General features: G+C 38.0%; 2 protein-coding genes across 4 annotated transcripts; both read right to left on the bottom strand.

Moving 5' to 3' along the window:
* Window positions 1-51,315: 51,315 nt before the first annotated feature.
* On the bottom strand, window positions 51,316-59,429 carry TBR1 (T-box brain transcription factor 1). 2 transcript variants are annotated; one of them, XM_084893308.1, is made up of 6 exons: window positions 58,541-59,429; window positions 57,808-57,962; window positions 57,337-57,458; window positions 56,580-56,738; window positions 55,538-55,599; window positions 51,316-52,584 (listed from the first exon to the last, which is right to left on the bottom strand). In XM_084893308.1, the coding sequence occupies exons 1-6, from the start codon at window positions 59,230-59,232 to the stop codon at window positions 51,690-51,692; spliced, it is 2,085 nt and encodes a 694-aa protein (XP_084749434.1). In that variant the 5' UTR covers window positions 59,233-59,429; the 3' UTR covers window positions 51,316-51,689. The 2 variants fall into 2 exon arrangements, with proteins under 2 accessions (XP_084749434.1, XP_084749435.1); XM_084893309.1 differs by lacking the exon at window positions 56,580-56,738.
* A 3,595-nt stretch (window positions 59,430-63,024) lies between these two features.
* Window positions 63,025-141,960, bottom strand: PSMD14 (proteasome 26S subunit, non-ATPase 14). 2 transcript variants are annotated; one of them, XM_084891560.1, is made up of 12 exons: window positions 141,727-141,958; window positions 135,013-135,143; window positions 131,862-131,913; window positions 101,671-101,742; window positions 101,335-101,454; window positions 98,453-98,523; window positions 97,287-97,437; window positions 84,670-84,777; window positions 79,425-79,499; window positions 75,791-75,916; window positions 67,312-67,374; window positions 63,025-64,663 (listed from the first exon to the last, which is right to left on the bottom strand). In XM_084891560.1, the coding sequence occupies exons 3-12, from the start codon at window positions 131,907-131,909 to the stop codon at window positions 64,565-64,567; spliced, it is 933 nt and encodes a 310-aa protein (XP_084747686.1). In that variant the 5' UTR covers window positions 131,910-131,913; window positions 135,013-135,143; window positions 141,727-141,958; the 3' UTR covers window positions 63,025-64,564. The 2 variants fall into 2 exon arrangements, with proteins under 2 accessions (XP_084747686.1, XP_084747687.1); XM_084891561.1 differs by lacking the exon at window positions 135,013-135,143 and having other exon boundaries at window positions 141,727-141,960.
* Window positions 141,961-144,179: the final 2,219 nt, after the last annotated feature.

Raw genomic sequence — 144,179 nt, 5'->3', positions numbered from 1 at the left:
TATTAACATGCAAAAATCGATTGTATTTCTATACAATAGCAATGAATACATAATCAGTGAAATTTAACATATAATACCATTTATAAATGCTGAAAATAAAATACCTAAATATAATTCTAACAAAACATGTCCATGATTTTCAAACTGAAAACTACACAAAACTGATTAAATAAATCAAAGGAATTATAAATAAATGAAGAGATATACCATGTTCATGAATTGGTAGATACCACACATCATAATTAAAATGCCAAAGGCAAAAGACAAAGAGAGAATCTTAAAAGCAGCAAGAGAAAAACAGTTAGTTACCTACAAGGGAGTGCCCATATGACTGTCACCTGATTTTTCGATAGAAACTATGCAGGCCAGAAGGGAGTGGCAAGAAATATTCAAAGTGATGAATAACAAGAACCTACAATTAAGATTACTCTACCCAGCAAAGCTATCATTTAGAATTGAAGGTCAGATAAAGAGCTTCACAGACAAGAAAAAGCTAAGGAGTTCATCACCACTAAACCAGTATTATATAAAATGCTGAAAGGGTATTCTTTAAGAAGCAAGAGAAGAAAAAGGGAAAGATAAAAATTATGAACAACAAAGTGACAACAAATACATATCTATCAACAAGTGAATCTAAAAATAGAGTGAATAAAAAATCTGATGAACAGAATAAACTGGTGAATATAATAGAATCAGGGACATAGAAAGTGAGTGAACTGACAATTCTCAGGGGATAGGGAATGTGGGGGTGTGGGAAGAGATTGAACAAAAATCTTACATCTATGGATGAGGACAGTGCAGGGTGGGTAAGGGCATGGGGTGTGGTGGGAAGCAGGTGGAGGGGAGCTATGGAATAAAAAAGAGGAACAACTGTAATAATCTGAATAATAAAGATTTATTTTAAAAGGATAAATTGATAAACTAAATTTCATCAAAATTTTAAAATTTTGCTCTGTGAAAGACCTTGTTAAAATGGATGAAAACACAAGCTATAGCCTGGGAGAAAATATTTGCAAACCACATATTCAACAAACGTCTAGTGTCTAGAATATATAAAGAACTCTCAAAAATCAACACGTTTTTTTTTTAATCTATTATAAAATAGGTAAAAGATAATGAAGAAACATTTCACCATAGAGGTTCCACAGACGGCAAATCAGTACATGAAATTATGTTCAACATCATGAGTCATTAGTAAAATATAAATTAAAAGCACACCTATCAGAATGGCTAAAATAAAAAATGGCAATACCATATGGTGAAGATACAGCAAAACTGGATCACTTCTGTACTACTTGTAGGAATGCAAAAGTATACAGGCATTCTGGAAAATAATCTGTCAGCTTCTTAAAATATATATATATATATATATATATATATATATGCAACTACCATATGACTCATCAATTGCACTCCTGAGCATTTATCTCTAATATAGGGTAACATGAAAACCTGAACACAAATGTTTATAGCAGCTTTATTTATAATAGCCCAAAATCTAGGAACAATCCAGATGTCCTTCCATGGGTGAATGGTTAAACAAACTGGTACATCAATACTATGAAATACTATTCAGCAATAAAAAAGAATGAGGTTATTGCATGTATTAATACATGCAATAACCTGAAAAAATCTCCAAAGAGTTATGTGAAAAAGTCAATTCCAAAATGTTACATACTGTATGATTCTGTTTATTATAAAATTCTTGAAATTATAAAATTATAGAAATAGAAAACATATTGAGGTTATCACGGCTTAGGAGTAGAAACAGAAGAGAACTACATGTGGGTATAAAAGGGCAATATGAAGAAGGCTTGTGATAATAGAAATGTCCTGTATCAGGGCTATAGCAATGTAAGTGTCCAGACTGAGGTAACCTTACATAACAAAAGCCTAAGCAACCATTGCAGTGGAACAACCAGAACAACCAGTCACTGTGGTGCACATTGACTATGAGGGGGCAGACACTCAATGTAGGATCTGCCCCTGGTAGTCAGTGCACTGCCACACGGGGAGCACCACTCAGCCAGAAGCTGGGCTCACAGCTGGGGAGCACAGCAGCGGTGGTGGGAGCCTCTCCCACCTCCGTGGAAGTGCTAAGGAGCAGTGAGCTGAGCTGTAAGAACCCGGTGGTTCCAGATCATGAGAGAACACAGGCCAGGCTGAGGGACGTCCCCCCCGCGAGGGCACAAATTTTGTGCACTGAGCCTCTAGTCCACATGTGTCAAACACAAGGCCGGCGGGCCAAATCCAGCCCGCCAGGCCTTGTAATGTGGCCCGCACCGCGCTGTCATCACTGCACTCTGCTGTCAGTTTATGACATTGTCAGTTTATGACTGTTCAGTAAACCATTCAGCCCGCGATTTAGGCTGGATTTTAGATTTTGGCCCCTTCTCTGATTGAGTTCGACACCCCTAGTCTATACATATAAAAGCCTAAGTGACTGGTAGAACAGTCGTTATGATGCACACTGACCACCAGGGGAAAGACACTCAATGCATGAGCTGCCCCCTGGTTGTCAGTGTGCTCCCACAGCAGAAGGGCCGCTCAACTGAGTGGGATGAGATGGGCCAGGATGGGGGGAGGAAGCTCCTCCCTGGGCCACCTGCCACTTTACTTACTTACTGCATCCCTCAGGGGATGTTGGTTGCCGATTTTCAGCTGGATCCCTGCAGGCCACACCAAGGGACCCACCACTGCACAAATCCATGCACTGGGCTTTTAGTATAATATAGCTTTTGCAAAATGTTTTCATTGAGTAAAGGGTCCATGGGATCTCTCTGATTCTTTACAACTGTATATAAACCTATGATTATATCAAAATTAAAAGTTTAAAAAAAAAACATTTTTACTTTAAAAACTAAAAGGTGGGGGAGGGTGGGTGGGTGGGAAGAGATCAACCAAAGAACTTACATGCATGCATATAAGCACACCAATGGACACAAGACACTGGGTGGCGGGGGAAGGATGAGGGCAGGGGGTAGGGAAGGTTGGGGGAAAGTCAGTGAGCGGGGGGAAGAGATATATGTACTAATATATGTAATACTTTAAACAATAAAAAAAATATTTTTAAAAAAGTTTAAAAAAAAACATTTTTACTTTAAAAACTAAAAGGTGGGAGAGGGTGGGTGGGTGGGAAGATATCAACCAAAGAACTTGTATGCATATATGCATACCCATGGACACAGCCAATAGGGTGGTGAAGGCCTGGGGCAGGAAATGGGGGAGGGCTAGAAGAGGTTGGAAGGGGGGCATATGTAATACTTTCAACAATAACAATTTTTTAAAGATTATTATCAAAAATAAATAAAATTAATAAATAAAGAAGGAAATATAATTGATTGGTCAATAAAATACACATGTTGCAGATCTGTATTAAATCAAGGAATGAATGAGTGAGTAGGCAACTCCTATTGGCCTCCGCTTCATCTGTGGACAGCCTTGTCTTGACTTTCTAGGTAATTAAAATCAAACTTAGAATCTTAGTTTTGTAACCTGATGAGCTATTCAAGCTTAGGAAAAGAAACCTTAGTCAGAAGGAACCTCAGAGGTCATCCAATCCAACTCTTCCATTTTGTAAAAGAAATTGAAAATTAAAGAGATTAAGTATAGGGTCAAGGTTAAATGCAGAGTTAATAGTGGAACTAAGCTTCCACTCAGCAAATACAACATCCTTCTCCTCATAGCACTTTAATTTATATAGTACTTTAACATCTCCATGAGTGAAAACAGCCTCCTTGAGAGGTCTGTATAGAGAATTATTTAAAGAGTCTGCTGTACACCATCTGAAACTTAACTCTGGAATAAAATGACTTTTTTATGTAGGATGGCTGATCCCCAATCCCATACTTTGAAACTGCCAATAGCAAAAATAACTGTCCATAGCCTAGAAACTCATCATCCCACCTGGACAATCCCTAAAGAGAGCACCACAAATAAGGGGTCACCTTGCCTCTTGCAGACCAGGTAAGAATTTCACTTTGCCTTTTCCCTTTAGCCATATTCCAACATTCTGGCACCTACAAATGTTAAATATTTAATGAGTACTTATTAAATGTCTGGCACTGTCGTAGGTGCTAGAGATGGTGAATAAGACACAATATCAAACCTCAAGAACTTAGCTTTCTGTGTGAAACAGACAACCTACAGGCAATTCCCATGCCGTATATTAAGAGTTAAGAGTACATCCATAATGCCCTGAGTGCCCAAGAGGGGCGCCATCTCCTGCTGGGCAGGGAGAGAAAGTACAAATGGGGGTGGGAGGAGTAAGAGTTTAAAATAAGTGGAGAGTGGAGAATTCGGTTATTTAACTCAATTTACTCAACTGAGGAAGTGTCTAAATTAAAACTTGTTGTAGATGGTACATGGCTTATTTTGAGATTTTGGTAAATGCTTCCATAAACCTTATAATCACATTCAAAATTATCTGTTTTGTAAAGTGAGCTTTTCATGTAATTGATTTATTTCAAAAAGACTTTTCACTACATGGGTAAAGACTAATGCATCACCTCACCACTCCCACTCCCTAAATCAGTTCTGAATTTGTGTTTGTATTTGTTTTGGTACTTAAAAAAACAATATGTAAGTAAAACAACATGGTGTACATTCTTCCCATGAATGTTGTGCCATATTTTGTCACACCCACTAATCAGATCTTTTCCACTCATCTCTCTGTTGTATATGAAGCTGGCAGAAGATGATATTCTAAATTATTTTCCAACCACAGCATCTCAAGAGACTTAAAAAACATTAACCTCAGGCAAGATAGCATGCTTTCATTTTGCAGGAAAATAAAACTCTAATTATTGTCCCCAAACCTTCCTTAAAGGTAAAAAAAATATTCATATATACAATAAAATCAAGAGAAAACTTAATCTAGACCTTAAGGAAATAAACACTTGATCTTGTAGTAAATGTTTTTAAAACCTCACTATAGTTTAACTTCTTTTGTGCCCCAGTACCAAAACAAAGGAGTTAATTAAGGACACAGTAATCTTTTGTCTATTTTTGGTTTTGTGTGTGTGTGTGAGTTGGGTTTTTTGTTTGTTTGTTTGTTTGTTTGTTTGTTTGTTTTGTGTGTGTGTGTGTGTGTGTGTGTGTGTGTTTTCATTCTCATGGGTGTAAATGTAAATTACTTGTCTAGGTTAAAATACTTGTTCATATTTCAAGTCAATAGATATCTGCCTAGAAGAAAGCAAGCATTTTGAACAATGTTCGTAATAATATATTCATCACATTGTTATATATTCTTCCAGTAAATTCAAACCAACAGCAAAAATGCCCCGTTTATTTCAGTAGGGCTAAAGAAAACTTAAAAATTTATGTAGTACAAACAATATGTGTGAGCCACCTGTTTGCTTTTCAACTAAATGGATTGGTATGGAATGACAGCTGCTGCAAAATCAACAACACTTCAAATACTATATATCACTTTGCCAAGAAGACAAAATTTTGGTATCATTTCCTTTATTACCATGGGACGTGTTAATGGAGATTCCTACAGAAGAGCACGGTAAGGGATATTTCTAGCCACTAAGTGTCACTGTTCAGTGAAAAACTTTAAACTGCACTGCAGGGGCATGGTGACCAGAATCTTTTGAATGGGGTCAACCAGGTGGGGGGGAAGTTAAGTGATGTAACACACTCAAAGCAAAGCAAAGGCACTACACCAGGATAATAGCTGCATGAGAGGAATTCCTAGAGACAGAGGCGTTGCTCTCAGTGAAATGCCAGCTGATCAAATGAGACACATTTTGCAAGCTTAAATAAGGTTTGAGCTGCACTAAGCCTTGTAATCTGTTTTTACCAATATAAATGCCAAAACTGAATTGCCACTATAAAGTCTGCCAAGTTTCTTTGTATTGTATGTCAGTATGCTGTTTTCCTTGATAGTGCCATCAATAAACATGTCTGGGGATCAACTGCTTGTGATCAGATATGCTACTTGCATTGTTTCAAGCCGAGCTGATACTTCAGGAAAAACCGATCCCAGAGACTTCCTTTCAGGCTTAGGCATCTGAGGAAGGCAGACTTCACTTTACCCTGCATGTAAGAATTTAGGTTAATGATGGGATTCCCTCAATGCTCACAAGTTATATATCTCATTTCTTAGACATGTATACATTTTAGGCAACAGCATAATGCTATACCACTTACAGATTTTGTTTTATTTTTAGTTCATTATTCATTTTTAGAGAAAGAGGAAAGGAGAGGGGGAGACATTGATTTGTTGTTTCTCACTTATTTATGCATCTATTGGTTGATTTTTGTATATGCCCTGATTAGCGATCAAACCCGCAATCTTGGTATATCAGTGAGCTCCCTAGTCAGGGTCATTACAGGTAGTTTTTAAATAATTCAAGGGAGATATAATCAGAGTATAAAAGAACAAGATTTTTAACCACACCACACATCTAATGTAAAAGTCTCACTATATCAAAATAGCAATTTTATTTTTCTGGTTATGCCACCATACCATTAAATAATTAAAAATAGATGTTGTTGCTGGAGTTTCATTGCAATTTAAAGATCCTTTCACCTAAGAACCAAGATGGCTGCATAGGTAATCACCTATACTTGCTGCCTCTCACAACCACATCAAAACTACAACTAAACAGCAGAACAACTACCACCCAGAACCACATGAAAGCTGGCTGAGTGGAAGCTCCACAACTAGAGAGGAGAAGAAAGAGCACTGAGACTGGTAAGAGGAGCAGAGGCACGGAAAGTGCTGGCACCTTGCTGAAACTGGTTTGGCTCAGTGGATAGAGCATCAGCCTGTGGACTCAAGGGTCCCAGGTTCGATTCTGGTCAAGGGCATGTGCACATCCCCAGTGCAGCTGATCGATGTTTCTAACTCTCTATCTCTCTCTCTCTTACTCTCTGTAAAAAATCAATAAAAAAAAATTTTTTAAGTGCTGGCACTTGGATGTGCTGCTCTTTTTTTTTTTTAATTTAAATATATTTTATTGATTTTTTACAGAGAGGAAGAGAGAGAGATAGAGAGCCAGAAACGTCGATGAGAGAGAAACATCAACTAGCTGCCTCTTGCACATCCCCTATCGGGCCTACTGGGGATGTGCCCACAACCAGGGCACATGCCCCTGACCAGAATAGAACCCAGGACCCTTCAGTCCACAGACTGACGCTCCACCACTGAGCCAAACCGGTTTCGGCTGGATGTGCTGCTCTTTTTACCTAGAGGGAGATACAAGCTCCCGCTTGCTCTGAACTCCAGTTCCAGAAGAGACTTTTGGGGACCCAGGCACATACAAGGAGAAACTGGACTGTCTGGCATCAGGACAGGAACACAAGGGCAGTTTTCTCTTAGAGGTGATCACAGCAATCATTGTTCCTACATGAGGGCGTGGAACGTGGAGAACCTGGGACTTTTCTGGTTAAGGGCTGACTGGCAGCCATTGCTGTTTGCTCCACTCTGGTGATTCCCAGAGACCCTGGCCCACCCAATTTACAACTTCACCCAAGTTGTGCACATTGGCTTTTGCTTATGAATGGCCTGTCCTTTTGTCTAAAACCTGTCAAACTGCAGCTGGGTCAGAGAGCCCCAAAGATTCCAAAAGAAGGCCCAAGGCCTGGAAGCAGCAGCAGCCTTGCTTCACAGCTGGGCCTTGTCTGGGCATTTCCAAACCCCATACAATGAGGAGTAATCTGCAGATGTCTTTGTAGCTCCTACTGGGCGGTCCCAAACAGTGGATGACTTTGAACTTCCTTGGAGATCCAAAAGCCAGGGTACCCAGTGGTCAGAGTGAGACCATACCAGATTACAACTCTTCACATCCATAAAAGACACTCTCTCTGCGATATGGGAGGGGAGTGGACTGACTGTTCTCGGGGAAAGGGAGGGAGGAAGAGACTGAACATAATCTGTGCACCTATGGATGAGGACAATGGGGGGGTGGGAAGTGGAGGATGGGGTGGGAACCTGGTGGAAGGGGGAAGAAATGAGGAACCTTTGTAATAATATGAACAATAAAGATTGAGTTAAAAAATAAAATTAAAAAAAAGACACTCTCAAGGGTCAGACTCAGTGAGCACCAAAGCCCCACTGAAGCAAGTCCTGCCTCATAAGAGTGTCTCCTGCACAACAGATCTTCCAGTGTAGACACAGATGATCATCACAGCCATTTTGCCTGGAGGTCAATTCCTCCCAGTGATACCAACATCAACCAAGGATTAACTACAAGACTGTGCAAACAGCCCACAAAGAGGTGCTACAAAAGCGTCCACCTCAGATGACTGGGGAGGCTGAGCCACTGGGTCCTATGGGACACCTACCACACAAGGCCACTCTATCAACTCAAGGAGACATAGAAATTACCCAGTACATAGAAACAAACACAGGGAAGCAGCCAAAATGTGGAGACAAAGAAACAAGTCACAAATGAAAGAAATGGATAAAAGCAAAATACTGGATAAAGAGTTCAAAACTACAGTTATAAGGTTACTCAAGAATCTTCCAGAAACCTCTGAGAAATTTAGTGAGACCCTCAAGGATATGAAAAAGGACCAATCAGAAATTAAGCATACACTGACTGAAATAAAAAATAATATACTTAAAATTCAACAGCAGAGTAGAGGATCCCAAGAATCAAGTCAAAGATTTGAAATACAAAAGAGCAAAAAACACCCAACTGGAAAAGCAAAAAGAAAAAATAATACAAAAATATGAAGATAGAGTAAGGAGCCTCTGGGACAACTTCAAGTGTACCAAAATCCAAATTATGGGGGTGCCAGAAGAGAGAGAGAGCAAGATATTGAAAACCTATTTGAAGAAATAATGACAGAAAACTTCCCCCACCTGATGAAAGAAACAGACTTATAAGTCCAGGAAGCACAGAGAACCCTAAACAAAAGAAATCCAAAGAGGACCACAGCAAGACACATCATAATTAAAATGTCAAGGGCAAAAGACAAAGAGAGAATCTTAAAAGCAGCAAGTTAGTTACCTACAAGGAAGTACCCATATGGCTGTCACCTGATTTCTTAACAGAAACTATGCAGGCCAGAAGGGAGTGGCAAGAATATACAAAATGATGAATAGCAAAAGCCTACAACCAAGATTACTCTAACCAGCAAAACTATCATTTAGAATTGAAGGTCAGATAAAGAGGTTCACAGACAATAAAAAGCTAAAGGAGTTCATCACCACTAAACCAGTATTATATGAAATGCTGAAAAGTATTATTTAAGAAGAGGAAGAAGAAGAAAAAGGTAAAGATAAAAGTAACCTTGTAAGGGTAAGATTAAGCATGTAAATTTTGTAAAAAAAAAAAAACATATTTCTTTAAAGTACACATCTATAAATAGAAACACCAAGTGGGAGGTTGGCCAGCAGGCCCTGCCCTTTGATTGGGCTGGTTGGCCAGCAACAGTGCATGTCATAGCAACTAGTTGTTCTGGTCGTTCCAGTTGCTTGGCTTTTGTATATATTAGGTGCCAGGTGCACAAAATTCATGCATGAAGGGTGGATCCCTCAGCCTGGCCTGCACCCTCTTGCTATCTGGGACCCCTTAGGGAATGTAAAACTGCTGATTAAGGCCCGATCCCAATCTCTGCAGGATCAAGCCTAAACCTGCACTTGGACATCCCCCTCACTGGCTCCTAACCGCCTCTGCCTGTCTGCCTCATCTCCCTAACTACTTTGCCTGACTGTCTGATCGCTCCTAACCACCTCTACCTCGGCCCCCATCATGGCGGCATTGTCTGAAAGGACGTCCAGGATGACATCCAGAAGGTCGTTTGGCTGTCTGGTCTAATTAGCATATTACTCTTTTACTATAATAGATAGATGATGTGCCCCAGAAGCCATGTAGGGACCACAGACTAAAGTAAATTCTAAACCTCCACCCCCAATTCCAACTAAAGGAAAAATGTGAAAGCTATACTTATTTAGAACTCCTCAACTAGAAATTGCTACAGAAAACCAAGTATTGCTGTAAAGCTAAATTTTATGGCTTTACAATGAAATTGCGGCAATGGGATCCCTTTGGTTTTCCAGGGTGGAGTAGAATAGAATTTGAGAAATGTGGAGGTTTATAGGAAGAAAAATCTTAGAAACCTTGTCTCAAATAAAATGGGGAAAAGAAACAAAACCCCTTTTAGTAAGCACTGCAGTGCTGTTGGATAATATTATGAACCCAATTCAGCTTCTATAAGGTAAAGACTAGTAGCACACATCGTTAGATACTAACTTTAACAGCACAGCCCCATCAAACATATGTGCTGTCTGCATGGGAGGTCTGCGGGCCAAAGCTCGAGTGTGCAGCAAAAAAAAAAAAAAAAAAAAATGTGCGAAAAGTAGGGCACTTCTGAAAGATTTGATTGAATATTAACATCCATTAAAAACTTTCTTTGTGTTGCATGGAACTCATAACCTTTATCTTTCCCCTCCCTCACTATGGAGTATCTGCATTTTAAACAATTGAGATAATTAAATAATCCTCACTTAAAAATAAGCCTAAATATAGTTCTTTAGTAAGATGAATTCTAAGTAGTTATGAAATGGTTTATGCTTTCCAAAAGAACCTTGAAGTTAGAAAAATAAGATGGTCTTCTCGAGTAAAGATGCAATCACCTTCGAAGACAAACAGAAGTCAGGCCTGAAAGACTTGGCTGCTATTTGATTAATTATATAATGATGCTTTATTAAATATGTCAATCAAAGAGGAACTGGCCAATCAAATACGTATAAATAAAGAAGCTTCAGAAAGCTTAACTTTGGCACCGCATTCAAGCATTTATACACGGAGAATCTGTTTGAGCCAAAACAAAACCCACTGAAAAGACCATTAAATTAATCTAACCCTGTCCTAATTAATGCTCAAGAAAGAATATAATTTTACTTCCCATGCCTACAAGGAAAGATAAGCAAGTCACATAGATTTGAGTATTCTGGTTCAAATGGCAGCTATATTTCTTATTAAAAATCACTAATTTGATATTTGGATTAAGATTCGGCTTCACCAGTAACTTGGCTACAAGTACCATGAGCTAATCAGGTGACTAGAGTTTTTCAGTACCTGTTCCAGTTAAAGTTCTCAGCACAAATTAACAAATATACTTGATGAGCTTGGTTACTGTGAGTCACCCATGACACATGGATTTAATTTAACGACAAAGTGAAGGTTCTAAGTGTGCTGAGCTGAGGGCTTGATCCCAAGTTAATGAATGCCAATTTGCCAGAACTTTGAGTAATGGCTTGCCATCATCCCCACATGACAGAGATCAGCTACACTATCATCCATATAAATGACTTACTGGAACATCCACAGAGTGTTTCATAATTATTTAGTGATTTTCATTTTAACCATAAAAAGGGATTGCCTTTAGAAATTCAGACTTGGACACATTGAAATACACATAAAATATCTTTACAGACAATAGAATTATTTTAAACATAAATAAAAGGGCGACTTTCCTAAACACATTTCATAAATACCCATCCCATATGTTTAAGGTTTTGAATAGGTGAGGTATTTCAAATAGGCACTATGCCACTATTTCTCCATCCCCGCCCTTGGTAGACATGACAGCACTCTTCCCCTGAATCTGATGCATAGATGAGACCTATTTGCTATCTCTGGTATAGACTTTAGGTTGCTTGGGATTGATATTTCATATTATTTTCACATATAAGAAGTGTCATTTTGAGTCAAGTTGCTAGGGGCATAGGGTATTATAAAATGGCAGGGCAAAACAAATTGTTTCAGAATCATTGATAAAGAATAAAACTATGATAAGCTTTAGGTAAAACTTAAAAGAGAAAATTCAAATTTGATCTTAAATTATTTGTTTCCCAATAGTAAGACTCATCTTCTTGGTTTTGTTCAACCTTCCAAAGATTTGTTAAAAATAAAAAAATAAAAAATAAAAAAGATTTGTTCCATAGGTTTGCCTCCTATTCAATCTTCTATATGGTAAAGAAGTTAATAATGATGAGACAGTGTGGCTACTTTGGAGATAAAAGACACATAGACAATTGGCATAAAGCCTAGAACAAAATGGAAGAGAGTGAGAAAGGCTTAGTCAAAAGCCCTGAAAGGTATTAATCATACTTTATTAATTGCATCTTAGTTGTCCGTAGAAAACATATATGATCTTACTATATGGTAGAGACAGGGGGATATGTTTACAGCAGTCTTGCAACATGGGATAATTTTTCCTACTTAAAGGACTATTTCTTTGTCCACTTCTACTAACAAAACTAATGATAGGAATTAAGTTCAGATTTAAGCAGCCTGAAGAAGAACTCAAATGGAATACAAAGGAATTTTCCTCATTTATAAAATTGCAAATCAAAAGGGAGAACAGAGCCTCAATAAGTGTGCCAAAGGAAAGCATATTTTGACTGAATTGAAATGAAAGAAGATGGGTGAGAAAAACTTGGTAGAAGCATAGAGAATGTCTGGCCTGGTGAAAGCTGATAAAAGGATGAATATATTCCAACTAAAGTCAGGAACAAAGCTCTGCTACTATATAAATTGCATTGGAAATTTTAACTCAATCAAATTAAAAATAAAAATTAGAAAGGAATGCTGCAACCGGTTTGGCTCAGTGGATAGTGTCGGCCTGCGGACTGAAAGGTCCCGGGTTCGATTCCGGTCAAGGGCATGTACCTTGGTTGCGGGCACATCCCCGGTGGGGGGTGTGCAGGAGGCAGCTGGTCGATGTTTCTCTGTCGTCGACATTTCTAGCTCTCTGTCTCTCTCCTTTCCTCTCTGTAAAAAATCAATAAAATATATTTTTTTTAAAAAAAGAAAAATAAATAAATAAAAATAAAAATTAGAAAGGAAGAGAAAAATTATTATCAGATGATATGGTCATATAACTGGAAACCCCAGGAAAATCAATAGAAAAAAAAAACTAAAATAAGGTAATTTAGTAAGGTAAAAGGATAGAAAATTAACCCATAAATCAAACGTTTTCATATACAAATCAGTAGATAAGAGAAAATGTCTACACTGAAAAAAGAAATGTGCAAATCTGCATGTGCTATAAAACTCTTATTAAATACATAAAAGCAGATGTAAACAACAGAACAATATATCATTCTCTTGAGATTAACAATTCTCCTTTAGCTTAATTTAACACAATCTCAAAAAAAAAAAAAAAAAAAAAAAAAACACAAGTAGTTCTTGGATCTAGATATGTTCATTCTAAAGTTTATATGTAAAGAAGAGTAATGGAGGTAGGGATGGCTAGTCTTATCAGATTTTAAAAACACTACAAATCATCTATAATCTACCAAGACATAAATAGGCCAATAGAACAGATTATAATTATCTAGAAATAGACCCATGCACATGTCAAATTTTAGTTTATCATTAAAGTAACACCTCAAGACGAAGCCGGTTTGGCTCAGTGGTAGAGCGTCAGTCTGTGGACTGAAAGGTCCCAGGTTCGATTCTGGTCAAGGGCATGTACATTGGTTGTGGGCACATCCCCGGGAGGGGGTGTGCAAGAGGCAGCTGGTCGATGTTTCTCTCTCATCGACGTTTCTAGCTCTCTATCCCTCTCCTCCTCTCTGTAAAAAATCAACAAAATATATTTTTTTAAAAAAAGTAACACCTCAAATCATGGGGAAAATAACTTTTTAATAAATGATATTGGGACAATTGGATAACCAATTGGAAGAAAATAAAATTGGAGCAGTACAGAATAAAGTTCAAATGGCTCAGAAGTCTAAATATAAAAATTGAAACCATATAAGTGGAAATTAAATAGAAGAAATTATGGTTAGATAACTTTATAACCTCAGAATGGGGAAGCCTTTCTAATTATGACTTAAAATCCAGAAGCCATAAAATAAAATATTGACAAGTTTAACTTTATAATTAAAAAATAAGTTTGCATGACAAAAAATATACTTACTTATGTGTATATATATATATAGAATATATACAAAGAGGACCAAGAACAAATAAAGAAAAAGATTTTAAAAATCTAATAGAAAAATGATAGTTCACACACACAAAATTGCTAATAAACCTTAAACAAATTAAAATATTCTCAACCTATCTCATATGAAAAATGCAAATCAGACTACACTGAGATCCATTTTTACCTATAAAATTGACAAAAATCCAAAAGTCTGACAACATACTTCATTGTCAAGGCTGTACAGAAGCAGGCACTCTCAAACTTTTGTGAATTCTATTGAGAACAAGTCAGTAATTATCACAAAAATTACAGATGTGTCTGCTATTTAACCCAGCAATCCTACTGCTGGCAATCTTCCCTGAAACCACACTTTAAGAAATACAAACAACATATGCATAAGGTCATCCAAAGCAGCATTAGTTGTTATACCAAACAATTGAAAACAACTCAAATATCTTTTAAAAGCAATAGGTTAACAAACATGGTATATCTATAAAATGGATAGATACTACCCAGCCATATAAAAAAATAAAGTACTACCATGAAATGATCTCCAGGACACCTCAAATCTTCTGTAATTTGCCAACAAATAAATAGAACAGTACAACAAATTATAATGTCTGGAAATAGACCCATGTAGTTAGAAAAACTCTGTACTGCCATGGAGTGGTCTCTAGGACATATTATGTGAAAAAAGCGAGATGCCAAGCATGCTTCCCTTTTTTATAAGAAAGACAGAGATATGGAGGAACCAAGATGGCCGCATAGGTAAACACTTGAACTTGCTGTCTCACACAACCACATCAAAACTACAACTAAAAGAAAAAACAAATATCATCCTAAGGTATTATTTGACCCAATAATCCCACTTCTAGGAATATATCCCAAGAAATCAGAAACACCAATCAGAAAGGATATATGCACCCTTGTGTTCATAGCAACACAATTTACAATCCTATATAATAAAAGGCTAATGTGCAAATTGTCCCCTCTACTGGGAGTTTGACCACGAGTTCAACCAAGAATTCCACCAGGGGGCTGGGCTGGCCAGTCAATCTCCAACATCCCCTCCCCAGCCTGGCCCGATTGGCCACAATAAGGGGGGCCAACTGAACCCCACCCGTGTATAAATTTATCCACTGAGCCTCTAGTAGCTAAGATTTGAAAACAGCCCAAGTGGCCATCAGCTGTTGAGTGGATTAAAAAACAGTGGTACAGCAGAAACTGGTTTAGCTCAGTGGGTAGAGCCTCGGCCTGCAGACTGAAAGGTCCCAGGTTCAATTCTGGTCAACGGCATATACCTTGGTTGCAGGCACATCCCCGGTGGGGGGTGTCCAGGAGGCAGCTGATCGATGTTTCTCTTCTCTCTCATCGATGTTTCTCTCTATCTCTCTCCCTTCCTCTCTGTAAAAAAATCAATAAAATATATATATATATTTTTAAATGGTACCTCTACACAATGGAATACTACGCTGTTATAAAAATGAAGGACTTTTTACCATTTTCAACAGCATGGATGGACCTGGAGAGCATTATGCTAAGCAAAATAAGCCAGTCAGAGGAAGATAAATAACACGTGAACTCACTCATTTGTGGAATATAATGAACAACATAAATTGATGAACAAAAATAGATCCAGAGACAAAAACCAAACAAACACCAAACAGACAGTCCAACCTCAGAGGGAATGCAGACGAGGGGGTGGAAAATAGATCAACCAAAGGACTTGTATACATGCATATTAACATAACCAAGGGACACAGACATTGGGACAGTGGAGGCTTGTCCTTGAGGCTGGGAATGGCTGGAGAGGAGTTTATGGTGGGGAGGAGGGAGGAGACATATGTGAACAATAAAAAGGAAAGATTGAAGGACAAAAAAGGTCAGATGTACTTAAATACACTAGCAGTAAACAATTCAAAGAAATAATTAAGAAACAATTTAATTTATAATGGCAGCAAAAAAGAATAAAATACATAGGAATAAATTTAACCAGGGGGGTGCAAGACTTGTATACTTAAATCTATTGAGCATTGGGAAAAGAAATTAGAAAGCATCTAAATAAATATGAAAAGACACTCTGTGTTGATGGATTGGAAGACTTATTATTTTTAAGATAACAGTAGTCCTCCAAAATGAACTACAGATTTAAATTCATATGGCATTACAAGAGTCTTTAAATAGTTGAAACAATCTTGAAAAAGAAAAACAGAATTGGAGAACTCATGTTTCTTGATTCCAAAGCTTACTACAAAGTTACAGTAATCAAAACAATGTGGTACAGGCATAAAGATAGACATACATTTGTCCCTCAATATCTGAGGAGGATTGGTTCCAGAGTCCCTGCAGACACTAAAATGCAAGGATGCTCAAGTCCCCTGGTGTAGTATTTGCATATAACCTACCATATACACCTGTATACTTTAAATCATCTCTATATTACTTATAATATCTAATACAATGTAAATATAATGTAAACAGTTGTTATATTATACTGTATTGTTTAGGGAATAATCATAAGAAAAAAAAGTCTACAGAGGCAACCATTATAGCCTTAACTACACAGGTCAGCAATAAGGTAACTATTTTTTTTAATATTTTCAATTCTTTTAAATATTTTCTGCAATTGATGGAACAGAGTTCAAACCCACAGATATGGAAAGCTGACTGTATATAACAATGGAATGGAATTGATGTGTCTATATATCTAGAGTCAACTAATTTTCTACAAGATTGCCAAAACTATTCAATGAGAAAGATCAGTCTCTCCAACAAATGATGCAGGGAAAATTGGATATCCACAAAGAAGTACAAACTGATGATACATAACTTCAAAAATATTTAAAGTGATATATAATAGAGTAATAATATCATAAGGAAATTTGCAATGTTCTAAACCACATGTGTCAAACACAAGGCCCGCGGGCCAAATCCAGCCCGCCAGGCCTTGCAATGTGGCCCGCACTGCGCTGTCATCACTGCACTCCGCTGTCAGTTTATGACATTGTCAGTTTATGACTGTTCAGTAAACCATTCGGCCTGCGATTTAGGCTGGATTTTAGATTTTGGCCCCTTCTCTGATTGAGTTCGACACCCCTATTCTAAACCTAACCTTCTGAAACTGATATGAGGAAAAGAAAACCTTCCTAAAACATATCCCTTAGTTATATTAGTAGAAACTACATATTGAGCAAGAAATATTGGGCCAACTCCACAAAACAATTTTTATATCTGTAACTCACTATACTTTTCCAAGTTCAATTTGTCTTCACAACCTACTTTAACCCAAGCCTGTCTACAAAACATTTCATTGACAGATGTGGCTGGTGGTGGGTTTCCATTTTTAACAAAAGTTAGTTTCTTGTCTTGAGGATTGAGTTTGTTTGAAAATCTTTGTGTGTTTTTCTAATTCTGTTGGTGCATCCACTAAAATTCTGTTTTCATAACAACTACTATTCACAGATATCTATTTTTGTTTTACATAAAAGAAGAACTGCAATTTAGGAACACAATGGCACATTTTTTAAATATTCATTTATAAATGTGCTAGCTTTGGACCAATGAGCTAGCTTGGGGGGAAAATATTTACATTTTGTCTCTCTTTAAAATTATACTAAAATTATCAAAATCATTTATTTACTGTTAGGATCAGAGAGCTTGCATCTGGTGGTGATACAGGTATCATGCCAATGATTAAGCTCTTGGATTAGCAATGCTAATAATAATTTGTACACAGATGTTACAAAAAATAACCTCTCTCTCTCTTCTTATTCTAGTTATGCTTATTTTTATGTAACATTCAAATTTGGGGAGGTTTTTTCCAAGTAAACAAATGACATCTACATTTTAAACCAAAATAAGTTTCTGGCACACCTACTACAAGTTGCAATCTACCCTCTGTAGTTTTATCTTTTTGTTGTTGCTGTTGTTTAATCAGTGACTACGTTGAGTGTAAAGAAGTTTTATGCCAAATCACTAAATCTCTCAGAATACCCTGGGGAAATAAAAGTGATAGGCAGAATATATAAATTAAACAGTAGAGATGAAGTGTTAGCATACATCAATTCATTCATTCCTTAAGATAAGATCTGTTGTACATCTCCCAGCCGTCTATTGGGAACTAAGCAAGGCACTTATAATACCACAAAAAACAAATAGAGTTCCTGTTCTCAAGGAGGATATCCTGTTCTCATGTAATGAAAATACTAGTATTCAAATAACTAAATGTCTCTTTTCAAATAATCTTTTTAAATTTCAAATATTTTTTAATTTACTTTGTAAAACCATTATTAAAACATGAGTCCTGGCCGGTTTTACTCAGTGGATAGAGCATCGGCCTGCAGACAGAAGGGTCCCAGGTTCAATTCCGGCCAAGGGCATATACCTTGGTTGTGGGCACATCCCCAGTGGAGAGCATGCAGAAGGCAGCTGGTCGATGTTTCTCTTTCATCAATATTTCTAGCTCTCTATCCCTTCTCCTTCCTCTCTGTAAAAAAATCAATAAAATATATACTTTTAAAAACATGAAACATTAGGATTACATTAAACTGAGCTACCAGAGGTTTCTTTTTTTAAGATTCAAGCATAATGTCTGATACTGCTGCCAAGACTTTGAATTAAGCATTATAAACATTAACAATATTTATGTAACCCTGAGGAGCCCTCAGCAAAACTCTATGAGTTAGTGTTGCATGGACTGCAGATGCGCTGAGGTGATGGGGATTCACTGTGAGAACACACAGGGAAGAAAGAAAACAGACTCAACTGCCACCACCCAGACAACATGGAAACATGCAAAACAGCTTCTTGTTGTTCAGGTTGCAACAACGGTTTTGAAGCCCAAATTGCAACTCTAGTAGCCAACTAGTGGCCAACTAGTGGCCCGGATAACATGCTTATCTAATGATCTCCTCTATCTTGAGTATATATTGCCTTGCCACATACCGTATAACTCTGCCATTTTTGAAGTCATCCTTCAGTCTTCTTTCTCACATGCCAAGCAAAAATCACTAGTACATCCTGACTACCCTAGACTCAAAATATAGCCTGAATCCAACCACTTTTTATGACCTCCACACCTAGTGCCCTATTTTAAGCCATCATCATCTCTCTCCCGGACTACTGCAGTCCCTCTATGACCCATCATTCCACTTCCGCTCTTTCTCCCTCAGGCAGTTCTCCGGGTAGTCCCCTAAGTTCTTATTAAAATGCATATCATTTCATGTCACGTCCCTGACCAAAATCCTCCAATGGCTTCCCATCACATTTAAAATAAAACAGTGCCTCGCCGTGGTTTACTAAGTATAAGGCTTTATATAATTTGATCCCTGGGTACATCTCAATCTCATCAGCTACCAATCTCATTACCTGTCTCCCGTTGCTCCAATGACACTGGCCTTCTTTTTGCTATTCCTCAAACATAAGGAACATAGTCCTTTTCTCTGCCTATAAACTCCATTTCCCCAGGTGTTGTGGCTTTCTCCTACTACAAGAATAGGAGCAATATCTGCTGAAAAATAGAGGAATTCTATGGGTAAGTGTAGATATTTATACAGATTTACTCAGGATAGGTACCAACACTTCACTTATGCTTCCTTAAACCTCCCTTACATTCATTTACTCTGTTAATGTGATAAAAATGTTTTATTTCATAAACGAGTCAAGCATTCCTAATTTTGATAAAAAGGTAAAATCTGTTTTTCATAAAGATTAATTGAAAAATGGTTACGTTCACCAACTTTAAAATCATCTCTTTGAGCTGGTTTTAATGTGCCCTACAATATAGCCACGATACATTACATCTGTACTAAATGTTATCCTCCCACTCTGCCTTGTTATTCTTACACCTAATCCTCTTTGCAACCCTTCTACCTCCCACACTATGTATTCTAACTCCAGAATTGTCAAAAAGGAAATGATCATTTCATCTCACATGCCATTATTTTCAGCAAATGTTCTCATCCTGGCAATGCGGCCTTAATTCCAGCCAGCTGACTGTGTAAGGCCTAACTTCTCCTGCCATCAGAGGGGTGACATTGATGAACTCTGTATCTCTGCTCCTCCAAATAGATTATTGCTGTGTTTTGCTTTGACTCTTAGACATGTTAAAACACACACATAGCATTCTAATAACATTGTGTTCACAACTTTTTCATGACGTTTTTATCTTCTGCAATGGCATTCTAAGATCAAATATCTAAGCTACTTAACTTAATTGAGAAACATTAGGATAAGGAACCCAAGAGCATGAGTTCAAGTGAAGTAATAAATTACCTGAAAAAAGACAAAATCCTACTGTAGGGTCATAAACTACAGTAGCTTTCCATGGTTCCACTTACCCATGGCCATATATGTTCTGAAAATATTAAATGGAAGATTTCAAAAGTAAATAATTCATAAGTTTTAAATCGCACGCTGTTCTAAGTGGTGTGATTAAAATCTCCAGCCAAACTCATCTGTCCCTCCTGGGGTGTGAATCATTCCTTTACCCACAGTATTCAAGCTGTATATGCTACCCTCCTGTAGTGACTTAGTAGCTGTCTTGGTTATCAGATCAACTGTTGCAGTATCAAAATGCTGTATTAATGTAAGCCTCATTTTACTAAATAATGATCCCAAATTTCAAGGATAGCAATGCTGCCAATTCAAATATGCCAAAGAGAAGCAGTACTGTGCTTCCTGTAAGTGAAAAGGTGAAAGTTCTTGACTTACCAGTAATAAGAAAAGAAATTGCATGCTCAGGTTGCTAACATCTACTGTGAAAACTAATGTTCTATCAGTGAAATTGCCTAATTTTCAAATTAAACTTTATCATAGTATCCTATATAATAAAAGCCTAATATGCAAATAGACCAAACAGTGGAACAACCAAACAACCAAACAGCCAGTCCTTATGACATGCACTGACCACCATGGAGCATGCGAAGAACATGGCAGGCATCAGCCGTGGCAGGATGGTGGAGCAGGTGAGCAAAGGTGTCAGACCAAGACAGGGTACCAGTCACTGTCATCAGGGCGAGCCTCTCATGGTTACTGAGGATTATTTGTTCCCACATGCTGCAGTCCCACCCAGCACTCATACCTGCTGCCAGTTTTGGCCCCACTCGCACCTGCAGCCAGCACCAGAGTGGCCACTTGCAGCCACTGCCAACACCCAGCATCAGTCCCAATTGCTTGGCACCGCCAGTGGTTGCAAGCAGCGGCTTCCAGCCCCAATCACCCTGAGGGCTTCTCCACCTCCCCCTGCTCCTGAGGGTCATTTGGAGCAGCAATCACTGTTTGTACCAGATAATGGCGCCAGCCCCGCTCACACCTGCTGCTGGCACTAGCCCCAATCATTGCATGCCTGTCAGCAGGTATCAGCAGTGCCTGTGCCATCAGCACGTGGGAGCGACAGTAGCAAGAGCAGGTCTGCCAGGAGACAGTGGACTGGGCACCGCAGTGGGAGGGGTCAGGCAGGGGCGTGGAGGATGGGCCGAGACCTGCCCCTGTGCCCACAAAAGCCTCATGGCCCACAGTTCCTTTTAAGGTGCACAAATTTGTGCCCTGGGCCCCTGGTATATGTATAAGAAGAAACATAGTATATGTATATGGGGTTTGGTGCTATGCATGGTTTCAGATATCCACTGACGGGTCTTGACTATATCCCCTGTGTGTCTCAAAGGTGGTTAAAAAGCCAATCATGTAATCAATATCAGAGGAGGATACTATAGATTACCAAATAGTTTGATACCATATTTGAAAAGCAATTCATGTCCTATTGACCTAGGTCAGCATTATCCACTTCATATGATCAGAACAATATCTTACATGCATTTTATTGTTATGCTAGTGACCCAGTGCAAGGATTCATGTACACTGAAAGGAAATTAATTAGAAGAAATATTTTAATATCGATATTTGTTTTATGGGTAAGGTGGCATTGTTTACACCTTTTGTAAATTTTTCCCAGCTAATATTATTACGGTTTTGCTACCTGGGCCATAAATGTCCCCTTTGTCTGTGTATTCGATTAAATTATAATCACTTTTTAAAATGGACTTTTGGCCATGACTATGAGTACACCCACAGTTTGCCTTGCACCGGGGGTGGCCTTCTAGTCAGCCATGTGTCTATATTAGGCAACTCAATTTTCACAAGAGGATATCAATCCTACTACCAATTCAACTGTCTGTTAAAGCATATGGGTCTTTATTTAATTGGCAACATAGACAAGCAGCACTCCAGGTAGTTGTCAGCAAATACAGTCTTGAACTCAGGCTGTCCAATACAGATCAAAGTCTTAGCCAAGAAAAACAATATTTAAGGTGGACTGCTTCAAGGATCGAGTGGACATTCACAGTTTTTGGCAGTTCAACATCCACATACCTTTCTCATATTGGGAGAATCCCAAATGAGGGGCGATTCAGGGTCCTACTTCCCCTTACAAATACCAAAGAGCACTCTCTAGGAAATAGCAGCATTCATGTAATCTAGGCTTGATTAATTAAATGGTTTATTATCCTGCAACTTTGTGTCATGAGAAACTGAAGCAAGATGCAAAGACAATCAGATTATTTGCCACGGTGGTGGTGGGAGAAGGAGAATCAGCAGATTGAGAAAGTATCAGAGTCTATCTAAGGGCAGCGATTCCATATGTGTCCTTTGCAGATTAATCCTATGTGCTATCCTTCCAACAAATTCTTATTTTTCCTTCTACATTAGACAAAGTAAATTTTCTCTTGTTTGCAACGAAGAATGCTATATGATTTAAAAAATTGTTCCATAGGTTAAATTAGTTAAATTGACAACCCTAGATCATATTATGTGGGTTCCCTAAAGTAATCTTTATGGAGGTAAAATTTCATGTTGTGTCATTGATTTCGTGTTATGATACAGCTTTAATATACTCGTTATTTTGCTTACAATATGTCTAGCACATTATAGTTTTCTAGAGGCCCAATGCACGAAATTTGTGCAAGAGTAGGCCCTCCGCCGGGACCGGTTTGGCTCAGTGGATAGAGCGTCGGCTTGGGGACTGAAGGGTCCCGGGTTCGATTCCGGTCAAGGGCATGTACCTTGGTTGCGGGCATATCACCAGTAGGGGGTGTGCAAGAGGCAGCTGATCGATTACTCTCTCTCATCGATGTTTCTAGCTCACTATCTCTCTCCCTTTCTCTCTGTATAAAAATCAATAAAAATATATTTAAAAATAAAAATTAAAAAAAATAAGAGTAGGCCTTCCTTCCTCCAGCTGCGGGTACCAGCTTCCCTCTGGCACCCGGGACACAGGCTTCCCTCACAGCCGCGGCTTCATTCAGAAGAAGGTCATTCAGAAAGACATCTGGTCTAATTAGCATATTACACTTTTATTATTATATATTCTCTTTGTAAACTTTATATTTTATTTTATTGATTTTTTTAACTTTTATTGGTTTTTTTTTTTTCCAAAGAGAAAGGGAGAGGAATAGAAAGCCAGAAACATCAATGAGAGAGAAACATTGATCAGCTGCCTCCTGCACACCCCCCACTGAGGATGTGCCCGCAACCAAGGTACATGTCCTTGGCTGGAATCAAACCTGGGACCCTTGAGTCCGCAGGCCGACGCTCTATCCACTGAGCCAAACTGGTTTTGGCACTTTGTGTAAACTTTAGAAACAATTTTTGTTGTGGGATAGTTTTATGAAAACTTGGATTTCCATTTAAAAAATTGGTTTATGTTATGAATAAAAATAAGTGTGGATTGTTATGTATGATAACAACATTCACATTTCTATTATTTTTAACACTAATATAAATGGTTGTGATTATTTTTTCCGGAATTTCATATGTTGGAATAGGGAAGACAGGTTTTAGATTGTTCAGGATCTGAGATTGTAAAGACTGAATACAGTAAAATGAAAAATGGTAGAAAAGTTGAGAATATTGACAGTAGTTGAATTTATATACGCTGGTGTCTAGGCTAGGCAATATTATAACCAGAAGGGTACTAATACTCTGAAAGAAGATGAATCTTCAAGGACTCAAGTGTCAATAAGAGCCAAAAAGAAGCAAAACATGTAGAAATCTGTAAGAAGTCGTAAGACTTAAAAAAAGAAATGTAGCCCAGCCAGCATGGCTCAGTGGTTGAGCATTGACCTATGAACCAGGAGGTCATGGATCGATTCCCGGTCAGGGCACATGCCCAGGTTGTGGGCTACATCCCTAGCATGGGATGTACAGGAGGCAGCTGATCAATGACTCTCTCTCATCATTGATGTTTCTATCTCTCTCAACCTCTCCCTTCCTCCCTGAAATAAAAAATATATTTTAAAAATAAAACCAAAAATAGTAATGCACAGAGCACCAAATACCTATGAAACAACATCAAACAATCTAAAATGCATATAATTGGAGTCCCAGAAAGAGGAGATGGTAACACAGAGAGAGAAAAAAAGTTTTAAATATACTTTAAATTTTTCCAAAATTCATGAAAAATATAAACTGATAGATTCTAGAAGCATAATAAAAGAAGCCAGACACTGTGATTATATTCACATGAAATTCTAGTACAGGCAAAACTAATCTAAGGTGAAAGAAATCAGGTGGGGTCTGATGGGGTGGCTTGGAAATGTCTGGGAAGGAAAAGTCTTCCTGGGGTGATAAAAAATGCTCTGTATCTTGATAAGATGTGGGTTACATGAGCATATACATTTGTCAAAACTTATACATCTGGCCGAAACCGGTTTGGCTCAGTGGATAGAGCGTTGGCCTGTGGACTCAAGCGTCCCGGGTTCAATTCCGGTCAAGGGCATGTACCTTGGTTGCGGGCACATCCCCAGTAGCGGGTGTGCAAGAGGCAGCTGATGGATGATTCTCTCTCATCAATGTTTCTAACTCTATCTCTCTCTCTTTCTCTCTGTAAAAAATCAATAAAATATATTTTTTTAAAAAACTTATACATCTGTACATTTAAAATATGTACATTTCACCGTATGTAAATCTCAATTTAATTTTTAAAATTTTAAGAGCTATTGTTTGGTTCAGGGGGGAAAACAAAAACATAATAAAAATCATGAGGTAAAAGTTTAGAAACTTGGAGAACAGATCCAATAGGTCTAAAATATTAATAATAGAAACTCCAGAAGGAAAAACTGAAGCATGAAAGAGGGATAATAATTGCAGAAATAAAATAAAGACGTTTCCCTGGAATAAGAAAAGATTCAAGCTTACAATTAAGAGCTCACTGATTAAGGAAATAATGGGAAAAAGGGAGGAAGAGAAGGAGGGAGAAAAGGAGGAAGGGAATATACCTTGGCTATGCCTTGGCATATCTTAATAAAAGTCACAAATTTCAAGGATGAAAAAGAAATGTATAATAAGTGTCAGAGTTAAAGACATAAAGGGGGTGGGGAATCATATTGGCATCAGCAACATCGGGAAATAGAAAGAATACAACATTGACAGAATACTGAGAGGAAATATAATTCAAAAATCTTATACCTAGCCAAGATATCATTCAAAAACAAGTTATTTACAATGGAAAAATTATACCATTCACTTGCCAAGCATAATAAAGATGCTTGCAGATATATAAGAACACAGACAGACATAAGCCATCCAAGGAAAAAATATTCAAGATAGTACTCTAACAAAACAACACATGTATCAAAATAACGGCATTTAAATATAAGGAAATGACAGAGGAGGATAGAAATAAGCAATGAACTTTATAATGCATATAGTTCAGGGTTTCTCAACTTTGGCATGTGGACTAGATCATTATTGGGTGGGAGGGGATGTTTGACATGGCTCTGGCTTCTACTCGCTGGTTGTCAGCAGCCTCTCCCCTCCCTAATTGTGAAAACCAAGAATGTCTTCAGACATTGCCAAATGCTCCCTAGGCGGCACAATAGTCCCCAGATTAAAAAGCACCAAAATAGCTGAAACCGGTTTGGCTCAGTGGATAGAACTGCAGACTGAAAGGTCCCAGGTTCGATTCCAGTCAAGGGCATGTATCTTGGTTGTGTGCAAAAGGCAGCTGATTGATGATTCTCTCTCATGGATGTTTTTCTCTATCCCTCTGTCTTCCTCTCTGTGAAAAATCAATAAAATGTTTTTAAAAAGCACCAAAATAGTTTATATTTATTAACTCAGATAAAAAGTGACAAAAATTTCTAATATAAGTGTTAAGTAAGTGTTTTTAAAATAGAAGAGTCGTAGTACTGTGGAAAGTATAATAATAACCTACAACTAAACTAGAATATATTTCAGCAAAGCCTGGGCATTGAATGCAGATTATGAGTGCAATAAGGAAAAAAAAAATTAAATAATTTGTAAGGACAAAATAAAACAATGCTTTTGCTGATATAATTATACATCGAGAAATAATAAATAAATTTTAATGAAAATAAAATAGGCCCTGACTGGCTTGGCTCAGTGGATGCAGTGTTGGCCTGCAGACTTGAAAGGTCCTAGGTTTGATTCCGGTCAAGGGCACATTCCGGTTGTGGGCACATTCCCAGTGCAGGAGGCAGCTGATTGATATTTCTCTCTCATCGATGTTTCTAACTCTCTATTCCTCTCCCTTCCTCTCTGTAAAAAAAAAAAAAAATCAATAAAATACATATTTTTTTTAAAAGAAAATAGTAGAATTAATAATGACATGTTCTATGAGTTTTTAATATTACATTTGAGAAGGAACTATACAAAAATCAGTAAATCTTCTCCATACTAACACAACCATCTAGTAACAAAAATGGAAAACAGCTATTTATAATTTATGACAATGAAACAGAATATTTAAAAAGCACATTTAATGAAGACCACATAGGACCTGCATGAAGAAAACTCTAAGATCTTGCAGATTTATTGTAGAACTAAGAAAAGTTTCCTTCATTTCAGGGCTCTGCACTGGTGGTGTGGTAGGCTGCATGTGGCCTCCCAAGAAGTCCACGCCTAACCCCCAGAACTGTGGCTATATTAATATGCTACTTTGAAAATGTAATTAAATTAAGGATCTTGCAATGGGAAGTTGAGAGCTTGAGGATAAAAAAAGAAGGACTCATCACTAGCTCAAAAGATGGAACCAGGAATCAAGAATGAAGACAACCTCTAGAATCTGAAAGGACAAAGGAACAGACTCTCCCATAAAGCCTTCAAAAGAAATGCAAACCAACTGACACCTGATTCCAGACCAGTGAAACCACTTAAAACCTCTGGCCTCCAGAACTGTAAGAGGGTAATTTGAGTTGTTTTTAGCAATCAAGTTTGTGGTAGTTTGCTACTGCATCAACAAGGAACTAATATAAACCCCTTCCAAATTTCTGGAAGAGGTTTTAGCAAACAGGTTCACATGGCAATGATTTTGTAAAATTTGCAAAAGTAATACATTTTAACCACAATTAGCTAAGACCACTGTTTCACTTTACTCCACTTTTCTTGCACCACTCTTCTCATGCTGGAAAAGAGTGGGTGCAGGCATGTTGAGAGTCCTGCTGAGGGGAAGAGCATTAAGGACATATACTTTTGCGTTAGTTGCACATATACATGTGGTCAGTTTCACGAGTTATTGCTAGACACCCCGCTATAGGAATGGCTTTCAGAATACTTCTGTACCATTCTGTTCTGACTCACCCAATGAAAGTACAGAGGCAGAGGTCACATTGCATAATAAATGTGGCCCATGGCATGCACACTGGAAATATCCAGAAATATTGGAGGAAAATGTCTGAAGCCATGTATGGGCCCTGTAGCTAGTCGGGTGGAAAATCCATAAAATTTCAAGGGAAGAATACAGTACCCATTAAACTACCAATAATTTCTTACAATGGCTGAAACCAGTTTGGCTCAGTGGATAGAGCGTCGGCCTGCGGACTGAAAGGTCCCGGGTTCGATTCTGGTCAAGGGCATGTACAGTAGGGGGTACATGTACAGTAGGGGGTTCGATTCCGGTCAAGGGCATGTACAGTAAGGGCACACCCAGTAGGGGATGTGCAAGAAGCAGCTGATTGATGATTCTCTCTCATCGATGTTTCTAACTCTCTATCCCTCTCTCTTCCTCTCTGTGAAATATCAATAAAATATTTTTTTTAATTTCTTACAATGTTCAATTAACCATGTGAAGAGTCAGATGTCCTCATCTGATGAGCAATGCTCCCTTGGACCAAACCCTGGAATTATAAGCATGCTAAGTAAAAATTTTGCAAAGTATTGTTACATGTTATTGCAACAGGCACAAAGCTCATTTTTAAGCCATGAATTACCAGACCACTATATTCTAATTATGGAAAAATAATACCATATATTGCCACTGACAGCTTCTGTCTTCAAAGCCAGCAAAAGTGTGTTGATTTCTTTTCACATGGTATCACTCCGACCTCTTATTCTACTTCTTGCACTTTTAAGAATCCTTGTGATTATACTAACCCCACCTGGATAATCCAGGAAAGTCTCCCCATCTCAAGTCCTAAACTTAATCACATCTGTGAAGTCTCTTTTGCCATGTAAGGTAATAGATTCAGAGGTTTCAGAGCTTAGGACATGGACATTGTAAGGAGGCCATTATTCTGCCTACCATGCCAGTTGATAATACAACCACCAAGAAAGAACCATTCATTCCACACAGCTTTAAAACACAGTGATTCAATTGAATGGGATATATCTATCCTAAAGATGAAAAAATTGTAAGGAAATATTAAACTGTTTTTCAGTGATCATATTGCTGGTAGCACTACTAGTATTTTCATTGTGAGACTCTTGTGAGTATATTATAGGGGGGAAAGGGAAGCAAGTAATTAGACTACTAAGGTAGAAAACGGATTTTCAGGATAAGAGGAAGTGGAGACTTCTGGCATAAGAGAAAGCCAATAGAAGTTTAAGACTGAAGTAAGTTAAATAAAACTAGTCTTGCATTGAAATTGGAAATATCAGTACAAACCTATGATGTAATTTATTTTATAATTTTACTAGAGGCCTGGTACATGAAATTCGTGCACAGGGAGGGAGGTGTCCCTCACCCCAGCCTGCACCCTCTTCAATCTAGGAACCCCTCAAGGGATGCCCAACTGCCCGGTTAGGCCCAATCCTAATCCTAACCATTTCTATCTGCCATCCTGATCACCCCCTAACTACTCCCCTGCCAGCCTGATTGATGCCTAGCTGCTCCCCTGCCAGCCTGTTTGTCCCTAACTGTCCTCCTCTGCAGGCCTGGTCCTTCCCCCCAACTGCTCTCCCCTGCAGGCCTGGGTCCCCCCCAACTGCCCTTCCCTGCAGGCCTGGTCACCCCTAACTGACCTCCTCTGCAAGCCTGGTCCTTCCCCCCAACTGCTCTCCCCTGCAGGCCTGGGTCCCCCCCAACTGCCCTTCCCTGCAGGCCTGGTCACCCCTAACTGACCTCCTCTGCAAGCCTGGTCCTTCCCCCCAACTACTCTCCCCTGCAGGCCTGGGTCCCACCACAACTGCCCTTCCCTGCAGGCCAGTTGCCCCCAACTTCCCTCCTCTGCTAGCCTGGTCACCTCTAACTGCCCTCTCCTGCAGGCTTGATTGCCCACAACTACCCTTCCTTGCAGGCCTGGTCCTTTCCAACTGCCCTCCCCTGCTGGCCTGATTGCCCACAACTGCCCTCCCTTGCAGACCTGGTCCCTCCCCTGCTGGCCATCTTGTGTCCACATGGGGGCAGCCATCTTGTGTGTTGGAGTGAGGGTCAATTTTTATATTGTTCTTTTATTATATAGGAGTGTGTGTGTGTGTGTGTGTGTGTGTGTGTGTGTGTGTGTGTGTTGTGTGTGTGTGTGTGAAATTCCTAGTAACAGTGAGCACCTTTAGCATCCAAACTGTGATTTCAATTTCCATTTCACACCAAAATGAACTATTTGATTTCATGTAAGGAATGGGAAATGGAAATTAGATGAACCATTTAGAATTCAAGATGAGGCTGAAATATATTGTAATACAAGAAAGGAAATGATGACATCAAAGGCTACAAAAGCACTCCAGATTTACACTGAATAGGCCATCCTGAGTGAAAGTGGGACAAATCCTATATAATAAAGAGGTAATATGCAAATTGACTATCATGCCCTAACAATATGGCTGCCTACCATCAGGCTGGCAGGGGGGTTAGTGAGGGGAGACCAAACGACTGAACAAGCAGGCTGCATGGGGTAACCAGGCTGGCGGGAGGGGGGGAGGGGCAGTTGAGGGTGGCCAGGCCAGCAGAAGGGGGCAGTAAGAGATAGCCAAGCCAGCAGAAGGGGGACAGTTAGGGGCAACCAGGCTGGCAGGGGAGGCAGATGGGGATGATTAGACAGGCAGGCAGGTGAGTGATTAGGAGCCAGCAGTCCAGGATTGTGAGAGAAATGTCTGACTGCCGGTTTTGGCCTGATTCCAGAGATCAAGCCTAAACTGGCAGTAGGACATCCTCCGAGGGGTCCCAGGTTAGAGAGGGTGCAGGCTGGGTTGAGGGGACCCCCCTATGCACAATTTTTGTGCACCAGGTCTCTAGTTGATAATAACTACAAATGGATTATAACAGATCAAATAAGTTTAAATCCATACATTCACAATATTAAAATAAACTCATTGGTCATCTTTGAGTGGAAAGTTTTATTTGTCTCTCCCCTGCAGGCCTGGGTCCCCCCCAACTGCCCTTCCTGGGGGAGACAACTTATTATTTTGAAAAGTGGCACATAAAGGGAAAGGATTCATTTACCTTGTAACCTAACAGTGAGAGTAATACTTTACATAAGTACTCTAGGTAATAAGTGAAAGAATTATCGAATTTTTAAATCCCATTTGCAAACTCTAATAGATTAATAGTTCTAGGTATAATCTCTTGTCTGATACAGAGACACAAAAGTGATATCTCTTTTGGCAGACATAAAAAGAGACAGATATCATAGAAGTATACAATATTACATTTCAAGTAATCTTACCACAAAACACCATCTAAGTATAATAAATCTCTAGATATATCAATAGATGGGTAAATGGGAATTCATTATACTTTTATGAAATACTGGAATTTTCTATAATAAAAACATTTTTTTAATTTTTAGAATGGTTTTTCTAAAAGGAGGGGGAAGAAGACAAAAATGTAAAATATTTAATAACCAACTCGTGTATTATCCTTTACTTTTAAACTTTTTAGGGCTGTTTAAAGTACATTTTTTTCCATATGAGAAAGGTTCCTCTAAAATCTCTAAAATGAGCATTGCCACACAGAACCAGACAGACCAGCCATATAACACAAAGTACTGGAGCAGCCTCCCTGTCTGCCAGAAAAACCACGTGAGTTCAAAGCAGGACCTTTATTTTCAGTTTACCGTTATGATTCTCCTGCTGTGAGGATTGGAAAGGAAAAACGTATATTTCAGTAGGTAGAGGAGGAAGTGGAGTGGACTACAGTTAAAGAGGTAACAGAGTAAACATGGAAGGATATTTAAAACTTTCCAGTGTCTAACACTTTAATTTACTCAAATACACAACAACTCGAGTATCTACAATGTCTGGACAAAAGTCCTCTGGCATCTTTAGGTTGCTGCAGTGCTGCTTTAAAAAATAATAATAATAAAAAAATTAAATTAAATTAAATTAAATTAAAGGAGAAGATGCTATAACAGAAAAGGAATGAAATAATGATAAACTATCTAGAGTTTCTTGCATACATCAGAAGTAAGCAGCTAAGACGCAATGAAAGGATACGAGTGGGAAGTTTGTGACCCATGTGGTTGATACTGCTGGAAGCCTGAATGAAAAGTTGAAAGGCTTTATGATTAGGCCAGACTAGATAGATAGTGAGGCAATTAGAATCATTCATTGCTGCCAAGGCATCAGGCCAACGTGAATTACAATCCAAACTGAATGAAACAGAATAGAAAATAGAAAAGCCTTTAATGAAAATGTTGGAGAACTCACAAGGGATGGGGAAAGTGCCAAATAACTGGAAGATGGCTACGTAAACTAAAAGGTCTATTCTCCCATCAATGCATAAGGGATTTACAAGTTTAACTCTCATTGCTGTTAATAGGAATTCTATGTGTGATCCAAGGGTGTACTCATGGAGAAAATGCATCTATTAGTGTCTCGGTTGGCCTCTCTTGAGCCAACACTGGCAAACGTTCCAAATTGTGTGGTAGTTTGGTGACAGGGACTAACAGAGGCTAGAATGAAAACCAGCAGCTTAGTGTCACCTTGTAATCCCCTGATAGCACAAGATCCCTTATGAGCAATGAGTAAAATATAGTTTATGCAATTCTTCATAATGTTTAATTTGTAAACATTTGGGAATTAACTTCCAGAAATTAAAGTAAAAGAAAAAGTGAATGGCAAAAATTCCTATTTGATTGAAAAGTCTGCCTTTGAAAAGAAAAAGCATATCTTTAAGTCATTTTTGACCTGAAAAGAAACCTTTTGCTAATAATCAAATAATAACATCTACCGTATTCCTTAATATGCCCGGACATTGTATCAGATGTTTAACTAAGGATTTTATTTAACCATTACAACTGGTCTATGAAATAAATAGCATTATCCCTATTTCAAAGACAAGAAAACTGAAACTGAGGCATTAAGAAATTTCCCAGGGTCATCCATCTTAAATCCATGCCTGTCAGATAACATCTAATCTGCATACCAGAGCTTTGATGAGATTTAATCAAGTTCTGACATTATTTATTGGCCTATCTAGCAAAGGGTGTTTTGCATCTTTTTTTTTTTTTTTTACGAAGGTACTTTCAATAAAATCCTTAGTAAAACATCTGACCCAAAGAGGACCACATCAAGACACATCAGAATTAAAATGCCAAGGACAGACGACAAAGAGAGAATCTTAAAAGCAACAAGATAAAAGCAATTAGTTACCTACAAGGGAGTGCCCAGGTGACTTCCACCTGATTTCTCAACAGAAACTATGAAGGCCAGAAGAGAGTGGTAAGAAATATCCAAAGTGATGAATAGCAGGAACCTACAACCAAGATTACACTACACAGCAAAACTATCATTTAGATTTGAAGGTCAGATAAAGAGCTTCACAGACAAGAAAAACCTAAAGGATTTCATCACCACCAAACCAGTATTGTATGAAATGCTAAAGGGTATTCTTTAAGAAGAGAAAGAAGAAGAAAAAGGTAATGATGAAAATATGAAGAACAAAGTGGCAACAAATACATATCTATCAACAACTGAATCTAAAAAATCAAATGAATAAAAAACCTGGTAAGCAGAACAAACTGGTGAATGGAATAGAATCAGGGGCACAGAAATGGAACAGACTGATGATTCTCAGAGGGAAGGGGATGTGGGGTGTGCAATGAGAGATTAGACAAAGATCTTATTAAAGATCTTATATGCATGTATGCATTACCTATGGACACAGACAAGAGTGTGGTGAGGGCCTGGGATGGGGTGGGTACCGGGTGGAGGGGAGGTATGACTGGGCGGGGGGGGGGGGGGGGGGGGGGCGACCTTTGTAATTATCTCAACAATAAAGTTTTATTTTTTCAAAAAAAGACTCTTTATTAATGATGGGCAGGTAGAATTAGTATGTATAGGTAGTCCATAAAATTTTACAAAGGAAAAAACCAGCTAAGAAAAAGTACATTAAAACAAAACTAAAATATGTAATACCTTAATCAATAAAGAAATTTAAAAAAAAAATCTAGAGCCCTGGCTGGTTTGGATACAGAGTCAGCCTGCAGGCTGAAGGGTCCCAGGTTTGATTCTGGTCAAGGGTATATGCCCTGGTTGTAGGCTCAATCCCCAGTAGGGGGCATGCAGGATGCAGCCAATCCATGATTCTCTCTCTCATCATTGATGTTTCTATCTTTCTCTCCCTCTCTTCCTTTCTGAAATCAATAAAAATATTTTTTAAACTAGAGAACTGTCTATTTGCTTGTTTTGTGTTAAGTCCCTGCAATTTAGCCCAATGAGACCAATAAACAGAGAGAATGAAATAAAAAAGGCAGAAAGTCAAAGTGTCATAAATGCTATTAAAGTATTCGATAAAGACTCTCCACCTGAGGCTCTTTGCAACGCATTGGGAAAAAAGATCTTCCCATATTTAGACACAAGCAATAGCAAGCCAAACACTCTATAAAAGATGTGATACTGTTATATAACAACACACAGACCCATGTTTATTTTATTATTGCTACCTATGTGGCCTATAGTGTTAATAGGAACCCTGATTTGATGTACATGATACAATATTTGGAAGCTGCTCTGATTATTCTATCCTAATTAGCAGGATGTCTGGTAAAAGTCAGCAAACAACATAATCCCTCAGTTTGGTACTAAAAACTAAGTCTGAAATCTCCATAATATTTTTAAAACAAACAAACTAGGACATGAGTTTTGTTTTGTTTTCCTGGATTCATCTTTTTCAAAAATTTCCAAGATCTTTCCAGTCGATACATAAGATAGGGCACATATTGTCAAAGATAACTTGTTAAAGTGAATATGAAATGTGCTTCTCAAAATATCATTTACACATTTACCAGATGGTAAAATAAACATGTAAATTGCTATCAAGTATACACTAAGTTTGTATTAAAATTTTAAGCACTGTAGGAAGGGTGTAAAAATTTCCACATATTGTATTATTTGTTCACTTAATAGTTTATTCTCATTTTATAAATATTTTCTTTAAGGAAAATTTTATTTAAATGGTCATAGGATTCCTATGGTGCTGATTAGAACTAAAGAAGCTAGAAACTTAATTAGAAAAATGCAGAAAACCATTTTTCTCTTATCCATTCATTTAGTCAAAGGTAAAGAATATTTTTTACTTCCAATTAAATCCATAGGTTAATATAATTAATTTAATGCCTCTATGAGATATGGCATTAAGGAGAAAAATGATTTGATGAACATGAACCCTTTTATATCAAAGATTATCCAGAACATCCCAAGTTATATAGAGTTTTCTGCTCATCACTGTCAGTTACCATAATCATTTAATGTATTTATTAAAGAATGTTTACAAAAAATAAAATTAGATCTCTATGAAGTTTCTATCTTTTCCATTCAATTCGGGTTCATACTTCATGGACAGTTTTTTATTTGTTTTGTTTGTGTGGGGTTTTTTGTTGTTGTTGTTGTTAATCCTCACCCCAGAATATTATTTCCATTTATTTTTATTAAGAGTGGAAGGGAGGTGGAGGGGGAGAGGGGGGCAGAGAGAGAGAAACTTGGATGTAAGAAAGATACATCCATTGGCTGCCTCCCAACATGACCGAACTGCGGCTGGGGATGGAGCTTGTAACTCAGGCCTGTGCCCCTGACAGGGAATCAAGCCCCCAAACCTTCAGCGTCCAGGCTACACTCTAACCACTGAGCACACCAGTCAGGGCATGGATAGTTCTTGACGTTCAATAATAGGATTTTATGGCACCTCCCAACTCCTTTTGGATTTAATCACAAGTTTTAATGCACAATACTAGCATTAGTGGCTTTAGTCATCTGCCATGTGCTATCGCTCTCCTGCTATGTGGTCAGATCTATCTACAGCATGTTGATAAAAAGGTGGTATTATTATAATGCAATATTTAAGGCAGAATTTCTGGAGTAAATCTACCTTTATAGTGAATCAATGCACCAGTCATCAAAGCATACTTAACATACCTTAGAAACATATGATTATTATAACGGAGAATATTAGCATAAAAGTGAATGAGTCCCTTTTTATCTTTTCTACCAGAAAACTATTTCATAGAACTAGAATTCAGGAGCAGACCCCAAAGCATCTAACCCAGGTATAAAATATCCCTGAAGACTCATGTTTTAAAAGAAATCCATAGAGAAAGGATTAATGAATCACAACAGGAAAGTTCTTTGAGGGTCACAGAGATAGTATAATTTTCTCTTATACTTATCCAGCTCAGGGAAATTAGTAAACAATATGAAAAAAGAAGCCAAAGATCTACCTCAGCCAAGAAACTTAGAACCTAACCCCTATGGAATAAACCCCCTGAGCAATCTGGCAGTGTTCACCTGGTGTCTCCTAAAGAGCAGGGACACCAAAATGCCTAGGAGAGTACTGTTCCTGCACTATGTTCCCAGCAACCCGGATATTGTTGGGGCCCCTCAGCTGTCATTGGAGGAACTGAGGGAGAGAGGCTTGGTGACCGACCATCAGCACCTTGCTTCAGCACAGCACCTCCACATTTACATGTTTTATTGTTGGCATATCATTGCATTTTGAAAAGGAGTTGTGTTGGGAACCTTAGAGAGACTGGAGAGTCGTGATCTTTTGCTAATGCTTCTTTGTATTGAATGTATTACCTTAAAGATGAATTAGCCTCTGTTCCCTTCAGTTCATCCACCGGGGAACAGAGTCGCGTCTATTTTGTGGAGACTATAAATCTACAGTCAAGATTGCAGAATAGATTATGTGGTAACTATAAAAAAAATTATTTGCCACAGCAAGTTCTAAAAAGCAATCTTTTGGTGAAGGGATGTACAAATTGCCAGTTATAAAAACAGTCACATGGATGCAAAGCTTAGCATAGGGAATACAGCCAGTAACACTGTAATAACTACGTTTGGCTTCAGAAATAGTGGGTACTAGATCTATTGGGGTAATGACTTTGTAGTTATGTAAATGTCTAATCACCATGTTGTACATCTGAAATTAATATAATATTGTATGTCAACTGTAATTGAAAAATAAAATAATTTAGGTGGCCTTTTTTAAAAATTTAAAAGCAATAAGTATAAAAAAACAAATAATTTATTTAAGGCAATGTAATAGTTTTCTTACCATCTGAATCTGAAAAAGAAAGAGAAGTGGGTAGTAACTAAATTCTACTCTGTGATGCTTTTTGATATGTGTGTGTGGTAATTCTATCAGAACATTTGAATAAATGAACATTTTCTTATTCCTTTTTCTTATATATCAATGGTGTGGCTAAGCAAAGAAGAGAGATTTTATGTCTTATAATAGGTGTAGTTAACACTGCAATAAAATTTGTATAGCACTTCCCAATATTCAGAGTTGTCATCACATTTAAAATGAAATAGAATAAATATTTGTTTTTATTAATTAAAAAGAAATTATATATATTCTACATTCTACCTTCAAAATTTTCAACTTGTTCTAAAATGAAAATAACCTGCCAGCACCGGTTTGGCTCAGTGGATAGAGTGTCAGCCTGCGGACTGAAAGGTCCTGGGTTCAATTCCGGTCAAGGGCATGTACCTTGGTTGCGGGCAAATCCCCAGTGGGGAGTGTGCAAGAGGCAGCTGGTCGATGATTCTCTCTCATCAATGTTTCTAACTCTCTATCCCTCTCTCTTCCTCTCTGTGAAAAATCAATAAAATATATTTTTAAAAAATAAAATAAAATAAAAATAAATAAAATGAAAATAACCTGAAGTCCTCCCAAATCTTTAAATAAAACTAACAATCTAGAAAGGCATGTAATAGTATTCCCATATGTTTTCTATATACTGTCACACTATTTCTTACCCCAGGATTATACATCCTCCATATTATATGTTTCTAGTTAATAAATACCTTCCTATTTTATTTGATTTTTAATACATTTTTATTTATTTCAGAGAGGAAGGGAGAAGGAGACAGCTATAGAAACATCAATGATTAGAGAGAATCACTGATTGACTGCTTCTTGCACACCCCACACAGGAGATCAAGCCCACAACCCAGGCACGTGCCCTTGACCAGAATCGAACCTGGGACGCTTCAGTCCACAGACTAATGCCCTATCCATGGAGCCAAACTGTGTAGGGCAATACATTCCTATTTTAGATGCCAATTTTTAATTTAATCAATATGATCAAATTTTTAATTATGTCAAGACTGATATAGTTGGAACTGGCAAGAGGATGAGGGAGTAACTGTAAATTGATACAGCCTTTAGCCCAGAAACTCCACTTTTTGGAACTTATCCAATAGCTATCTAACACAAGTACAAGGTAACATTTTTACAATGCATAAGCCTAAAAACAACTGCATGTACATCAGTAAGGATAAATTAAATTAGGTATAGTTGATCCATATGTTAATAGTAAAGATGTTTAAAAAGAATGAGATCAACATGTACAATTAGAAATACAGCCTAAAATTATTATTAAATGAAAATATATGTTGCACAACAGTACACATGGTTTTTTCTAATAGAATTCATAGTAAAAGTCAATTAAATTTAATCAAGTTATTTCCATTTTATTTTTAATATATTTTATTTTTTATTTTTTAAATATATTTTATTGATTTTTTACAGAAAGGAAGAGAGAGGGATAGAAAGTCAGAAACATCAATGAGAGAGAAACATCGATCAGCTGCCTCCTGCACACCCCCCACAGGGGATGTGCCCACAGTCAAGGTACATGCCCTTAACCAAAATCGAACCTGGGACCCTTCAGTCCACAGGCCGATGCTCTATCCACTAAGCCAAACCATTTTCGGCAAGTTATTTCCATTTTAATCAGATGCCCAGTTTATCTTACCACTCAATGTTCCATTATATTTCACCCATCCTTTCTAAACTTATCTTCCCATCTCCTCTACCCATTGGATTTCCTAAGCATCAAAACTATTACCTATTTCCCTCTGGTTTCTACCTCTTAGACTTTGCTTATGACTTTTATCCCTTGTTCAAGCACCTTCCCAGCTCCTGGACTTCTGCAAGTCCAGGCTCAACAAGTACCACATCCATAAAGTATTCCAGGATCCCCTCAGTTAGGTGTGATCACCCTCCCTTGACCCTTCAGTGCAGGGGACAGTGTTCTAACCCACTGAGCCACACCGGCCAGGACAAAAGGAGCTACTTTTCATTTCTCAAAACTGTGAATGCCAGCAGTAGTAAAAGGAGAGAAAGGAGGTTCATCTAAATTACAGTAACCCTAAAGAGAGACCTGAAATGGGGGCATTCCACTGTCCACTATTACTCTGCTCTCAACCAGCAATCCACCGGGAAAAGGAGAAGCAGTCAAACAGCCAGTTTGGAGATCTGTGAGGGAAGCTTTTGAAATAATAGCAGAGAAATCCTGACCTTTGCCTCAGATATTCCTATCCCATAAAGTTCACCTGGTAGATACGTATTCACTAGGATTTCTATGAAATGACTATTAAAATGTTTCTTCAGTTTGTAATAAAAATAAACTAAAACCTTTCATTTAATTGTAGTTTAAGGATGAAAAAAGAGCAAGGATAACTAAAATCCATTAGTCTGAAGATTTCACTTTAGAAATATTTGTATCCTCCTTCTTGCCAAATTGTATTCACTGATAAACAGATTTCATTTTTACCAGAAACTTCGCTTTTTTGTTATCTAGTAAAAATAAAGAGTAAAAGTAATCAAAAGATTGGCAGATGGAAGCAAGTAAGAAGCAATGTACACAGATAATTCAGCAATAGGAAATGTCTGGATTTTTTTCCCATTGACTATATATCATTTCTAGAAAGTATGTTAATTGGATAAAAAGTATAATTTATACAAATAAATTGGAGAGCTCAAAAAATTCTAACACAATCTTATTCAACTCTCTTAAAAGGATCAATTCATATGATTAGGAAAATCAAATATAGTTTCAAAAATATATAAAGTCCGCCCTGGTTCGTCTGGGTTAGTGGATAGAGCATCAGCCTGGGGACTGAAGGGCCCTACGTTTGATTCCAGTCAAGGGCACATGCCTGGGTTATGGGCTTCATCCCTGGTGGGGGGCATGCAGGGTGTAGCTGATCAATAATTAGCTCTCATCATTGATGTTTCTTTTTTTCTCTCCCTCTGAAATCAATAAAAATATATTTAATACTAATAAATATATTGCAAAACAAGGAGTAAACTGAAAACTGTGCGTTTGTTCCCTACTCTCGGTACCATTTTTCAATCTGGGAACAGTTCTAAATTTAGGAATGAGCTATAATAAGCCATGGTCAGATGACTGTGTAGTTTCTTGAACATTAATAAATACTTAATTCCCACACAGATGAAATATTGCATTTATAGAATTAGGTAGTAGGCAGTGTAAAAAATAAGTAGAGTCAATAACTTCAACTTCTTGTTGGTTCAACTTCTTGTTGGTTCTCTCTTATTTTTAAATCCCCTCATTTCTAAAGATTGGACAAACTGAATTGTTTATACATATCAAAAACTCTAGGACTTTTCTACTAGTTTAAGCTAGGCAGATCCCAAAATACATTTAACCAATCTTTTTCCTTTTAATCTCTTTTTAAAAATATATCTGTATTGACTCTAGAGAGATAGAAAGGGAGAGGGCGAGAGAGAGAAACATCAATCGGCACACTCCCATCAAATCTGCAACCTGGGCATATGCCCTGAGAGAATTGAGCCAGCGACCTCTCCATGCACACACAAGACAGCAATCAACCTAACTGAGCCACATCAGCCAGGGTTCCTTTTAATCTTTTGAGTTTTAAGTCCGTTTTGAGTCCTAGAGCTGGTGAATTTTCATATCCTAAGTGACATTTCTCAACAAATACACAGGTCTCATTTCATCTTATCTTCCACTTCTTCCTAGGAATAATAATAACAAATAATAATAACTCCACACTCAAGTGGAATGTGAATCTGAACGAAACAAAATCACAGAATTTCTACGATATTTCTGTTGCAATATACTGAATACAACACCTTCTCAAATATGTAAATTAACTTGTGACTCAGTTTTCTGGGTGATGTTCAGATCGTGACTCAACTGGATGCAACCCCTTAAAAATGAATGCCTTGGGAGGCTGCCAGGGACCGTGGAGCTATCTGGATAAGTGAGCTGCTTATATCTGGCCTGTATTAAGGGGAAGAACTTTTTCATCTGACACATTTTGGAGGTAATGCCTCCATAACCAGGTTGACATATGATATGAGTCTGGCATTGCTGTTCTGACTTCCCACCCTAGAATTCTGTGTTTGTTCCGAGGTTCAGGACTATTCTGGATACTCTGGCATTTATTCTTTTGAGAATGACATCAGATGTCAAGCACGCAATACTTCCAAGGACCTTCCAATTTCAGTCTATCCAGATAAAGGCTACCTTATGGATGACTACAGTTTCCAGAAACAGCACTAATCATCATGTTTTAATCGTGATAAACTGGAGGGAGGAGTACAAGGAAGTGAGAAGACAATGTCCTTCAGGTTGCTTTTCTCAGAGTCAGTGGGATAAGCTCTCTGTTCTAAAAACATGACCATTCTGTCACAATGTTTAAAAAAAAAAATAAGGTCACTTGAAATTAGTTATTTTTAAATCTATGTAGTTACTTTTAAGGAAGTTGTCATTACCAGAGTTAGTTTGTCACCAGGGTTAGTAATGGTTAAACTTAAACACACACACACACACACATACACACACACACACACACACACACACACACACACAACTCTATCTTTTCTTTCATTATAAAAACAAACAAAAAAAAAACCTAGAGAAGTGGGTCCCAGCTTTGATGCACAGTGGCGTCACCTAGAAATCTTCAAAAAGCACTGGTGCCCGGCTCTCCCCACCAGACACCCTTATTCTGATTATTTGGTGTGGGGTGTGAATATGGGCAACAGAATCTTTAAGAGCTCCCTTGATGACTCTAATGTGAAGCCATGGACCTAAAGGATCTGCTATCCTCTTCCCTCCATCCAACTGAGCCTTAGTGTCAAAAGGGGAAACAAGCAGTTTGTCCAAAGAACCAGTTCATGCAAACATGGGTGAGTTCATGCCCAAGACTAGAAGAGACCTAACTTCAATAAACCAATATGCTTAAAGTATGCATATGTGCATGACAGAGAGAGAAATGTCTGAAACATCTGAAAAAAAATAAGATCGTCTGAAATAAAATAGAGCAATCCCAAAGAAAGAGAACTTACAGATCACAACAAAAAAACTTGCAGATCACAACAGAAAGAACATTGTAAAGAACAGTCTCTCAATCTTTATACCACACATTTAAGTACTAAATAAGAAGTGATTCACTATATATTCTGCCATTCAAGAAGATAAATATTAAAATGTAGAGATATAAGGGGAAACTAAGGCTACTCTAGCCTAGTCAAATTAACAGCAGAAACTCTGACAATGTTTTTCAAACTTTGAGTCACTGTCCATCAGAGAATCATTAATAAGATGCAGTGCACACATTTGTATAGCCATTAAAAATCTCCTTTCTTCTTAATGGTGTTGGCATGTATATTTCATATTGCAATCTCCTTAAGGCATTAAATACATATAAACTAAGAAAAATTAAGTTTTTAAAAGTTCATTTTAAACTTCATTATGTTAAAACTTAATGGCAAGGAGAACATGAATTGTTATCAAATGGTTCAAGGAAGGACATAGAACAACCCAGCTTGTCAAATAAAATGTACCAGGCTACAAGAAATAAGAAACCGGCCCAGCCAGTGTGGCTCAAGGCTGAGCATCCACCCATGAACCAGAAGGTCACAATTCCATTCTCCAGCAGGGTGCATGCCCCGATTGTGGGCTATATCCTCAGTAGGGGGCATGCAAGAGGCAGCCAATCTATGATTCTCTCTCATCCTTAATGTTTCTACCTCTCTCTTCCTCTCTGAAATAAATAAAAATATGTTTTAAAAGAAGAAATAAGAAATCATCAAGTTGGGGAAGGTTGTTAGGCAATGAGTAGAGGAATATATTAAGAAAACTAGTACCAGCCCTAACCAGTTTGGTTCAGTGGATAGAGCATCAGCCTGTGGACTAAAGGGCGGGGACACAGACACACACACACACACACACACACACACACACACACACACTCCCAGGTTTCGGGCTCCATTCCCTCCAGTAGGGGTCGTGCAGGAGGCAGCCAATCAGTGATTTTCTCTCATCATTGATGTTTCTATCTCTCTAGCTGTCTCTCTTCCTCTCTAAAAATCAATAAAAATATATTTTGAAAAACTAGTACCAGATTTTTCTCTCACTCCATTCTTCCATAACACATGTCTAGCAAGCTTTTGGGGGAAAGGTATATGAAAATACAACCCGTGAAAAGCAATCCTTAGCAAGCTATAAATTTCATGAATAAATAAACAAGCAGAGAAACCCATGAAAGAAAAGCTGGAAGAAGAAAGGAAAAGTGAAAAAGTTGCAGAATCCATGATTCTGAATCATGCAAAGGGCTAATTGTGATTCTAAATACCTAAGAGAATAATGATTAGTCCATACTAAGGCCATTACATTTAGTTAATAGCCCACTGGTACATGTGGTAAGAAAGATTTTGATGCCTGTGTAATGAGGAAGCTGAATTGAAAAGGATCAAAGAAAGCATTGATAGATGGGCCTAAGTACAAAAGAGCAGGGATAAATGGCGTGCCTCACAAAGCTAAGGATGTTATGGGTAGAGAAGAAAACAGAAATACCAAAAGACAAAATATTTAATAAGGTGTTCTTTCACAAATGCAAAAATGAAGTTAATGGAATAAAGTAAATGTTCAGAGATGAAGTGATTATAGAAGTATACAGGGAAAGGCACGTAGTATTTTTAAAGAGCAACGTGAGAGAGTTTACATGAAACACATTGTAGCTGAGGTTTGTCCTAAAAACTTTACAGTTGCTATTGGGGAAAGCATAAAAATTCTGACTTGGCATAACCAAAACGGATGAATCAGGCATAGATCTTATAAAGACTCACGTTCAGGAAGGTAGCATGAGAAAAATGATTAAGTTTTTTTTGTTTTGTTTTTTTAAGTTGTTTGCAAGAGAGTCAACAAGGGCATAATGTCAGGCAGACAGCAGAGCTGGAGGAGGAAAGAACAAATTTGTTGAGGGGGAAGTCAGTATGTTTCTTTGACTTTCTACACAGGAACAAAGCAGAATGTGAGCATAAATTAAGAGGGTGAATCCCAAAGGTGAGTGAGCTCTAAGGATGATTTAGAACACAGTCAAATTTTTTAAATATACTGCAAATTAAGACATGTAGGGGAAAGAATAATTTTATGTGAACAAAATATGAAGCATTCAATGGTAAGTAAACTGTGAAAGGATGTCCTCATTAGAGCTTCTGTTTCCTCAAAGGTAGGTGCTGAGTAGTAAACACTGCTTTTATTTGGTAAAAATATATCCAAAATTATAAATGTTTAATTAAAAAACACATCAGGTTATAAAAGTACCAAACGCCTTTGAAACCTTTTTTTAATTAGAAATAATGGTTTGGCCTTTAATAAATTCCCAACTGAGCAAGACATTCAAATTAATAAAAATCAATGTAACTGAAAAGTTATCATAAAAATGACACTGTCGATGGCAGATGGCCTAAACTGAATCTATACAACACGTATGCATATTTTATTCCTCAAAGTTCATGTTAAACTTATATATATATATATATATATATATATATATATATATATATATATATATAATAGCTTAGTATTGGTTTTTTTAATATATATTTTATTGATTTTTCACAGAGAGGAAGAGAGAGGGATAGAGAGTTAGAAACATCGATGAGAGAGAATCATCAATCAGCTGCCTCTTGCACACCCCCTACTGGGGATGTGCCCGCAACCAAGGTACATGCCCTTGACCGGAATCGAACCCCGGACCTTTCAGTCCACAGGCCGACACTCTATCCACTGAGCCAAACCGGTCCCAGCGATAGCTTAGTATTGTTAATACCAAGATTGAACTATTAAGAAGGTTATAATTCCACAAAGAAGCCTATAATTTGACAGAAAGGGAAAGATGCTTTTGCTAATGCATGCCTGTAGATACAAAGGAAATACCTCCGAATGCAGAGGGAGAACACATCCGTCTACTGGACCCTAAGGAAAATAACCTCTTATTGACAGAAGACAGCAAATGTCTGAATGTTCACGGTGTGCATGTCTCTATTCAAAGAGGATACTGACAACATATACTCAACGCAACACGTATCCGAACAGTGGTGCCTTCTATCAACTGTCAAAGGCAGCCTTGCTGGTGCCCACAAGCGGCAGCCCAGCAGGCAGTGGCTTCAGACCTAGAGGGGCTGTGGCCTGTGCAGCATGCAGTGAAGTGCAGTGCTCCACTTGTTTGCAATGGTTTTATTTTTCGACTAGTTTTTATCACACTTGGCATGAACAAGGGAACATGTGCTTTGCTAAATTTGAACTTTTAAGATGAAACTGAATTAACTGAGAACCAAAAAATTGCTTCTGAATTATCCTAAGATTGAAAAATGCCTTCCCTTTCATACAAGGAATGACAAAACAAAAGACAAATACATCTTGGAAAAGTTGGAATGTAAGCAAGGAAGATCCTGTGGTTTGAGAACGTTGTTGACTTTTTTTCCATTTCTAGGAACCTTAGTTAGGAATACAATGAAAAGGCTTTTTCCCATACAGGATATTTCTGCTAACATGAAGATATGTACAAACCAAAGCCTAAATAAACCTAATATGAGAATGAAACCTAATATAAGCAGTATTTATTTTGTTCAATTTGAGAGTTCAATTAACTTGCCACTTCTTAAAACTTTGAGCGTCGACCTTTGAACCAGATCAGGGTTCCATTCCCTGTCAAGGCACATGCCCAGAATTTCGGGCTCCATCCCAGTAGGAGGCGTGCAAGAGGCCGTCGATCAATGATTTTCTCTCATCATTGATGTTTCCATCTCTATCTATCTCTCTTCTTCTCTGAAATCAATAAAAACAGATATATATATAGATATATAGATATGTGTGTGTATATCCTATATAATAAAAGGCTAATATACAAATTGTCCCCTCGACCAGGAGTTTGACCAGCAGGTAGGCCAGCCAACTGCCCATGTCCCCTCCCCCTGGCCAGGTTGGCTAGACCCCACCTATGCACGAATTCATGCACCTGGTCTCTAATACACACACACACACACACACACACACACACACACACACACACTGAGTGGCCAGATTATTATGTGTTCAGAGATCATAATAACCTGGCCATTCAGTGTATACTAAATACATATAACTCTGGCCCCAAAACTTAAAGTTCTATTCTTCCTTTTTCCTACTAGTATTGGAACAAAATAACTATAGTGGCTAAAATGACCAGAGGCCTATCCCTGGGGATGCTCTCTTCTCTTAAATTCCCTTTTCCTCTTCATAGGTGTGCCAAGACCCTAAATGTAAATGCTTTGTATATAAAGGGAGTGCCAGTCGTGCAGAGTTGAAAGCCAAAATAATTTTAATATAAAATTCAAGTTATAAATCACAGGATATGTTTATAAGGAATCTAGTGATAAGTAATAGGTCAAACTACCTGAAAGAATCAGCTTGTGGTACAAGCTTCATTGCACTAAGAATGTCACAGTTAGTGTGTTTATTAAATTAAATATTACCAGCAAGGGTCTTCTAAATGCCATGTTCCTAATACTAGATTACATATTTATTTCAGAGTTAGCATAGTAAGAGGGGGAGCTATCACTAGAAAGCCTATTAAGCCATGGTTTTATTTTTTCATCACTTTAATGGAACTATTCAAATCAAATTTTTCACGCCATGCCTTGAACACCACCGCAAACCATACTGTGGGTGTAAAATACATGCAAGGCGGATATAATCAGCTCAGATGAGACCTGTGTCTTATACACCATCAAGTTTACTTTATTGTGAAAGCAGTGGGGTTTTCTTTCAAGTGAATATATTTTTAAATATGTTGCAGCCTGACTTACAACCTGGAGGCAGGAACCAGGAAGATACACAAATCCCAAAGCCACCGAATCAAACCCAATATAATGCCTTAAAACCGGCCTAGTTTGTCCCTGTCTTCCATGACTCTTATTGTAACTTGTGGTTCTGGCAAAAGAAGATCTGATTGCCCAAAAGTAAACCTTGCCCTCAGATCGTAACTTCAATAAATCATATACATTTAATATGCTTAAAAGATTGATTTCACTGATGTTAGACCAAAAATGTACTTTCTTTTTTTTTCCAAGCAAATGTATTAAGAATCAAAAATTTACTCTTTCAAATAGTAAAATGTATAAAGCAATTGCCCACATAATATCAGAGTAAATTAAATGTTTTAAAAACTGAATGCGTATCACTAGTATTTAAAGTTGCTAACTTCTTCATAAGTAAGTTTGTCCAAAAATAATAATTGTTGCTGCCTCCTCTAGGGGAATCTAGACTGGTTTGTTTTCACACAGGATCATAAATCTGTGTGTGTGTGTGTGTGTGTGTGTGTGTGTGTGTGTTTTCCTGTCCTCGTGGCTAACGTGCCTACACGATATAAAGATATGCACAAGAAAAAGGTGCTGCCCCTGAGGACAGGCTGAGCATTTCACAAGTTACCTACGACCACAAACTTGCTGCCCAAATACCGCTATCGATATTTTTCATTCTCCTGTTAAGGTAAATGGCCTGTATTTCAACAAGGCCTTTGTTCCTGGCCTGCACACTATGCAGAAAGCAGAACATCCTTGAAAGCTTCTGTGCCAAGAAGACAAAATACTTAACATCACAAAAGAAGGTGGACCACGGTGCGTTTTCGCAGTCGAATTTATAAGAAAATTTAACTGCAGGAGGAAACGGGGTTCAGAAAGTTCTCTATAGATCCCAAAGGACTGCATTGTAAGCGCTCCGGTGATGTAAGCCCGTGCTAGAGAGGCAGAAACAGTAGCATGTTGAAACAAACAGGTGGGCACATTTCTCTAAGCCCAGGCCCCGCCGGCTAGCACCTTGCAAGCCCTCAGCCCTAGTCCACTGTCAGGCGCGCCTCCCTGCGAGAAGGTCGCGCCCTCCAGCCACAGCCAAGGCCAAGGCCAAGGCCAAGGGCCTGGCTCCCCGCGGCTCCAAGGGCCTAGAGCGGCCTGGACCCCGGACCTGGACTAGGGCCTGGGCCTGGGCCTGGGCCCGCGGTCTAGACCCGCCGCCTGGACCCCGGCCCGAGTTCCCCCCAGTCTACACCCCGGCCCTGGACTTTCCCCCAGCGGGGCGCACAGCCGGCACAGCCTGGCACAGCCTGGCACAGCCGCCCGCGCGCTCCACGCGGAGCCGGGCGGCCTCGGCCCTGGCTGGGCAGCTTGGGGACGGCCGGCCGGTCCCCCGCAGACGCCCTCGCCCGCCGACCCGGGGCCCGGTGCGCCCCGACGGCGCTGGGCCGGGCCGCGCTGCGGCCTCCCCGCGGGGGCAGGACGGACGCCCGGGCCGCAGCCCAGCCCGCGGGCGCTCGGCTTCGGCCCCCGGTGCACAGGGACCGGCGTCCGCCCGCAGGTCCGGAGCCGGGAGGCAGGCGCCCTGGGCCGGGGCGGCACCGGCCCTGCGCCCGGCCTGCAGCTCTGCTGGAAGGGAGCTAAGATGGCGCGGACCGCGAGCAGCGGGAAGGCTGAGCCAGAAGGGAGAGCTAGCCGCACGTCCCTTTCTTCTGCCTTCCTCTTTTTTAAAAAAAAATACGCTGCTTTTGAACACTGGGAAACCCTGCAGATAATGGGGAGGAGTCGCCATCCCTCTCCGTCCTCACTCTGACCCGCTACCCTCACGGAGATGGAAAGGCGACCCGAAACCTAACCCGGACGCGCGGATCGCCAGCGGCCCTTTCACAGCCAAACCCCGAACCCAAACGCAAACTCAGGTCGCGTGGGCACAGCAGCAGCGGCCTCGCGGATACACAGACCGTGTCGCCTCACCCAAGACTTCCTGGGAGCGGAGGGAGAGCCATGGGCGCCCGAAAGGGACCAGCGAGCACCCCGCCTCCGAGAGGAGCGCGAAGCCGCAGCCTTACCGCGTGCGGCCTCGGTGCGCGCGGCAGAAGGTGGCGGAGCGGAGAGGGAAGCGACCTCCCTCATTTTCCAAGCGCTTCCTAAGGGCAACTCCAGTGTGTCCTTCAAGGACGAGACACTGCGCTCCTGTGAAACCTATGCTCGGCTTCTAAGAGCTTAGATCAGACAGGACACCGACTCCTTTGCTGGAGATGCCTGTGGTCCGGGGCCGGCGGGCCGGGCCGCGCTGCGGAGCCCACGCGCTCCAAGGGCTCCGCGCGGCCTGGGCCCAGCGCCCTCCCCACCCAGCATTCGCACCCCGGGCCCGAGGTCGCAGGATCGCAGCCCCAGTGGGGGATGACAAGAATACACTGCCCAGGCACCATGCTTTGTACTTCCCGTCCTCCCGTTTAGTTCTTAGGTGTGGGCAGGGAAAGAAGCACAAAGGAAAATCGGTCGTCGCGTGTCTAGCCGGCAGGCAGCACTCCGCGGAACGCCGTCTAGTGGCGAAACTGTCCAGGGAAGACAAGCAGGTTTCGCTCCCCACTCTTAATTTTCATTTTCATGGGAATTTTGAAGCCTCTTGGCATGACAAATAGTAAAAGTGAGACAGGACGATCTCTAGGTGAAGGTACGTTTAGGCCTGAAACCTGAGCCTGGCCCAGACTAAGCAAGAATGTTGAGCCACTCTCCACCTCTTTCCTGGATCTCCTTCCTCTGGAGACAAAGTACAAAAACCGCTTCTCCCCGAGGTAAAGGCAGAGAGAGCTCGGCGGACCCCGGGGCTCAGACGCAGCGACCCTCTCCCCCAGCTGGAATACCTACATGTCTGCATTTGTTCTCCAAGGATGGGGATCTGGCTTGGGCATGGATTCCCCTACAGAAAGGATGGAGCAGTGCCCCCAAATATACGTCCCAAATCAAGTTTTAAGTTCGGTGGTTAAAGAAACTTGACCTTTCACAAGTTGGTCACCCCTCTCCAGCCCCGCCGAACACCTCCCAACCCCCAGACCATCCATGAAAGGAATGTAGGCCGTTCTGTGTTTGCATTTACAGACTCGCCACTGGTGTCCAAGGCCTCGTATTTAAAGACAATTTTCGACTTTCTGCCTAAAGCTGTGGTCAACAGCCTAGTTTGCCATGCACTTACATTACACCCTACTCTTACTCAAAGCCTCACGCCTTACTTTGTAAACGTTAAAGAAATTTTAATTCCTTATTAAAGACCCTCCGTTTTCCTGCTTGGACTACTTCCAACAAAGTGCAACCACGTGAAATGACTCAGAGAGCTAAGTAACTGCAAATAAGAAGAAAAAGGGATTCACTAGCAGTGCTAAAAAAACAAGTTTAAGTGGGGGATGGGAGGCGGTTCCCCTTGGAACAGACTGCCCCAGACCGGAGTGGGGACAGGCCATTCTTCCTTAACCCTTAAAAGTGACTGCCTATAATAATTAAATTATTCCCAAACTGTACACTGCTTTCAAACACCATAGTGTTTCACCAGGTTTATTTCACTTGTTGTACACAGACGATACAAACGAGCAAAAAAAAAAAACAAAACATTTCTCAATGGAGTGTGTACTTGAGTATAAATTATTCGGTTCACAGACAAAACGAAACAAATATAAAAATCACAACATCAGATTTACAGGAGAGCCAAAGTATACACACGGTTAGACCCTGAATTCCTATTAGGAAAAATCCCCCCCGCACGGACTGGAATCTAGATTGAATATTGTGCATGATGCATATTTCACATTGATTTTAAAATACAAAAAAAAAGTATAGGTTTGCTACACAACATTAGAAATCCTACCCATCTATTTCCAGGGGGGATAAATGTTTCTTATCAAATATAACAAGACTTAGGGGGGAGAAGAATCAGTCTTACTTGCATGAATGCTAGTGTTTTCGCAAGGAAGTCAAATTGCAGCTGTTTCTAGGCAGTGGGGGAGTCGTTTTCAAAACTAAAATGCAGTAAAATATACAACTCACAATTCATCTTCACTAGACTACACTATAGTTACCAACAAGTCAGTCATCTATATTATTAGGGGAATCGTCATTACAAAGATTTACAGCATATAAAGATGGGGGGGGGCTGAAAAGATATTCAGAAACAGTTTGTCAGCGTATTTGGCACCTGCACAGACCAGTAATGGATTTGGCACTTCGGGGAAAAACAAATAAGGCAAAATAATATTGCTATGTTGAGCTATTCTATTTAGAAAGAAGGAGGGGAGGGGGGACATACAGTTCCAGTTAACTTTGCTTTGCAGGCTTCATGCCACTTAAGTCGACTTGGCTAGGAATAGACACGTCAGGTGTCTGGCCGGGTTCTCCGCAGCCACTTGTGTGCATGAGGGCACAGAGCAATTATTTCATGCAATGGGTTGAGGAGAAGTGAGAAACTCATCCTTATATCTATCAAGTATTTCAGGTTTCCAGAGCCTCAGAATATTGTTCATTATCTCTCAAGAAAAAAAAATAAATTAAATTAAAGGGGAAGAGGTGGGTGGAGAAAAAGGCAAAGAAGACATGAATGAAAAGGTGAAGCGGGGAACTGGTTTTTGTGCCTCGACGGTGAGAATAAAAACTAGCCATTCATTACAGCAAATGAACACTATGTACAATCATTTCACAGGCTTTGTTCCACTAAAAGTATTAACATCCCTACCATCCATCCATCCATCCATCCATTGGGGATAAGAAAGGACGCGCTGGGTGGATCCAGGTTCTAGAGTCAGCATCCTAGGGTTCATGGGGAGGCCGAGGGTGACGGTTGGGTCGGATCCGCTCCTGCCCTCCTGCCCGACGGGCTGCCCCAGGTCTCCCAAAGGTGAAGAAGTTTCCTTACAAGAACTAGAAGGGGGGGGGGGGGCGAGAAGAAGACGAAGGGGATCGGGTGGGAGGGGAAGTGTGTGGAGGAGAACTTCACCGAAGGAGAGAGAAGTAGGAAAACCAAAGGGTTTGGAGGTCGGTGCGCTAACTGCAGACACTGCTGTGCAAAGACTGGTCAAAGTCCCGTTCGCTGCCGCAGACAGTCCTCGAGGGTCCAGTGGAATGAGGGGGTGCGCCTGGCGGGGGCCGGGAGGAGGAGGAGGAGGAGGAGGAGGAGGAGCTGGGAAGAGCCGCGAGGGGCCTGGGGCAGCCCGGGGCGTGGGGCCGGGGCGCCGGGGCCGGCCTAGCTGTGCGAGTAGAAGCCGTAGTAGCCGCCCAGGTCCTTGGCGCAGTTCTTGTCGCAGTCCCGCTGCGCCAGCACCTCGCTCTTGAGCGGCGACGAGCTGTCGGACGCCGCCGCCGGCGTGTCGGCGGGCGAGATCCGCCTCCGCTTGGCCTGCTCGTAGATGCCCGAGTCGCTCGAGTCGATGGACTTGATGGAGGAGGGCGTCTCGATCCAGCTGGAGTCGGACAGGTCCTTGGGCTTGGCGTCCTCGGCGGCGGCGGCGGCGCCGGGCGGCGGCAGCGGCGAGCGCTCGGCCGCCAGGCCCTCGGCCTCCTCGCCCAGGTAGGGGTGCGCGCCGGGCAGGCGCGCGGCGGCCGCGGCGCTGTTGGGCCAGCAGGGCAGCACGGCGCCCGCCTTGGCGCCGCAGTACTGCGGGGGGCTGCGCGCGCCCCAGCCCGACGGGTCGGCGGCGGCGGCGGCGGCCGCGTAGTAGCCGAGCGGGCGGGCCGCGCAGCCCGCCGCCTGCAGGGGCAGCGCCTTCACGCCGGCCGCCGCGTACGACAGCAGCGTGGCCGCGTTGCCCGCGAAGTCCGTGGCCGTGTCGTAGGCCGAGGCGGCGAAGTCCAGCCGGTTGTTGGCCGGCGCCACGAACCAGCGCTGCGGCGACGGCGCGCCCGGCTCCTCGGCCTGCTGCGGCGACAGCAGCCCGTTGGTGTGCGGCACGCTGCGGTCCGCGCCCGGCCCGGGGCCCGCGCCCGCGCCCGCGTGGAAGCGCGCCTTGGCGTAGTTGCTCACGAACTGGTCCTGCAGGAAGGAGCCGGCCATGGCGTAGCGGGCCCCCGGCACGATCTGCGAGCGCGGGGAGTCGTTGGGGGACGGGGTCAGGCGGTCCATGTCGCAGCCCGTGTAGATCCTGTGAGGGAAGGAGAGAGAGAGAACCGGAGGTGGCGCGGAGGTCCCTTGGGGAAGGGGGTGGGGGGAGACACGGAAGGGAAGGACACCCCGGGGCGCCCAGCCCCGCGCGCTCCATCCGACACTTGCCGTCCAGGATGGAGAGCAAAGGTCACAGACCTGTCTGCTCTCCAAGATACATGGGATTAAAAAGGGAGCGATGTGCCCCAAAATTATTCCAATGAAGAAGTAGGCTTTCCTCGTCCCCTGCTCTCACACTCGCCCAGTGTACAGGGAACCAAAGGGGGATTGGACAGCAGCGGATTCCCACCCCACATCGCCAATGAGTGTACACACGACGGCAGGTTAACCCAGGGCCTGAGGTGTTATCTGCCCAGTGGCTTTCCTTGGCGGAGAGAGATTCTGAACCAAATTTCTAACCAAGGGACCCACTCCTCTGCCCCTTTCTTCCTATGGACACTCCTGCTGGCCGGCCCGGTACCAACCATTAAACACTGGCTTCCACAAGCCGCCAGAGACCCGGGGGTGACCGCTGGGAGACTCCACAGGACTGACCGTCTTGTTTCCCCGCGTGTGACCCTTTAGCCCGCACCTCTACCGGTACAAACCAGAATGACTACTTGGAAACAAAGTCAACAATCCATCAATTCTTTTACAAAGAAAAAGTATTCTTTACTCGGGCCTTCTCTGCCCAGCTTTGGATTCCCTTATTGGTTTAAAAAAAGAAAAAGTACTTTGGGGCAAACTCTTAGAAGACAGTTGTCCACTTCCTCCAAGCAATCTCCCACGAATCATCGCTAACCTTATACAACTTGACCAGGTGCCAGGCACTGTGGTCTAGGGCTGTACACATGGTGATGTATTGAACTATCACGATAATCCTTGGAGTTAGGTACCATCATTACCCCCACTTGACAGACGGAAAAAACTAAGGCCAGGGGAAGTTGAGTAACTTGCCCTACAGGTAATTGCCCAGACAGTAATTGTGTTACTGGGAACCACCTTAGATAAAAGAATCAAAATATTAACTCTAGGCCCGGGGCCTTAGAAAAATCCCATTAGGATTAAGAGGGAACCAGAGATTGGCTCAAGATTGGTAGAAGTGTTTTCTCAGACACATACACACACGCCTCTCTTTTTATTTAGCTCACACTTAAATGTTTTAATATTTAATCAGCAGACTGTTTTGAAAGAGAGCCTCGTTTTTTGTCAGACCTTAAGCCTCTGGGGAGGAGATTCCCTGGTGAGTGGCCAAGCATCCTGCTGGTCCCCTAAACTCTCACTGCTCTCCCAGTTTCTCCAGAACAGTGGAAAGGGAGGTGTCATGAACCCCTAAAAAGCTAAGTGTCTATTCGTACAGGTAGAGAAGCCTTTTGTGAAAAATCCGCAGTGATTTACCAATCACAGGGCACTGGTTTTCCTAACTGAAGTCAGCCAGAGGAGGGGCAGGTGAGGGTACTCTGCAGCTAGCTGCTCGGGTCCATTTTGTTTACCGCACAAAATTTTCCTCCTGAAATTCCAGTCCAGCTCCAAATAAGAGAAGTAGAAGGAGGCAGAAAGGGAACATAACCAGCAAGTTGCAAAGGTCTTTCCTGTTTACCACCACAATATTTTAAAAGGCGGGGAGAAACAGTCTGCAAAAGACACGGTTTAGATGCCCATCCAGGTCCCAATGCACTCAGGATTACTGAATTGATTTGTGCAAAATAAATGCTTTGGAACAAATGTTCACAACAGAATTAAAAGCTCAAAATCTACAAGTTCCCCCCCTCCCCCTTGTACAGACACCAATGTCTCTGGTCTCCTGGGCCACACACTTCCCACTGTGCCAGGTCCACCTTTTTAGCCTGGGAGGACTAGGGTAGCCAAGTTTTTATTCTAGGTAATCATAGGTGAAGCTTGCTTCCTTTGAACTAATTTTGAAGGATGCACAATTTGTTATAAAAAAAAATATCAGAAAAGGATGTTGGTATCTACCTGGAGATGGAATAGAAGCAGCCACTTTGTCTTTCTCTATACATTTAATCTATTTCTAGTAAAATACGTCTTAAATTTTGTAGCTCTATCCCAAGCACTTAATGCAAGCCAAGAAATTAAAATTTATTTACCCTTCCCTTTTATGGTCAGGAAAAGGCCTGGGATCCCCGCAATCTAGATTAGATTTTGCTATAGAGCACTACCTGAGCTCTTAGGCACTACCCCAGGACTCTGAGCAAGAATGCGAGAACATGCACAGAGAGCACTGTCTACACCTGCTGCTGCCCCAGAGGACAGCATGTTGGCAGAAAAGAAATGGAGGCAGGTAAGGGAGGCTTGGAGAAAAGGGGACCAACCCTTTTCATTAGAACACACGGAGGAGGAAATATTTTCCTCGCAAAGCTTATACATAATACACAGCATCAGCACCCCGTTCCTTCCCAAAGCCTGACATGGCTTTATGGTGGCTCCGCTCACAAATTTGCCTCTGGTGGGTGCACATTTTTGTTCCGTCCACAGTAAACTTGCACAGGAAAAGCTATTACACAAAACTTGGAAGTGGGTAAATAAAAGTCACATATGCCAAGGAGACTGTAACAACTGCCAGAGCCACAAGCACTTTCAGGCAGAATCCGGAGGTTTCAGACACAGACAGTCTGAGCTGAGCATCTGCAGCGCCAAATACGACTCCAGCACCGGACCCGGGCAGCTTCCCCTGCCAGCCAGCCAGCCTCAGAGGCCCCCAACAACTTTGTGATTTCTAAGGATGCGAAAAATAGGTGGAGGAAGCCTTTGACCAAAACTACTGAAGTACTAAGCCAGAGAGAACGGAAGTCGACAAAAGGGAGAGGGACAACCTGGGAAGCAACCTTGTCTTCACACATTCTAGCTTCCAAAAACCTTGTCCGTAACAATCCACCTTTGACCTGAAGCCCAATTCCACAACTGTTTGAAAAGAAAGGAGCAAAACTACTTACGTGTCATAGTTATCCCGAAATCCTTTTGCAAAGGGGTTGTGGTCTATTTTCAGTTGTGTAATCTGGGAAAGAGAGAGAAAAAAAGATTAATAGGATCTCACCTTCCATACAGGAGGATTGGGTGTTTGAAGATATAGCATTTGCCACTTTTTATAAGGGCTTAAGTCCCAGGATTCATCAAATAGTAAGGTTTTCCTAACTGAAAAAGTTGAGGGTATGATGGAAAGTGTGTGTGTAGGGGGGGAGTTATGAAAGTTATGAGGAACATCTTTAAATTAATGATGCCCCAAACTAAAGCACTGCTTTCAGTTTGCTCTCCTATGTGCTCTAAATTGGTTCAAATGCACGTTTTTAAAATGCTTGTTACACATAACGCACTTACTCAGACAAAAAGTCTCTAAGGGGTGCTTGAATTGCCTGTTTTAAATGCTTCACCATATTTTTAAAAGTTGGTTGCTTCTGAGTCACACAACCAAACATACAAGCTGCATCTTAAAAATCAGTGTTGGTTTTTGCAAACTTGCAAATGCTGAAGAAATCAAGAGCTAGAAAATTCATTCCCTAGCCCAAATTTAATTTATTGTATTTTTACATGTATGAATTGGTATGTTCTTTTGCTCCCCCAAAAGTGGTGTTTGTTTCTTTCAGCCATCAGTTCTGAAATTATATATATATATTAGGTAATGCCTCACATTGCCAAGAATAAAATGCAGGGTAAAATCTGCTTGTTTTCTAAAGGAAAGGGGGCTTAAAAAAAAAAAGCATATTTAAATTTGTTCTAGTTTGAGAACTAAATAAAACATTCCAAAGGAAAGAGGCCCTAGAATTCCTGAGCATCTCAAAGGTGGCCCGTATGACCCGTCACAGAGACGTAAATTTCAGGGGCTGGGTTTAGGGGAGGTGGCGGCAGGCCCCTGTGCCTTCCTTAGGCCAGCAGAGCCAGCGGCTGCTGAGATCGGCTGCTGAGATCGGTGCCCAGCCCAGCCCGGCGGGTGCGGGGGAAGCAGGTGCCGCCCCGCCCGGCCCAGCCCGCGCTGCTCACGTCCGTGTTCTGGTAGGCGGTGACCGCGATGAACTGCGTCTCCGGGAAGGTGAAGGTCTGCACGCGGCCCGGCTGGCTGGTGTCCTCCGTGCCGTCCTCGTTCACTTCCACCACGTGCAGGCGCGGCTGGTACTTGTGCAGGGACTGCAGCACCACCATCTGTCCCGCCGGAGAGAGGGAAGCGCCGCGGCGTCAGCGCGGGATGCGCGGGCCGGGCGGCGGCGGGAGCCCGCCCGGGGCTCACCGGCCGGGGGTCCCCCGGCTGGCGACCTGGGGTCCCCCGAGCTGGAGGGACCAGCCGCGCCGCGCCGGGAGCCAGGGCCGCCGAGCGCAGGGAGAACCCGCCCGCCCGCCCGCCCAGCCTCGGGCCCTTCTCCCAGTCCTTCCTCCCTGAGCGAGAAACAAAGATTCTCCAAATCTGCAGATCCTGTGGGTTTCCTTCGCAAATCAATCAAGTATTCGTACTTGGTTAGGTCGTGAACTCGGAAATTGGGCGGGGTGGGGGAGGGAAGAAGGACAACTTTACAGATCATTTAATGTAATGTTTGGGGGGTGAAATAGAATTTTTAAACGTCTTTTTAATGAAGCAAAGAAACATGTATCCAGTTTTTCATGCCGATTTAACTAAAGAACTGAATGTTGAGGGGGCGAGTGTGTGTGTGTGTGTGTGTGTGTGTGTGTGAGAGAGAGAGAGAGAGAGAGAGAGAGAGAGAGAGAGAGAGAGAGAGAGAGAGGAAATAGCACTTGAGCCACTGACCTGCCCATTGTTGTTTGAAGCTCCTTTGTTGTTGGTAAGTTTTAATTTTCCAAAAGAGATTTCTTGGCGCATCCAGTGAGCCCCCGTGTTGGGGGAATCCGGATGCATATAGACCCGGTTTCCTAGAGAGAGAGAAACACGTTGTTTACATATGCCCCGGGCACTGCCCAGTCCCCACTCCTCACACACACACACACACACACACCTTATCCCCTCCACGCAGAGGCCCATTAGCCGGGCTTTTCAGGCCGAGCTTTCTCCCGATGAACTGGGCGCCCTATTAAAATCGCTTTGGGATAATCCTCCCCTTCTCTCCGCTCAGCCTGCCTGTCCCCCCTTTTCCCCCTCGTTTCCTTTTAGAAGTCATTGGCCGACCGTTTTAAAAGTCGCCCCAGCCTGTCCACAAAGGCTTTAATTAATCATTCTCACCTACGGAAGTGTCAGGGAAACGTGTTAATTGGAAGGACTTGCCTTGCACATTGGTGTCCGCTTTGCCGCAAGGAACCCATTTGCCTCCTTGAAACCTCCAGTGATTGGGATCCGCCAGAATCACATCCACAAAAATATTGTAATGAGCCGTGGGATCGAGACCAGAAATGTTAAAACTTAAAAAAGGAAACATGCGCCTGTTTAAATTAAAGGGGGAGGGGGAGAGAAAAACAAGGAGGAAAACATAAATGTTAAAGATTAAAAGCAAGAAGCGCGGCGCCAGATAGCAAAGCAAAACTTGTCCCCTCGGCGCCGGTAGCAATGTTTTGGGGCTGGAAAAGGGGTGATGGGGAAGGGGAAGAAGCGTGGAGTTGGGGGTGGGGTCTCGGGGTGGGCTGGGGGGTCGGCAGGTACGGCTGCCCCGGTGCAGAGCCAGGTTGGCGACCCGCACTTCCACCTGCCGCCCTCCGGGCTCCCTCCCCACTCCCGGCGGCCGCTGGCCCCGTCTCCCCCCTCGCTGTCGCCTTTTCCTGGCCGTCGCCAGCCTTTCCGACCACCTTTCTGGAAAGGTATCCCCCCACCCACCCACCCCCAACATCACCGCAGTGGTTCTACCTTCCACTTCCCCCTTCTCCCAGACCAGCCAACTGTGGGGAGCACCCCAGCGCCTTCCCCTCCGCTCCCGATCCCAAATCCTCCTCGCAGCCGCCACCGCGGTCACCACTTGCCCCCCGGGCCGCCCCAGGAGGAGCTCCGGCGGAGGACGCAGCCTTACCTCCCCTGCTTGGTGATGATCATCTCCGTTTGGTGCCGGTGGAATTTCAGCCACAGGGGCCTGTTGCACAGGTACACCTGCGCTTTGCCGGGCACCAGCCCGGGCTGCGTGGAGGAGAACTGGTAGAACGGAGCTCCCTGGTAGGAGTGGCCGTACTGCTGCGGGTAGGGGTAGCCGGCCGCGGGGTAGCCCTGCGGCGAGGAGTTGGACAGGAGGCTGTTGTAGGCTCCGTTGGTGATGACCGGGTGGTGGGCCATGTAGCGGCTGGGGCTGCCGATGGAGAAGGCGGGGTGCGCGGGTCCGTGCTGGCCGGGGTACGGGAACATGGCACTGGGAGCAGTGGCCGCAGACTGTGGCTGGCTGGACTGAGAGAGGAGGTAGCGATCGGCAGCAGAGCCATCGAAACTGTGACGAAGCTCAGAGACCCCCTCCAAGACAGGAGAGAGTTTACTTCTCTGGACGTCCCCTGGTGAGTCCTTGGAGTCAGGAAAATTGTCTGTATCTGACTGATTCGTCATCCCCCTGGTGATTTTTTTCAAAGGTGAACTTCTCTCCAGGTTGTCAGTCGCCGAGATAATGGGATGGTCGTGCAAGACAAGCTCGGATCCGCCTGAGTGTGGGTAGCTGCTGCTCACATTGAGAAATTTCTTGGAGAGCATGATAGAAGGAGAGAGGCAGTGCTCCAGCTGCATAGCTCTAGACCCTGAGCACGCGCCCTCCTGTCCCTGATTTTTAAAGTCCTATTTATCATAAACTAGAAATCCACAGACCCCCTCACTAGACAGAAAGCACTTCATCCGGCGAATGCTTCCCAAAGGTTTGATTTACTTTTTTTTTTTCCTCCTGGGAGAAGAGATTGGCCAATTGACACTATGCAGCAATCAGAAAAGGCTCGCTCACTTTTGATCTCGCTGCTTGTGCAGCCGATGAAACGGCTCCTGCCATTGGTTCGCTGCTGACAGTAATTTAATTAGATAGACATTAATTAGGATAATCACCTGGCTCCTGGTCGCCGTTGATCATGGCAAATGGAAGGGGATGGTTTTATTGTTGACTTGGGGTGGGGGGTGGGGAATGTGTGTTGGTTTTACGTGAGCACTGTTGTGTCACCTTTAAGCTTTGTGACCACTGCTTTAGGAAGATTCAAAGATGTGCGATTTACTAAACATTTTCCTACCTCCCCCCACCCTCCCCTTCCCTCCTTTCGAGCTGAGGGGGGCGGAGGAGGGAATTCGGCGATGCTAGGAGACTTCGGATCTGAATGAGCCAAATATTCAGTTGAATGTAACGATTGCAAGTGCAAAGTATACAAAGCGCGAGCTGGTGGCCTCTTCTCGCCCTGCACAAGTTCCAGAGTCTGTCTTTTCCAGTTAATACAGACGCACCCCACACCTGAGCCGGTCCTTTTGTGAGCAGGTCCTCGGCCACACCGCCCCAACATACACCTTTTAAATGCATAAACAAATAAATCACTGCTGCTGAGAATCACAGCGATGAAAGGGGGCGGGAAGAGGGACGAGTGGGGGCGGAAAGCAGCCACGCACTCACCCATCCACCGGCCTCCTCCGGGAGGTTCGGTTTCTTGGGTGAGCACAGAACAGTGAGCATCTAGGATCTTCTTAAGTTTTGAAATAATCATAAGCTGTCGGGCTGAAGTGCCTTCCTGTACTTGCACTGATGCTTAAGAGGTCTGCACTAAATATTTTATCAGCGAGCTCGGTTGCACGTTATCTGCAGAGCATCTAACTGGGGGCAGGCGCCCCGCATCTCTCTGCTCCACATTCTCTCCCAGGTGCCGCCTCCGCGACAGGTTCAGAAGCCTAAGGAGACAAGGAAAAGGGCCGAGTCCTCACGCAAATGGGTTCTTTGGGAGCACTGATCTGGGGAGACAGAGTGGAAGTGGTGTCAACACAGTGATCGCTACTGAAGACTGTGCGTGAGTGTGCGTGTGTGTGTGTGTGTGTGTGCGCTGTATATGTGCACGCGCGCGTGCGCGCAGTGTTTATATAATCTGGGGGAGAGAAAAAGGACCCGTGCCAATAATTTTAAAATGCGAAGACTCTGAGGAGAGATTGAGAAAAGCAGCAATTTAAAGGATGTTGGCATAAATATCTAGCAGGAGGCCCAGAGCAACCCCAGGTGTGGAAGAAATCTAGTAGTGGCTCTGCAGAGGAGCTAGCCCCTGCCTGGACCGGACCGGAGGGCCAAGGGCAGCAGACGCTTTTTGTGCCCAAATCGGCTCCCCCTGGCACGGCCCCGGAGGACCTGCCTCCTGCGCTTCCCCCCCCCCCCCCCTTCCTGGACGCAGAGCCGCGCGGGTGTGGAGAAGGGCCGAACCGAGCTCACTCCGCCCTGCAGGCTGACTGACAGGCGGCGGCTCGCTGCTGGGGCTGGGGCTCAGTGTAGGGTCCCCAGTGGCCTGGCGACCCTAAGAGGGAGCCGCCGGGGAAACTGAGGGAGCGCGAGCGGGTGGCATAAGGCACAGACCCCCGGGGCGCACACCACACTCTTGCCGCGCCCAAGGAACAGCTGGGCACCTCCGCTCCGTAAGGCCTGTGCCTTTGAAAGGGCGCCTCTCTCTTCCCCAGCAGCCCAGGAGGGACAGCAGTGCTGGGGCCCTGGGATGGGTCCTGGGCAGGGGGAGAGGGGTGACCTAGGCGGGCGCCTTTCTAGATGGGCTGTGCTGAATGAACTCAGGCCGCGCGCCCAGGCTGGCCGCCTTCGCTGCAGAGGGCACCAGCTGCGGCTCCAGCAGGGCGCCGCGAGCAAGGGCCTGGGCAGGACAAGTTGATGGACCAGATGTCCTAGACTCAAGCCGAGACAGTTTTCTGGGAGAAAATACAGCCAGACCCAATTTTCCATTCAGAAGCATCTCTCAGCTCCTTGCCTGGAAGCTTAATAAACAAGCAGGGCCTTTGGCTATTGAGGCGTTGGGATGCGGGTTTGGAGTCAGTAGCTATGAGATTATTTGAAACTTGTTTTTTTCTGCTCATTACCTCCCACCACCATTTCTAGGCTTTGGCTCTATTTTAGGTACTCTTGCTTATTTCCTTTTCTTTGATCATGGAACTCTTTGTCCCTGTGTGTCTCCCCTCTGCATTGCTTCCCGAGTTACCCCCTCCCTCCTCAGCAGGCCACAGAGCCTTCAATGTGTAGCAAAAAGGTGAGATTCCACCTGGGCTCTTTTTTGAGGCTGTTATTCCTAGCACCCTACATTTTCTGATTTTGAAAATGAAGAATGCTAAAATGAAATGCTGAAGTATTGAAAAGGTTAAAGTGCATGTCCCTCAGAATTAGGAGATAAATTACACTCACTTTATCAGTACTAAATTCAGTGATTCCTCACATACAGGCTATGCCTTGAATTTACATACACCAAGTGGCCAGATTATTATGCCTTCAAAGGTCATAATAATCTGGCCACTTGGTGTGTGTATATATATATGAGGCCCAGTGCATGAATTCGTGCATAGGTGGGGTCCGGCCAACTTGGCCAGGGGGAGGGGACACTTTGCATATTAGCCTTTTATTATATAGGATATAATTATGTGTTCAGAGATCATAATCTGGCCACTCAGTGTATATTCAAGGAAAACTAAGGCTTGCCCGAGGGTCAGCTTTTGAGCCATACTTATGCAGAGCAGGAAACTTTAAATTGCATAGGAACCACGCCAAGATTCAGGTCTGGAGAGGGACCTGAATTCTGTATACATAATAAGCTCCCAGGGGGCCCAGGTGTTCCTGTTCCAGGCAGATCACACTGAAGAGTGAGGCTGGAACTTTCAATGCCCCCATACTAGTCTAAGAGAAAAGCAATACTGTTTGTTCTAGTGCTACTTTAATGTTTAGTACACGGGTAAAGATGGTCACACAAACACATGCACACCTGAAAAGTGGCTCATTGAACTTGTGATTCAATAAGTCATTTCCATGCCTAAGGGTCTGTGCCATCAGGCTGCTGCTAAAATAGCGATACATTAGGAGACAAAGGTGTATTCAATGAGTATCTCTTTTGGGCATCCTAATCTACAAAGAAAATGTAGGTTTGGGATAGGGAAGGGATTCTGATGTTGTTTTGAAATTGGGAATGTCTCCAACATGAACCAAGTGAGAGAAAGTGGTATGTGGCTGTGGAGAGCCCAGAAAGATGAGGTGATCACATAAAAGGAAAAAAGACAAGACTCCTGTAAGTTTTCTCAGCCACCACATTCACTCAGGAGGTATTTACAGGGGGCTTAAGTGGAGAAAAAAAAAAAAAAAAAAAAAAAAAAAAAAAGCATTTCCAAACAGAATGTTGAGAATAGTCATTGCATCACTGAGGCCTTCTTCTGAGGACATACTGTACAATAAATAGATAGATAGATAGATAATCTGACTGGTTCTAATGAACAGTATCTGTGAAATAAGTCATAGCACCTTATTTATGTAAAGGGGAAAATCACATATCCAAAAAAATAGCCCACACACATTTACATAAAGCAAAAGAACTTCCATTTATACTTTAATTACTAATGATTAGTTGTATGCCAACAATTAAATTAATACATATTACATGTCCTACATAAAATATACTACCATCGCATTTAAAAGAAACTACATGAAAAGCAAGAAATGTTCAGAATATCTCTTATTCCACACAAAAAGAGACTGAAAAATATTCCACTTTTAGTTTCTGCTAACTTCTCATTAGGCAAGCCGTAAGAGCCTGGAATTGTTCAAATAGGACAAGAATTTTATCTACCCCTTCGTTCATGCCACCCCTAGTAGAGACTAAGTCTAAATTCTAAAACCTCCTTTAGACATTTTTGCTGTATTTCATAAAAGGTACAGATAAGAATTAAGTCTTTGTCTCCATGTTTTCCAATACCCTTTGGGATACCCAGTATGGTGCTGGACCATGAGTATTTGGGGCTGAACTTAGAAGCAAGTTGTGGCTAGGGTCATCTACAAAAACTGCCATTAGTCAAATTTTTGTCTGTAACAGAGTATTTCTGTTAGAAAGAGAGGAGAGAAAATAGTAACAAAATTATTGCTTATGTGCTCATTATATTGAATTCACATTATGGCTACTCTTCTATGTTTTTAAATATTTTTTTTAATGATTTCTGAGAGGAAGGGAAAGGGAGAGATAGAAACATCAATGATGAAAAAGAATCACTGATCAGCTGCCTCCTGCATGCCCTACACTGGGGATCGAACCTGCAACCCATACATGTGCTCTAATGGGGAATCGAAATGTGACCTACTGACTCATAGGTTGATGCTTAGCCACTGCACCACATAGGCCGGGCTATTTTTCTCATTTCTTAAGACATTACACAGTATACCTTCTATGTCTAGTGGAATTTGCAGCAGGCAATTCTCACAAAATTTCAACATGATTGGTGGATTGTACTCTTTTGAAAAAATGATAGTTTACATCAAAATTGCCCATTCTTCAATGCACTCTTCTGAAATCCTGATTGTTAACAAGATATATTGTTTATACAATATTAACTTGTGACAATACTTTAAATGAAAGATGTCAGAATTTTTCTGCATTACCCACTAATGAGGTAGCCACTCAGAAGTTTTGTTATCACAATGATGTTTTATGTGTTATAAAAATCTTAAAATGCTCAGAGAAGCATATCTTACTACGTCATTTCTAAAGCACTGTCAAATGTTACTCTGTCAATCCCACCCAGTGCCAAAAAGACCTCAGGAGACATAGATTGTAAATGTACTTTATTTTGTAAGCAACAATCAAAATATATTTGTGTTACTGATTTCTTCAAATATTAAATGGGATCTTAACAAAATTTGTCCACTTTGATGTATTATATAACTTTGGAATCTGCAAAGACCCTGACTAAAGAAACAGAAGTAATTGCACAACTGAGACTGAAGGTGTTACAGTGCTGCAAATGATGCCAGATGTCTTACATTTAACCAAATACACCTTCAGAGGTCCCTTGATTTGGAGCAGTAGGAACAATAGAGTAATGTACACTGAGAGTATCACTAAAAGCTTTCTGCACTGCTTTATTTAAATACGACAGTATCCAACATAGCTGCTAAACACTGGACAATATTTGAAGTCATAAGTACATCCACATGTTCCTCCAAATGACGTTTGGGGTCCTGAAAGAAAAAAGAAAAAATAAGAGAAAGAAAAAAGAACCATATTACTGGTAGACAAATTACTTAGATTTTTTTCAGTAGCTAATGAAACTCAGTCAAAAAAACCAAACCTAAATTGATATATATTTTACAATTTAATCTTCCTAATATACTGTTACCTTTTTAGGATTTCTACATCTGTTAAAAATTTAACTGATAAAAAATAATAGATTACACAATGAAAGACTGACTTACACACTGAATACTATAACTCTGTTCCAAAGCTTAAAAGGAGAAACAAAATTCTATACAGCCTGCAATATTCAATTAAAAAGTACAAGCATTTATATGTGTGTATCAAACCTGAGTATGTGTGTATATTTTCTGCCATGCACATATACTGAATGCCTGAGTGGTACTTACTCAAAGCAAACATATCAAAGTTAAGGGTTCAAAGTGAATTCTCATCATGTCCTCTAAAATTTAAATTTAATTCTTGTATGATTTTAATATTCAGGAAACAGTGCTTTAAGTGATTCAGGAAATATTCTCGAGTCAAAAGTCACTGTTAGTAATTTAAAATTTTAAATACAACTTGGATCAATTATAAAATGTCAAGAATAAATCTTTCATGCACCTGTTTTGAAAAAAAAAGTGTCAGGAAAGTGTATAGGTACAATCCTTTAACTTAACCTTGATCTAATCTACATTTGAAATGTCTGAGTTAAAAAAAGGTTAAAGTTGCATTATAGTTAGTCCTGGCCAGTATGGCTCCATTGTCCCAGGCACCAAAGGATTGCCAGATCAATTCCCTATCAGGGCACATGCCCGGGTTGTGGGATCGATCCCTGATGGGGGCCATCCAGGAAGCAGCTGACTGATGTTTCACTCTAATATTGATGTTCCCCGCTCTCCCGTCCTCTCTCTCTAAAAATCAATAAAAAAATATTTTTATTAAAAACAGCCTAAAAATTGCATTTTAGTAAAGGAAGATAAAATTTTAATTTACATTTATGTTTGTTTAATGCTGAGCTGAATGAAGTATTTCAGCTAAAACCGAAAGCTTTGAAATAAAGGCTACTTATTGTACACAATAAAAATATTCCAATTAAAGCATTATTTTCTTATGAGTATTGCTAAAATACCCGACTCCTAACTTTAAACAAATGTTCATCACTAGAATTATTTCTTGACTGTTCTCTTCTAAACTATAATTTCAAAGTACCCGATTTCTTTAAACAACCCAGAGATACAACATGCTAAAGTAATTTCAAGTAACTAGACTACAATATTAAATTTCTGTACTTCAGAAATAAGACCTAGAGTGTTTTAGGTGAAAGAGACGAAAAAAGACTGGCAGGAGAAGCCGATTATTGGTCTAATTCCAATACAGACAGTTTTGCTTTTGCTGTGCAATAGGCCAAACCAACAAAGTACTCTATTTTAAAAATGATTCTGATGATTATTACACTTTGCCAATTATATATTTAATTTAGTCCTTTTATTTATTGCTAATTATTATATAAAACCTACACATCAAGAAACTACAGCTTCAGAGTTATTAAAAAAAAAACAAAAAACCCCAGTTACTAAATTTTATAGTGTGCAGTCTCCAAGTTTGTGATTTAATATATATTAGATGAAAATAAGTAGTGGGCAAAGACAACAGGGATGACCATATCCCTAAGATGAAACAATAAGATTAACCATTTTTCATTTTTGTTTCGGAAGGTTCTTATTGTTTTTAAATTTTAATATTCAGAATGTAGTGGGATTTAATTTCATCACTGTGATGTTTTTTAAGTCAGACCTTTGCCCCTACTGCTCTATGGGAGTAACTGGTTTTGTAGTGAATTGGTAACACACTTCCCGCAGTTATCTACATTACTTCTTGCGGCAGCTGGGTGATTCTTAGAGATTTCCCATCCAAGAATGGTCCTGGCCCAAACCTACATAGCTTGTGAGATGTGATGGGATCAGAGCATATGGTAGGATGGCTGCAAGCAAAGACAGCTTAGTGTCTTGCATCTGAAATATCAAGATTCTGCCAACATCAGCAATATGATAACCATGTTCCATGAAATGAAAAAAATGTAATCAACATTCTTTAAAAACAGTCTAATTAATCTGTAGATTCTTTTAATTGGTTGGTGTGCTCTCCCCAATCCTTAGGAAAAAGGAATTTAAAATATATATTTCATATTAGAAAAGCGAAAGAGCAAATACTTAAAACCCTTTCTCGTCACTCAGTATAATCCAATAGAGCTCTAAGCCTTCTCAGGAATAGTACCTACATATTGCTAAACTATATAATTAAAAAAAAGATTACATATGAAATTAATTTACCATTCTATTATCTTCAATGCTATTATTATTTCAAGTAAAAATAATACTTAAAAATTAACTCAGGACACAAGTTTCCTAATTTATTTCTAGTAAGATATTTTCACTAAAGATCTCACAGGTATATTTGTGATTTACCATTCTTAAGGTGGCACAGAGAATATGACATTGAATAATTCAATGATTTTAAAATTAGTGTCACATTTACATGACAGAAGAGAAATGTAGAATGAACAGACTGGGTTGGGGAATAGGCCCTAAAATAGTTTTAACTCTATAAGAGCGTGTTATTATGCTACTGTATAACCTATTACAGTACACCTCACCTGCTTGCCAACATTCTTTATTGCCAGCTGTTCAGGTGTCATCTTATCTTCTTCTTCTACAGCCTGTGAATGAAACACAAAGGACAGAGTTTCAAATCCTAAGTTTAGTTTTCCCATTGCAGAATCATCACCAAAGATAATGGCTATCATAATTTTCATTCATAGGACCTTTTATTAAAGAATTTACTGAACAAAAATGCAATTATACTAATCTTAAGAATATGCTTCAGGGTAATGAAAACTATTTTAATTATCACCATCATTCTGACAACAAATTTTAGGAAATATGTAAAAGGCACTAAAAATACCAAACTGGACCACCAGTTAACTATTTGTAAACTATTCTGGAATTCTTTGAGGGATGGCTAAAATGGAGGATAAGAAATACATCAGATAAACTCCTGGTCTATGATTTATTCATAGTATTTGATAAATGGAAAACAAAGAAAATTTAAGGATCACCCACCTTTAAAAAGAACACCATGGCACGTACTACAAATATGGTTACAAAAGAAAATGAGATGGTGGTGGCAGAAAGCAGGAAACCAAAAAATCCCAGTGAGGTTTAGATTTGGATACTCTAACTTAATAATCTTGCAGCTGCCAAATTTCTTCATGTGTGAACAATGAACATGTAGGAAATGCAATCATCAGACATTTCCCATAAACTGGGAAGTTTGGCTGCATTTCACACCTTCTTAATAGTTTTGTAAACAGAGAACTTGAAAATGAGCAAAGATGGCAAGTGTCTAATTTTATAAATGGACAAACTATCTAGAGAATTTCCCTGGTAGAACCTGCCTAAAAGAAAAGATGGCAAATAAGTATTGTACTCACTGATTATTATAGTATACTTATTTACAACGCATCATTAGGAAATATACTTATGTCTGATAAAACGGCAAAAAAGGAGAAATAAAGATAACACTCCAAATCTAGAATTCCCTAGATAGAGAATATGTTCATTTTCAGAGTCAGATGCCACTCATATTATTCTCAGCTAGTTAAAAAACTATTTCCTAACTGGTAAATTGCTTCTACCTTAATGTTTTCCATACATGAATACACTGCAACACATAAAATTTGTCCTCAATTACTTTTACAATTATGACACTATACCTTACCGACTGACTTGAAAACATATTAGATGAATGGAACAATTCACATAAGTTTGTACTCTATATCCATTCAGTGTTAGCTGCTCTATGCTCTGCCAAGAACAGTACTTTACAGTATTGAAAAGAGGCAAGAGTTTTGGAACTTGGCTCAAAATACCAATCCCAGTACAAAATAATTATTTATGAAGTATTTTGGGGTATTGCAAATATTGAACATGGCAGATATGTAAAGATGAAAGTCAAATGTCATTTAAAGAATTGACCCTATATGAAAACTTAAGTAGGATGCGAAAACTCAATTTTAAAAATCTTCTACATCATGTAACAACTTTACCAATTAGTTTTTTCCATTTCCAATAATTAAAATAGAGAGTTCACAAACTCTTTGAGAAGTGCAGATGGTAAAAAGTACTCCCAGCCATAGATGCCATCTGGAAAATGAGGAGCAGCTGTAGATTTAGGCATATACTAAGGTTGCAAACTTCCATGACAAAAGAGTAATAAGCACATCTCTTATATTATAAGATAGACCAGATTACCACATCAACCCCCTAAAATATTTTCTCCATCTACCTAAGTTACCTACATTTCATCTACCACTTGGGCAAGGCCAGTTCATCTTCATTCATAATTCTAATCTGGCAAGTCACCAGGAAAAATTAAGAAATGGTAGCAGCAGAAACAAATGAAATTCAGGCACAGGCAGTGTCCTCACTAGGGGAACTTCTGTGTTTATGGCAACTTCTGTGATTTGGCATCAAATTTTGCTTTTGCATTTGTGCTCTTCGGTTTACTCAACCAACAAAAAAGCACTGAAAATGTTTGTGGCTATTCACACTAGAAACGTTTTTAACAGTTTATCAACAAAGACCCCCAGATGGCTATCCCATCATGCACGGTCTGCACAGTTCTAAGAAATTCCTGGAATTTGGTCTGTTATGTTATCACAATCCCCTCAGACATACCCCTGATCTCAAAGAGGCTTTTACAAAACTCATTAACCTTGTCCTCTTTTTTTCTTTTTGATAATGGTCACATTTTTCAAGTGGAAAACCTGTACCTCAAATTCTACCATTTATTTATCCTTTAACAAATATGGACTGAATCTCTGGTACCTCATTAACAGTCTTTTAAGACTCTCCACCAAGTGAGCTCCATGGACTCAGTTTTCTTGAATTTTCTGAACACCTTAGAGCTATTCCAACACGTTTTCTCTTCTATTCTTTTAACCTCTACTTTTATGACACCATGACTGTTATTCCAATTCATATTTCTGTAACTATTCCCTGGGCTTTTTTTCCCTTTGATATGTTGTTTGTTTACTCTCTAACATGTCATAATCCCATTTAAAGTACATGCTTTCTAAAATCACCTGCTTAGTATTTTTCAATATTAAATAATCTCTGCTAGTGGATTTTACTTCTTCCTTGATTTTTATATCAAGTCAAGATACTGGCTGTTAACTGAAAGTCACATTATAGGTTTGGGGGTAGAAAATAAGATTCAAAAGTGGTTTTTATAAAACATACGTGGGAAAATAAAAGTATCAATTATATATAAAAAAAAAAAATCCAAGAAAGTATAAGAGGTATGAGTATGGAGAACAATAAAACTGGTTTCCTATAACTATAAGGAATTAAATATTAACATACATATGCTTCACAAATATTAATTTACTAAATTCTTAAAATATCCCAGTGAAGTAGTTAGTCCACATTTTATATATGAAGATATTATGCACTAATTATTGGGAGAATCATGTCAATTCCAGTAATACTTATACTATAAAATATTTTTCCAATTTCTGTTTTGGAATAGCTTATACCATTTGAGTACATTCTATGCATGTCTTCAACAGAAGTTTTACCATCTTATACATTCAATAATCACTTAAGTATTCTGGGTAAGGCAATTCTTCCTCTTTAAGGAGCTCGCATTTGGGCTTTACTTGCCTGGTGAGTCTCTAATTCTGAAAGCAATATGAAATATATAAAAAAGGAGTGCACACAAAGAAATATGGGGATACATATAACCATACAGCCGGTAAGCAATGAAATTGTGACTTAAACACAGTCTTATCAGTTTCCAAAGACCAAAACAACATTCATAGTGATTAAGAAAATTAGTACTTTTTAATGACACATCCTGAATAGTAACAAAGCCAAATCCATAATTTATTAAGTGGCCATTACCAGCATAAAAAAGTCTTAAAAAAAAAAAAAAGTCTTTCTAAAAATCCTATAGACAATCCAATTTTAAAATGTAATCACATAAAAAAGGGATATGAAATGAAGGGGTGTGTGTGTGTGTGTGTGTGTGTGTGTGTGTGTGTGTGTGAGAGAGAGAGAGAGAGAGAGAGAGAGAGAGAGAGAGAGAGAGAGGTTATAGGCCAGCAGAGAGAGAGAGAGAGAGGTTATAGTCCAGCAGAGAGAGAGAGAGAGAGAGAGAGAGAGAGAGAGAGAGAGAGAGAGAGGTTATAGTCCAGCTTTTTGAAAAAAAAATTCTATGGCAGAGTTTAATAGTTACCTATTCAATATAAATCTTCCCTTTCTTCTTTTGTAATGGAACCCTGATTTTATAAAGGCAGAAATGCTCCCAGGAGAAGACTGAATTATAAAGCCTTCCTCAAAACAAGGGGTGTTCAAATTTTCTACCACTGAGATATAATCAGAAGTGCTGGATGAGACTTATGGAAGGGATTCTGAGAGGGAACTGATTTAGCTGGGAGGTATCCCGCTTTGCCATTTTTTTTTTTTTCATTTGAAAGGAAATTTTCTACATACAATTTTAATTTTCTTTTAAAAAAATATTTTTATTTATTTTTACAGAGAGGAAGGGAGAGGAATAGAGAGTTACAAATATCAATCAGCAGCCTCCTGCACACTCCCTACTGGGGATGTGCCTGCAACCAAGGTACATGCCCTTGACTAGAATCAAACCTGGAACCCTTTAGTCCGCAGGCTGATGTTCTATCCACTGGACCAAACCGGTCAAGGCCAATTTTAATTTTTTTTGATTACTTAATAAGGTTGAACCTTTTTTTTTTTCTTTTCATGTTTATATGCCATTGACTTCAGAGTTTCCTAGCTCTTTTGTCCAATTTATTATTGTTTTTAATAACTATTTTACAAGAATTCTTTAAATAATATGCAATTTTTGGATACCAGCATTTGCATGGTTAGCAGCTACATAAATCTAGATTATAATTACATATTTTAAAAAAATTTATTGATTGATTTGAGAGGAAGGAAGAGACAGAAAGAAAAAAAATCAATTTGTTGCTTCACTTATTTATGCATTCCTTGGTTGATTCTTGTATGTTCCCTGACTGGAGATCGAACCCACAACCTTGGGACGATGCTCTAAGCAACTGAGCTACTCAGCCTGTGAATTCTAACAGAACTCTAATTTAGTCTGTTAGATTTCTATGTTTGTTTGCAAACATACCCTATCATACATAAATAACGATAATCTGACCTGATTTTTCCAATACTTATATCTTACTTTGTTTTTCTAATCTTATTGCAGTAGCACATTTTCATTTTTAATAGTGAATGTAGTAAATCAAATATAATTATATGATTACATATTTTATATGCAAATACATAAAAGATACATCCAAAATTTATTTAAGGTTCTAAGTAGGCAATATTTCTGCCTGAAAAGCAAACTGTCAGAACTCAGAATTTATAGGACTACATGTATGAAAACATGGTAAATTTTTATGTGCCTATGCTATTCTTAAAATGCTTTTATCATTCATTTATAAATATCCAATAAAATAGCAATATCTTAAAAATGTATGCACCTGGCATGAATTAGAAAATTTGAACTGAGTGGTGGGTGATGAAGTTCAATAATTAGAGAAATCAATGACTAATATAATAAACAAGCAGAATCTGAGTATGGAATTCAGACTTAACACTGAAAAGTTGGAACAAAGGAATTTAATTATTTTCTAACCTCCTTTCACTTTAGGAGCTCACTGGAGCCTAACAATAATTACCTTAATTTAAAACACCAAGCAATTAAAAAGAATACTAAAAAAAAAAAAAAAAAAAATGGCAGCACGGGCCTTTCTTTTTATATTTTAAGTGTTACTAAAAACTCCACCACATTCTCTTTCAATCACAGAGGGAATTACATTTCCAAATTTGGACTCCTTCATATCACAGCTTACACATTGTTTTCATTTTAAAACTAAAACCTTACAAGTTTTTGAGTACTACAGAGATTTTTAAAAACTGTAAAATAGCAAAAAACTTCTGTGGATGGGCAGCAGTAACCATAAATAGGTTATTTCCTGGCAGTGGTACCAATATGAATTTACTTAAACTTGTAACGTTACACAGAGAAATGAAAATCATTCCTACAGTCTGCTGAATAATGACTTTCAATAACTTCTTCATTTATAACAGGTTAACTGTTTCAAATATGATAAATGATTCTTTCTCTTTATTCTTCACAGCATAAAAATATATACTAGAAAGATAAGCGTATTTTCCTTGTAATCTAGAACCATAGGGGATTTCCAGCTTGAACACTATATATAAATCAGGGCATGCTCTTCAAAGCCAAACCTAAGTCTGCTGAAATTTAATTTGTATGGGCACAGCAACTTTTTTTCAAATATCAAATCTCTCAAAAGACACTGCTACACTTGGCAAATTTTATATACTGTCTCCCGGTTAATATTTATTTTGAGAAGATGTGTTTAATTTAAAAAAGAGAAATACTACTTTTTTTTTTTAAGGATTTATTTATTGTTGCTAGTTTTTCTTCTTCTTCTTTTTTTTTTAAATATATTATATTGATTTTTTACAGAGAGGAAGGGAGAGAGAGAGCTAGAAACATCGATGAGAGAGAAACATCGACCAGCTGCCTCTTGCACACCCCCTACTAGGGATGTGCCTGCAACCAACGTACATGCCACTGACCGGAATCGAACCCGGGAAGTTTCAGTCCGCAGACCGATGCTCTACCGCTGAGCCAAACCGGTTTCGGCAGAAATACTACTTTTTGATGTGATAACCAATATCAATCTAGCCCCTACAATTAATTTGTAGTCCTAAATTTTTGTGTATTTAAAATGCAACTCTTATCTCCTTTCACAATCCTTCCACTTCTACCCAAATTGGGACTGTTAATAGTACTATCATACTTCTAGCCATCTAGGCAGGAAACCTTGAATTCAACTTTGATTCCTCCTCCTCCTTTCATTTCATCTACCAAATGGGTGCCATGTTTTATTTGTCGACTGATGCCTTCATTCCTGCTGCCACTACGATAATTCAAATAGGTAGTCTCTTTTGTCTGGGTAACAGCAAGCTCCTCCTAAGTAGAATCACCATTTACAGCACCCCTTTTCCTATCCCATTTTCAAATTGTGCTTCTCAACCTGGTTTCTAAAGTCAGGTTCTGGACATATCATGCCCAGCTGGAGTGGCTCAGTGGTTGGGCATTGACCTATGAACCAGGTGGTCTTGGTTTTATTCCTGGCCTGGGCATATGCCCAGGTCTGCGGGCTGGATCCCCAGTGGGGGTATGCAGAAGGCAGCAATCAGTGATTTTCTCTAATCATTGATGTTTCTATCTTTGTGTCCCTCACCCTTCCTCTCTGATATCAATATATACTAGTATATATATTAAAAAAAAAAAACTGCATCCTGCTACCCTGCTACCTGACTTCAATAACTTTAAAAACATTTTAATACACATTATCACCTTCATGTATTCTGTACTCGAGCCAAACAGGTTCTAAAACATGTCCTTGCCTTTTCTGTCTCTCCTAGTCTTTGCCTGTGATGTTCCTTTTGCCTAGGGTAACATTTCTCTGTGTGTCTAAATCTTACTTATGCTTTAACATCTAGTTCAAATGTGGTTATCATCTAAGACAGCCTCCTGGGTCATCCATAGCTAAGAGCAAGAGCCTCTGAACTTCTGCAGTGCTTTACATGGAATGGCAGTGCTCTCTAACCCCCAGCTTGAGAGTATACAATCTCCTAGAAATCTTGGTAAAATGTGGACTGTGATTCAGTAGCTCTGGGAGTCTGCATTTCTAAGAGCCCAGGTGATACTGATGCAGTTAGTCTGTGGACAATTTGAATATTAAGGTGTTACAGAATACACTAATTTTGACCTGGTATTCTGGTTATCAGCTTTTCTTGCTGCCCCTACTTTCCTATTAGTGAAAGAAGGTGTTTTCCATTCCAACTTATATAGGAGTTATGCAATAAATATTTATAAACACATCATTGTATAATGTGTGTATGTATATACTGTATATTTTCAAATTCTAGATTTTCAACACATTAGTGGGATATAAGCTATATGTATTTGTGTGTAATGCTTCTGTGTAGAACTGAAACAGAATAAAATTTAGTCAAATGAAAAAGAAAATAGAATGTATCACATAATAAGGGTAAATACTGTTTCATAACACTTTTTTTTTTGCAATTATATAAATGCAATTTAAACACACACACACATTTGCATTATACTAAATCAAAACATAAAACCTGTTCTGTATGTGGCTTTGATTAAAAACCTGAAAATACATGTTATAGATTGAATCACATCCCCCAAAAGATATGAGGAAATCCTAACCCTAGAGATTAAAGTTATGCTGCCCCAAGCCAAAGACTGGGACTAACAGAAGCTGAAAGAAAGCAGGATCCTTTCCTAGAGACTTCAGAGGGAGTATGGCCCAGCCAAGACTTTGATTTGGGACTTCTAGCCTCCAGACTGTGAGGGAATAAATCTGTTGTTTTAAGACACCAGTAGATGGTCGTTTATTAGGACAACAGTAGGAAACTAATACAATGCAGAAGATACATTTTTGTCATAGCTCAAGTATTTTCTTAATTTCGAAATTATAACAGAAAATAAAACAATGAACAAAAACATCATGGCTACATATACTTAGCCCACAATCTAAAAACAGAGACGTTCATAAAATAAATTTTATATGGCAAGTATTAAGATATAATATCTTATTGTTCCCCTTTCCTTCTAGCAAAAAGTCATATGAAAATGAAGAGACTTCAAATGTAAAATTATTTTAACAAGTCCACAGAAGCAATGGCACACTATAGCCTATGGGCCAAACCTAGCAGGCTGCCTGGTTGGTTTGTAAAGTTTTACTAGAACACAGCCTCACTCCTTCCTCTATGAGCTCCTACGCTGGAAGAGCAGAGTAGAGTAGTTGTGACAAATCCGATGGCTGCAAAGCTTAAAGTATTTATTATCTGATCTACAAATGAGGCCACTTTATTTTAACTAATTACATTTATACAATGCTTGACATGTAATCATACATATTCCAAAGACTATAAGAAATAAATGTTGGCAGTAACTTTTACCTTATTGTAATTCTTGGCTAATTCCAACATCTCTTTTACCACTGATTCATTGTGTTTACAGTGTTCACTGTAGTCCTGAAGTGTCAAACCTTCCATCCAACTCTTCTTATGCAAATTTAGCAACATCTAAAAAATATAAAGAAAAAATCATAATTTTCTTATAGGAGAATATGTCCTTCATTTATCCTGAGAACAATTTCACAAAAATGTTTGGAATTAATGAATTTAATTTTATTAACTTAAATAAACTCTAATAAGAATTCTCCTAAATTTATATAACTCAAGGAGTACTCTAGCCCCATTGACTTTATATTTGCTCTTTTTCTGCCTCAAAGACTATTTTCCTTATCTTTGCATGGCTTACCTGCCTCACTTTCTTAATGATAGGTGCCTTCACTAACCATGCAATAAATAAAGCCCACCCACACTATCTTAAATATCTTTCTTGCCTTAACCTGCTTTATTACTTTTATAACACCATCAACATCTGAAATTTTTCTTTTTTTTTTTCCTATATTTATTTTAGTTGAATTTATGGGAGTTACACTAGTCAATTATATAGATTCTAAGAACAATTTTATAATTGTTCTTAGTGGCCCAGTGCACAAATTCATGCACATTGAAAGGAAATTAATTAGAATACTGTACTATTGCTATTCACCCTTTCTCTATAAATAGAAGAATCAACCAAATTCATGATTGACAATGACAGATCAAAACACACGCGTGTGATTGGCACCAGTGAGAGCTTTATATGTATCATGCATGAGCAAGTCAATTTAGCCTTTAATCTATACTAATAAAAGGGTAATATGCAAATTGGTCAGGAGGCCCTCATAGTAATGAGCGAACATCAGGCTGCCATGGGGCAACAAGGCCAGCAGAGAGGGTTAGTGAGAGACGACCAAACGACTGAACAGCAGGCTGCATGAGGCGACAAGGCCGGCAGGAGGAGCAGTGAGGGGCGACCCAACTGCTGGCTGAATAGGGCGACCAGGCTGGCAGGAAAGTGAAAGGTCCCATTTACTGAGTGACTTTGTGTCAAACTTTCTGAGTTTCAGTTTATATCATTTATTAATTGAGGACTTGAATTAGATAATCTCTAAATTTCTTTCAAATTCTAACATTCTATTTATAATTTTAAAAATAAACAAATTAAACTTTTAATTCTGACAATTAAAAATTCTTAATTGTCAGAATGGAAAGTCATGACATTGGGAAGGAAATGAGAAACTCATCCACTTTGCAATCACATTAGCAAATTGGGATCAGACCCTATGAGTGATCATGAAATTAAACACCCTAGTTCATTGTTTTCCTAACTGGACTCCTACTTCTGAGTACATATTCTTGGAAGTTCTTAAGTTCTCAAGTTTTCAGTCTTAAGATAGTTTTTCTTAAAGTCTTACTCTAAAGTTGTTCTTCATTTGCAGACTACCATTGAATAAAAGTTTTTTAAATGATTAATATCATTATCCAATGTGAAAACAAAAATGGTGACTACAGAATGATTATTGTTGAGCCAGTATATTTAAGTGAGATCCCTGAGCCATAACATTTAAAGACACAGTTAGAAAAACTACTCTACCCATTTAGAGGTTTGCAATCACCCATGGCACAAAGTTCTTTTTATGCTGGAGAAGAAACCACATGTCAAAAATCATTTGAGACTTTGAAAGAAATAAAATCTCCAAATTCCTCCATATACCTCCTAGGGTCTAAGGGAGCAAAGAAGAATAGTTTGGGGAGAGGGGGGATTTCTGGAAAATTCCTGCACAAGGAGCTACAATTTCTTTGATTTCTTCCTATCTTTGGCACTGATAATTTTCTAGAAAATATATCCTTGGGAAATTTCAATGCAGCTGCCACTATATGTGCTATAAAGCTACCTGTATCTAAGTGTTGAGAACTGGATTTTCCTACCACTTCAAAAGCAAAGGAGCAGGATATCCCTGCCACGGGGATTCCATTGTGGTCCTAAGATAAGGTTTGAAATTAAGTATACAGGTTGATAGGATAAGAGTAAAGGCAAAGCTTTTGGTAATGAGAAAGCACCTGATCTGAGCTACTAGAAGTGTAATTGTAACATTAATTAATTTATATATTTTTATGCATGATTTTTAAGCCAAGGATGGTGGTTAAGTGTATGTGATAGGAAAAATAAATAACTAAAAAATTTTAATGTAATTAGTTGAATTATTTCTAAAAGTTGGATATAAGATATCAAGACTGGTCGGGACCGGTTTGGCTCAGTGGATAGAGCGTCAGCCTGCGGACTGAAAGGTTCCGGGTTCGATTCTGGGCAAGGGCATGTACCTCGGTTGCGGGCACATCCCCAGTAGGGGGTGTGCAAGAGGCAGCTAATCGATGATTCTCTCTCATCGATGTTTCTAACTCTCTATCCCTCTCTCTTTCTCTCTGCGAAAAATCAATAAAATATATATTTTTTTAAAAAGATATCAAGACTGATAAACTACTTATATATCTGAATGTATTTTCCAGTTTGTGTTTAAGGAGTGCCCCCTTTCACAGCAGGTTGCTATTCTATGCAAAAGTAAAAATAACTGATGAACCTCTGATACAGCCTGACTCCAAGGCTTGTCATACTGAGATGTATGTTTGGAGCAGTGAATATGTGATCTGTTCAACTGTTTTCTCATGGAATTAATCCTTTGTGTGTACAATATTTAGAAAGTTTAATATAAACTCTGATTTGGTCTGTTGAATCTTAGAGAAATATATATGAAGGAAAATGTTAAATGTAACCAATCTTTGAACGCTTTAACTTTTAAAATTGCAAATGTTTTGTATTTCTCTATTTTCTAAGGAATGATAAACTTTTTAAATGTAAAAATTAAAAAAAAAAGTGATGGAAATGTACTTCAAACTATCAACTAAATCTACCATAACAGCCTTGGCTGGTGTGGCTCAGTTGTCTAGAGTCGTGCTGTACACCTTAAGGTTGCCAGTACCACTCCATCAGGGCACATACCTAGGTTGTGTGTTTGATCCCGTCAGGTAATGTACTATAGGCAATTGAGTGATGTTTCTCTCATACATCAATGTCCCCCCGTCCCTCCTTCCTTCTCTCTAAATTAAAAATTATATAAAATTAAATTAAAATCTAGCTCTAAGTATCTGAAAATGTCAAACTGCATTTCCATTTTAACTCACCTTTAATTTACCCTAGGTATACATGATACTTTTTAAAAAGTAGTACACAATTACAATCTAATTCATTCCTTTCCAATGTGGAAAAATGTTCAGTATTTATTGGAGAAGACAAATTATTTTATTGGAGAAGACAAATTAACCAGAAAAATCACAGAACTAGGGGTTTTTATAATTTATCATAAAACCAAACTGAAACATTTATTTCCCACTTTCTCTCCCACCTTGGCACCAACAGTAAGGTAAATATTTTACCAACAGTAAGGTAAAATATCTTCCAATATAACCCAATAAAACATTCCTTTCTTTTACTAGTATGTTAAAATTCATCAGGAATAAAAAAAAAATTGGAACACTTCCATGAAATAGGTCAAGAATTCAAATTCAAATGTACCAGGTCGTAGTTTAAATGGTATGAAAAAGACATTTTATTCTCCTCTATAACATAAAAACTTAAACTTACCTTCTGTTCTAGTTCATTTTTCCGATAGTTAATAGTAATAGAGTAATAATGTCTGTTTAGTCCATGAATTAATGCCTATATAGACAAATGATTTGAAAAAGGACAAATTAATATTTTTCACTTATTAAAATAAATACAACTGTCTGAAACTGTTAACATATCCTATAGACAATATCTTCATTATCTTCTAAAAAAGGCATTTTATCCTAGTGAAGAGTAAATTATTTTTTCTCTGAGCTAAAAGTTCAGAATAAGGTTTATAGGTATGGGTCACACATTCTTCAAAGCATGATCTAGAGCAGCACAAACTCAACAGTTTCAGTAGCTTTGTTCAATCAGAGACAGGATTTGACCTCATCATAATCTAAATTAGACATTAATTATTCATAACTTATTAAGCCTAATTTTCTGATAGTTTTGAGGACCTTTGTTATTTCAAAATTAAAGCCTAAAAAGTAATAATAAGATACTTATTTCTTCACACACAATATTAATGTGGGATCTCCCTTCTTCTTAATTCAGCTCTAACAGATTCAAATAATTGTGTCCCCACATGTCTCCCAATGAACAAAGTAGTTTGTCTTACTGGGTCTATTTAGCTCATGCTCAATCTCACTAACCAGATATCCCTTCCACCCCCTAACTGCACTTGATCTCCAAGACAAACAGGCAAATCATAATAAAAATTAAATTAATGGCATAGCTTTATTAAGAAACAATAACCCTGCTTGTGCTAGAATCCATTCACAACTGCTCAAATATCTAAATCCAGCCAAAAAAGTTCAAAGGAGGATCAGAATTGCATTCTGAGGGACCATTATCAGCCTACTACATACCTCGGACATATTTTCAACAAGTATAAAAATAAAGAGGGTTTTAGGGTTAACTCTCAGGAAACAAAAGATAAAGCAAACCAAAACAATTGTCACGCTCTCTAATTATTACATTTTTAGAGTGTAGGTGTTACAGTATTGAGGTAGAAGGGGTGAAAAGGAATTATTTAATAAGCACCTAGCATCCGCTTTATATAGTAGGTCTTCAAATCGTCACAACAATCTAATAAGTAGGATGGTTCCTTTTGTATTTTATCAGATAGGAAAATAAGACAATAATCTTAAATTGTCCTGGTTTATAGCTAATAAAAGGTAAAGCTCGGATTTGAATCCAAGTCTTTCTGATTCTAAAATTCATGTTTTTTTCTGCCATACAATGCTATAATGTGTCTTAGGAAATTCTTGGGTTAAGTCTTTGAATTTTAAGTTCTCAGGATAAAAACAAAGCATAGCTGAGTTTGCTAGCAAAAACCACTCCATAAATACTAAAATATTTTAATATATATTGTAATAAGACTCTTATATACTTAACATTTGCTATAATAAAATGGTTGATATACAAAATTACTAAGAGCACCTATTAAATCCTTATCCATTTTAATAATCATCATTTAAATTTCATTGTATAGAAATGCTGCACTGTAGAGATAAAAAAGTAGAACTAATGAGGGCCTTTCTTAAGTACTCATCTTTATGCAAATTAGGAAAAGTATCTGCCTGGTGGAAGAATTAGAAAAAGGTGCCTCGTCCTCCAAGCAGACACAGCCTGGCTGGAGAGTGGAGCTTAGACTAGATTTCTGATGCCAACTGCCCCCTCATCCAAGTTCCTTTGTGCAATATCCTAACTACACAATTCTACATATTGACCATGCAGTTAGTAACAGCCATGGTCAATAGTTCTAGAAGTCAGCCAATAGGCCCATAGACAGGTCCATATTCTGGAGATTAACTGTACTGCTGAAATATATAGTTTGGTATTTGAAGGGACTACCTACTTGATTTTCAATTACATTATTTAGATAAAAGTATTAAAACTAATAGAGGCAGTGTGAAAGATTAGCAGGTATAACGACAAAGCAAACATAAGTTTAAATCAAATGATATCTTCAAGCAGTCTTCTAATTTTTTCTCATCTGCTGTGTACCCCCAGTGAATTTAGCACAAATTAGAAATGAATTAGCCATGTGCAGTCCGCTTCCACACAAGCCCAAAAAGCACAGCTTATTGTTCAGCTCAGTAAAATAAGTTCTCTCAAATTAACCAATCTAGTTGAATTAAATTATAAGTTGTGGTTGCATATGCCATATGTATGATTAGTTTTATCAAGAAAGAGACTAACCTTTTGAAAGGGTCAAATGATGAATTAAAGACAATATACTAGCAAATGCCATAGTATGTTAGGTAGAGAAAGGAGAAAGTCATGTAGCCAGAAAGTTTCTTAAAACATCAACACTTAAGTTACAATTAACAAAGATATAGCAGAGTTAGGAAAATTTAGGCAGTTCTTCATTAAAACAGAGTTATGTTCAGCTTATTCATTACTTGGCTATGTGAAATCTCCAACAGTATCTCACAGAAGAGCGCTCTAAAGCACAGTTCTTCCTATAACATATACTGTGGCTAAATAAGCGTCTGGCGTCTGACCAATTTTTACTGCACCACTTGTAGGACAATATACTTTTATTTATTTACAAAGCTTAGCTTACTTGGCTCTTGGATATCCTGACCCTTTTTTTTCTTTGCTCAAAGCCTGCTACCCTTTCAAGAAGAAAGTTCTGCCTAGGTTGAAACTCAGTACCAATCTAAGATGCTATCTATTCTAGAGGAAGAATGGTTTAGAGGAGGAACTGGACAAAGCGGAGTTTGGAGACCCTTCCTGCTGATTAGCTTTAAGGTTGTTTCAATGCTTTTCTAGTTAATCTTTAGAGTAGAGCTTATAATTTTGTTAGTATGACAAATTTAAAATACTAGTACACAAATAATCACCACAGTGAAGTAAACTTCAAAATCAATCATCTAAATTATTTATATTTCCATATTCACAAAATAATGCAGTCTCATATATTAACAAAAAAGTCTATAGTGAAGTCATTATACTTTCCCTTCTCTACCAGGATTACTAATGGCTTCGCTTATTTAAAACACTAAAGTTCATATAAACTTTGTCTATTACTTTGTCTCGTGGTAGATACTTCAACATTGTAAGTGCTTTAAAAATAACATTTTCTAAAAGCAGTTTGTTTCACTGTAGAAAGTTAAAGAAATATTTGAAGAAGGAAAAAATAAGAAGAAAAAAATATTCTTCCATCCAAAGGTAAGTAATACTAATATTTTGGTATAGATATATAAGTACAGTTTATAATATATTTTTGCAACTTATATATATTTTACTTTATAATCTTTTTCTTACTTAATATATTAGAAACTTTCCAAATTATTAAATATCACTGTCCAAAAGAATCAGAATTTTTCAGCATTACTATAAAAATAATAGTAAAAAAAAAAAAAAAAAAAAAAAAAAATCAGCATTAGAAAAGCATAGTGACCACCAGCATGAGTGATGGTTGCTGTCAGGCTTCCTTTCCCACTACTTGACAGTTGGTTTAGAAGCAAGATCCATCTCAACACTAACTAGTTTTCCTTCATAATAAAAAGCATGTCCTTTATGAAGAATTTCTGATGACTGAGTTAAAACTTCTGTTAATATGTCACCACATTCTTCTGGGTTGCTTTCTTTGTAGCTTATCTTAGAAAACTAATTGTTTTAAATACACGTGTAGGTTTGTTCTGCTACTTTTTAGCTTGATTCCATTTGAGTGTTTTAATACTGAAAGTGTCTTAATACTGTAAAACACCCAGATATATGTCATTCTGATGGGCGCTATATAAACTGTGAAATAAATATACTTACAGATTTTAATTGGAAGGCAAAACAAACTAAAATAAGAAAAACTAATGATGCTTTATAAAGTCCTTCTCAAGTTACAGACTATAAATTAGGACCAAAAAAATACAAAGTGGACAGGGTAGAATAGAAAGAAGCAGATTTTTTATATTGATTATACTCATTTTTTTCAGGTTAAAAAGCGGTTTAAATTTAAAAGATGAAATCTGCAACAGGTGGCTGTTGACTTGCAATTAGTGAAAACTTCTGGCAGAAACATACCATGAAGTAATCACAATGATCTTGGATTGTGAGATGCTACTTAACCTTTTGCAAAAAAATAATGAAGTAGTATGATGCTATGGGGGTTTATAAGGAAGGCCATTATCACAGGCTAACCAGGTCCAATAATATACTCTCTTGGAACATGCAAGCTTGGGCTTGTCGGTACCCAATCAAAAACACTGGTGGCTTATTTCATACTCATTATACTTCGCAGTTTTCCCTGTCTTATAAAAAAATCCTCCCCCCCCGAAAGTGACACACCTCAAATCCTTTGAAACAAAACATTTCACTCTGATGAAGCTTTCAGATTACTTTTGACTGCTTGCAGAAGTAAACTTTTAAAAGTACAATTATCAAGTATCAAAGTATAGCAAAGACTTAATCACGAATAACTACTAAAAGTACAGTTATCAAAGTATAACGAAGGTTTAACCATGGATTACTAAAGCCACAACTCCCCAAAGACAATGGTACCACAGTGTAAGGTTTCAGAGGTGGAACAGCAATAGCTACTATAAAGACTCTGTCCTACGTGTTCTATCTAACCAAACATGGTATTTCTGTCCCTTTAATTAATCTTCAGAGAAGCAATTAACTATATAGACACAGGTTGTGGTGCATTTAAAAACACATTTAAAATAATTTTTGCAGATTATAAAGATTTGTGTAAAAACAATGAGGCATGTGAATGATACAAAGAAAACATTAATCACTCAGGAGGATATTAAGTGTTCAAAACTGTAACGGCTGACATCATTTCAAACAAGATATAAATGCTAATCAAAGGTAATATATAAATATGTTTTGTAGGACTTGTTTTAAAGGTGAGGATTAAACAGAAAAAGTAGGAAAAAATTAAGTACTATTTGGGAATTGTTTCTGGACACCTCTTAAAATTTACATCAATTATGAATGACACCTAATGCACTCACCTGGAACTCGATTGATCCTTTCCTACCACTGTTAACCAGCAAAGCCATAAGGTTATTTCAAGATAAAGGTTATATATGCTCCCCAAAAGGGTGTCCTCAAACTATTAGGAAAGTTAAAAGACTATCCTAAAAACTGGTTCCCATATAAGCAAATCTAACTTTTCAACAATATTTCCATAATCTTTTAAAACACAAAAAAAGCAATCATATACAAGTTAAAATGCTAAGTGCTAGATCTCAGAATGGCCATTTTTAACAGCTTTTAAAATGTAAAACATAGTTTTTAACACATTATCAAGTAGGGGAATTACCTGGATAGATGGCTTGTTTAAATGACCCAGATTTGAGGTTGTTTGTCTTGGTTCATGTCCTAGGACCATCATATTAGCATTGATCAATCTGAAGGCATCAATAACAACCTGTAAAAACAAGGTGTCAGGTCAATTCTCTTTTAAAAAGCAAGTGATGATGCCAAGCAACAGTGGACAAGGCATGATCAACTTGCATCTGTTTCTGGCCTATTTCCAGAAAATCATTTAATTATAATATTAATAAAAAAGAGCCTCCTGCTGACTGTGCCATCAGCACACCACCCTCAATCTTGTAATGTAAGGTGACACCAATTATTGCAATTTTCATACGGCAGTAAAGAAAAATATTAACTTTGCATCTTTATTATTGAAGTGCTTCATTACTAAACTTACACTAAACAGCCTTCACTGGTGTGCATATGTTTGTCACCTAATGTTTACCTAATCAAAATGAATGACAAAGAGAAACTAAAACTGAAAGTGAGCACAAGCTAAGGGACCACATCTAAAGCCCAGTCCTGTCACATCAATTATCCCACCACAGTACTTGAAATGACAACAAAATTACAACCAGCAAGGCACTTGCTCCATGTATTCTCTTCTAGTCAGATACCTTTTACTTCTTGTGGCTATGAAAGACTGTATCTTGTGTGATGGCCTTAAGTGTCCAAGCCACTGTCAAGAATAGGCAGCAGAACACAAGAAAACCAAGGTCAATCTGTGCTTTAAGCCAGGAACATGGTAATGGCATGGCATACAGTTCACAGTAAAGAAATAACATTAGGAATCCTCTTTGTGCTAAGAGTATTCAATATTTCTGTATAAAAAAGACTTTAAATTCTTACATGATACAATGTCATCTGTTAGCTCATATATTAAGAGACTTAACAAGAATCACATACTGTCTTATAGCTTTTCTCTGTTCATTACCATGGATTTGAAAGAATTCATTAAAGCTTTTAAATTTGTAAAGTTTTAAGTAAAGCACCGGGACTTGCCTCTTTCAGGGAATTGAAATCAATTACCAAGAGAATAAACTCAATACATTTATTTATCACATAAAAACAATCTTAAAGCAGGATAATACAGTATTTTTAAACTTGTTTTACATAGTGTTAAACAACTGGGATTTATTAACATTTTAAAAGCTATTGCTATTTAGTGGGTTCTCATTTGTACATGTTGTCTGCTAAAGAACAAAATTTAAAGAAAGAGAAAAAACAAAAATCTCCTTCCTAAAAGGCTGCCACAAAAAGTCAACAGTATCAGAGTACAAACTTAAACCAAGCATTAGGAAAAAGTGAGTCAATCTAAGACCTCTACCTACTCTAAGGCAAAACAAAACAAAACAAAAAAACAAACCCACAAAATCAACTTTGAAGTTTGCTTTTATTTCTAACAGTTTGAAATTCCCCTAAGGTTTTCCTTTTGCCTCAAAATAAAACCAAGTATCCCCAAAACGTATGATTTAATAGTTTGTAAAACTATTTTTTTAATACAGAAACTACAATCCAGACTTAACTTTCATATTTATATATATAAATATGTCCCTCATCTATATACTTAAAAATTTTTTCTAATTATATTTATCCATACAGCAATTATAAAAATAGGTATTAATATTGGACATTATAATACTTTAAAAGAGTTGTCTAACATTTTCTACTAAAAAGCACATAAAATGAGATGAAATTAAAATGTTGTCAAAAGAAAAGTGACCATTTTGACAGCTGTGCAACTAAAATACAGAATTAAGAATTGCCACTCTTACTACTAGTGGTAAATACATAAGAGCAAAGTATCATTTTGATCCAATTGTTTTTAGAATATTTGGTTTCCATTTTAAAATTTCAGTAAAATGATTTGTAGGAAAAAACACTCTACGAAAACATGAAAATTCCATATTTATAAAATGCCTAATTTTTTTTATATTGAACTCTTTCAAACGAAAACAGAATACAGTTACTTGACATGCAAAAATATCTGTAATATTTCTCTGGAATATTATAAACAGGTGTGAAATTTCATAAAAGAAGGAAATTAAAATACCAGTTAAGTATATATCATGATCAATTAAAAACAAATGGGAATAAAATTTTAAAATTCTGTTATAAATTAAGAGAAAAATTCAACAACTTAATATACTGTTCAGCTAATAAATGATGGCCTATGTGAAACACCATGCTTAGGTGGACAATTCCTGAGTAGCAATATGATAGCCAACAGAAAATAAATACTTTACACTAAGATTAAAGGAATCTGCTGCCATCACTATAGCAACTGCCTAAGGAAACTAACATGTTCAACAACCTGCAGACCAAAATTAGACTTAGTATGCAATAAAAACATAAATATGACAATAAAGTATACCTTTTAATTTCTGTACAATTTTATAATTGCTTTATGCACTGTGAGAATATGTGGGTTTCTTCTTTAGAGCAACCTATCAAAATAGACTCATTAATGTCCAGTACACTAATGAGCAAAGGGTAAAGAAGGTGTTAATTATGCCACTGCAAGATTCAAGAAAAAGCCCCAGTGAGCACTTGGAGGTGTGTACAAGCTGAAGGCGTCTCTCCATGTTTATGTATTTCAGTATGATGCAACAGAATGACAGCAAAGTGGTCACTCCATGGGTAAGAAGGAAAAGCTTGGATACAATATACTGAACAAAGAACCCCCAATGATTGATTAAGGCATGAGAGGGAGGAACAGGGCAAATAATCCATTTTTTGGAGCGATATTAATTTTCTAAAGAGTTTGTTTTAAAGTAAACATATACATTAAACCAGTTTAGTTTATGTCTTACAAGTCCAAATAGGAATTTAGCCAAACAAACAAACAAAAAAACTTAACATGAAAACTACCTATTTAATAACAAAACCTTGTAAGCTAAAGTATGAAGAATATTTTCAGGAATATGATGCTACACTTTTATAATTCCCTTCCATGCTGTTGTCCTACACACCATGCTGAATCTCTACTCACCAGCCTGACCGTTTAATTTTTCTGGTACAAGTGCCTTGAGACTTTCCAGAGGTCACTGCAGCAGCAGACAGCTTATAACAAAACCATTAGCAGTCTGGCTAGCTTAGGGAAACCTCTTACTTTCCTTTTTTGTTTATTATCACTGCATGAATCTGCAGCATATGATAGTTTATAATTTCTCAGGCTTGTTAAATTCATGTTAAAGGTCTGTTTTCTTGTTGAATAAATTTTGTTCATATAATGCTGCCTATTTCATACACTCAGTCTTTAATAGCACCTTTGGTCTATGCGCAACTCACAGATCAAAACAGAGGACTAAAATAGGGGTTGATGATGCTATTTACATGTGTGATTCCTGCTGTCTTCTTGTTAGTAGCTTTAATATAATAGAAGACCTTGTCTGTTTTGTAATTAACACATCTTTACTGGAGAGATATTTGGAAGTGATTGCTGTGAATATACTGGTTAGTAAAATAAACACAATCACACACCACTTTCTGTTATCAGACAAATTTGTGAATTGTACACATTATATTCCAGATCAACAAACTGTGATATAACAGCCAAGTAGAAGACACATATTTATATAACCCTTTATTTTTCTGAAAATATGTATTCATTCTGACCTTGCAAATATAATTAGCTTGTGGGATGTGCAGATTTCGGTATCATGGTTGCTTTACTAATTGCAACTCTTGGAAATAGACACTAAATATTTGGAAGCTGCCAATACAAAATAAAAACTACATCTTTTTTGTACATCTGTCTTAGCTTATAAAAGCAAAATAGTTTTAAAAACAATACTGTGTTCCATATTTATTCCAAGCACACTCAAGGGTCAAGAACCTATCATTTCAACTTAATAATGAATATAGTTTAGGACTCAAAACTAATTATTTTTTAATTCTGCTTAATTCATATTTTTGGCTTTTTTCATGAGTATAGTACAGTTTATCCCATATGCTATTATTTTTAAATTTGTGTTTTCATATCAACTGCTAGGTTACTGAAAGACTAAATTACATTTCTAAAACACCAATCTATAATTTCAAATTTTTACATTCAAAGGAATTTATATTTTTAAATAACTAACAAATTAGTTAATACAAAGGAAAAGGTGTTTGAAAGAAAAATGTATAGCATTTCTGTCAGTAGTTATATAATTCATAATACCCCCTTCTCTTTTTTAACAGTAGCTGCTGCCTTTAGCATTTACAATTGTACTTACATTGAAGTCAATGACTATGGAAATGTTTAAATAGAAAATGAACTAGAATAATTTTTTTAAAGCTTGAAAAAAAGTTTTAAACTTCAAAATCAATGTCAAACATCAGAAAAAGGAAAAAGAATTACAATTCAGTTACAGCTAAGTTACATATTTATACTTACATAAACCTACCACCATATAAAGTAAGTCTCTGAATAAAAACCCAGGTGTGGAAAGAAAAGCAACACCCCATATGAAATATCCTTTACCACCTAGAAATGACCTGTTATCAACTGCTTAGGCTGTTTCCAGATTCTTTAAAAATTAAGGGTGCATGTGACCTGGGCAGTACTGCTGGGGTTTGTGGCCATTTCGTTACTTCTGCTGCCATGCACTGCCAGGCATGTATAAGAGAAAAACATCTATGTCTCTTGTAAACCCACAGCATAAAAAATTCAAAGAAACCTTACTTTTTATGTCATTTCCAATGAAAGGCACTAAGAACTAAAACTGACGCATGCCAAATGCATATCACTGAATTACTGTGATTTCTTAGTCTCGAGTTTGCAACATGAAAATTATTTATAAAATGTCAATTTTAACTTTGGAAAAGAAATTCCTATGTGTATGTACATTTTCTTTCTTCATCCTTGGAGAATTGCTTACTGTAGCTATAGATCTGTAGTACAACTTCAATATATTTGGAGGAAAGCGGGACGGGGTGTAACGAGCATAGTAATGTACTTTTTCTGACAAGTGAAAACTTGCATCAAAATTTAGGCAGAAAAAAGACAAGTTTTGAACATATATGCCTTAATGAAAAAAACAAAACAAAACTGATCTTTAGAAACTAGCATGGCAAAAGGTAATTAGCCATTTTTAGAGTCACGAAACTTTGTTAAAAAACATATAATTAAGTCTTAAAGTTTGGCATGATTTTTTAGTGTACACATGTAGTCAGTCTGGTATAGGTGTTTAAATGCTTGAGATACTTTGGTATCAGAATCCTGCCCAAGTTAGAATTCTGGCTCTATCACTTACTAGGTAAGTGATCTAGTGTAAGTTATTTAAGCTCTCAATGTCTCCATTTGTGCATGAATGACACCTCACAGAGTTGGTGATAAGATTAAATAAAGTAATAGCTATGTACCTGTCCCATAGTTACTAGTGTTACTAACTGTGGCAGTCATAGAGTTGCCCACCTCACATTTCCTTTCAAGAGAACCTGCTGTGGAGAACATAACTGACTCAGAGCCTCCAGGTGCTGTACCTTTAGGTCCTCTGGGGGTTCACCCCGGGTCATGCTTCCCTTGGGCTGCTCCCAGCCAATGACTGAGCAACAGGGGTTCCAGGCCCTAGCCATTCCTGCCAAATAAGGGATTCCTCTAAAGGTGAACTTTGCCTCAAGGACTCCCTGCAGTCTGGCTGAAACTTTCTAAAAAATAAGCTGCAATATGATGTTCTTCCTACCCAGTCCAACTTTCCCTTTGTCTTCATCAGGATTAAACCTGTACTGCTGCCTGAAGGTGTTAACCCTAGTGATCTCTTGCACATCGAGTCCCATTTTGGCATCTGCTTCTTGGAGCACCCAAACTGACACAGTAAACAAAGCAAAGGACAGTGTTTAAAAAAAGCTATTCTCCAAACCAAATCGGAACTATGAATTTGGCATCCACAAACACTTGGAATATGAAAACATCAAAAGGAAATCAGGGGGAGACACTTAAGGTCATATATTCCTTACGAAAATTCCTATTTAAAATAAAAATAGCATAGTTATACTGAAATTATCTCTTTTTAAAAATAACAGTATGCCTAGATTCTCAACGTTCCTGCAAGATAAATATTTCTAGACTTATACATGACAAATGCACAGTGAACTTAAAAACTGAATTCCGCAGGAGACTACTAATGAGCAATAAGAGACCTGATCATCTCTGGTCATTGGTCTGATACCAACAGCGCACCAATTCTACCTAGTGGCTATTCTGTCAGCCTACATAAAATGAGTGGAGTCCACTTTTCTCTCTAGTAGACAAACTAAAGCAAGACAACTGATATGTTTATTGACAGTTGTACATAAAGTAAAGGAATAAGAGGCTCTAGAGACTAAAAGCTGGGCTTGACTACATTAGCAAGGTGGTATGGAGGGTGAATGAGGGGAATAAAGGACTTACATGCATTTGTTGTGCTTTAACATCACCTTCAAAGACAAATGCAAATATAGCCTTTAAACTGCCATTTCTTAAAAGGCAAGGTCATTTTCGTAGAAAAAAAATATATAAATGTCAATTTATTTTCTATGTATCACTTTTCATATTTTTATTGCGCTTATTAATTGATTGTACAGAAATTATCTTGTCTAATGTTCTTAATAACTAAGAGGCAGGTATTAGTATTCTCAATTTATGGATAAGGAAAACAAATATCAGAGGACTTGATGATACCACTATGATTTGTTACTGACACAGCATGCCAAAGCCAGTACTCTTCATCACCAAGCTATTTGATGTAACAGTTATCCTAACACAAAAACAAAAAACAAAACAAAAAACAAAAAAAACTACTATTAGATTCAGTTACTTGACAGCAAGGTTTGAGTCATAATCACCATTGAATATCCATTTCCTAGCGACTCTCTGGCACACATAATATGGTACAGAATAAATATCTATTGAAATGTGAAACACTTCAAGAAAGCATTTTTGGTATTATTTATATTATTTTATACTTTTCAGGTTTATTTTCCCTTCCAAAAAAAGAAACATTATCTATAAAAAATCTAATCACAAGCTTCACAAAAAATACCAGTTCTGAATCATAAAAACTGTTTTATGGCATGCTGAACTGAAAAACTCAAACATCACTCAAGCACTGACCTGTGTTTAATTTGAAATAAAAACTGCAGAAAATAAAGGTATTTTAAATGTAAAAAAGTGGCAGTAGGCATATATTAATTAGTTTACTAACAGATAAGAATAATCACTGAAGATTCAACTATGTCTAAGAAGAAAATTTACCACTATAATCAATTCTACCCTCTTCAGGAAATTACAATGATAACAACATAAAAACTGCCAAAACTAAGTCCTAGGTCCAGAAATATCTTCATCTTATACAATAAAAGGCTAATTTGCAAATTGTCCCCTCGACCAGGAGTTGAACCAGGGGGCGGGGCCGACCAGCCAACAGCCAACAGCCTGTGGCCCTCGCCCCCCCCCCCCCCCCACAGCGGCCCCACCTAATCTGGTGGGCTGACTGGACCCCACCTGTGCACAAATTCGTGGACGGGACCTCTAGTACTTAGTAAAAGATAATGTCAAGTCGTTTGAACATCTTAAACAAATAATATATATAGATTATGAAAAGGCCTCTTAAACAAAGTCATGTTCCCATTTGCTGGTACAATACAGGCTGGTACAGGGAATAGATGTTACTCTTGTCTCCAGTGTTTAACTGGCATACAGCAGTAGTCTGTGTCTGTTGAATTAGTGACCAGGGATTAGACTGGAGAATGAAAAAGCATTATAGAAGCAAAAGAGTGAGTAGATAATATGCTTATAGATAATGGGACACTAAGAACTGTTAGATTTATATGAGATTTATGCTTCTTAGAATTGTAAACAAAAAGCCAAAACCGGTTTGGCTCAATGGATAGCGTGTTGGCTTGGGGACTGAAAAGTCCTGGGTTCGATTCCGGTCAAGGGCATGTACCTTGGTTGCGCGCATATCCCCAGTAGGGGTGTGCAAGAGGCAGCTGATCGAATTACTGTTAAGGCTAAGGTTTGTGAACAAGTTAGCCTCACTGAGCTTGTCAATTCGTATGTTTAATAAATGAGTCTATAACTCCTCTAATGTATAAAAAAATACTTACTAAAACTCATAAAACTGCAGTTTTTTATATGCTGAAAGCCAAAGTGATAAGTGACCACTGACACATCCATTCCTTGATTTTATTTTATAAAAATTTCTTTAATAAACTACTTGTGCCAGACAATATATAAATTCCAAGACATGAACGTTTTTACCCCAAAAGAGGCTCCAAAACACAAAATGGTTTTACATATAATACATTTAATTACTTCAAAGACCAGAATTTTAATATAACATATTCATTTTCCTCTTCATTAGCATGCCCCAGAGAAATATGCTGGAAAACAGTAATTGCTTAATAAAAAGTAGCTGAATTAGAAAAGCATTCCTAAATTCATCAGGATATATAAAATACAAGGGAAAATTTGCAATTCTTTTATAGAATGGAAAGTTTTCATTACCTTCATCTTCCTAAAGTGAGCAAGTTGGTAATTAATTTATAGACTTGTTCTTATCGAAACTTTCAGAGGTACTCACACTTTTAAATATGCTTGTTGTTAATTCTTTTAGGTAACAATTACTTTAACCTTCAGAAAATAAAGTACCATTTATTGCACACCTATTATGTATGATATGTGTACACTAATCATACATATATCATTTCATAATATTCACAATAAGTTACTAAAATCCCTATTTATGAAAAAATCTGAAGCTCAAGAAAATAGGTAACTTGCTCAAGGTCATGCTGTAAAGAAGATATAAAAATGGAATTCTAATGTAGGTCTGTTCCCAGCGCCTGCGCTCTTCATTACTCTATGTCCTCCCTGCCTCTACGACATTTAAAAAAAATAACAAGCTAAAACAAAACTATTAGTTGAGTAGTTTAAAATCTCCATTATCTTAAAACTTTCCAATACAAAATGTCTTGATAAATATATGCCCCCTTGTCCTGAAAAAGGCATAAACTTCTAACTATCTGCAAATAAAAGGTAAGGTCTTATAACATTCATCCCCTAATTCTTTTCTCCTATATTTGTATTTACTTTTCAGAGCCCCATTTTTTTTTTGGTAAAATGTTTATTTTAAAAAGTACAACAAAAACTATTTTATATTCTAATGAATCTGTGAAAGCAGAATTAACAAAGTGCCACCTGGAATGGTATTGTTCCTACATTCTTCCCCAGAGGTACAAGCTCTTCTTTTCTGAGTACTGTCCTGTCCATCCCTCAAAGCTCAGTCCAAATTTCATCTATTTTGTGCATCCTATACTCATTTCTTCCTTCTTTTAATTTAATCTGTATTTACTATGCTTACTATACAAATACACTTTTTTTTAAAAAAATATATTGGTACATACAAGGTTCCAAATAAGTATTTATTGGATTATATCTGTCCCTAGTAACCAATTTAATACTTAATTTACAGAAACAAAGCAGTATCAGTATAATTTGTATTCTATCAGTATGCAATGTAGGATTATCAGCATATAAATGGCATATTATCTGGGTCACAAATAATACCAAATGTATATAACTAATTTTTTCAAAGAGACAAAGACCATTTTTTCTTTATGTGGTATCCCAGAATCATTAGCATACAGGTATATTGGATTTACTCAAGAAATACTTACAGATAAGCTGATCTGCAACTAGATAAATATTACATTTTAAAAAGTCTATTGAGACATGGCTCGTGTGGCTCAGTCAGTTGAGCATCAACTTGTGCACCAAAAGGTTACTGGTTCAATTCCTGATCAGGGCATATGTCTGAGTTTGAAGGCTTTCTCTCTCTCTCTCTCTCTTTTTCTCTCTCTCTGTCTCTCTGTCTCTCTCTCTCTCTCTCTCTCTCTCTCTCTCTCTCAAAGTCAACAGAAATATTTTGTTTTTAAAGTCCATTGAGTATTTCTGATTATATTAAATAAAATATTTTCAAGGAAACAGATACGTATTTGGACTAAAAAGTTATTAGTGTTTTGTGTCCTTTCTTAATGTTTTTAAAATAGAGAACAGACACAGACAGGAGTTAGCAGGTAACATATGAACATTTCACTGACAGGAATTTTGATAAGAAAATGAGTTCTCCAAAGTAGTAATAATTATGAATTAATTGTGATTACAAAGAAAGAATCCATGCTCATCACTCAAAAACAGATAATTTTGGGATTCATAAAAATTGAAATATAAAAATATACAGGAAAGAGGTATTTAGTGAACCTAATTTAAATCATTTACATATAGACTGCCATTTTTAACTCTAGATCTACTCATTGCCTTATTAAATATTTTGACAGCTTTAAAAAAGTAAGTGCAAGTAAGAGGAAGGCAGAGTCTTATATTATTCAGTTTTTACAAGTTTATATTCTTAATACTTCAACCAAGAACATTGGCCATGGATATACTAGCATTTAATTTGGTTCATAGTTTTAAGAGGGCTTGACACTGAGAATCATAAATTATAACCAGAACCAGAACCTTATAGATGAAGTTACTTAATTAACAATGAAGTAAATTCTTATTTCAGGTAATAAAATTGTGAAAATCTATGTTAGGTACAACAAGTGATGTGAATCATCAATGATACATACTTATACTAATACAAAAATTTTCAAAAATATTTTATCGCAAAATTAGACAGTAATACTTGTTATTTCATAATTTTAGATATTTTTAACTACTATATCTTACCACATGACAGCAGTCATGTGATACAAGTATTTTTAAATACAACACATTCTTCTAATATGAATTATGATTAGTTATAAACAAGCAATACAAATTCCAACATTGTATGATACTTAAAACTGGTTTAGAACTAAAACTGCCATTTAAAAAACTATATGCAAGATAACCAAAAATAAAATACATATTCATTTACTTACATTCTATTTTGAGAATGCTTTCTTTTATTGCATTTAAGCTTATATTTTCCTTTTCAAAGTAGCCACCATCACATAAAACAAGTATCATAAAAAAATTTGTCACAATAATACAAAATAAAACTCTAATTATACTTAAAATTAAGCTTCAATTATTATTTGTAAATATTTTGGTAGAAAAACTTAATCAGATAATTCTGTTGTTACATTTCTAAAATAAGAATCATTACTTAAATAAGTTGCCAAAAAGATGTTAATTATCAGAAAATTAAACTTAAGAAGTATTATATTGTACTTTAATTTAAAAAAGTAAAAACAAAATTCAAGGATTTTCAATTCTTGAATAGATATAGATATAGATATATTACTTAAATAATAATATACTTAGTAAAAAAACAAAAACAAAAAAACAAAAAAAAACCCCACCAAGTAAATAAAATGAAATACTGGTACACAGCAAGCATCTGTAGTTATCTATTCTGAATTGCCTAGTATGTATATCAGCTATTATTATTGGTTTTATGGCTAGTTTTTGCTTCTGAAAAGCTAAATCACATCTAATAGGATCATGATTTAAAGAAGACCTCAATTTTATTCATCATAATAATATGATGTCAGCAAGTGTTTAACTTTAAATTCATGACAGATAAAAACTCTATTTTAACAGCCAGATTTAGTTTTTTGAGCTGGTGAACAGATGTTAATGTAATCTGCAGTACTATCATACTCCAGGTCTAATAGATAGCAAGCTAATATTTACTTTTAAGTGCTCTAAAAATAATTTAAAAGCTGCATAAAAAGGATTCCATAAATGTATTGTGATTTTATTTTAACAATTATTCTACACTACAATGGAAGTACATGCTCAAACAAGACACCTCAGCAGTATTTTAAAGCAGTAACCACCTAGCCAATTTCTGTATGTTCTGTAGTTTTTCTAATCCACTCTCCCTGTGGTTGAGCAAAATCGAATTGCCTCTCACATTTGCAGACAGCTCTGTGAAGGTGATAATAGAGCTACTCCCTGCTGTCATGAGGCAGGAAATAGGAAAATGGCATATGGGGCTAGAAAGAAAGAAAGAAAAAAACGAAAGAAAGAACAAACGAACAAAAAAAGAAAAAGAAAAAAAAAACTAAACAAGAACAAAAGATTTTGACAAAGAACAACTATAACCCAATATGCTTTGCAAGTTAATCTCTTTTCAGAATCATTTAGCATATTGAATCATTCATCTGGGTCTTCAATCCAAAAATGGGAATGATTGCTACAAAGTCTTTGGGGCAAGTTTTCATTGTCTAAAATATTTGGAACATACAACTCCAGAGCATTTCCTGCACAATATCTGTAAAACAGAGCTCTTTAACTAGATTTTTTAAATGTGCTAATCTCAAATTCCCTATTTTTAAATAAAGAAAGGAAGTGTAATATTTATTAAAATATTTATGAAATGTGTATAGCAGGCTTTTAGTATGGTTTAGCATTCCTAAACCTATGAAATAAAAAATTTAAAGATAAACATTTATGATTAGGCAATAGCTGATTAAAGTAAAAACAATCTCTAAATAATACCAAGACACACATATAAACTTGTACTTTTTTTTCTTTTTTAAGTAACCAGTCAGGGGGTTTTGTGTAATTAAGAATTCTGCTTTATAAATACAGATTTTTATTTAATGTGGCTGCAAACAGAATGTGGCAGTAGATGCTAATAAAGACAGAATCTACTCTACCTTTCCTTTTACACTCTGAATGGGATCCACAACCACTGCCACAGCTCTCTCCGACAAGGCTTCAAAGCTCTGCTGCGTGTTGATATCCACACCAGAAAGCCAACAACCAAAGCCAGGGTGACTGTGATACCAACCAACAACCATCTCCGGTCTGAAACAAAGAGGGCATTCAGCTGTTCAGAACAGAACAAGGAATACATTTATGATATGAAAAGAAACAGCACACTAACAGGGTATAAATTAAGAAGAGATGATAAACACACAGGTGTGAAAAAGCACCATTAGAAACACTGATAGCATACACTACATTGTCCAGAAAACATGGAAATGTAAGTGTGATAAAGAAGTGCTATCATTAAGAGATGCACATTAGCAGTGGTAGATAAGGCTTTCAGTTTTTCACCTTGTTACCACACTTTCTCAGAGCCAGTTTTTACCCTTTCAGCATTCAAGTAAATATCTACTCTTTAACTCCTTAGCTCTGGGAGTTGGATTTTTCAGGCAGAGTATATTTTTAACAATGGACACCAGGATCCACTGTTGTGAAAGGATTAAATATCAATTAAACCAGCAGTAGAACTAGGAACTCAGTCAAAAACCAATTTGCACTGATCTGCTCAGCTGCTGAGCCTTTTGCTAACATTAATTTTGAAGTTTTTTCCACACAGTAGAAGAATTTGAGCAAGAGAATGACAACTATTGAGAGATTTAATCTGGGGGGGCAGAGGGGGACGGACGATGGAAATAACTCAAAGAATATTTGGATTTTATTTGCCCTGTCTTTAAAACTCATATGCCTACAAATATAAATATTCAGAATCTTATTCGGTTGCAACTCTCAAATACATGGAACATAAACTCTCTTTCAATTATCAATGACTAGAGAGTAACTCCATATGCTAACCAGAGGGAAGCTACAGCACAAGCTTACTATGTGATGATTGAGAAATTTAACATGAAGCAGTTTTCTGATTGGCAAATTTCTTTGATTCTAGATGAATGAGAGACTAGATAGGTGGTGTCTAGCACTGACAATGATACTTTTACATTAACTACATGGCTTTTCCCACCCCCTAGGAATGATATTCATAAACATCCAAAATTTTGAGTTATGTTTCTGAAAATATTTGCCATTATTCCTTTATATGATAATTTAAAATACTTACCTTCCTGTCTGCTTCAGCATATCCAGCATTTTGGCTTGGAATACTGGATCAACTGCCTCCACACTAACACCCTGGATTAAAAAGAAAGAAAAATAAATAGCTTTTATAATTATTGGGGGGGGACCCCACATATTACTACAATGTAAATTAACAAAAAGCTACCCAAGAAATATTAGGTATATTATTTTGAGATATCAAAATAATTTTATAGGTTTTTATACCCATATTTGATACCGGCTCTTGTCATTCAATTATAAACCTTACATCAATAAAGCTCCTAAAATCACCAACTACCAAACTTCTTAGTTAAGACTTAGTTAAGACAATTTTCAATTATAGGAGAGACCATCTTTTTCAGGTTCCTTTAAGAATTTATGGCCGTGTGTGTGTGTGTGTGTGTGTGTGTGTGTGTGTGTGTATGTGTAAAACACCAAATAATTGAATTACTATTAGAAAGCACAATTCCTAATGCTGCCATCCTTTGATAACTGTTAAGCATAGCAATAAAAGTTCTACAATTATTCAACTATTATAATAATAAAGTTTCAAGTATTTCCCCAATAATGTAAACACTCTGAAGAAAGAAATTTATTAGTACCTCAGAGTTGCTTTTAGGGTGGGTGGGTAGATTGGAAAAAGAGGAAGTTTAGTGCTTCAGTTAGGACAACTTGTTAGAATAGGTAGTTGGAGGGAATTAATATACTTTTGAATATTACCTAAAGTATAAGAGCATTCGCACAAAAATTTCCCACTAGATACATACTATAACCAAGTCTTTTTTTTTTTTTTTAATATATTTTATTGATTTTTTTTACAGAGAGGAGAGAGGGATAGAGAGCTAGAAACGTCGATGAGAGAGAATGTGCCCGCAACCAATGTACACGCCCTTGACCGGAATCGAACCTGGGACCTTTCAGTCCGCAGACCGACGCTCTACCGCTGAGCCAAACCGGTTTCAGCTTTAACCAAGTCTTTTAAAAGCTGCATTATATTGCTAGTTCAACCAAAAGAAAATTTCACAACCTGAACTATCTATCACAGGCATTCATACTATCTCTTCAGTGATAGATCATTGCCATTATAGCTCGAAAAAGGTTTTCTTCTAATTTCAGGAATTTAAGTCTAATCTACTTAAACAAACTAGTTAATATAATATAAACACTTCCTTCCAACCAAAACAAATAGTATTTTGAATCTTGCATACTCAAGCTCCTACCTACAGGCTAAGAAAGGTTTTTTTGTTTGTTTGTTTGTTTTTTTACATTTTTAAAGGATTGTTAAAAAAACAAAACACAAGAAACACACACACACACACACACACACACACACACACACACACACACGGATATGAGGCAGAGACACATGTCTTTACAGAAGATAGCTATCTCTCATGCCAGAAAAAAAACTTTTAAATTCTACACAGAGTAAACATGGAGATCAAAATCTTCTATTTTATATTGCCAAACAAGCACTTACACAGAATATTAAAGCTTAAGATCCCTTTATTATAATGAATAAGCATATAAGAATCACATGTAAGAGATAAAACCAGTTAATTTTATTCTTTTCCTTTTTTCATTGTTTAAAGTATTACATATAGTAGTAAATATATCTTCTTTTTAAAACCAGTTAATTTTGTGTTTAATATATTCTGACATGAAAAGATAGAGATACAAATAAGAGTCTAATATTCAAATCTAAATCTTTAGTTAATATGTAGTGTATTTCTCTATGTCCAATGCACAAAATAAATATAATGGAAAATCGGCAGATCCAAGTTAGTTTACCTCATTTCATGTTTTTCTATATTTTGCACTGTTTACAAATAAACTGCATTCTGTAGCAACTACTCCATTTAAAATACTTATTATAAACACAGACACACACATACATTGCAATATTTAAAAATGAAATGTTTTTCTTTAGCATCTATTTTATCAAAACATACTTACAGAAAAGAACTTCAAACAGCAAACAGTTTAATGAAAACAATTTCTTTAACCTAGATATTTTATAAGGTTCAATAAGAAAAAACATCCATCATAAAAAATATACACATTATATTTTTCTAGGCAAATAGACGAGAAGGATATGTGTGTTGTTTTTTTGGAAGGTAAGTAGAATAGTTATTGTCTTTTGGCCAATTTCTTTATATCAAAATACATACCTATCTACACAAGTCCAATGCACTAAACAAAATAAAAAAATAAAAAATAATTGACCCAGAGAGAGTAAAAATTCTAAACAGTAAATGACTTTTAAATCTGTATGAATTCTGTTGCTTCTAAACAAATTACCATGCCTAGGCAAAAGGACCAAAGCTTACCATAAATTTTTTTGTAACTTAACATTTTTAATAGGAAAAGTTCAAGAGTCGTTTATCACCATATATGGAACATTTAAAAAAAGGTCATATTTCAAAAACAATAGGACCAAAACATGAGGACTAGATAATGTATGTAAATGAAAATCTAATTAAGAGTCTGAAATCTTTTGAACCAAGAGTTCAAACTGATATTCTACTATTTGAGGGTGACTAATTTATAATAAACCCAGTACGCTATGCTAGTTTAAGCTAAAGGTATGAACCAAGGAATTTAATGTTAGCATTATTCAGTTCATGGGTCTACAGGGAATGATGCACTTAAAATATAAGTCATTTAATTCATACAATAATTTAATTCAATAAATTATTAATTCATGATGAATTTTAATCTTATGAATTTTTCCCATCAGGAAGAGAAAATAGAATATGATGAATGTTATTTGGCATAGGAAAATCTTATGATGAAGAGAAAATATGATGAATATTATTTTGCATAGGAAAAGTAAAGAGAAAAGAAACACATTTACTTACAGCAGGCAACCATAAAAGTACTTACTGTTCCTGACTGTGGCATAGCAAACACATCAATCACTCTGACGGTGTAATCGTCAACAAATTCTCCAAGCATCAGACCCATAACTTCCATTGGAACTCCAGCACGACCATGTTTTAACATCTGTAAGAGGAAGATATGTGGACACAAAGCTTTGAGATCTTTATTCTTTTAAATTTAAAAAGAACCTATTTTAGTTTCAGTGGAAATAAAATACTCTTATTTTATTGATGTATTGTAGTTAAAACAATAGTTTGTCTGAGAGGATTAAGGTGACAAATATTCCAAAGTAAAAGAAACAGAGCTCTCTTAAAACAAATTATTCCATTCAACACTTACTTTTAACAGTGCCAGGGAAGAGATATAGACTTGTTCTGCTGTGTCCACTGCAGGAGCATCTGTAGGTGGCCCCTAGAAATAAGCATATCAATTATAAACACACAGAGTTTATGAATTTAAAAGTAAAGTTACAATTTGATTGGTTTTAAGAGTTTTGGGAAAATATGTTGTATCCTTTTATTCAGGTACAACACAAATAATCAAAACAAGTTTGGGATATCAAACCTGTAGAAAACAGATCAAACTTAGGACTAAGGCAAATGTCCAATGGACATAAAGCTTAAATCTTTCAGCAGTGCTAATCTATCTCCACTCCAAAATAACTATAATATACCAATTAGTCATATTTCTCACCAAAATGTGAAGGCAAAATACTGTCAGACTAGCATGATTAACTGTAAACAGCAAATTCTGCAAGCTTGATTTTCAGCATGTACAATAGATTTCTTTGAAAATAGTAGATACAGTTGGGAGGTGGGGGGGGGGGGGGGGGAGGGGACAAAAGACTTCTAATCCCTAGGTGAAAGAGCTGTGAACAACATACTCTATACTTCACCTGATGAAGTTGTTCCCCTCCTCCTAAACAACAACAATTTAACACAGTAAACCCCAAGTGTGAACAAACTGGGTGAGCCTGGCATAACTAACATGAAAACACTTCCAAAACCTAACCACTATCTTTAAAACAAGTATTAAACCTATTACAGGCTAAGGAAGGTCTATGTTTCTCCCTAAGGATTCCATCTTCATCAAAAGCAACAACCTCTTTTACTGTAACATTCTGTGGCATAATTTATATATAGTCCTTACCCTCAAGATGACTACAATCTAATAAATGTAATTCCACATAGAAATTTTTTAAAATTTATTTTTATTGTTGAAAGTATTACAGAAGTTCCCCTTTTTCTCCCATTGACCCTCTCTACCACCACCACCCCCGGCCACAGAACTATTGTGTGTCCATATATGCATATAAATTCTTTGATTAATCTCTTCCCTCCCCTTCCCCTCCTTGTGAAATTCCTCAGTCTGTTCCTTGCTTCTATTTCTTAGGATCTATTTTGTTCATTAAATTCCACATATGAATGAGATCGTGTGATTCTTGTCATTCTCTGGCTTATTTCCCTTAGCATAATACTCTCTCTCCAGGTCCTTCCATGCTATATCAAAGGGTAAGAGATCCTCCTTTTTTACAGCTGCATAGTATTGCATTGTGTAAATTGTACCTACAAGATGACTACAATCTTATAAATGTAATTCCGAAAATAGAAAACCTTTTTCCCCTTAATACTGGGCAGTCTAGGAAATTAAAATGAAATGTGACTTATAATTGTTAGGTGCAGTTTTGCTTAAAGTTCCCTTTCCTTGACATATAACTGCTACAAACTATGTAACAAACATGTTAGCTTTCAAAATTATGTCAACACTCTATCTTGCTCTAACAGGTTTGCTCACTAAAATTAAACAACTGCTTTACTCATTACATTTCACACTTATAGGTCTATGTATACTTTGTGCTTCTTCTTGTCTATTTATATGCTAAATTCTGTGATTTGTTTTGTTTAAAAGCTCATTAATATTTACTGGAAGCATCCTAGGTAATAAAAGTGTAATATGCAAATCAACAGAATGGCAGCCAGACATAGGAACCTAAGTAAGGAGCGAGGGGTCCGGGACTGTGAGAGGGTGTAGGCTGGGCTGAGGGACACCCTCTCACCCCAGGGCACGAATCTCATGCACTGGGCCTGTAGTTAAGAATAAAAGGCCCTAAAATAAGTTTTCTCTAAATATAAGAATCATACAAAAATCACCTGTTTCTGTATGTACAAGTGGAAGAAAAATTCAAATCCCTTAAAATTTTAAATATTAGGTATAGTAATAATTAATGTCATTTTCTAATACTTTTTTAAATCGAATTTATTTAAACAATACAACAAAATTTAATCAACAATATACAATAGTTGCAGTTGTTTTCTACTACTTGTGCCCAACGCTCAGGAAGCATTTTAATCCCTCTGTTGTAAAATTCTTGTGATTTTGATGCAAAAAATTCGGTCAATGCATTTTTGAGGCATTCTTCATTATTAAATTTTTTTCCAAGAAGAAAGTTTTGCAAAGAATGAAACAAATGGTAATCGGAAGGGGCAATATCAGGAGAATATGCAGGTTGAGGGAGAACTTCCCATTCCAACTGGCGCAGTTTTTCAGCAGTGATTCTTGCAGTATGCGGTCGTGCGTTATCGTGGTGAAGAATTACGCCCTTCCGATTAATCAGCGCGGGTTCTTTTTCTCTTAAAGCTTGGGCTAACCTTTCCAATTGGGCATTATACACTGCACTTGTAATGGTTTGGTTAGATGGTAAAAGTTCATAATGAAGAATTCCTTTAAAATTCCACCAAACACACAACATCACTTTTTTCGCATGCAAGTCAGGTTTTGGCGTGGGCTGCGGAGCCTCATTTTTGTCCAACCATTGAGGCCGCCTTTTCAAATTAACATACAGCACCCATTCTTCATCTCCGGTAACAATTTGCTCTAAAAACGGCAAACGGCTTTGACCAGAGAGGAGCGAACTGCAAATTGTGACTCTTTGATTACGGTTGTTGTCGGTCAACTCATGAGGAACCCATTTTCCAAACTTTTGGACTTTGCCAAGTGCACGCAATTGATTGGAAATTGTTTTTTGTGAACAATTTAAAGTTGTCGCAAGCTCTTGTTGGGTAATTTGAGGATTTTGCACCAAAAGAGCTTGAAGAGCTTCTTGATCAAAATTGGACACACGGCCTCAACCACTCTTGTTGTCATCTAACGAAAAATTTCCCTCGCGAAATTTCTCAAACCAACGCTGGCATTTTCTGGCGCTAACTGCATCTTGACCAAGAGCACTACAGATGTTTTTTGAAGCCTCACTTGCTTTTCTTCCTAATTGGAACTCGTAAAGCATGCAGTGCCGAATATGCTCTTCATCCGCCATCTTCTTAGCCCTAGTTTTGCAACAAAAACCAAACCAAACACAAACTTTTTCAAGCAAAACTTGTTAATTGCACTTCACACGTTCTGTAGATACCACGTGTTTGAAGGTTATGTCAATTCAAGTCAACTCCAAGCAAGATTTTAAACGAATGTAAAAAACGACATTAATTATTACTAGACCCGATAATAAATGCCACATAATAACTTAAAACTGACTTAATTCTTTATCTATTCTCACCCAATACAGCTTTATCGCTTGCATTTCAAATATATATGAATCTCAGAATGAAAATTTAAGGTAAGTTAAAGTGCTACCATGCCAAAGTATTTGCTGAGATCACCATCATATAAAACATGATAATTTTGTTAAAATAAATATATTCATCCAAGAAAGTTAAGAAAATGTAAGAAGATAAGAGCAGTAGTAAAATTGTGATGAGAGGTTTCAGGGAAATAATACTCTAAAGTGAGGACAGTGAACACTATATTCATAAAAAGTATTTCTAGGATTCACAGAATCTTAAAATACACATATGGAGAAAGAATTTTAAACTGGTATCTATACTACAGTTATTAATACAAGGTGATCAACTTGTCAGAAAATATTAAGAAGAAAAACAAAGAATAGCCCTGGCCAGGCAGCTCAGTTGCTTAAAACATTATTCGGATACACCAAGGTTGTAGGTGCAAACCTTTGTAGGGACATATACAAGAATCAACCAGTGAATGCATAAACAGAACAACGAATCTCTCTTTCTCTTTCAATAAATAGAAAAACAAATAAACAGGGAAATAAAACAACACACCATCACTGAAACATATTATTGACAAAATACAGAAATTATTTCTGCCATCAATAAAAGAAGAAACACTGTTCTGTTCAACATTATATGTAAACAGTACCTAGCAAGTGCCTGGCACATAATAAGAGAACTCGAGTATTGGTTGAAAAAATTGAGGTATTGCAAACCAATGTGGCAGAAATAAAAAATACCCACCCAGAACTCCCTGTGAGAGAGAACAAGTCATATGTAAGTAAATTTAAAGATCCTTAGCTACTCTCTCACTATTTTCTTCTTCTTAAAAAAAAAAAAAAATACTTTTATATGTTTTTATTGATTTCAGAGGAAGGGAGAGAAAGAGAGAGATACAAACATCAATGATGAGAAAGAATAACTGATCACCTGCCTACTGCATGTCCCCTACTAGGGAACATGCCTGAAACCCAGGCAGTGCCTGACCGGGAATCGAACTGTGACCTCCTGGTCCATGGTCGATGGTTAACCACTAAATGACACCAGCCAGATCACTATTTTCTTCTGACTCAGAAACCTACTACCAGAAAACATGCAGCAATGTTCCTACTATATGGGTGTTGTTTTTAGTGACAGCAGTCAGTGATATTTTCTGCTGCTCCTTTCACTCCATGACTACTTTATTACTTGATCTAGTTAGACTAAATTTTCCAAAGAGCTTGGCAAGAAGTAGCAGTGAACTGTATCAAGGAAGGAAGGGAGGGATGGAAGGATAGATGGATGAATTCCAGTTCCAGGCAAGACCCTGGAGACCCAAACTCATATGGGGAGAAACTGGATTGTCTGGCATTGGATTGGAACATGAAGGTGGCTTTCAGAGGAGCTTGAAGCAATTGCCAGGCTGGCAGGAGAGGACAGTTAGGGGCAATTGGGTCGGCAGGGGAGCAGTTAAGTGTTGATCAGGCTGGCAGGGGAGTGGTTAGGGGGTGATCAGGCAGGCAGGCAGGCATGCAGCTGGGAGCCAGGGGTCCCAGATTGAAGAGGACACCCCCCCACCCCTGTGCACGAATTTTGTGCACGAGGCCTCTAGTTTAAGTAAATAAGCAGAAATATGTGCATAACAAGAACATTCATGATAGTTCTTCTTAAAATAACCTATAAGACACAGACTTCAATGTTCGCCAGAGGGGGGGAAAAAATTATAGCTCTTAGGGATATGGCCTTTTTAGGCCAGTTCTGGACTGTATGCAAAAGATTCCACTTTAGAAATTTCTTCAGTCTTAAAATCTGAGCTATCAGTGTGGGGAAATGGCTTAAAATCATGATATATAGTAAGGGTTCAAAAGAACTTGATGTAACTTGGAAAAGATTCACGGTACAGAACAGTGATCTTCAAATGTAAGAAAAGTTGTCAGACAAAGTTCAGACTAATAGTTCTCAAGGTGCAGTGCTTGAACCAGACGCAGCATTGGCATTATCTGGGAATTTGTTAGAAATGCACCTTCTTGCTAAAACAGAAATTTTGGGGGCAAAGCCCAGAAATATGGATTTTAAAAAAGCCCTCTAGGTGATTCTAACGCTCACTAAATTATGAGAACCTCTGATTTTAGACTACATAGTTTATAGAACTATGGCTAATGGAAAAAGCTTATATTTGTCCAAGCTATCTAAAGAAGAGTTGAATTAATGAGAGCCTTGTAATAGGAGTTATTAAAACATAAGTGTTCAGCCGAGACCGGTTTGGCTCAATGGATAGAGCATCGGCTTGGGGACTGAAGGGACCCGGGTTCGATTCCGGTCAAGGGTGTGTACCTTGGTTGCGGGCATATCCGCAGTAGGGGGTGTGCAAGAGGCAGCTGATCGATGACTCTCTCTCATCGATGTTTCTAGCTTTCTATCTCTCTCCCTTCCTCTCTATACAAAATCAATAAAATATATATTTTTTAAAATAAAATAAATAAATAAATAAATAAATAAATAAAACATAAGTGTTCAAATTTATGAACATGTTATAGAAGGGTCTCAAACATTTGATAACTGTTCAAGTCAGATGATATTTTTGGGTTCTCTCCCAACTCAGCAATCATTACATTGTTTCCCAAAGAGACAAACAAATCCAACATCTTCAAAATCAAACTTACCAAGTTTCTCTACAAACTAACTTTCCCGACTTATAATTTTAATCAATTGAGTAGTCTCAAACTAGAAATTTGTACAAAATTTTGTTGACTCTCCTTCAGTCCTCATATGGAATATATCACAAAGTTTTATCAATTCTTTTGTTATTCTGGAGTGACAAGAGATTTCAAAAAATATTCATTTAAAAAAATTTTTAAGAAAATACTATCCAAAGAGTTCATTCCTAATCAAGTTTAGAATATTTTGCATATGTACCCTACCCCCCAAAGTTATGCTGTATGTTAGAATATTAAAGACTCTAAGGAAAATTCTGGAGTGGAAAAAGATCTGTTTATCTTTATTTAATCTAAAAAGTTTTCTGAATCATTCCATGGGCCACACTGTCCTCTCAGAACAAATCCAGAGTTTCTTTCTCAGGCTCTGAAAACATTTATCATTTTTTTTCAAATGTGAAGGCTTTTACCACTGTGCCTAGCACTTGTATGGTTAAATGAAAGCTTCAAGAAGCTTATGATGTAGTTAGAAAGGCAGACACATTGGCATAGGTTACCAGAATTAAAATGCAATTTCTGACGTCCAGTAGTGTGCTCTTCCCACAATAGCATGCCTTCCTATTTTCAGATGCCCAAAAGTACTTTTATTCTGAAGGCTTAGTTCCTTTCCTTTGTTTATAATTTTAGAATCCTCTGCTACCTGGAACCATTTCCTATTAAAGATATAGGATGCTGTTCCTCCACAAAAGCAGTTAATATGCCCACTGGGAACAAAGGACACCACCATATATTTTCTGAAATCTGGATGGGCACATTGGGCTTTGCAGTGAAGAACTGTATTTACTTATAGAATAGTTCATACTCTACTATAAAAACAAAAACAAAAAGCCTCTTTATTAAAACACACTGTAGGAAATTTAAGTCACACAAAATCACATGTAATGACAAATTCTATGCATCCTATGCATAAGATTAAAAAAAAATATGGCCCTTGTCGGTTTGGCTCAATGGATAGAGCATTGACATGCAGACTGAAGGATCCCAGGTTCAATTATGATCAAGGGCACATGCCTGGATTGCAAACTCAATCCCCAGTGTGGGCGTGCAGTAGGCAGCCGATCAATGACTCTCTCTCTCTCTCTCTCTCTCTCTCTCTCTCTCTCTCTCTCTCTCTCTCTCTCTCATGCCTGGCTGCAAGCTCAATCCCCAGTGTGGGCATGCAGGAGGCAGGAGGCAGACGATCAATGACACACACACACACACACACTCTCTCTCTCTTTCCCCCCCTCCTTTCCTCCCCCCACCTTCCTCTTTGAAATCAATAAAAAAACAAAACACTTTTAATCTGAATAAATGTAGAGAATTTTAATTATTGCAATCATCTTTCTTTTATTTACTTCTCCTTATTTTCTTATTTTTCCATCACCATTTATGCCCACTATATCCTATCCTACCACCATTCAATCATCTTTCATTCATTAAGAATTTATGCTCAAGAAACTAAGCTAAATGCTGGGTAAACTAAGGTGAAAATTGTATGAAATTAATTAAATGAAAACCTGGGCTCAAATATTTTTGAATTTTAAAAATTAGCTTAGATGATTACTATTATAAAAAAAATTAAATAATAGAGAAAATGTGTTTGGTTTTTTCTGGTGCTTAAACAATAGCATATCTCTAAAATTATCAGCTTATACAGTGTGTGAACTATTCAAGTTAACTCTGCTGACCTTATAACAACTATTTTATCATCATAATAAACAAGCACAAAAAGTCACGTTTTTGGAGACTGAATATGATATAACAAACTTCAAGGTCCTTTAATAACAAATGTTAGAATAACTGAAGGCACTGGTATAACTAAGGCAGTATTAAGCAAAAACAAAACAAAAAAAAAACAAAAAAAAACTAAAGAGAATTTATCTGTATTTCACACAATGCCACTATAAAATAGAAATACACATCACTGACAAGAGATAAATAAGAAACATTTGAATGTTTCAATTTGAAAATTGGAATATGATTTAGTTCTATACTGCTGTAAAAAAAAAACATGAAACTAAATGCACTTACCCCCTCAAATAAATAAGAAATTGAAATAATTACTTTCGTTATACATTTCTCATTCTTAGTACTTAATTCCTTTTTAAAAAAAAAATATATTTTATTGATTTTTAACAGAGAGAAAGGGAGAGAGAGAGAGAGAGAGAGAGAGAGCTAGAAACGTCGATGAGAGAGAAACATCAACCAGCTGCCTCTTGCACATCCCCTACCGGGGATGCACCCGCAACCAATGTACATGCCCTCGACCGGAATCGAACCTGGGACCTTTCAGTCCGCAGACCGACGCTCTACCACTGAGCCAAACCGGCTTCGGCCTTAGTACTTAATTCCTATAGGCAACTTTGAAATGACTTAGGTTTGACTATTTAAAATAAGTTTGTTTTAAAAGGGGGGAACTGTATTTCTTTAAACTGACTAAAATTATAAGTCAGCCATCTAATGGAACTGTGGGGTAAATAAGTGAGCCATAGGCACAAGGAGTGAGATCGACATTTATATTAATGTGAAAATCTACCCAACCAGTGACATGTAATACCTATGATGGACTCCACAGAGGCATCAAGCATACCTCTGTACAATAAGTTTTAATTGGTAACGTTTAGTAAAACAGAAATTATTGTTCAAGTCCACAAATTTTAAGTGTGGTTAAATTAAATGAGACATGAATTGAGTTTTTTGTCTTTTATTTTTTCTATTTAGAAGGTTAAAATTTGATCCAGCATTAAAAGGTGTGACTTTTACTTGGGTAGCCCTTGTTGACTAAGTGTTAAAAAAAAAAAAAAAGGTATTTGCCATTATAACAGGATAAAAACTAACGACTCAAAGTGTTACCTACTCAGGCCTTTTAACAAATTTGTTAACACTATTAGTTATATTACTCCACCTTTCTCTTAGTGTGAACTGGTATCAATTACTTAGCCAATTTTATTATGTTATTAAAATACCTGCTGATTAAACATGAACCAAAGTGTCAGCTGAAAGAAATGTAAAATAAAGAATATCACTGAACTTCAACACTTCAAATATAACTGAAATTATAAAGTTATCTTGGGAAATGACATTTCAAGATTTATAAAAAATGTTGCTGTGGGAGTAAATATTACATAGGACTTATTTTTATACTGGCTATTTAAAGGGGTATATTTGGTCCTGCATTATAGAATTATGTTTAAAGGTCTATTAAAATATGTATTTTCAACAAAGGAAAATTAAACTATATCAACAAGTAAAGGTGACTACTTTAAAACGAAATGAAACCTAAAAATAATACATTGAATAGTTAACAAAAAATAATTTCTTTTTTTTAACTTTTATTGTTGACACTGTTACAGATGTCCCCTTTGCCTATCCCCACTCCCTTCCCACTGTGGTCTGTGCAGAAAATAATTTTAATCTATGGTATCCAATATAACCCTCAACAGATTCTGTCAAAAAATTTAAATTTTGATGAAACCAGCACCTTCAATTTCCTCAATGAAAAAACTCAAAAAGAGAGGGAAAAAAAAAAGCACACACAAAATAAATAAATTCAAACATATACAAGTAACTACCACTGTATTGTTTATCTCTTACCCAGAAAGGTAAGAAGCAACCTTTTAATACTTTAATTTTGTGAGTATTAAACAACTAGTGTGAAAAACAAGCTGCATGTAAACTATTTCTACTGCCTGAGCTTCAATGACTAGCTGAGGCAACCTGTTATAGGAGGTGTTAATTGGCAATAGGAGTACAAGTCAGAAGCATGTTCCCCATCGTCCTAACCCAGCAAGGCGAGGTCATTAAAGTGGAAATGAATTCTTTCATGTCGACTTAACCCTTTCAATGCACGATTTCAGCTGTTTCCTCTCAATTAATTTTTAAAACTTGTTACTTTTTAGAGTTAAAAAAAATGTTTAAAAAAAAAAGTCCTTTGGCTGACAGTTCCAATGACTATATTATTTAGAAAAGGATAGAACAAGTTAATTGCAATGTATTATTGCAACTCTCCCCAATGAAAAACATATAAACTAATTGTATTTGCTTATTTTAACACTGAAAAGAAGATACAGGATATAGTGTTTAGAAGTAGCTTGGAACCATTTAGTCACATAGAGTTTTGATTTACATTTCTTTTTCAGGATCCAACAACTATCCCACATTGAAAACTTAATCACATTAACCTTGGGATAGAGCAGAACTATTTTTTTTTATTCCCATAATCTTCGTAAAAGAATTCCCAATATAAAAATGTTTTGAAACATATATGTTAAACATTTTCCTAATTATGTTTCTTTATTCTGGTAAGGTGCATAGTCACAACATATCCTGATGACTGGTAGCCAAAAAAGCCAAAATTCCTTTTATGGCACGATCTTAGAGGTTTCCAGATGGTACATTAATTCTTAAAAAAAAAAAAAAAAAAAAAAAAAAAGACAAAAAGAAGGAAAGAAAAATAAGAAGGGAAATGTCAAAATAATGATACACTGCTTTGAAATGGTATATTTATAAATGCTAATATTCCCATATATTTTTAAACATTATAGGCATTTAAAATAAAACTCAATTATATAAATAACATTCTAAATAGTATGATAAAAAATTAGCATATATATGATGCATCTTTCATCTCTGAGTAATATTGGAAGGACTTAATAAAAATATCAGACTAAGAACCAAAAATTTAAAAACCTTTAATACCTAACACTATGTAGCTTGTGATAAAATCAAATAGAAATTACCAACATGACATAATTTCACCCACTGTTATAAAACAGCTGGGCTCTGGAGGAAATATAACCAAAAATATACTTATTAGAAGTCATTGGTTTAATTCACAGTCAGGGCACATGCCTGGGTTATGGGCTCAATCCCCAGAAGAGGGTGTATAGGAGGCAGCCAATCAATGTTTTCTCTCATTGATGTTTCTATTTCTCTATCCCTCTCTATTCCTCTCTCTAAAAAGCAATAAAAACTCATTTTAAAAAAGAATATAAAAATTTCAGTGGGAAGCAGGTACTAGGTTGAGGCAATGTAATAGTAACAGGGGAAAGAGGAATATGGCACCATCATCTGGTTATAAAGACATCTGATCAAAGTAACATAGGGGCTGATGGTCTAGTGCACAATGACCAACTGTGACATTTCTTTCTCTTTAAGACCACCCTTGATACTTACTTTCACCTACTTAAAAATGTGTGTGTGAAATATGCCTTAAGCACCAATCACTTTAGACATCTTTGAAATCTGTCTCACCAGAATAGGGACTATCTCCCACACTGGGTGATTTTCATTTTGCCCCACAGCAATCAGGAAAGAGCGAGCACAATGTTTGGTTACTTTTGCTATATAAAGCACAATCATTCACAAGGATCAATCAAACTTCAGAAACCAAAGGATAACAACAAATGTTTTAGAGTGGCTAAAACACACTATCTTTTGTAATTGGAAATAGGGTCCCAAAATGAAGCAGAACCTTGAATGCCCTACAATAGAACATTAAGGTATCACAAGTGTTCCATAATAGGCCCATAAGGTATCACAACTGTTCCATATTACTTCCAGTAATATGTAGTGGCTCTTTGGTTTATAGAATTTGTACAAATATTATATCTGACTCATAGTCGTGAGGCCAGGGGCTATTTCTCTTTAACATATAGTTCTCAGAACAAAATATTCTTTTAAAAAAAAAATCATATATAATAAAACCCCAATATGCAAATAACCAAACGGCAGAATGACCAAGTGAACAACCAGTCACTATGACACACTCTAACCACCAGGGGGCAGACACTCAATGCAGGAGCTGCCCCCTGATGGTCAGTGCGCTCCCACATGGGGAGTGCCACTCAGCCAGGAGCCTTTTCCACCTCCACTGCAGGCAGGAAGAACTGCGAGAGCCCTGCTCTGTGAAAGGGATCCTGGAAGGTGAAAGGGTGCAGGCCGGGCAGAAGGATCCCCCCACCCCCACCCAGTGCATGAATTTCATGCACAGGGCCTCTAGTAATATATAAAAATCTGATTCTCTGACATTCAAGTAATGGGTACCACTGGAAGAGAAGACAATTCAAGGCCTGGAATTAGCTACATCACTGACCAAAGGAACTGAAGGTTAATTAAGTGGATGCTACTATGATTGGCTGTTAGAGCCACTAAACAGCCATAAAGCCAGGCCCTAGAGGTGTTAACAAGTACTAATAACCTTGTCTGTTGGGTGTACCTTACTTTATACTTTTTCACATACTTTATAATAACATCTTGCCGAAACCGGTTTGGCTCAGTGGATAGAGCGTCAGCCTGTGGACTGAAAGGTCCCAGGTTCGATTCCGGTCAAGGGCATGTATATTGGTTGCAGGCACATCCCTGGTAGGGGGTGTGCAAGAGGCAGCTGATCGATGTTTCTATATAATTGACGTTTCTAGCTCTCTATCTCTCTCCCTTCCTCTCTGTAAAAAGTCAATAAAATATATATTTTTTAAAAAATAACATCTTGCTTCACTTTTACAAATTTGTGATTTATGAAACCTGATGAAAGAAGACCAAGGAACAATATATAAGAAAAAGAGTACCATACAGAGAAGGAACTCCAAAAGTGGGTGAATATGGGCATGGCTAGGAGAAAAAAAGTCTCAAGAAAGTTCTGTGAACCACACACAAGGACATGCAACAGGTATATAATGAATTAATTAGATGTGGTGCTAGTCCTTAAAATGCATGTAGGAGACAGATAATATAAGTAAATAGAAAAATGAATACATAATTGTAACTTGGGTTTGGAACCAAAATAAATAAAGAATAAGTAAGTCTTGGGGACATAATAAAAACAGTTTTACTTTCAAAAAGCCTCCCCAGAAAGCAAATACACAATGAACATGTAAGCCAGTGGTTATTAACCCTGTTAATCCCTCAGAATCAAATGGAGAACTAAAAAATTCTGATTTCTGGACCCACCTCAGAAATGCTACTTTAAACTGCTTTGGGGTGAAGCCCAAAAACTCTTTTTTTATTTTTTTTAGTACCCCAAGTGATTCTTTGTAATAAGTGATTCTTTTATTATGTTAAAGAATAAAATACCCTTGCCAAATGATCACTCAATTTCCTCTTATAAAAAGAGCACAAGTGAAAGTTACATCTTAATAATATATAGACATTAGAGGCTCGGTGCAAGAAATTCGTGCGGGGGGTGTGTGTGTGTGTGTGTGTGTGTGTGTGTGTGTGTGCAGTGTCCCTCAGCCTACCCTGCACCCTCTCCAATCTGGGACCCCTTTCATAATCCAGGACTGCTGGCTCCCAACCACTCACCTGCCTGCCTGATTGCCCCTAAATGCTTCTGCCTGCCAGCCTGATCACCCCCTAAGCACTCCCCTGACAGCCTGATCAACACCTAATTGCTCCCCGACCAGCCAGATTGCCCCTAACTACCCTCCATGCCAGCCTAGTCAGCCCTAACTGCCCTCCCCTGCCAGTCTGGTCACCCCTAACTGTCCTCCCTTGCCTGCCTGGTTGCCCCTAACAGCCCTCCCCTGCAGGCCTGCCCCTCCAACAACTGCCCTCCCATGCAGGCCTGGGACACCCCCCCCAACTGCCCACAACTGCCCTCCCCTGCAGGACATCTTGTGTAAACATGGAGGCAGCCATCTTTGTCCACATTTGGGGGGGAGGCCATCTTGGGTCTTGGAGTGTCGGCCAATTTACACATTACTCTTTTATTAGATAGGATAGTTTCATTTTTGTTGCAAATCAGAATCTTCTTTGAAATAGTTTCTCTCTCCAAATGCTTAATCATTCCTTAATGAAAGATGTCATTTACTTTATACAAGATACCATTCACAATTCAGAACACACTGTGCATAAAACCTGCTGGTCTCTCCAACCTCTGTCCCTAGCATAACTAACAGTGGACTCACCAGCCATTCCTTGAGTAGTGCTCTTCAAATGCACTGGATTTTCTCTGCTATGCACTTTTCTCCTCATCATGTCATTAAAGTCTCCATTAAGTAAACACTCAGCATTTACTGGTTTATAACTTCACATGGCACCTGGGTCAGTGGTCTGCATACTACTATCACTCCCTGATAGACTATCTTAATAGAAAAGTCAAAAAGTTAAGAGAAAGCTCCTGATATAATAGAAAGGATTCCACATGCAAGAAAGATGCTAAATAAATAGCTTTTCAATCTCTTTATAAATAAATGCAGTTTTAGCTTTTATTTTTTATCACTATCTCACACTAAAACATGCCAAGTGGCATTCTGATGCCTCTGTGAGCCAAGCATACATGAAAATGCCAAAGGCAATCCTTTACTTGTGTGGTCTCCATTAAGAACTTTAGATCCCTTCTCTCAGAAGGGTAAGAATATTCAAAAGATAGAATAAATGAGAGGTTAGAGAAAAATAAACTAATATACTTAGAAAGTATATTTAGAAAGGAACAAGAAGTATACTTAGAAAGGAACAAGAAACTGAGATAGCAAATGAATTAGGCACCAGACATGGAGCTAATTTGTCTTAGGCCTAAGAGTAGAAAGTTGCCTTCCTGGGAGGAGAGGCCATTTAGGCAGGTATGTGAGTAGATGAGAGGAAGAGAGAGCCAAGTGACAATTATTCTGTTAGTTTTTTTTTTTGTAAAACTTGTAAAATATTTAAGATACAGAATAAATAATAAACATACAACCCATAAGTCACTTAAACAGTTGGGCTGAAGCTCATTTGTCATTTTCTTTGATTGACTGCATCTTTCCTTATTCCCAGTTGTAGCCACTGGTCTAATTTTGGAGATTATCGTGCATTTCTTTATACTTTCACTAAATAAGTAAAATTGGTAATATATAGTAACTGCATATTATTAAATTGTATATAAAAACTTCATATAGAACGTATTATTTTTCCACTTGCTTTTTCCCTTCATTATGTTAGTATGGATTAATCAAGTTGATATGTAAAAATCACTTACTTTCTAAAAGTTCATTGTTAAGTGTAATTATGTACACATTTTCTCATGAGTGAACTATTATGTACACATTTTCCACTAATGGATAATTAGGTAGTTTTTAATTCTTGATATTATATAGAGAGATCAGCAAACTATAACCTGTGGGCAAGCCAGTTATTGTTTTTTACAAATAAAGTTTTATTGGAACACAGCCAGGCCCATTCATTTTTGTATTACGTATGGCTGCTTTAACACTACAGATTTACTATCTGGCCCTTTAAGAAGAGAATACCAACCTTGTTATAAACAATGCTATTATGAATGCCCTTGTATCCATGTGGGATTCATAATTGGGGGGAGGGGGAGGAGAATAGTAGGTTATAGAAGAGGAAACTATCATTTCTAAATTTCACTGAAATGTTTTCGAAAATGGTTGTAGTATTACCATTAGCTTACATGCATTTAGAGCATTTGTGTTTCTTCCAATGTTCATATCTGTTGCCCTTTCAAAAACTTTTATTACTGATTTATAGAAGTTAAATACACACACACACACACACACACACACACACACACACACACGCATATACTAGAAGCCTGATGCACGAATCTTCATGCTAGAATGGGCTTTTCTTTCCCTGACTGTCGGCACCACCTTTCCACTCCAGCCTAGCTCCTTTCTGCTCTAGCCCCACCCTTCCATGCTGCCCAGAGGCCCTGGGGGGAGGGGGACAGAAAGCATGCACAGTTGCCATGGCAAGGACACAAGCATCCCACTTCCTCACTCAGTGGCTGTGTATGCAAATTAACTGCCATCTTTGTTGGGTTAATTTGCATATCACTCCTGATTGGCTGGTGGCATAGCAGAGGTATGGTCAATTAACATGTTTGTCTATTATTAGGTAAGATATGTAAAACACTAATGCTTTGTCTATTATATATTAAATATATTTTTCCCCAACTGTGGCTCGCTTTTTCTACATTTCTCCATGCCTCAGGTGCATCTGAAAAATGAGGATTATAAAACCAACCCAAATTCATACAGCTGTTGCAGATCATGAGTTAATATATTTAAAATACTTAGAACAGTGCCTAGCACATCTGAGTGTTCCACAAGTGTATTTATTTTATAATGGTGTTTCTAGGAAGGGGATAGGCAGGACAATTATTCAACACACACAGTTATAATTTTTGAACTGTGTAACCTGGAATATACTACTCATTTTTAATAATTATTTACCTATTTAAAAATACCTGTTTAGTGTCCAAAAACTCCTTGATTTATGCTAATTAGAAGCAAAAAATTAAAAAAAAAAAAAAAAAAAAAAAGGCTTAGAAGTTCTGAGGCATAACAGAGCATAAAGGATAGAAATCATCTCTTCACAACTTCCTAGAAATACTCTTGACCACTGGCCTAACTTTATTAAGCATTCATCTACACACAATAGTATTTGGGACTTCACCCAAAATATTACAGAATTGCTATTTCTGAGGAATTAAGGGAACAAGGACAGAAAATTATAGAAGAAAAAGCTTATAAAGCACTGAAAGGATAAATATGGTCAAAAGGCACAAGGGAAAGTTATGTTCTTTAGGGAAGGAAAGCACAAGTCATAATATTTCTCTTATACTTCCATTTAATGTTCCACAGAAGAACACTTAAAAATCTTTCAGTTCTGCTCTGAAGTCACATTTTTTTTCAAATGTATTTCTTCTAAAGTCATAGTACACTGAACAAGTTACTTAATTGCTATATGCTTCAATTTCCCCACATGTAAAATAGAAACTTGTTGCTTAACTAGCAATATTTACTAACTACTGGGCATTATTGCCTTAGGAGAGGGAACAGCCAAACCTTTGAGAACAAAAAAAGCGCAGTGGTCAGATAGTACAAATAACAAACAAAATATTTAAATAGATAGTGTTCTATCATTAGCAGATGGTCAGCCCAGGGAGGTAAAAGAGCCTGGGGATGAGGCAAATATGTGGAAATCTATTCTGGAAAAAGAATGAATAGGTGCAGGATCCCAAACCATTCTCTTTCTTGTACATTAACATCACATTTTCATGCACTCTTTTTGCACTATGGATCTCAGCCATTGCTTGAATCTAGTCTAGCTCCAGAGTTTTGCCTTTCATTGTTTCTCAATACATACTGCCTTTCACAGAGAGTTTGGGCAGGTCAGAGATCTGTGCCAGGGCAGCCAGAAGGTCAAGCTGGTGTCCACAAAGTGATAAGGACACAAATTTGTCCTACACAGAATAGTGACTAGGAGGCCTGCCCAAATTCCAGGAATCTGGGTTTATGGCGAAACAAAAGCATGATATAGTCCTTTTCAGATAGGAATGTCATTCAGGGACTCTAAAATCTAATCATATCCACAATCTTTCAAAGAAGCCAACTTACTAAAGAAAATGCCCTACAAAATATCATATAAGACCAAACAAGGAAGAATTTGCAGTGAGTAAGAAGATTTGACAATTTCCAGAAATTTTTATTTTCAAGTTATTAACACATTTTAAAATACAATCATTTACCAATAAGTAACTTGAATCCTTAAAAATTTAAAGGACAGATGTTAAATTCATTTCACATAAATGCTAAATGCAGAAATCTCAACACTTATGTGGACTTAGACTACATTTATTTAAAGGAGACATTTGAATGTAAGTTTATATTAATGGAACAGTGCAAAGAAACTTGCCAATGTGTGCCAGCTCTAAGACCCATGAACAATGAGCATCACCTGCCTGTGCCAGTCAGATTACCAAACAACATTAACATGAAGGACATGAAAGAAGCTGTTAACACTCTGCTTTGATTCGGCACAGACCAGAGCAGCAGACTAAGCAGAACTTTACATCAGTGGCAGGTCTCCCAAGTTCTCTTGATGCCACAGAATTCGTAAGTGGGATCAGTATGTTCTAAAAAAACATGGTACTGCAAAAGGAAATAAAGGTTCCACAGTATCAAGCAGTGTAATACTTGAAACCTCATCATCAAAGTGACAGTTTTCAAGTGCCATTTATGATGCCCTAGTCTGGAAACATCCCAGCTAACCCATCTGATCAACAATTTCACAGATGGAAGCACTTGATGGCTAATTGGCAAGTCTATTATTCAAATAAAACAGCTCTCTGTACCTCTTCTTTCATTATAACAAGTCAAGGTACAACAAGATTGGTCATTCAAATTAGCTTAATATGAGAAGCTGCTTTCCCAAAATAATTTTAATGAAAAAAAAACAAAAAAAAACTAACACACACACACACACACACACACACCATAATTTGACAATGAGAGCACTAATCAGCTTCTGAATAGTAAGGAAAATGTTTTAAAAATTAAAAAGAGTAAGAAACATAATCCTTCATTAAAAAGCTGTACTATTTGTATCCTCTACCTTTATCAGTATGTCAAGATATACATTATCATAGGAAATAAAATGAAATATTCACTCATTCCTTAAATATTTTAAAAATGACCAAGTATTACATGTCAGAATAAAGAAAAACCCTCTCAAATATTAGAGGTTTCCAAAAATTTAAAAAGCAAGTATCTTACTCTTCACCTACATGCAATAAAAATTTCTGGACTATTTAAAGTTTTTTACTTTATGAAGCAAGAAGCCAGTGACAACACCACAGATTATCCACCTAAGGAATTACTGCTGATGTAGAAAAGGCTTTGGCATCCAAAAGACTTGTACAGGCAGTCCTCAGGTTACATTGGACTCAATGTCCGTTGTTTTGTGGTTACATTGCCATCTCCCATTTACAGTATTTATTAAAAAAAAAAAAAAAAGTATATGCTTTATGCTTTTTATTATTTCTTTGCCAGAAGTAAAAGTCAGGAATTGTTATATTTCTTTTAATTTTTTTTTTTTACTGTTTCACTTCATTACTGCTGTGTATGTGCTCCATGTGAGTGATGTAGGTGCTTATGTAGGTGGGTTCCGACTTATGGCGAAATTTGCGTTACATTGCACCATAGGAACGGATCTCTGATATAACCTGAGGACCTACTGTATTCCAACTCGAGCTCCACTTCTTGTTAGTTCTATGACTCGACCCTATAATCCTATATAATAAAAGCCTAATATGCAAATTGTTTTGACCAGGAGTTCAACCAGGAGTTTGACTCCTCGCTATGACGTGCGCTGACCACCAGAGGGTGGCACAGAACATGGCAAGCGTTGATGACGCAGCGCTGGCAGCAGGCAGTAGTGGAAGCGCTGCCGGCCCCAACGGGCCCTGACGAGCCCAGGATGGTGGAGCAGGTGAGCAGGCAGCGCCAGGCCAAGGTGGGTGCACACCAGGGCCCAATCGCCCCTCAGACTTCGACCAACAGCAGCGACGGGAGGTGGGGCTACCGCCCAACTCCCAGGTGCTGAGGGAGCCAGGCGGGGAGCCCCAGCTCCAACTGATCACCCCGTAAGCAGGATAATGGAGGTGAGGGGACAGCACTGACACTTCCATTACAGAGAAAGAGCAAATAGCAATATTAAAATATTTCTTCTATTTATTTTCCTTTCAATGTATGAATCTGTGCACCAGGCACTAGTATGGAAATGATTATCCCTACCCATATAGGATAGTTGTGAGGACCAAATGAGAAGATTAAATACAGAGAACACCTCACATCAAAACATGGGAGGCACTCAGCATTAGTCCATCCCCTTCCCTACCCCATTTCTATAAATTCTAGAAGGGAATCCTGATACAAAATATGTGGGTTCTCTTTATGGATCCAGACATTTGCTCCCTATCCCAATTACACTCCCTATTCAGATTATCTGGTTATCTCTCTATATTGTTACAATTACCATAGCCCCCAAGGAAACCACCAAAGAAGAACCTTGTAGAAAGACTGAGCTATAAAATATCTGAAGAACTCATCCTATATAATAAAGGCTAACATGCAAATCGAACAGTGGAACAGCTCGTTGCTGTGACATGCACTGACCACCAGGGGCAGACACACAACACGGGAGCTGCCCCCTGGTGGTCAGTAAGCCCCTACAGGGGGAGAGCCACTCAGCCAGAAGCCCTGAGTTAGGCTCATGGCTGGCGAGCACAGCAGTGGTGGCGGGAATGCTAAGGATGTCCAACTGGACAGCAAGTGGGCGCAGGCTGGGCTGAGGGACCTCCCTCCCCCACCCAGTGCATGAATTTCATGCACTGGGCCTCTAGTTTAGTTATAAAGTAGAAATTAGGAGCCAGAACCTACAAATGGGAAGGAAGTAACAGGCAGAAACTGTGCAACCAGGTGCAAACTAACTTAAAATCAAAATTATTTCCTCACAGTTATAAAATTAGATAAAGGTAATAAAAAATGTATTCTATTATAATGAAATAAGTATTTTCCTGTGATATTAAAACAAACAAACAAACAAAATAGCACCTTTTCACCCTAACCAGTTTGGATCAGTGGACAGAGTGCTGGCCTGCAGACCAAAGGGTCCTGGATTTGATTTCGGTCAAGGGCATGTACATTGGCTGCAGGCTCCTCCCAAGCCCGGGGCCCTAGGTCAGGGTTTGTGCAGGAGGCGACCAATCGATGTGTGATGTTTCTCTCTCTCTTTCCCTATCTCCATTCTCCCTAAAAATCAATGGAAAAATATCCTCAGATGAGGATTAATAACCACAAAAAAAGCACCTTTTCTAAAAAACAGAAAGAAAGGGGTGCTTTTCTAAAACTAGGTTTATCTACTTTTGATAAGCATCTTGCTTTTAATTACTCAGGCTCTGGTGTTTACAACACTAAGAAATAAAGAACTAATTAATACAGGCTACCATAGGTAGGTTAAGAATGTAACTGAATAAAAAGAGGGACATGCATACAAAATGAATAAGGATAGAGTATAGCTATCATAATTATTAATTTACTCTTTATTGTCCCTAAGCCTTCCCTCTGTGCCCAATACGTGGCCAGTTAGTCTCCTGGAGGGGAAAGCCTGTGAAATCACTGGGAACATTTGAAAAGTAGTACTGGGAGCCTGTCCAGTGGAGACCATTGCTCCCTCTGGTGGTGTACTTCCAGGGCACCCAACCCAGATACCATCCCACAAAGGACCACTTTGAATGTGGGAGAGAACACTGGCCATGTCTGCCCAGATTTTAAATGAGTATTATATCTAGAGAACTGTCCAAATGACTATATGAACTGAAAAACACAAGTTTAAGATAGAAAACCAAAGTTCAATGTACAAAATGAGCAATGTAACCAGTAGTAAATCAAACATATAAAACAATGTTGAGGACAGGGAAAGAAAAGATATAGATGAATTTTTATGATCATAACATCTCCATACATTTGGGATATGTAGATTCTATTGCAATATCTTTGTATCTTCTATTAGAGGTATCTTCTCATTTCTCATCCCATATACCCTTTCTATCAAAAAATAGTATCGGTTATCATAGCTCCATCATACCCTTGATTTCAAATTTAAAATGTTTACATTCTTCAAAATTTTCATTTTTCCTCATAATTTTGATTTTCTATTTCATCAGATGGTTTGATTTTGGTAGACAATTTCACTGTAATTGAAAATACATCACTGCTCTCCTTTATGTGCTAAAGAACTTAAAATCACTTAGGATAATTTCATATCAAAATAGAAATTTAGCATTGACAATGTCAAAGACCTTTCCCCTTGAAAGACCAGTCACAACTAGAATGTTCAAACAAAATGACATAGATTAACTAGAATACACCCACTATAAATTTGTTCTTTTACTTATTTGAGAACTCTCAAGAGTTTGATTTGAGACTAAGAGTTGATTTCATGGGGTTTAATATTTATTGAAAAGAGTAATGTTGCAAAGACTAGAAAGAGTATGTTCTAATTAGCATACTTTGACCTAACCTCTTTCTTAATTTTCTGTAGTAGAAACATAATTCAATTATATTAATAGAATGACTAAGAACTATACTTTTAAAAATAAGAACTATACTTTTTAAAATTATCACATTACAAAAGCAACAAATGAAAAAAACTTAAGTGTCTTGTATTTTTGCTTTGTTTCTGAAGCAAAATCACTATCTGTAGTTAAGCAAGGAAACAAAACAATTAAAATTTATTGACCCTTCTCTACTCCTTAAAAATAAAAAAAAAACAAATTAACCTATCAATGTTTGTAAATGTTCAGAGGATCACATCATGATAGCTACTCAAAGAATTAAAAGAAAAAAGTGGTAACCAAAGTATTCATATAATATTGTCAATACAGATTGGCTAGAGCTCAAAGAACTCATAAAAAGCCTTTATAAAAGGCTGCTCATTTTCATGCTACTGTGTCAATAGTAAATAATTTTATTTCAAATGTGACAGGTGTAAAGACTAATTGTACACATCAAGTCCCACCAGAATCTCTCTATCAAGTATATATATAATAAAAGCAGACACCACAATCAATAATTTTAAAATAGCATTGTAGTAGCTTCTTGTCTATGCTTCCATTCTTGCCTTCCTACGTAGTATCGAGTGTCCAGGTTCTTTAAAAATATAAGTCTGATAAGCATACTAACTCCTTGGAGTAAAGATCTCTAATGACTCCTCAACTCACTCAGAAGAGAATCTCTACAAGGCCCTGCATGATCTAGTCTCTGCCGATCTCTTTATTATTATCCTCTTCAACTCCAAGACTGAAGGAGAATATGGGATATTAAGTAAAGTATGAGAAAAAGTAATGAACAATAAAAGGAATTTCTGGTTTTGTTTTACTTGGTGGCTTTTGTAAACAGTACTAAAGGAAATTTTTATTTGAGATAATTTAATGTTACTCGTAATGTTTTTGCTTTAGTTTACTAAAAATAGAGAATGTTACATATAAAGTGGAAATTCCTTTAGCCGCCCTCCCTTCTCAAATTTGGTGTGGGTTGTCTAGGCCTGTGCTGTACAATATGGTAGGCACAGCTACATATGACTACACAAATTTACATAAAACTACAAATTCAGTTGTTTGGTCACAATGAGCACATCACATGGACTCAATAACTACATGTGACTATTAAACTTAATTAAAATGGAATAAAACTTAAAGCTTAGTTCTTCAATTTCTCCAGTCACATTTCTTTCATTTAAAATACTAGAGGCCTAGTGCATGAAATTCTTCTCTGGGGAGGGAGGGTGAGGGTCCCTTAGCCCAGCCTGCACCCTCTCCCAATCTGGGACCCCTCGAGGGATATTCAACTGCCCATTTACAGGAATGGGGCCATAGGGGTGTGGCCAACGTGGGTGAGAGAGTCCCCACTGGGGTGCCTGGCCAGTCTGGGTGAGGGGCTGATGTCTGTTTGCAGGCTGGCCACATCCCCCAGCAACCCAAGCTTCCAGACCCTCTCTTTTTCTTCAGCCCCTCCTTGAGCAGAGGCCAGGGCCGACTGGAAGCAGGTATCTGGGATTTATTTATCTTCTATAATTGAAACTTTGTACCCTTGAGCGGAGGCCAGGGCCAGCCAAGGTGGGCAGGAAGCTTGGCTTCCTCTTTCGCCAGGGGCAACCCAAGCCTCCTGCTCACTCCAGCTCCATGGCCACCACCATCTTTGTTGGGTTAATTTGCATACGCACTCCGATTGGCTGCTGGGTGTAGTGGAGTGATGGTCAATTTGCATATTTCTCTTTTATTTTACTGTATTGATTTCAGAAAGGAAGGGAGAGGGAGAGATAGAAACATCAATGAGAATCATTGATTGGCTGCCTTCTGAACACATCCCCTACTGGGGATTGAGCCCACAACCTGGGCATGTGCCCTGACTTAGAAACAAACTGTGAACTCCTGGTTCATAAGTCAATATTCAACCACTGAGCAACACCAGCCAGGTGGCTCTAGTCACATTTCAAGGGCTTAACAGCCACATGTGGATAGTGACTACAGCAAGCATGTCAAGCTCAAAGGCTAAGAGGGGCCAAATAAACGATATGCAGCCTGTGGGCCATGAGTCTGACATGCTTGGCCTACAATATTAGTGCAGATACAGAACATTTCCATACTTATAGAAACTTTTACTGCACAGTGCTGCTATAAACTTCATAATCCTTTCACTCGAGTTATATACATTTACAAAAGATGTTATCTCTTTTTCCATTCTTGTCTTCCTATGTAGTATCCAGAGTATCCAGGTTCTTTAAAAATATAAGTCTGATAAGCAGAACTCCTTGGCTTAAAGATCTCTAATGACTCAACTCACTCAGAAGAGAACTTCTACAAGGCCCTGCATGATTTTGGGGATGAGGCATGGGGCCATGGGCCAGCCTGGGTGAGGATCCCCACTGGAATGGGGACCCTCAGTATGTCAACTATGTATTTTGAAACCCTTTATTATATCTGATTTAAACTTTCCGTCCGTACCACGTCAGTCTCTGGCTGCCAGCATATTGGTGAAATCAGATATCGTTGGCTAAATGGGAAGGAAGACAAAACAGGCTTGGCGCTTAACATGTTGTTACTGCTTTCATATTGTTTATATAGCTCCAAAACCTCAATTTTTCTCTTAATCCTATGTAATAAAAGGCCAACATGTAAATCGTTCCCTTAAGAGTTTGACCAGGAGTTCGACCGCTTGCTATGACATGCTCTCACACCAGGGGATGGCCTGGAACGAAGGCAGGCCCTGGCTGGCAGCTGGAAAAGGAATGCCTCAGCCATTAGTCGGAAGGCCCTGATCGGCCCGCATCGAAGGCCTGGCCTAGGGACCCTACCCGTGCACAAATTTCATGAACCAGGCCTTTAGTATGATTATAACATCTATTATACTTATTGACATATGCAATCTAGTTAATTTTAACTCTTGCATATTCCATCATAACACATTTTGCCACAGACAGATATTTAAGTATTTTACACTTTTGCAATAACAATATCATAATGAATACCTTTAAAGATGTCTCTACATGTGTAAAAGTTTCTCTAAAGTGAATAAATGGAATTGCTGACCCACAGAAATTAGGGCATTTTCAAGTTTACTAGAGACTGACAAATTGCTTTCCAAAGTAACTTTAACCATTTATACTCACATATAGTATGTTCATTTAAAATACACACACACACACACACACACACACACACAAATTCTCACCTGAGAACATTTTATTCTTTCTCTTTCTTTCTTTCTTTCTTTTTTTTTTTTTTTTGAGAAACAGAGGAAGGGAGGAGTAGAGACAGAGAGAAACATTGATGTGAGAGAGACATATAGATTGGTTGCCTCCTGCATGAGCCCAAACCTGAGCCAGGGATAGAACCTGCAACAGAGGTATGTGCCCTTGACTGGAATTGAACCTGACTCTATAGTCCTCAGGCCACACTCTTAACCACTGAGAAACCAGCTAGGACAACATATATTTATGACCTTCTATTTGCCAGGTAACGTTCTAGGCAGTGAGATATAATTTTTAACCAACCCTCACACCCCACACCAGTGGTCGGCAAACCGCAGCTCAAGAGCCACAGGCGGCTGTTTGGCCCCTTGAGTGTGGCTCTTCCACAAAATACCACTTGCGGGTGCACCCGTACAGTGAGATTGAATCTTCGTGGCCCATGCACAGAAGTCGGTTTTCGGCTCTCAAAAGAAATTTCAAGCATTGTACTGTTGATATTTGGCTCTGTTGACTACTGCCCCACACCAACTCACCCTCTGCCGACCAATGCCCCACACCAACTCACCCTCAGGTAAAAAGCTTACACGAAAATTTTTGCTTCCCCAAGTCTTCATTAACACTTAATACAACAGACTTTTATTTTTTAAAAATCAAATACTTGTTTTAATTTTCATTTCCCTGATATACAGTGAGGTTGAATATCACATTAAATTTTCCTCCAAAAATTTTAGGGGTGGTGGACATAATCACTCACTCTAAGTTTATGTTGTCCTCATAAAAACAGCTACAGTTATATTATTAATCTCATTTTAAGGATATGGTAATTTAATTTTATTATGGTAGAATATACGTAAGAGTTACCCCATAGCCATTTTTATGTACAGTTCAGTGGCATTAAGTACTTCCACAATTGTCATGTAACCATAACCACTATCCAGCTCCAGAAACTTTTCATTTCTCAAATTTAAACTCTGTACCTATTAAACACTGACTCTTATGACACTATGAGCTCCATCCCCTGGCAACCACCATTCTATGTTCTGTCTCTACAAATATGACTACTCTAGTAACTCATATAAGTGTAATCATACAATATCTTGTCCTTTTGTAATGAGCTTATTCCACTTAGTATGTCTTCGAGGTTCATCCACGTTGTAACATATGTCAGTATTTCCTTCCTTTTAAAGGATGAATAATATTTTATAGTATGTATATAGTACATTTTTTTAATTCATTCATCTATCATCAGATACAAGCTGTTCCCACCTTTTGGCTACTGTGAATAATGCTACTATGAACAATGATGTACACACATCTAATAGAGTCCCTGTTTTCAATTCCCTGGGGCATAGATTCAGTAATGGACTTGCTGGATCATATGGTAATTCTGTTTTCTACAAAGGTCACACAAATTTACATTCCTACCAGGAAATACACACAGATTCTATCCTCACCAACCATTGTTTTTGGATTATTTGTTGATAATAACCATCCTAATGGGTATGTCTTCCAAAATTATAAACTTTGATTTTCACAGTTACATATTCATTTGGTATACATTCTTGTATACAGAATAAGGTAATCTAATTATTACTTTACTCCTCCTCCCCCCCACATAGAAAGCCCCTTGCTCCAGCATCATTTAATGAACAGGCCTCTTCTTTCCCACTCATTTTTAATACCATTTCTAACACAAATTAATTTCCCCTATATGCATACACCTATTTCTGGGCTTTCAATTTAATTATACTGATCTACTTAGCTATCACTATATCAATATAACACTCCTTGAGTCATAAAGAATTAACATATCTTTTGATATTTGGTAAAGCAAGTGTCATTTTCATTTCTAAGAATTTCTTTACTATTCTTGGATTGTTTTATCCTATATGCATTTTAGAATTAGTTTTATAATTCCAAGAAAATTCTAGTTGGCATTTTTATTGGAACTCCATTGAATTTATGATTAATTAGAGGAAATTGTAATGTGATATTAAGATTCCTTATACATAAAAATGTTATTTCTTTATTTATTCTAGCCATTTTCCCATTGCTATGCTAAATTAATCCTTCCTTATAAAACACTAGATCAAATCTTAAAAGACAAATAACTGAAAGTCTATGTCTCATCCAAGACCCATAATAGGAAATCGAAAATATGGTTATTATATACACAAACCCAAATACTGTATGGATTTGTGAGTTATAATAAAATAGATCATATCCAATTGATGAAGTTACTTTTTTAAATTAATTGTCACCTGAAAAAATCCTTCCAAATGTAGCTTATACCTTACCATTTTCAGAAAGCCTTCTCTGAAAGCACCATAATGAAGAACTAGGAAAAAAGTACCATAATAAAGCAAATGAAGAGAGTTTTAAGAAAGACATTGTAACCTGGCTGGTGTGGCTCAGCAGTTGAGTGTTGACCTAGGACCCAAGAGGTCACAGTTTGATTCCTAGTCAGGGCACAGCCAGTCACTGATTCTCTCTCATCATTGATGTTTCTATCTCTCTATCCTTCTCCTTTCCTCGCTCTTTAAAAATCAATAAAAACAAAAACAAAAAAGAAAGACATTTTGAACAGTGTGGAATATTGAAGTCTAGTTAAAAGAGAACTAAAAGTAGGCAAATAGACTTGGCAATTTAAACAATTACAGTACAGTAATGGAGGAGGTCAGAATATAATCTCAGGAAGAGTCAATGGAGGTAAGGAAGTAAAATATGTGAGTATAAGCTATTATCTCAGAAATTCTATAAATAAATGGAAGAAAAGGTTTAATGGCAGGATGCAGTGAAGTTTTGTTTTTGTTTTTAATGTGCTTCAAGCATGAAACAGCTCTGGCCACCGACACAGGCAACAGTTAGGATGAACTAAGGACTGTACATCTGGCTTTGCCCCTGATTAATATAAGAGCAACACCACCAATCAGGAATCTCTTGCCCATTGCCAGGGGATTGGAAAGTTTTGTTTATAGAATACAGGAGAGTTAAATATCTTTGGAGGCAGAGAAGGGGAGGTGGTCAATGGAGCAAGGTTTCAAGAAAGTATAGGATCAGAGAATAAGCTGAAGGACCACACACGGAAAAAAGAGAAAGGATACTTCTATTCAGAGATAGGTAAGAATTCTAGAATAGATGAAGAACCCTACTCTGCTCATTCCCATGTTTTAAAGGGGCCATCTGCAAACTTTTCAGCAAGTTTTGTGGAAAACTATTATGAGGAAATCCTACCTTTTCAATTAAATGGTAAGATAGTAACATTCTCTACTGATTTTTGGAGGATAAAACAACTTATGTCTCCTTTTCTGTTTTTATTGGCTGCTATGCATTAGCAAATGGCAAGAGTGGCTATTATCAATCTAAAGATCTTTGACTTCTTATTAAAAAAAACAATACATTCAATGTTTCATTCCTATTTATTAAAAGATAATGCACTTAACATTTCACATTGTAGAAGTAACATAGTAAGTATATGACAAATTAGTCTAGAACAAACAGGTCAAACTCAAAGGCTAATATGGGCCAAATAAATGAGGCATGCGGCTCAGGAGTCACAAGTTTAACATGCTTGATCTAGAATAAGAATAAAATGAAATTTTCGGGAAAAGTTTTTTGATAAAAGAAATGTAACAGAAGAACCCCCAAAAATTATTTCCTTGATAGTTTGTCATCTAATTGGCCAGATGAAAAGCATACATGAAATGAAAGATTCTTAAGTAATGTATTTTTAAGTTCAAATAAGAAAAAACTGAGGACCCAAGGGCTGATTAAATGATCACATAGCAAAGAGAGGTTATTGAACAACACAGTTTTCCACTTAATGCAAAAGTTTGGTGGTCACTCACATATGATTGTAGCTCAATTTGTGGTCAGTAAAACCATTATTTCACATCCAATAATTTCCCAGCACAAGATACATAATCTATTGCATTTAATGTTCAAGGAAAGTCACTTTGATATTTAAATTTGATACAACTTCCCTTAAGAATTCTACTAAGGCAACATTCTTACCTATAATTTGCAGGTGATTTTGTAGTACTTATACACCACCTCCCTCATTTCTGACAATTGTGTATGTCTCAACATTGTTATTGTTAATAGCAGAAAAATTTAGGGAAATTCTAGAAGCTATCTAGAATGTTTAAAAAAGTACAGAAGCAGCTTTGGAAGAGTCAACTTCAGAGACGCATAGGCCTGTTAAAAAATGGATTTCGTCTTACAAAATTGGAAAACCAGGCTGATAGTAGAAAAACATGAGAATGTTTAAAACTAACAAAACTATAAAAAATAACCAAAGGCTATGCAAGGATGCAATATAGAATCACAAAATGATTTCAATTGTCTAAAAATGTCATAAACCATGATAGATCTAATCAAATCATTGTTGAAAAATTGCCTCTAAAACACTGAAAATTTCATGAAATTTCAAGCACAAGTGTTTCTTACACAAAATAACTACTTTGTATGAAGGAAGACAGTCATCAATAATGATATAGAAATGAGGTAAAGGTGGATTATAAAAATATTCCACCAAAATAAAACAATCCATTATTTAAAAGGAAGGAACAACACATAGTCAACCCTCTTGCTAACAGAGGACTGAAAAGATAGTGTAGAACTCAAAAGAGGTAGAAATTTCTTCTTTAACTGAAAGTAGATAGAATACCCTGAAACAGAAATCTATGAAGAGGTCATTTGTCCATCAGCATGGAACAAGACAAATGATAATTAAAATAACCAAAAATGCACTTAATTTCAATAAGAATGTAAAAAAAAAAATCTGTACCAGATTTAAAGTAAAAAAAGGTATTACTTACCAATTCATCCATATATCATAATTACTAACAAGAATTTATCAGTCTTAAAATTATAAATACCAATGTTCTAGAGATCAGTTTTCTGGATCTTACCAAGAGTAGGCCATGTTTACTTTTTCACGTTACATTGTAAACCCCCAAACTAGGTATTTTGAGTCCCTTTTTTACTAAAAGGCAAGTTTGATAATCTCGCATATCCCCAAATATTAAATCAAAGCAAACAGAGAACATTCTTATTACTAGGCAAAAACTAAATTAAAATAATAGAAAATGTACTCCACATGTCACTTAGTGTTGAAATACAGCAACCAGGTAAGGTAAGCTTCTTACCATAATGTTACCTATGAGGTGATTTTCTTGGGAGTGATTTCTTTCTCTGGATAACTAGAAAAAAACTTGCAGTTTACACACAAAGAAATACTGAGAGTCTGTGTACTAACCTGGCCTAGTCCAGGCATACCTCCTCCAAGTCTAAGAAGTCTGTCCATATTTCTAGAAAACAGAAACAAAGGAAAACGTTTCTAAGCACAAAAGTGTTTACTCAATTGCTATCTATATAATTCACCTTCAGTCACTCAGTATGTCAAAAATATTGGTGGTAATTACAACACAACATCAGACTTCCTGTTAATTAACACCACATATTAATTCAAGAAGCTGTCTTCCATGCTAATTAACAGACCTTATTTTACTGCTTTGGTTTTGGGTTATCCCCAGTTTTAAAGACAAGCAATCCTAGAATAATTTCAAAACTTTGCTATCATTAAGTTAATTATATTTTTTATTGTTATCTAATAAAAGTACCTGAATAAGGAAAAAGTGCCTGAAATGCTTATATGTATGACTGAATTTCCTCCCATTTGTCCAGAGTGTACAAATAAAAATTCCCACTTTTAAAATTAAATTTTAACATCCTCATTAGTAAGTTCTGTGCTAATTAACTTACAGCTTGTCAGTTATCATCAAAACTACATGTGAAAGACATTGTGAGCAGATTATGGATCTCTGAATTAGCATCAAAGGCTTTTGAAAAATGAACTCATTATACTAAAAGGAATATTAAAAATAAACATTAAATGCAGTAAGATAGTGTTTTACAGCCTAGACAGATGTTTTGTGTTATTTCAGATATTGTGGAGATATGTCCTTTTTTGCTAAGGATATTCAGCTGCTGTTCTCAATTATAATCTTAGAGTTAATCAATATAGAGAGGATTAACTTTGAAATATCAATCTGATTTTTTTTTTAATGTCTGGAATAACTGCGGAAGACATTCTGATATGCCTAGAAATTCCACACAAAAAAACTGAAAGGAAAAAAAAAGCAAGGCAAAAAGGAGTAATCAAGTTATACAAATTCATATCCAGTACCATTCAACATTTAAAGATGAGAATAAACCATCTTTTTCTACTTGCAAATATGCCTTACAATTTCTCTTCCTCTTTGCTTTAGAAAATGTTATTAATACAAAATATAAGTTAAATGCTAAAAGATTCATTTAGTCATTTGTCCCTATAATTTTACTAGTAAAAAGTGCTATACAAGTTGAAATGCAGTAATATACTTATGGCCCTGTGGCTCAATTGGTTCCATAAACTGAGAGGTTGTTGGTTGATTCCAGGTCGGGGCAATGCCCAGGTTTGGGGCTTGATCCCCAGTAGAGGGCCTGCAGGAGGCAGTCAATCCATGTTTCTCTCTCTCCCTCTCCCTTCTTCTCTCTCTAAAATCAATAAAAACATATTAAAAATAAAATAATGTACTTAACGATCATTACTTTATTGCTTAATCAAGTTTGTTGAATCCTAACAATGTAATCATAAGACTTTCTCTATATAAAAGGCTAATATACAAAGCGTCTCCATGGGAGTTCGACCGGGAGACCAGGCATTCTATCACTCGCTATGATGTGTGCTGACCACTGGGGGATGGTGCGGAAGGAAGGAAGGCCCCAGTAGCACACAACCAGGGAAGGGAGGACGCAGCTGGAAGGCCCCAATTGGCCCTAATTACTAACCAGGCCTAAGGACCTACCTGTGCACCAATTTTGTGCACTGGGCCTCTAGTATTTAATAATATAAGCACGGCAAACTTTACTCAAGTCCATATATAGAACAATGCAAACTTACTCAAGTCCACATATAGAAGAACACACAAATGAGTAAATTGGAATTTTCACAAAGGAACCACACTCCCATAATCAGGGATAGGGAACATCTGGCCGTATAAGGCCTGAGAAATCATTTGGTCTGGCCCTGTCAAGGCATTAGGAATAAGTTAATTAAACATTTAGCAGGCTAATTTTTAAGTTGAAAATTTTGTATGGTCTTCGAATGATGTTATAAATTTCCAAATGGCTGTTGGCAGAAAAAAGGTTCCCCACTCCTGACCTAGATGAAGGAACAGGTCATTATCAGCACCTAAGAACACTTCTCTTGCCCCCTTCCCAGTCTCTACCACCCCACAAAGTAGAATTCCAACTTCTAAAAGCATAAACTAGTTCTGCTATTTTTGAATTCTATAGAAATTAAATAATATATTTTAGTATCCAGCTTTCACTGCACAAGTTTGTGAGATTCACAACAAATAAAAAACTCCTTTAAAAAAATGAAAAGGCATATATGAAAACTTGATAGCCCAGACAAATTTCTGCTTCACAACCTTAACTCATACTCCTAATGGCAACATTTACAAATAAAATCTCCATCAAATTCTCATTAAAAATTTTAAATTCAAATCTGACACTCAATATATTTAGCATTTTTAAAAAGTCTATGGATGGAGGAAAAAACACCTAAATATTTTAAAATATAAAAGACATTTCTCTAAAATATATTGTTTCTTGACAATTTCAAGCTTACAAACTTAAACGTAAATGGGGAAAAAAAGTAGCAACACGCCTGGGCTGGGTGGCTCAGTTGGTTGGAGTGTTATCCCATATACCCAAAGGTTATGGGTTTGATTCCCGATCAGGTCACATATAGGTTTTGGGCTTGATCCCCAGGAGGCAACCAAGCAATGTTTCTGTCACGTGGATATTTATCTCTTTCTCTCCGCCGCCCCTTTTCCTCTCTCAAACATATCCTTGAGTGAGGATTTAAAAAACAAAAAACAACTAACAACATAGAATATACTCTAGATATTCCAGGCCAAAGTCGATTCCCAGCTGTGTTCAGTTTATCTATTCCCCATGTTGTTTCTGATGGCTTTACACAGACTCCAGATGCTGTGAATATACATGAGCAATGTGGGGAGCAGAGGGAAAGAAAATCTGGCAGGTCAAATTTGTGTTTTGAGCAAAATTAGATGTCTCAGCAAACAGGAAATAATAGTTAACAAACTAAAACATTTAAGATAAGATAATCAGATCTAAAAATATACCAACATTTGGAAATGAAAAATATTGATAAACGTTTAAGTCACACCACTATTTTTAAGTTTATAGAAAACAAACTAAAAAATGCTTTCACGAACCCTTAAATCTGATTATCTGATTTATAATTTGATATGTGTTAAAAATGATATATTTTCAAAACATTCTTATGTCATTTCCTAAAAGAATATGTAAAAGTAAAATCCATTTTTAATTCTCACCTGGTCAGTAACTACAACTCCTGTGGTGTTAAGCTTCAATTTGTTGGACTTTGACAAGTTTCTTCTTAAGTCAAGCTATTGCTAATACTGGCAGTTATGACTTTATTTTGAAGTATTTTTTTTCCTCTCTCCTAAAAAAAAAAAAAGTAAATGAAATGATATAATTTCGAGAACTAAAAAGGAAAATATAAGCGCTTTATGAGAAGCAAAATTACAAAAATGAAATAGAAATTAAATTTTTAATTACTATTTCCAGAAGGTATGGAATATCATTCTGGGGAGCTAGAGAGCATGATTAATCCTATATCAAAATTTTGTTTTGTTTTTTTAAATTATATGTATTTTTTTATATAACTTTATTGTTGACATTATTACAGATGTCCCCATTCACCCCTAACCCCTGCTCACCTTCACCTATTCGCCTTTCCCCCTTTCCTCTGGCCATCATCACACTGTTGTCTGTGTCCATGAATTATACATATATACTCTTTGGCTAATCTCTTCACCTTTTTTTTTCCCCAGTCCCCCAATTCCCCTCCCCTCTGAAAGCTGTCGGTCTATTTCATGTATCCATGCTTCTGGTTTTATTTTGTTCATTAGATTCCACACATAAGTGAGATTATATTGTAATTGTCTTTCTCTGACTAGATTATTTCACTTAGCATTATAATCTCCAAGTCCATCCACAGTGTTGAAAAAGGTAAGAGTTCCTTCTTTCTTTTTTTCAAAATGCATATTCCAGGGCCTTACCTCAGGCCCACTGCAACTTTTTTCCCCAATATATTTTTATTATATTTTAAAATTGTTGATAGTGCGACTGGAGGTGCAGGCAAGCCTCAAATAGTGGCTGCCCAGCCACTCAGAGCCACCTAAGACTCAGGTAACCAGGGCCAGCCGAGGCTTGCGCTGCCGGCAGTGGCAGCAGCAGAGGTGTGATGGGGGCGTCGTCTTCACCTGATCATCAGGTCGCCTCCCACCCCTGAGGACTCCTGGACTGTGAGAGGGGGCAGGCCTGGCTGAGGGACCCCCTCCCCCTCTAGTGCATGAATTTTTATGCACTGGGCCTCTAGTAAGACAATAAAACTGATGGTATAAGCTTGTGAGTTATCAGCCGAATCTGGTTTGGCTCAGTGGACAGAGCGTCGGTCTGCAGACTCAAGGGTCCCAGGTTCTATTCCAGTCAAGGGCATGTACCTTGGTTGCGGGAATATTCCCAGTAGGGGGTGTGCAGGAGGCAGCTGAACAATATTTATCTCTCATTGATGTTTCTAACTCTCTATCTCTCTCCCTTCCTCTCTGTAAAAAAAAATCAATAAAATATATATATATTTTAAAAGAACTTTATCACATACCATTTTATTAGAAACATCAATGATGGGATCACTGATCAGCCCTCCTACATCACCCTTATTGGGGATTGAGCCTGCAATCCAGGCATGTGCCCTGATCAGGAACCAAACTGTGACCTCCTGAGCTCTTTTACCTTTTATGATGTTGATACAGTTCATATGTGAACAAATGCTGATGTGTAACACAAAGGTGATTGAAAGGAAATAGATAATGTACCAATGGAAATAAATGATTGGACTAACTCTAATTGGTGTTTACATATCTGAAAATAAAAATGTTTTGCAAGCAAAGATGATGACCATTCTCTCTTCCACCAAATTAAGACTTTCAATGTTTGTTTTCAAAAGTATTGCAATGGGGAAGATGAAAATTTTTGGAGATAGATGGTAGTGATGATTGCACAACAAAGTGAATGTACTTAATGCCACTGAACTGTACACCTAAACACGGTTAAAATGGTAAACTTTAGGTTATGTATATTTAACACACATTCAACTGCTGCAAAAAGTAATGAAGAAATCATAAGCTAGAGCCCATTTAGAGGTATTTAAAATGTGGAGCTGATCGTTACAAGATATAGACCAGGTGGATGAAGAGCAGTTAATTACATTCAAAAGATGTTATCCATTTTAGATACATATGCCTTCAAAATCAAGAAATGTGGAATAAAAAATTGTATTTCCTATGTTTAAACTTAACCCTTTGCACTCCGAACCATTCTGGACATTGGCTACCAGCTACTCCGAACCATTCTGGACATTGGCTACCAGCTACTCGACGCTACTTTGCGAAACGTGCGTTGAATTAACTCAATTCCCCGTAATCACTAATAAACTGCAATGTCCCCTGAGAGGGGACAGCGGAGTGCAAAGGGTTAACATTTCTAAAATAGTTGTGTGTTTTTTTTGGTTTTTGTTTTTATTATCTCTTTATTTTTACTTATGTACATTATTCATGACTTAAAGGTGTAAAAAATGTTAGAAGGTACACTGGACCCAGATGGTAAATTGGTATATGAGGGTTAAAGGCTATAACTCTGTAGTCCAAGTACCAGGTCTAACACTTATTAGCTCTGTGTCCTTGGGTCAGTAACCTCTCTCAGTCTCAGTTTCCTCATCTGCAAAATGGAGATAATGATAGCATCCATCTCACAGAGTTGTTTGAAGATTAAAGAAGACAATGGATATAACATTTAACATGTTTGGCACATAGTAAGTAAACCATAAATGCTAACTGCTGTCATCAACACTATTATCCTATGAGCATAGCTACAGTTCATCCAACACAGATTCTACTTCCCACATAGGGATCTTTAAAATACTGGGTAGCCTGGCCATCATGACTCAGTGGTTGAGCATCAACCTATGATTCCTGGTAATGGCACATGCCCGGATTGGAAGCTATATCCTCAGTAGGGGGTGTGCAAGAAGCAGCCAATCAACAATCCTTTCTCATCATTGATATTTCTGTCTCTCCTTTCCTCTCTGAAATAATTTAAAATATACTTAAAGAACAAACAAACAAAATTACTGGATATTTCACAATACTAAATGAATCACAATGGAGAGAAGGGATCTGCATTTTGAAGACTTTATCGAAGGGATTCATAAAATTGAAGTGCTACATAAAACATAAAATTCAAGTGTTACACCATAAAAGAGAATTCTTCCAATTCTTAAAAATAAAAGGTCTATGGTTTTAAACCAAGTTTTTACACCTATCAAAAGATGGAGGACTCAAGAGCTCATTCATAATACGATTAACTTTACTTAAAATATGGTCAGATAATATTAATAAAGTGTTTAGCTACATGTATTATGCCACACACTTAGTAATGTATTCTAATTAGTAAAAACAGTACAAAGCATCATTATTTTCAAAAGGTTAATTTTCCATTTTTCATCTCCTGAGTTAATATCTGATTAGAACCTGATATAGTTAGATAATGTTCATGATGTTATTAAAATACATCATTCCCAATTATTTACAGGAAGTTTATGGCACCATAAATGGACTTAAAAAAACAGATGTTCCAAAACTATCTTAATCTTGATTAAGCATGTGATCATTTTTTAAAAATACATTTTGATTCATTTCAGAGGAGAGGAAGAGAGAGATAGAAACATCAATGATTCCCCCTACTGTGGATTGATTCCCACAACCCAGGCATGTGCCTTGACCAGAATCAAAATGTGACCTCCTGGTTCATAGATGGATGCTCAACCAAGCCAGTCGGGCAAAATGTGATTTTTTTCTTTTTGTTTACTTTTCAATCTTTTCACAAGAGCCTCTAGTAGCCCAATCCTTCATAATAAAAGGCTAATATGCAAATTGACCAAACAGCAGAATGATAGGTCACTATGACACGCGCTGACCACTAGAGACAGACACTCAATGCAGGAGCTGTCCCCTGGTGGTCAGTGCACTCCCATAGGGGAGCACTGCTCAGCCAGAAGCCGGGCTCATGACTGGAGAATGCAGAGGTGGTGAATGGAGCCTCTCCCGCCTCCATGGCAGCGCTAAGGATGTCTGACGGATGGCTCCCAGACTGTGAGAGGGCAAAGGCCAGGCTGAGGGATTCCGGCCCCCCACTGCCTCGAGTGCACAAACTTCATGCACCGGGCCTCTAGTTAATTCATAAAATTCAAACAAAATCACGAAGCCCTTAGCTGTTTGGTTTTACTATTAAGTTTCTCATTTTCCTTTTTGACTCACCAACCCATGAAGTTAAATACTATTATTTCGCACACTGATGCTAAATGCTTTTAAAACCACTCCACATTTGTGATCTCACTGTATTTCTAATTCCTCCACTCTGATTTGTGGAAAGTAATTAGGAACTTCTTTCACATTCTTAAGGGCTTTCTTCAGTGGAAGAACTACAAAGAGTCAACATTAAAGTTAATTATATAAACAGGATTTTGAAAGCAAGATTCTCCCCCTTCAGAACAGAGTGTGGCTAGAATTATCATAAATATCTCTTGTGGTGTCTCCTAATTACGGCATTCAAGTAAAACAGTTATTAAGTACTACCATGTTTATAAGGTAGTACAAAAATAGAGCCAGTAACAAACTTAGTGACTTGTACTGAAAAAAATTTACAAACTATCTGGGAAGGCATGATATAAACCCATGAAAAATACATAAAGTGAAAGGACAGCATAGTAGAGAGAGCTTGAAAGGCTCTGCAGCCAATCAAACCTAGATTTGAATCCCGGTTTCAATACCTACTCCTTACAGCAGGGGTCTTCAAACTTTTTAAAGTGGGGGCCAGATCACGTCCCTCAGAGAGCTGGAGGGCCGGACTATATGAACTACTAATCCCCACTGTAACACCTTGGTTGCGCTCACTGCCCAAAAAACCTGGCGGGCAGGATCAGACTCCCCTGGGGGCTGCATGTGGCCCGCGGGCCGTAGTTTGAAGACCCCTGCCTTACAGGATCTGGAATAAGATACAGTGCCTTCTTCTAGACCAGAGGTGGGGAACATCTGGGCCCAGGGACGGTATAAGGCCCTTGAAATAATTTGGTCTGATCCTGCCAAGGCATTAGAGCTGAGTTAATTAAATGTTTGACCAAATAGAGCAGGCTAATTTTTAAGTTAATAATTTGGTACAGCCTGAGAATGATGTTATAAATATCCAAATGGCCTTGACAGAATAAAGGTTCCCTCCCCTGTTCTAGACTATAAACCAAATGGGAGCAACTACCTTGCAAATCTGTTGCAAAAATAAATACAAAGCATCTAATAGAGTACCTGGAACATTATAGGTATTCAATAACTTTTGTTTTTACTATATTATCATCTTAGGGCTGGAAAATATTACTGAATCCAATTCTCATTTTACAAGTGGGAACATGAAAAGTGTCACAAAACAGAATATGAATGTCAAATAAGTGCAAGAAACAGGGTATTTGACAATCGAGGCTTCCACAGGTGGACACTGATTTATGAAATGGACATTGGTTTCTACTGAAATTGAAAAACAAAAAACGCACCATTGCTTCTTGGTACTGATTTGCACACACGAGTTCTGAACTTGGAAACTAAACGCAGTTTACATGACAAGTACAAAAAAGAGAATGAACCCATGTCAGTGAAGTTAAAAATCCATCTTTTCCTTGAGAACAGTAATATGGTATTATCTAAACACCCAAAGCAAAAAAGTCTCCTAAATTCAACAGGTGAGGCTTCATTGAAAGATCGTGAAATCTTTCTTCCATTGGCCAGATGTAATTTTGTTCTGGGACAAGTTTAAGACAATATTCAAGCTTTTGATTAAATAGCACTTCACTAAACATATTGCAACTAGTTAATTCTGAGCGACTATGTCTTAAGTCTCTTCAAATGCACAGACCTCCATACAATTTGTTTGAGCCAAATAACTTAATCTTTGAAAGTTGGTAGGCTTATACGAAGGTCACCATTATGTTAATCATCTCCACTAAAATTGTATTCTGTTCCTTTTTGTTATTTCAACATTATCAATGATTGTCGTGTTGCTTTCCCCATAAACATTTTAAGTCAGCAGCCCTACAAATACACTGTTGTGAGCAGTGGGGAAAAAATATTATTTTCACCCTAGAATTATATTTCTATGCTAAAAAAAAAAAAAAAAAAAAACCTCTTTCCTGCCTCTTCCAAGAAACCTTTATCTATTTTTGGTACCATTTTAATTCCAAAACTTTTACATCCGGTCGCCAGATTCATAACCTGATTCTTACAAAAAGCTTACATTTTTCTTCTTTTGACTGAAATAAAGTAACGTCCCCAGCAAACTTAAGAGCTAACACACAGAAGCTGATTTCTACTTCACTGAAAAACAAGAAATGTAATCAATGCCCCAACAAGTACTCATTGAAAGTAAGTTAAAAGTAATTTTAAAAAGCAGGAATAACCACACACTGTTTTTGCAGGTTTTCAAGACGGAAAAACCAGGGAATCTCTGGGTTGTTGTTTGTTTGTTTGTTTGTTTTAAGGGAGCTAAAAACCTAACACAGAGCTCTGGAAGGACAAGTGATCAAGCCAACATGCCTTCAATTAAGAAAATTAATTTTCTTCTCTCTCCTTTGTCTCCTCTTCAAAACAGGAGTAACTACCAATGTTACCAACAACTACCGGCCCTAAACCCGGGTTCTCCCCGCCCAGAAAGGAGAGGTTCCCAGGATGCGGATTCGGGAGAAGCACCAGGAGGAGGAGACACCCAGCCCTCACTCTGCCCCACACCCGGGCAGCCCTTCACCACGGCCCGGCCTCCAGGGGCGACTCGGCTGGGCAACGTGACTCAGGAAAGCGCGGGGCGGCCGCGGCCTAGCGCGCCGTCTCCGCGACCTCCGGAGGGGGGGCCGGCCTTCCCCGTCCTACCTGAGGGCGGGCGGGGGTCCGCGGCCTGCACCCGGGTCTTCCCGCTGCGGTGACGCGGAGGCGGCGGGGCGGCGGGGCGGCGGCAGGGCGTCAGACTCGGCCCGGATCTGGCTCCGCGAACCGGCGATGAATCAGCCCGATTCCATTCAAAAGAGTCGCCCAGGCCTCCGCCGAGAAGTACTTCCGGGTTCACGGCTCTGCCTCGGCTTCCGCCCGCCCCGAAGGCCAATGGGAGACGAGCCGGGAGCCGGCGGCGTCCCCGGAGGTCCGCCCTGGGCGGACGGCGTAGGGGGCCGAGCTTCTCCGGTCCGGGATGCGAGGGCGGGGCGGGGCGGGGCGGGGAGTGCGGGGCCCGGCCTGCGGGGCTGGGAGCGCCCCTGGTCTGGGATGCGGGGCTACAGTCCCGGAGGTGACGGGCAGGGTAATGGAGTCGCAGGATTGCAGAGATCAGAACCCTTTTCGCTTGATGCTCACCGCGGTCCTACTCCAAAACGACTTGGTCATCTGAGAAGCAAAAGAGAGAAAGGAGGGGTGTGGACAGAAGAGGGATCGGCCAGAGGCTTAATTCCGTAGTGCCATCTATCCCCCTTGTCTTTACCGCTTTGCAGGGATTGGATTTCAAGGAAAATCAACGTTTACCAAGAGTTAAAACCACCTATTGTAGGCTCAGTTTAATTGGCGGGGGCTTAAGGAGTCATTGACTCGTGTGTCTCCATGTAATTTGCATTAACAACAATGTCTTATCTGTTATCTGATCTGTGCTAGGTTTTAGAAAGCAAAAACGCCCAAGAAATGACTATTGAAAATTTATATCACACGTAGGTAGAGACTCTGTTTACCAAGTCCCACTCACTTTGCCAAATACATTGCAAGTAATAAGCATCTTTAAAACATTCCTAAACCAAGAATGGTGATGAATTTCCTGGGTGGAGGGGAAGAAGAGATTATAGCATCTGAATTCAAAGCTGTTTGAGTGGTACAGTTACATAGAATTTCCCTCTCAAAGATGCTCCGTCTCTATCTAAAAAAAATACATAGATTATTTAAGCATAGGTAATATTAATTCCATTTGGGTCCTCATCTTTATGTTTTCTCCCAAACCTGTTCCTGCTCTGTTTACATTTTTGGTGAATGAACCCATCCTTAACCAGTTTTCCAAATTTAACCTGAGAGTAGGTAGACACTTCCCTCTTATTTACCTGTTCCCACTGGCTTTCCAATTTATCACCATGAAAGTCATGAAGAGTTTAATCTGTAAAATAGCTTTCCCAATCCGCCTCTCTCCCTTTTTTTCATTCTCTCTACTTCATCCTTAACTCAGGCCTTCATCACTCTTTTCCTATAATGCTGAAATTATCTCCTTCATCTCCTTGTCTCCAGTCTGTCCCCCTTCAATTCATTCTCCACTTGGTTGGCAAATATTTTTTTCTCTGCAAATACAGTCATAGCCCTTCTTTGCTAAAACCCTAACCCTAACCCTAACCCATAATATCCAATAAAAGATTAAAAGTCTTCAAACTTTTTTGGAAGCACCATTGCTCCACCCATTCTAAGATATTTAGCTGGAAATGAGATGTCCGTAGGGACTTTTTAAAACTCTGGCATATTCCTGGGAATCTATTGATAGAAGGAAATATACAGTTTAGGGCCATTTGATTGCTCAGGAAAGACCTAAGAAGGCCTTAGCTTTCCCTTCTGCCTGCGCTTTACGCTCCATATAAGTAAGAAGTAATGACTATGGTCAAGTTGTAAAGTCCTTGGCTGAGTGTGGAAGCCATGCCCCAGCACACATACTATTATAAGATCCCTGGCAGAGACGGGAGACTTATTAGTTGAAGATATTTAAGGAGATCTCTGGCCAGTCATCAGATGACCACTAAACTAACTAAGCAAAGACTTCTGTGCTCACAACAAAGAACACAGACTTGGAGGAAGGAATTCAGAAAAGTCACTAAACCAACAACTATTAGACAAAACAGAACTAACAAAAATCCTGGGGAGACAGTAGAATTTGATTTCCTGAGTTGCCATATTTTATTATTTTAAATATCCAGTTTTCAAAATAAAAATATGGAAAACTATGATACTTACTTACAAAAAAAAACCCCACAAAAACAAAAACAAAAAACACACCAGAAAACAAAAACACAAGAATATAATGTCCGTACGTAGGAGAAAAAAGGATCAGTAGGAACTATTTTTGAGGAAGCTCCTACATTGGACTTATTAGATAAAGACTTTAAATAAGATATTGCAAATATGTTCACATATTTTTAATAAACAACAGAGCAGTGTAAGTTTTGGTTTGGTGCCAACCAAAGAATTCATGTGACTCACTTATTATGATATTCACTTTATTATGCTGATCTGGAACAAAACCAACAAAACTCCAAAGGTATGCCTGTAGGAAAAAAAAAAAAAAGAAAGAAAGAAAGAAATAGTATAAACAGAGC

Source organism: Pipistrellus hanaki (assembly GCF_964339955.1).
Source record: "Pipistrellus hanaki genome assembly, chromosome: 8".
NCBI lineage: Eukaryota > Metazoa > Chordata > Mammalia > Chiroptera > Vespertilionidae > Pipistrellus > Pipistrellus hanaki.
The sequence above is the reverse complement of the archived record's forward strand: the minus strand, read 5'-3'. Positions and strand labels throughout refer to the sequence as shown.

What these genes read in the sequence shown, in the direction of transcription:
- TBR1 (XM_084893308.1), bottom strand. Translation starts at nt 59,232, where the DNA reads ATGCAGCTGGAGCACTGCCTCTCTCCTTCTATCATGCTCTCCAAGAAA. An exon ending in CTTCAAACAACAATGGGCAG is followed by an intron (nt 56,739 to 57,336) that starts GTCAGTGGCTCA and finishes CCGGCGGGACAG; the next exon opens with ATGGTGGTGCTGCAGTCCCT. An exon ending in CCGCCTACCAGAACACGGAC is followed by an intron (nt 55,600 to 56,579) that starts GTGAGCAGCGCG and finishes TCTCTTTCCCAG; the next exon opens with ATTACACAACTGAAAATAGA.
- PSMD14 (XM_084891561.1), bottom strand. Translation starts at nt 131,909, where the DNA reads ATGGACAGACTTCTTAGACTTGGAGGAGGTATGCCTGGACTAGGCCAG. An exon ending in TTCAGAGTGTAAAAGGAAAG is followed by an intron (nt 84,778 to 97,286) that starts GTAGAGTAGATT and finishes TTGTTTTTACAG; the next exon opens with GTTGTTATTGATGCCTTCAG. An exon ending in TAAACAAGCCATCTATCCAG is followed by an intron (nt 79,500 to 84,669) that starts GTAATTCCCCTA and finishes TTGTCTATATAG; the next exon opens with GCATTAATTCATGGACTAAA.